Raw genomic sequence first — 144179 nt, 5'->3', positions numbered from 1 at the left:
TGGCTAGATGTTGCTATTTATCATGATTTGCCAAACCACCACCAAAACCATTCCCACCAACCCTAAAGAACACCTAGAGCTCTATCTGAGGGTCTACAAAGGTTCCATGCACTATAATTACTTTTCAGAAACCTACATCCTCCAGACGGCTTATGAGGCCGGATAAGTCCTGAAACCCATAAGGGGCAGCCTCTCCAAGAACATCAACTCGTTCCATCCCCCTATCCCATATTGTCAACAGCCCATTCCAACATGAAAAAGTTAAAATGGGCCATAGTTCATGCCTGAAAATGTAGAGCTATGTTCCAGTAACCATGTTTCTTGTGACTGTGTGATTGTGAAAACCTTGTGTCTGACGCTCCTTTCATCTACCTTGTCAATAGATGAGTAGAACATATGGAATAAAAATAAATAATAGGGGGAACAAATGTTAAAATAAATTTAGTTTGAAATGCTAGTGATCAATGAAAGGGAGGGATAAGGGGTATGGTATGTATAATTTTTTTTTCTGTTTTCATTTTATTTTTCTGTTGTCTTTATTTCTTTTTCTGAATTGATGCAAATGTTTTAAGAAATGATCATGATGATGAATATGCAACTATGTGATGATATTGTGAATTACTGATTATATATGTAGAATGGAATGATCATGAATTAAGAATGTTTATGTTTCTTTTCTGTAAATTTTTTTAATTTAAAAATTAATAAAAAATTTTTTTTTAAAAAATAGGCCATAGTTCAAATACCCCTAAATATTGGGAAAAAGCTCAAAGGAGAAGGTGGAGTCATAATGAAGAAGATAGGATTAAACAAATGAATATGACTGCTGGATCATTACATTGATACTTCTTTTAGTCTCCAGTGTCTTGGAGCAGCTAGAAAGAAACATAAAATTGTGGAACTGTGACCCATCCCAAACTCTGAAATTTGATCTATAACTTCTTGTTATAATGTACTTTGAAATTTATTGCTTTTTTGTGTATTTGTTCTATTTCACAATAAAAAATGTTTTAAAAAACATTGACAACTAATTTGCACTTTTTAGAACACTGTTTTAGCCAAATAAAGATTTTCGTGGTTTGACTTGGGAAAAAAATGTCAATGTCATGAAAGACAAAGGAAGATGGAAAAACCATTCTAGATGAAAGGACAGCAAAATAAAATTCAGTGCTTTTTAGTATATTCACAATTTTGTGCAACTCTCACCATTATCTAATTCCAGGACATTTTCATCATTTCACACTCATACTCAGTAGTAGTCACTCCCCAATCTCCCTTTCTAGAGCCCCTGACAACCACTAATCTGCTTTCTAGTTGTCTCTGTGGCTTTGCCTATTCTTGATATTTCATATAATCATACTATATGCGATCTTTTCTGAATTACTTTTTTTCACTTAGTATATTTTCAAGGTTCACCTGTGTTGTAGCATGTATCAGAACTTCATTCTGTTTTAGACTGAATAATATTCCATTTTATGGATTACAACGTATTGTTTATACATTCATGAGTTGATAGACATGGAGTTGCTTCCATTTTGACTTCTATGAATAATGCTGCTATGAGCATTTGTATATGAGCTTTTGTGTAGACATATGTCTTCAATTCTCTTGGGCATATACCTATGAGTGGAATTGCTGGGTCATATGGTAAGTCTATGTTTGAGGAACTGTTAAACGTTTTTTCACAGTGGCTGCATCTTTCAACATTACCACCAGCAAAACGTGAGGGTTCCAATTCCTCCACATTCTCTCCAACACTTTCTATTGTCCATTTTTAAAAAAAAATATAGTCATTCTAGAGGGTGTGAAGTGGTATCTCACTGTAGCTTTTATTTGGATTTCCCTAATGATTAATGATGCTGAGCATCTTTTCAAATGTGCTCATTGGCCATTTATATATCTTCTTTGGAGAAATGTCTGTTCAAGTCCTTTGCCTATTTTTTTTAACCAGTTTTATTCACACACCATACAATCCATTCAATGTGCACATTCAGTGGCTCTCAGTATAATCACAGAGTTGGACTTTCATCACCACAATCAATTTTAGAACATTTTCATTGCTTCAAAAAGAAAAATCTCATACCCTTTAAATTCCCCTATTATTGACACTTAACATTGGCGTGGTTACCAGCTAAAATTTGCTGAGTGCTTATTGTGTATTCAGTAAGCACTGTGTTGAGTGCATTCCACGCACAGTTTCATGAGAAAAGTCCCATTATTTCATCTCCCTTTTATAAATAAGGATACTGGGTCCCAGAGAAAGGAAGTAACTTGCCCAAAGCCACGCAATTAAGAAGAAGTGGAATCTACTTTATTTCCCATGTGGCCCTCCCTGCTTTAGAAGCTGCAGAGCACCTGAGTGTTGGCAGTAGCTAAATGGAGTATATGTTGGTCAAGTGGGGTATGTAGTATTGTGTATGGTATATACATGATGTGTACATAAAAAGCTTGTGCGGTGGGCCCCAGTTCCAGGCTAGGTTCATTGTGAGGCAAATGCCCAGCATTGGCTGGAAGGGCTAGTTAATGTACAGCCTCCAAACCTCCTGGCCCCACTGGATACCCAACCTTCCCCACATCTGAGGCATGAACTGGTCATTCACAGGTCAGATAGAGATGCTCCATGGAACAGGCCATTTGTGTTGAGGAAAAGGTGAGTGGGTATTAGTCCTTCCCGAGCTTCTGGAATCTGAGGCTCATCATGGTTCATAGCCTGATCCTAGATATTACCTCAAATGTGTGTGTAAATATTTCTATATGTATCACATGAAGATGGCACTTAAACAAAATGCAAGTGTTTGCATATGTGCTTGTGAGCATTTGGGCATGTATGGGTGGAGACTTGTGCATTTGTGTTTGTAGGTTAATTATATGCATGTGTGCGTATGTATGTGTGTATGTGTGCTTGAACATGTACATGCATGTGTGACTACATGTGTAACTTGAATATAATTAGGGTTCTCTGTAGTCCACTATCAGCACAATATCCCAGTCAGAGGGACACATTCTGGCAACCCAAATATAATGAAAAGTATTTAAAACTTTTATTCAGCTTTAGGTTTGCATGGGGCTGCAAGTATTAGAAAACACAACTAGTTATGGTTCATATAAGTGAGAGGTTTCTTTTTCTATGTGTTTGAGAAAAAGTCCAGTGATTAGCTATCCAGGCTGCTGTAGTGCTCAAAGGTAAAATGAAACAGGCTTCTACTTAAAATTAGACCTAAGAGTCACCCCCAGAGAACCTCTTTTGTTGCTCAGATGTGGCCTCTCTCTTTCAGCCAACATGACAAGCAAACTCACAGCCCTCCCCCTCTTCTATGTGAGACAAGACTCCCAGGGGTGTGGACCTTCCTGGCAATATGGGAAAGAAATCCTAGAATGATCTGGGACTCAGCATCAAGGGATTGAGAAAACCTTCCCAACCAAAAGGGGGAAGAGTGAAATGAGACAAAATAAAGCGTCAATGGCTGAAAGATTCCAAACAGAGTTGAGAGGTTATACTGGAGGTTATTCTCATGCATTATACAGTTATCCCCCTTTAAGTTAAGGTATATTGGAGAGGCTGGAGGGAAGTACCTGAAACGGTAGAGCTGTGTTCTAGTAGCCATGTTTCTTGAAGATGATTGTATGATAGAGCTTTTGCAATGTGACTATGTGATTGTGAAAACCTTGAGTGTGATGCTCCTTTTATCTACAGTATGGACAGACGAGTAAAACAAATAAATAATAGGGGGAACAAATGTTTAAAAAAAAGTTGGATACATGAGGGGAAATGTACCTATTGCAAACTATGGACTATGGTTAACAGTAATACTTCAATATTCTCTCATTAACAGTTAACAAATGTACCACACCAATACTATAGATTGATGGAAGGGTGGGGCTATGGGAGAGATAAAGGGTATGGGAGGATTTCAGTTTTATTTTTTACTTTTGTTTCCTTTCTGGAGTAGTGAAAATGTTCCAAAATTGATCATGGGGTTGTATGCACAACTATGTGATGATACTGTGAGCCAGTGATGGTATATTTTAGATGGTCTGTATGGTGTGTGAGTGTATCTCAATAAAACTATATTAAAAAAATAATAAAACAGGCTTCCAATGCCCTCCTCTGTCATCTTTAGTTTGGACTTTCTTTTTCATGGTGTCTTTGTCCATTTTTAAAGTTGTGTTGTCTTTTTATGGTTGAGCCTTATAAGAGTTCTTTGTATATCCTGAATACCAGATCCTTAACATATGTATGATTGCAAATATTTTCTCCTATTTTGTGGATTTTCTTTTCCATTTCTTAATAGTATCTTTTGGTGCACAAAAGATTTTAATTTTGATGAAGCCCAATTTACCTATTTATTCTTCTGTTGCTATAATTTAGGTATCATACCTAAAAAAAATTGTCTAATTCAAGATCATAAAGATTTGCCACTGTGTATTCTTTTAAGCATTTTATTGTTTTAGTTTCTTTGTATTTTTTTTTTTTCTTTTTTTTTTTTTTTTAATTAATTAAAAAAAGAATTAACAAAACAATTAGAAATCATTCCAATCTACATGTACAATCAGTAATTCTTAATGACATCACATAGTTGCATATTCATCATTTCTTAGTACATTTGCATCAATTTAGAAAAAGAAATAAAAAGACAACAGAATAAGAATTAAAACAATAATAGAAAGAAAAAAAAACAAAAAAAAACAAAAACAAAAAACCTATACCTCACATGCAGCTTCATTCAGTGTTTTAACATAATTGCATTACAATTGGGTAGTATTGTGCTGTCCATTTCTGAGTTTTTATATCCAGTCCCGTTGTACAGTCTGTATCCCTTCATCTCCAATTATCCCTTCTCTTTTTTTTTTTTTTTTTAATTAACGGAAAAAAAGAAATTAACCCAACATTTAGAGATCATACCATTCTACACATGCAATCATTAATTCTTAACATCATCACATAGATGCATGATCATCATTTCTTAGTACATTTGCATTGGTTTAGAAGAACTAGCAACATAACCGAAAAAGATATAGAATGTTAATATAGAGAAAAAAATAAAAGTAATAATAGTAAAATCAAAACAAAACAAAACAAAACAAAAACCTATAGCTCAGATGCAGCTTCATTCAGTGTTTTAACATGATTACTTTACAATTAGGTATTATTGTGCTGTCCATTTTTGAGTTTTTGTATCTAGTCCTGTTGCACAGTCTGTATCCATTCAGCTTCAATTACCCGTTGTCTTACCCTGTTTCTAACTCCTGCTGAACTCTGTTACCAATGACATATTTCAAGTTTATTCTCGAATGTCCGTTCACATCAGTGGGACCATACAGTATTTGTCCTTTAGTTTTTGGCTGGATTCACTCAGCATAATATTCTCTAGGTCCATCCATGTTATTACATGGTTCATAAGTTTATCTTGTCTTAAAGCTGCATAATATTCCATCGTATGTATATACCACAGTTTGTTTAGCCACTCTTCTGTTGATGGAGATTTTGGCTGTTTCCATCTCTTTGCAATTGTAAATAATGCTGCTATAAACATTGGTGTGCAAATGTCCGTTTGTGTCTTTGCCCTTAAGTCCTTTGAGTAGATACCTAGCAATGGTATTGCTGGGTCGTATGGCAATTCTATATTCAGCTTTTTGAGGAACCGCCAAACTGCCTTCCACAGTGGTTGCACCCTTTGACATTCCCACCAACAGTGGATAAGTGTGCCTCTTTCTCCGCATCCTCTCCAGCACTTGTCATTTTCTGTTTTGTTGATAATGGCCATTCTGGTGGGTGTGAGATGATATCTCATTGTGGTTTTGATTTGCATTTCTCTAATGGCCAGGGACATTGAGCATCTCTTCATGTGCCTCTTGGCCATCCATATTTCCTCTTCTGAGAGGTGTCTGTTCAAGTCTTTTTCCCATTTTGTAATTGGGTTGGCTGTCTTTTTGTTGTTGAGATGAACAATCTCTTTATAAATTCTGGATACTAGACCTTTATCTGATATGTCGTTTCCAAATATTGTCTCCCATTGTGAAGGCTGTCTTTCTACTTTCTTGATGAAGTTCTTTGATGCACAAAAGTGTTTAATTTTGAGGAGTTCCCATTTATTTATTTCCTTCTTCAGTGCTCTTGCTTTAGGTTTAAGGTCCATAAAACCGCCTCCAGTTGTAAGATCCATAAGATATCTCCCAACATTTTCCTCTAACTGTTTTATGGTCTTAGACCTAATGTTTAGATCTTTGATCCATTTTGAGTTAACTTTTGTATAGGGTGTGAGAGATGGGTCTTCTTTCATTCTTTTGCATATGGATATCCAGTTCTCTAGGCACCATTTATTGAAGAGACTGCTCTGTCCCAGGTGAGTTGGCTTGACTGCCTTATCAAAGATCAAATGTCCATAGATGAGAGGGTCTATATCTGAGCACTCTATTCGATTCCATTGGTCGATATATCTATCTTTATGCCAATACCATGCTGTTTTGACCACTGTGGCTTCATAATATGCCTTAAAGTCAGGCAGCGCGAGACCTCCAGCTTCGTTTTTTTTCCTCAAGATGTTTTTAGCAATTCGGGGCACCCTGCCCTTCCAGATAAATTTGCTTATTGGTTTTTCTATTTCTGAAAAATACGTTGTTGGAATTTTGATTGGTATTGCATTGAATCTGTAAATCAATTTAGGTAGGATTGACATCTTAACTATATTTAGTCTTCCAATCCATGAACACGGTATGCCCTTCCATCTGTTTAGGTCTTCTGTGATTTCTTTTAGCAGTTTTTTGTAGTTTTCTTTATATAGGTTTTTTGTCTCTTTAGTTAAATTTATTCCTAGGTATTTTATTATTTTAGTTGCAATTGTAAATGGGATTCGTTTCTTGATTTCCCCCTCAGCTTGTTCATTACTAGTGTATAGAAATGCTACAGATTTTTGAATGTTGATCTTGTAACCTGCTACTTTGCTGTACTCATTTATTAGCTCTAGTAGTTTTGTTGTGGATTTTTCCGGGTTTTCGACGTATAGTATCATATCGTCTGCAAACAGTGATAGTTTTACTTCTTCCTTTCCAATTTTGATGCCTTGTATTTCTTTTTCTTGTCTAATTGCTCTGGCTAGAACCTCCAACACAATGTTGAATAATAGTGGTGATAGTGGACATCCTTGTCTTGTTCCTGATCTTAGGGGGAAAGTTTTCAATTTTTCCCCATTGAGGATGATATTAGCTGTGGGTTTTTCATATATTCCCTCTATCATTTTAAGGAAGTTCCCTTGTATTCCTATCTTTTGAAGTGTTTTCAACAGGAAAGGATGTTGAATCTTGTCGAATGCCTTTTCTGCATCAATTGAGATGATCATGTGATTTTTCTGCTTTGATTTGTTGATATGGTGTATTACATTAATTGATTTTCTTATGTTGAACCATCCTTGCATACCTGGGATGAATCCTACTTGGTCATGATGTATAATTCTTTTAATGTGTTGTTGGATACGATTTGCTAGAATTTTATTGAGGATTTTTGCATCTGTATTCATTAGAGAGATTGGTCTGTAGTTTTCTTTTTTTGTGATATCTTTGCCTGGTTTTGGTATGAGGGTGATGTTGGCTTCATAGAATGAATTAGGTAGTTTTCCCTCCACTTCAATTTTTTTGAAGAGTTTGAAGAGAATTGGTACTAATTCTTTCTGGAACGTTTGGTAGAATTCACATGTGAAGCCATCTGGTCCTGGACTTTTCTTTTTAGGAAGCTTTTGAATGACTAATTCAATTTCTTTACTTGTGATTGGTTTGTTGAGGTCATCTATGTCTTCTTGAGTCAAAGTTGGTTGTTCATGTCTTTCCAGGAACCCGTCCATTTCCTCTAAATTGTTGTATTTATTAGCGTAAAGTTGTTCATAGTATCCTGTTATTACCTCCTTTATTTCTGTGAGGTCAGTAGTTATGTCTCCTCTTCCATTTCTGATCTTATTTATTTGCATCCTCTCTCTTCTTCTTTTTGTCAATCTTGCTAAGGGCCCATCAATCTTATTGATTTTCTCATAGAACCAACTTCTGGCCTTATTGATTTTCTCTATTGTTTTCATGTTTTCAATTTCATTTATTTGTGCTCTAATCTTTGTTATTTCTTTCCTTTTGCTTGCTTTGGGGTTAGCTTGCTGTTGTTTCTCCAGTTCTTCCAAATGGATAGTTAATTCCTGAATTTTTGCCTTTTCTTCTTTTCTGATATAGGCATTTAGAGCAATAAATTTCCCTCTTAGCACTGCCTTTGCTGCGTCCCATAAGTTTTGATATGTTGTGTTTTCATTTTCATTCGCCTCGAGGTATTTGCTAATTTCTCTTGCAATTTCTTCTTTGACCCAGTCGTTGTTTAGGAGTGTGTTGTTGAGCCTCCACGTATTTGTGAATTTTCTGGCACTCTGCCTATTATTGATTTCCAACATCATTCCTTTATGGTCCGAGAAAGTGTTGTGTAAGATTTCAATCTTTTTAAATTTGTTAAGACTTGCTTTGTGACCCAGCATATGGTCTATCTTTGAGAATGATCCATGAGCACTTGAGAAAAAGGTGTATCCTGCTGTTGTGGGATGTAATGTCCTATAAATGTCTATTAAGTCTAGTTCATTTATAGTAATATTCAGATTCTCTATTTCTTTGTTGATCCTCTGTCTAGATGTTCTGTCCCTTGATGAGAGTGGTGAGTTGAAGTCTCCAACTATTATGGTATATGAGTCTATTTCCCTTTTCAGTGTTTGCAGTATATTCCTCACGTATTTTGGGGCATTCTGATTCGGTGCGTAAATATTTATGATTGTTATGTCTTCTTGTTTAATTGTTCCTTTTATTAGTATATAGTGTCCTTCTTTGTCTCTTTTAACTGTTTTACATTTGAAGTCTAATTTGTTGGATATTAGTATAGCCACTCCTGCTCTTTTCTGGTTGTTATTTGCATGAAATATCTTTTCCCAACCTTTCACTTTCAACCTATGTTTATCTTTGGGTCTAAGATGTGTTTCCTGTAGACAGCATATAGAAGGATCCTGTTTTTTAATCCATTCTGCCAATCTATGTCTTTTGATTGGGGAATTCAGTCCATTGACATTTAGTGTTATTACTGTTTGGATAATATTTTCCTCTAACATTTTGCCTTTTGTATTATATATATCATATCTGATTTTCCTTCTTTCTACACTCTTTTCCATATCTCTCTCTTCTGTCTTTTTGTATCTGACTCTAGTGCTCCCTTTAGTATTTCTTGCAGAGCTGGTCTCTTGGTCACAAATTCTTTCAGTGACTTTTTGTCTGAGAATGTTTTAATTTCTCCCTCATTTTTGAAGGATAATTTTGCTGGATATAGGAGTCTCGGTTGGCAGTTTTTCTCTTTTAGTATTTTAAATATATCATCCCACTGTCTTCTAGCTTCCATGGTTTCTGCTGAGAAATCTACACAAAGTCTTATTGGGTTTCCCTTGTATGTAATGGATTGTTTTTCTCTTGCTGCTTTCAAGATCTTCTCTTTCTCTTTGACCTCTGACATTCTAACTAGTAAGTGTCTTGGAGAACGCCTATTTGGGTCTAATCTCTTTGGGGTGCGCTGCACTTCTTGGATCTGTGATTTTAGGTCTTTCATAAGAGTTGGGAAATTTTCAGTGATAATTTCTTCCATTAGTTTTTCTCCTCCTTTTCCCTTCTCTTCTCCTTCTGGGACACCCACAACACGTATATTTGTGCGGTTCATATTGTCCTTGAGTTCCCTGATACCCTGTTCAAATTTTTCCATTCTTTTCCCTATAGTTTCTGTTTCTTTTTGGAATTCAGATGTTCCATCCTCCAAATCACTAATTCTATCTTCTGTCTCTTTAAATCTATCATTGTAGCTATCCATTATTTTTTCTATGTTTGCTACTTTATCCTTCACTTCCATAAGTTCTGCGATTTGTTTTTTCAGTTTTTCTATTTCTTCTTTATGTTCAGCCCATGTCCTCTTCATGTCCTCCCTCAATTTATCGATTTCATTTTTGAAGAGGTTTTCCATTTCTGTTCGTATATTCAGCATTAGTTGTCTCAGCTCTTGTGTCTCATTTGAGCTATTGGTTTGTTCCTTTGACTGAGCCATATTCTCAATCTTTTGAGCGTGGACAGTTATCTTCTGCTGCTGGCGTCTGGGCATTTATTCAGATTTCTCTTGGTGTTGGACCCAGCAAGGTTGTAATATTTTTCTGTGAAATCTCTGGGTTCTGTTTTTCTTATCCTGCCCAGTAGGTGGCGCTCGTGGCACACGTTTGCCTGCAGGTCCCACCAGTAAAAGGTGCTGTGGGACCTTAAACTTTGGAAAACTCTCGCCGTCCTGGGGGTTCGCTAGCCGAAGCGGCTTGAGCCGGCCCTCGGTCCGAACGCAGGGAGGGTTGCTGGTCGCCGCAGCCAGGGAAAGAGCCCGTCCGAATTTCCTAGTCGGCCCTGGGCAACAAGCGTGGCGGGAGGGCGCCAGCGGCAGCGGCCCGCCCGAGAGAGTGCACGTTCCCCGGGAGTCACGGGTTTGGAAGGGGCCTCCCCCACCCGTCACCGTTCTCCGCGAGCTGGGGATTTCTGATCCAATTCTCTCAGTTGGTCCGGGGGCTGCGCGTGGTGTGGGCGCCAGTTGCCTTGGTTTCAGGGGACCGCCTCTCCAATTCTCCCAGCCGGCCCGGGAAGGGGGAAGGGAGTAACTCCGGCCGCTTGCCACCCCGCCCGGTAAGGCCCGCGCGCCTCGGCGATCTCACCCGAGCTGCTTCTCTCAGCCAGCCAGCCGTTCCAGGATGGGGTACGCTGTCTTTTTTATCTCTGTTGTGGCTTTGGGCGCTTTCTGTATCGTTTCTACTCCCCTCGTAGGTGTCCTGGAGAAGAAACTAAGATCCGCGCGTCTTACTAAGCCGCCATCTTCCAGGAAGTCCTTCTTTGTATTTTGATGGCAAACTTATACCACAATTGGGAATGCTGCTCCAACCCACTTACCATAAGGTAGCCAGTTTTGAGTGAGATCCCAGAGCAATAAAAGACACTGCAGCAAATACAGGCTATGATACAAGCCACCCTGTCACTTGGGCCTTTTGACACAACATATGTAACAGCACTTGAATGCTCTTTGGTAAATAAAGGGACCAGACATTATTTCCAGCAAGCTGTAATAGGAGAATCTTAACACAGAGAAGTATGGGTTGGGAGCAAAGTCCTGCACTCCTCTTCTGTAGTCTTCATTTAAGAAGTAGTTACTGGCCGGCTACTAGGCCTGGTACAGACTGAATGCTTGTTTGAGGGAAATCAAATGACTCAGTGACTTGAGCTGACCGGCATGCCCAGCATTAACTGGGTGTTGTCTGTCTTGCCACAAGATCAGGTATGTGCAGCAACAACCCATCATTAAATGGATTTGTATGAGGTCAGATTGGAGCAGGTCCAGAAGGCATAAGCAAGTCGTAGAAGCTGGTGGGTTCTGACAACCTATTCCTCCTTTAACACCTCCTCTTACTGCATTGCCACTCCTCCATCAACCCACACTCATGGCCTCTTAGAGAGCTTACTTGACCAGATGTGGAGAAAGAAAAAGTTCATACCTGCTTTACAGATAGGTCTATACAATATGTTCACCAACAGTTACTGTACTGGACAGTGCAAATATAAAATATTGCCACCAATGCAGAAAGTTTTATTAGATAGCGCTGGCTGTATATTGTTGATTGCAATCCTCTTAGTGTATTTTAACAAGCTGCTCTGCCCTCTGTATTTCCTATAGTTAGATCTAGAGGTTTAATCTGCTTTGAGTTTGTTTTTCTTGGGAAGACTTACTTCATGGGTCATATATGTCTTTTATTTAAGAGGCACATAATGACTCTTTGTCTCTCCTGTTGTAATGTTGACAGCTGCTGATGATCAACAATAGTTCCATTACATCATTTGGGGTTACAAAATGGTGATATTCTAATTTTATCATTTCTTTTTCATGTATTTACTTGAATAATTCCATAAGAACACTTCCCCTCATCTACTATTTTGTTACATAAAGGTGTAGTGCCAAATGAAGGTACTGGAAAGGCAATATATGTACTTTATTCTTTACCTTCATTTTCAAGCTTTCCGAAGAGTTTGTTCGCTAATATCCTCCAACAAAGACTAAATATTTTTTTTCTGAACATCACTACAAACTAATGAATTCAAACTTATTTTATGTGTTTCAATCCACTGCATTCTTTTTAAAGGCTCTAATTATCTCATATTTGACCAGTGGGACCTCTTTAAGTTGGTTTTTGAATACCTTTGGCATCGACCCCTTTGATAGATTCCTTTCTAGCTGGCATAATAAAAATGAACCAGGCTTAATTTAAACATTCCATTTCCTGTCCCAGACTTGGAGACATCCATTCCTCAGCAATGCTCTCATTTTCACAGTGGGAAATGGTCTTTGAAAACATACTTTCAGGTATTAGGCGTGCTCATTTCTACTGATCAATCATTTATTCCAGAATTTTTTAATGGGAAGATCTAGGAAATAAACAGAGAAGAAAAAGACCAACAAGTCCATAGAAACATGGACTAGAGATTTGAAAAGACAGTTCACAGGAAAAAGAAATATAAGTGAACCTTAACCATATTAAAAGATGCTCAGCCTTGCTTATAAGATAAAATTAAACTGATCCTGACATACAATTTCTCATCCCCCAAACTAACAAAATCCAAAAGTTTGACAACATGTTCTTTTTGCAGTTTTGTATGGAAACAGACACTCAAACATTGCTGGTGGAAAGGCAAACTAGTACCGCCCGTATGGAGGGAAATTGGTCAACGTCCAGCAAACTTGCATATGAATTTACCCTTTGACCCAGTGATCCTCCTTCTAGCAATGAAAAGACATGTCTGTAAAGCTATTATTGAAGCACACACAAAAAATGGAAAGCATATAAATGTCTGTAAAAGAAGATCAATTAATTAAGCCATGATCCACTCACACAATGGAGCGCTATGCTGCTACAGAAAGTAATGAGGAAGATTTCTTTAAGGGCTGTGAAATGTCTAAAACATATTGCTACACAAAACAAAAAGAGGTGGAGAAAAATGTGTAGATTATGCATCATTATTTCTATTTAAGACACCAATATACATATGCAATCAATATACAGTCAAATCTAGAAAACCTCTAGGTCCCTGCTTGCTCAACCCTGAAACTATCCTGTGTCCTAGAACACATCTCTACTATGGATGCCTTGCTGGTAGCATGTAAACTTGAGGCTGTTGGTGTCCATTTTGCCAACATAAGGACAAGACAGCCTGGCAATGAAGCCAGAAGAGAAGAAGGCAGATGCAAAATATGAAGACAAATCTTCTACTGCACTTTTTTTTTTTTTTTTTAACATGGGCAGGCACTGGGAATCAAACCCGGGTCCTCGGGCATGGCAGGCAAGCATTCTTACCAGCTGAGCCACCGTGGCCCACCCTCTATTGCACCTTTTGAGCCACTAAATATAGCCAGTTCCACCTCTGCACCTTTTAATCATGTGACTCAATAAATTCCTTCTTTGCTTATGCCAATATGAATTGCAGCCATAAGGATCGTAAGTAATAGAATATCACAGAATATTAGGCAAATTTGGGGACCATTTCAAATCCTATTCCAGAAGTGTGCTGCAGCTGGCTCCTAGCAGTTGATGAGAACCCATTGTGTCCATTTCTTCCTCACTCTATGTTCAATTACATCATATTAATAGCTTGAAATTTGGTGGGAGTATTTTTTGAACAAAGCAATGATTACAATATTTATTGCTATCCTAGATCTGTATGACACATTTTCTCACAAAATTGCTTTTCTTGAAGAGACATGCTGGAAGGTTTGGCTCTTTGTTTTTCCTTTTGTCAATCTGTTATTTTCAAATATATTTCATCATGAAATATATACAAAAAGGCAAAAAATATCAAAGTACATTTTACCAAGTAGTTATAGAGCAGATTTCAGAGTTTCATATGGGTTACAGTTTCACAATTTTAGATTTTTCCTTCTAGCTGCTCCAAGACACTGGAGACTAAAAGAAATATCAATATAATGATTCAGCAGACATACTCATTTATTTAAGTCTATCTTCTGTTTTATAACTCCTCCTTCTCCTTTGATCCTTCTCCTAATCTTTAAGGTTATTTTGGCTATGCCCATTCTAACTTTTTCATGTTGGAAAGGAATGTAGATAATAAGGGATGGGATAATCTAATTCAACCTATCTGTATAGCTCATTTGAACAGTTGAAATACAAGGAACACAGAATGAGAAAGAGGTCCTTTAATCCTGTATAGATTACCATAATGCCTGGAAACATCCTAGAGTATATTAAGCAGATAATCAAAAAATATTGGCAAAGTCCCCTGAGGGAGGGGAGAAAAACTATGGAACTATTAAACCTTACCATCAGGGAATCCCTTGATACTGTGTCAAACTTTAGGGACACCTAAATCAATAGACCATGCCCTCAATCATGAGGCTTACTCTTGTGAAGCTTATTTAGGTAGCAGAGAAGCTTAGACTACCTATAGGCATACCTAAGAGTTACTTCTGGAGGACCTCTGTTGTTGCTCAGATGTGGCCTCAGTCTCTCTAAGCCCAACTCTGAAAGCTAAATCATTGCCCTTCCCCCCTACATGGGACATGACATCCAGGGGTGAAAGTCTCCCTGGTGACGTGGGAGAGGACTCCCAGGGATGAATCCAGACCTGGCACTGTGGGATCAACAGTTTCATACTGACCAAAAGGGGAAAAGAAGTATAATTAATAAAGTATCAGAGGCAGAGAGAGTTCAAACAGAGTCGAGAGCTCTTACACAAGCTTCAGCTAGACCTTGCTACCTATCATAACCTGCCAATCCCCAACCAGGACCATTCCAGCCAACTCTAAAGAACACCTAGGGCAATATATAAGATTCCACAAGGATTCCATGCACTAGAGTAACTTTCCAGAAACCTACAACCTCCAGATGTGTTCCTGGTCCAGATAAGTCCTGAAACCCAGCCCAGCCTCTCCAGAACATCTGATAGCTGCATCTCCCTACCACACATTAGTGCCAGACCCTTCCAATATCAAAAATTTAGAATTGCCATAGCCCAAACAACCGTATAGAGAAGTATGGAAAGATCAAAGGTGATGGTGGAATTATACATAGAAGATAGGATCTAACAAATGAATATGAACGCTGAATCATTAAACTTATATCTCTTTTAGTCCCCAGTATTTTAGAGAAGCTAGAAGTAAAAATCTAAAATTGTGAAATAATATCCATGTCAAAGTCTGAAATATGTTTTAAACTAATTGTGGTGCTGTGCTTTGAAATTTATAGCTTTTTTGTATATATGTTATTTTTCACAAAAAAAAGAAGGAAAAAAGTTGATTGTGATGATAAAAAAATACTAAGCTCTCTAGCCTCCTATACTCTGGAGCAGCTAGAAAAGAGGATCATCTGGCAGCCCATGAGAAACTCTGGGGTCTGTCCTGTAACCACTTGTTGAAGAGTGCTTTGAAAACTATTGCTTTTTTATTTCTTTCCTTTGTATATACGTTATACTGTACAATAAAAAAGTTAAAAAAAAAAAAGTGATAGGGGGATGGAATGAGTTGATGTTCTTGGAGAAGCTGGCCCCTGTGGGTTTCAGGACTTACCTGGCCTCAGAACTTACCTGGAGGTTGTAGTTTTCTGGGATGTAATCTTAATGGGTGAAGCTTTTGTAGAATCTCATATAAGACCCTAGGTGTTCTTTAGGGTTAACAGAAATGGTTTTGATTGGGGGTTGGCAAACACTGGTAATTAGCAATAGCTAACTGAAGCTTGCTTAAGAGTGGCCTCCAGAGTGATGTAAATGTTCTAAAAAATTATTATGGTGATGAATATACAATTATGTGATGATATTGTGAGCCACTGATTGTACACCATGTATGGAATGTTCATATGTTAAGAATATATGTGCTTGTACATTGTTACATCAATAAAAATTTTTTTCAAAAAAGAGTAGCCTTTAGAAAAAACTCTTGACTCCATTTCTTTTCCCCCTTTTGGTCAGAAAGGCATTGTCAATCCCATGGTGTCAGGGCCAGACTCATCCCAGGGAGTCATGTCCCACATTGTCAGGGAGATTTTCACCCCTGGATGTCATGTCCCATATAGGGGACAGGGTAATGATTTTCCTTGCAAAGCTGAGTTTAGAGACATAGAGGCCACATCTGAGCAACAAAAGAGATTTTCTGGAAGTAAATCTTAGGCATAACCTTAGGTAGGCTTAGCTTCTCTGCTAAAGAAATAAGTTTCACAAGATCAAACCTCAAGATCAAGGGCTTGGGCAGGCCACGGTGGCTCAGTAGGTAAGAATGCTTGCCTGCCATGCCTGAGGACCCGGGTTCGATTCCCGGTGCCTGCCCATGTGAAAAGAAAGAAAAAAAAGAAAAAAATGGCCTTGGCCTATTGACTTGGGAGTCCCTGTTTGAGACAATATCAGAGGTTACCCCAGTGGTAAAGCTTAATATTTGGCATGTTTTTCCTTCTGTCCCTCAAGGGACTTTGCTAATACTTTTGAATTATCTGCCAAACATACTCTGGTATACATTCAGGTATTACATTAAGACATACAGATTCCAAGCCCTCATTCCCATTCTGGGCTTGGTGAAAGTATTTAAATCATGGAAATTGGCAAATGCTAAAATGAGTGCTTCTTCTCCCCCTCTGATAGCTGATTGTTAAGCATTTACTAGCATACTGCTATCTCCTACTAACCTTTTCTTAAAGTCAGTACTGCAATTACACACAGGCTTCAACTAGTACCTCACCACGCCTTTCAATTCTTACCCTGTCTTCTCTAAACCAGTTTGGAGCACTCATGGGGGGTGAGAGGGAGACTAAACTCCATGGAGCAACCTTTGATCAGTGGGGGATGGGAACTGGTAGATAAATGTCTCCTCTTTTCATTCCTTAATTGGAAAGTTTTGATATGAATTTTTTTTTAAGTATGTTCAGAGGACTGAACAACCAGTTTCCCTTAGTGATGGTCAACTTGACCATTTATCCTTATGCTGGCTTTTCTTACATTCCTGTTTCACTTATGCCACCCAGGATCACATTCCCCAATAAATGACTCATACACAAGCTTTACTCATAAGCTCTGATTTCAGGGGACCAAGCTAAGACACCAAGTTTCTATACATGTTCCTTGTCTGCTAGGTTATAGAATTTAAAGGAAAGAAATAAGATTTATTCCTGATGTGAGACATCCCATCCAGAATTCCCTCTCCTGTCTCTCATATGTAAAGTTCCTCTCAAGGCTGACCACTCCAAATCTTACCCCACCCTCATTTCTTACAGTGTGGTATCAGTAGAGACCATCCCATTTCTGTAAGCTGTAGTCACTTCTGTCAACAGAAAGCCCCCAAGCAGGGATGTTGGTTAAAATGGGACACATTGGTCAGGAACAAATTAAAGAAGAGAGCAAAAAGTGTCATATCTAAGCTCAACAAATATCAGAGTCACGCATGGACACCTCTACCTTTCTCAGAAAGAGCAGAAAATGTACAAATCCCAGGAACAAGGGTCAGTCAAGGATATACGTTTGGACTTCAACTAGGAAGAGTGGTATCTACTGGACCCTGCTCAGAAGATACTATACAGAGATGTGATCCTGGAAAATTATAGCCACCTTATCTCAGTAGGTTATTGTACTACTAAGCCAGAGGTGATTTTCAAGAAAGAGCAAGTAGAAAAGCCCTGGATATTAGAGGAGGGATTCTCAAGTCAGTGCTACTCAGAAGAATGAAAAGTTGATGATCTGATACAGAACAACCAGGAAGATCAAAATTAACATTTTCGGCAACTTGTATTCATCAATTTGTATACATTTGGCAATTTGTATTCATCAACAACAAAACATTAAGCCCAGAGAGTGGTAACAGAGTAGGGAAGCTTTTAATCTGAGCACTGACCCTGTTCTTCAAGAAATACTTCCTATAAAACACGTGATTTGTGTGAAATGAGTTTGAAAAATATTTCAGACTTAATTATGAGTAAGAAGAACTATTCAGGACAGTAGCCAATCCAATATATTTTTATATTTCCACTCAATATACGTCAGAAATTGCTCCATGATATTAGGATAGAGAAAAATCCTAATGGAGAGAAATCTTATAATCACAAAAGAAATGTGCTCAATCATAGCAAGGGTTTAGGGTCTATAAACCCAGCCAATTTCTGACCAATTTTTTTAAGTAAAATGAAAATGGGAAAAGCTTCCATGAGGAGGTTGCCTGTTTTACAAATAAGAGACCTCAGATAAGAGAGACATTCTTTAAATATAATGAATGTGGAAGAGACTTCATCCCAAATTTAAAGTTGAGTTTATCTCAGAGAATCCACTTGGAAATGGAGCTATATGAATGCAATATTTGTGGGAAGTCCTATATGGATTTAAGACTTAGACATCAGAGACCTCCTACAGGAGCAAAGTCTTATGAATATGATTAATATGGGGAAATCTTCTGTGAAAATTCAACTTTCTTTATCTATCAGGGAGCTTTCACGGGAAAGTTTCACCATGAACATAAAGTGACAAAACTTGGGAAAAGTCAACCCACTTTAAACATCAGATGGTACACATTGTGGGAAACCCTACACAATGAAAATGAGAATACCTTCAGCAAGAAATCACATCTCACCCAACTTCAGAGAGGTCACTCAGGAGAAAAAACCTTCGAATGTGGTGAATGTGGGAAAACATTTTGGCAGAACTCAAACCTCACTTAACATCAGAGAAAATATACAGGTGAGAAACCCTATGAATGCACTGTATGTGGGAAATCCTTCTGTCAGAAACCACACTTTGCCAACCATCAGCAATCACATAAGGGGAAAAATCCTCATGAATGTAAACAACGTGGAAAAAATTCTGTGTGAAGTCAAACCTCATTGTACATCAAAGAATTCACACAAGGAAGAAATCCAATAAATGTAATATATGTGGAAAACAGTTAGCCAGAGGTTAGTAAACATCAGAAAATTCAAAGAAGGGTAAAGCCATCTCAACATCCTGAATGTTCAGAAGGCTTTATTCACCTTTCAAATTTGTTGGACAATTTAACAGAGATTAGAGAAATCCAAAGAATGCCACAAATTACTAAGGAATGACATCTCACTGTATTTCAAATAATTGGTACTAGGAAAAAAAACCTTTAAAATGTCTTGGCTACATGAAAGCTTACAAGAAAAATTAAAACTTTTCATCAGAAAATTTGTCCTGAGGTGAAATGATCCATTTAAGAGATGCTGTATGAATCTTTATCTAGAATTTATATTGTATAGTGTCATGTTCTAGACGTGATTCCAAAATCTTATTGTAAATATAATAGGTGATATTCATCTACACCCATGTTCACAGTGGATTCTAAAGCTTAAAAAATGTTGAATGACAGCAGCATTAAACAAATGAAAAGTCAAAAAAAAATAGGACATATTGAGTGGTGGATATGTTACTATAAGAATAATTTGAGAGAAAGGAAGGAAGGTAGGAAGGGAGAAAGGAAGGAAGAAAGGAAGGAAGGAAGAAAGGAAGGAAGGAAGGAAGGAAGGAAGGAAGGAAGGAAGGAAGGAAGGAAGGAAGGAAGGAAGGAAGGAAGGTAGAGAGAGAGAGAGAAAGAAAGCCTTCACGTGGACATAGATGGTGCAGGCACAGACAAATGTATATTACTTATGTATTGCTGAGGCAAATTTTCCTGTGGTGAAAGAATCTCTGCACTGTGAATCATCTCAGTTACAAGCCGGGCCAATACAATTTCTGCTCAGAAAGCATGTACATTAAACCATTAGCTTCTTTGTGACTCAAAGCATAAATCTGGGATATTGGGCAAATCCACTGATCTCTAGCACCCTATCATTTTAATATTATTATTATTTAATTATACTAATTATAATGATAAATATTAGAGTAATTGTAGGTTCTGTCATTTTTAAGCATTTTTTTCCTGGTATATAATGATAACCATGGGCTAAGTCAAGCCATTTTGGAAGCTATTCATCATTTTTATCATAGGATTCTACTAAAAAAATATGGTTTTGTGATTATTGGATCTTTAGAGATCAATTGGATTTTAGAGCTAAAAAATATCTTTGTGATTGTCGTAAAAGGTTAATTTTTAAAAGAAGGTATAATTATGACTCTTTTACAAATATAAAATAAGAGCAGTGTTTTATTTTGTAAGCTGTCAGAATGCAATATACCAGAAATGGAACGGCTTTTAAAAAGGGAATTTATTAAGTTGCAAGTTACAGTTACAGTTACAGTTCTAAGGCCAGTGTAAAATGTCCAAATGAAGGCATGCAAGGAAAGATACCTTTATTCAAGAAAGGCCGATGGGTCCAGAACACCACTGTCAGCTGGGAAGGCACATAGCTGGCATCTGCTGGGGTCTTTGACTTCTGGACACCTCTCTCAAATGGAAAGGCACATGGTGACGTCTGCTAACTTTCTCTTCTCATTTCATAAGGCTTCCCCAGGGATGTTTTCCTTCTACATCTCCAACGTTCTCTGGCTATGTGGGTTCTGAAGCTTTTTTTCCAAAATGGTTCCTTCTTAAAGGACTCCACTAAGCAATCTCACCTTGAATGGATGGAGACACATCTCCATGGAAGCCACCTAATCAAAATGTACCACCCACAGTTGGGCGGGTTACATCTCCATGGGAAAAAACTAACCAAAAGATCATATCCAGTGATACTGAATCAGAGGTAAAGAACATGGCTTTTCTGGGGTACACCATAATTTCAAACAGGTACAAACAGGTCAAAAATTTTATTTACAGCACAGTAATACCTAATTGTAATGTAATTATGTTAAAACACTGAATGAAGCTTCATCTGAGCTATAGTTTTTGTTTGTTTGTTTGTTTGTTTGTGTCTTATGTTTTTTCTTTTTCCTTTTCTTTTTTTAATTATTATTATTTTTTTATTTTTTTCTCTATATTAACATTCTATATCTTTTCTGTTGTTTTGCTAGTTCTTTTCCTAAATCGATGCAAATGTACTAATGATGATCATACATCTATGTGATGATGTTAAGAATTACTGATTGCATATGTAGAATGGAATGATTTCTAAATGTTGTGTTAATTTCTTTTTTTCTTTAATTAATAAAAAAAAGTGCAGCCACTAAAAAAAAAAAATTTATTTAACTCATCGACAAATTGGAAGACTAATTTTATGTTACAGTTGGTTCAAAGGCTAACCACACATATACAAGCAGTTAGTAATGCTGAAATGAATTTAAAAAATGATGCAAAATTGGCTTGTTCTACTGGGAGAAAAAGAATTCAATTGTATTTCCACATATCAAAATGTACTTGCATGTCTATGGGCAAGAATCATTTGCGTTGCTATCAGTTACCTATAATTTATAGAGCAATAACAGAGCTCAAAGACAATGAAAGACAGAGACCCCAAAGGATCAGATAACTAAGAACAGTATGCTTTGACAATATCTGTCTATTTTTACATTGAAGGTACCTGTTCTAGTTTGCTAGCTGCCGGAATGCAACACACCTGAGTCAGATTGGCTTTTAATAAAAGGGGATTTATTTTGTTGGCTCTTCAGAGGAAAGGCAGCTAACTTTCCACTGAGGTTCTTTCTTACGTGGAAGGCACAAGATGGTCTCTGCTGGTCTTCTCTCCAGGCCCCTGGGTTCCAACAACTTTCCCCGGGGTGACTTCTTTCTGCATCTCCAAAGGCCTGGGCTGAGCTGCTAGTGCTGAGATGAGGAATGCCAGGTTGCTTAGGCTTGCTACTTGGTTTTCTCTCATTTAAACACCAGCCAATTAAGTCAAACGTCACTCATTGCAGCAGAAACGCCTTCTAACTGACTGCAGATGTAATTAGCAACAGATGAGGTTCACATACCGTTGGCTTATGTCTGCAGCAATAAGACTAGGTATGCTCACCTGGCCAATTGACAATTGAATCTAACTAACACAGTACCCAATAGTCATTTTACTCCATTTCTGTCTTTCATATTTTTTTTCCTAAATTGCCTAGTTTAGCCTCTTATATCACAGATAAAGAAATTGTGACCTAAATGAAAACAGCAGTAATTATACATACTTTCCTCAAAGATGGGCAAACATGTTTGAAGCTCAAAGCACTTCCTTCTCGAGGCAGTGCTGGACCTATACTTCTGGACTTTACTTCATATATCCTCCTGTCACCATTTTCCTTTATTTCCATATGGACTACAACCCTTCCATTGACCAGCTGCTTTTCATTTCCTAATGTCTTCCATTTGCTGATGTCCTTCATACCTTGGGTTAAGGTGACAGTTTAGTTTGTCTGGCTTGTCTAGTTTGTCTCCATATATCCACCCTTAGTCACTGAAATTTTATTTCTCAGACTCCGAATAAAGGTAAGAGACTTATTATTCCCTGTTCTAATCTGAAATAATTTTGTACCCCCAGAAAAACCATGTTTAATCCTGATCCAATATTGTGGAGGCAGCCATTTCTTTTAATCCTGATTCAATACCATAGGGTAGAAACTTTTGATTTGATTATATCTATGGAAATGTAACATGTAGCACACCCAATTGTGGGTGTGACCTTTGAATAGATGGAGATGTGATTCCACCCATTCACAGTAGGTCTTCTGTTAGTTTACTAGAGTCCTTTAAAAGGGAAAACATTTTGAAGAAAGCTTAGATGCAGACGCTTGGAAAACAGTTGCTTCAATGCTGACAGAGACACAGATGTTTGGAGATGTTCAGAGTGCCGACAGAGAGGGCAGATGCCTAGACACAGGCAGAGCCCAAAAGATGTACCTCCTCAAGAGATGCTAAGCCAGCCAAAACCCAAAATTGTCTCCTGGAGGAATTAAGTGAAGGCCTAAAGATGCTTAGAGAGGAAACCACTGGCATCAGAAGCTGGAAGAAATAGAACCAGGGGAAAGCAGGTTCTAGTCACCTGTCTTCCCAGCTGACAGAGGTGTTCCGGACAGCATCAGCTTTTCTTGAGCGAAGATATCCTCTCATTGGTGCCTTAATTTTCATGGCCTTAGAACTGTAAACTTACAACTTAATAAATTCCCTTTTTAAAAGCTGTTCCATTTCTGGTATATTGCATTCCAGCAGCTTAACAAACTAATGCATTCCCTTACATAGTTTCTGCATTGTGTAGATAAAATATATAATAAATCTGAGATTCATGATTAGAGAACAAGATTTGTTTTTAATCTCACAAACCCAAAGTAGGTTCACAAAAAATATCTTTTCACAATTCACTGGTTTCTCACCGTCTGTTCTCCCTCAAAACAGCTAAACAGAATACAAACCAGCAGGGGCACATGTGAGTGAGCAGGGACTTGCCATCTCTCACGAATGTTCACCTGTCACTCCTTCTCCCCCACTTATATTTTTGTCTACTTTGTCTAATGCTCTGCCAAGGGCAAAGTCCTTCACAGGGTGGATGTTGTAAGGTACAAACAGAAGATTTGACATATGTTACAGGCTGATAAATCCTTCTCATCAAGAATGGTAGAGACTTGAAATAAGCAAAACACCATTACAGGAAATCAAGTAGCAAGACTTGTTAGTCTACAAGTGCACTGGGACACAATGTAGACAGAGTTGGGTCAGATTTCCCAGCATTTGCTACAACTGAGCAAGGTCTATGTGCATATGCGGTTTATGTGATAAGGCTCCAATCACCAGAGGAAGTTAAACAGTAGCAAGAAGCCAGAATAATCAAAGTATTGGGGGGGGGGGAGGGAACACAAGAAATCTTAATTTATTCCGTTAAAAAAAAAAAAACTGGTTTTTTGCATTGTTTGCTAAAAATTGTTTTGCCCTGGCCTCCTTGCCCCTCCTCTGCTGCTGGAAGGAAAGGATTTGTGGTCTGCTATTCTTTCTTCTGTTTTTTTTTTATCAACACATGAATTGGCAAGGTGGAAGGCACACTCTCAGCTGGCAGAATTCTGAGTCGGGATCAGCTGAACTGAGAAGGAGAAACATGAGCTGGGCATTCACGGGAGATCTGGTAGTCTTCTCAGAAAAAGCAGAAATCAGCCATAGAAGAGTGCTTTCTGCAGAAGCACCGCAGCTATATTCAACAGAAACCGGAGGAAGACAGTAGGAGAAGCCACATGCAGTCTCACAGCACGGTTATTTGTGTGTATCTTTCAGCCAAGTTCTTTAAACCCGTAATTGGGACTGGACCCACAACACTTGAACTTGACACCTTTGAGGCAGGTATTATCTTGGTTGGATCAGATGCTATCAAGTCTGTAAGAAATCTGTCTTGAAATCCTTACCCTAAAGGTAGTATAACTTGTGATATGGTGCCACCTAAAGGTCAACGGTAAATTTATTTTTTGAAGTTAGGGGTACGCAAGCTGCCACAAAGATCAAAACCGGTGCTCTTCAATGCGCATGTAAATTAAAATTTTTCAGTAAACACATTTTAGAAAGTAAAAAGAAAGAGATGAAGTTACTTTTGATAATATGTTCTATTTAATCCAATACGTACAAAACACTATCATTTCAGCAAGCAATTAATATTTTAAAATTATTGGCATTTTACAGTCTTTCAAAAAACAACTATGGGGTGGGCCACGGTGGCTCAGCAGGCAGAGTTCTCGCCAGAGACTCGGGTTCGATTCCCAGTGCCTGCCCTTGCCAAAAAAAAAAAACAACCACACAGCTATGTCTTCAAAATTCAGTGTGTAACATACTTAAAGCACATCTCAGTTCAGACCGAGTTGCATTTCAAGCGCTGATTATTCACACATGGCTTGTGGCTACCATATTGAACAGTGTGGTTCTGAGCAGTGCTTCCTAGGCTTCACTCATTTAAGAGTTGAGTTTGGTTTTGGGAGCAAAATCATCTGGGGCCAGATGGCCTGAGTTGGAATTCTGGCTTCACCATTTTTAAACTGTGTGACTTTGGACAAGTTACTTTAATTTCTCCTGCCTCAGTTTCCTTATCTGTAAGATAAGGACAACAATAGTACCTACTTCATAGGGCTATTGAATGATTACCTTTACAACATGCCTGCACTGAGTGCTATATAAAACGTTTGCTGTCAGTATTATAGATTACAGGGCCTATCATCAATTTGCCAGTTTTTGTTTTTGACACTCCAAGGCTACTTATCCCCTCTGCTGTTTCCAGGCCTTGGCCAGGGCAGAAGGTTAAGATAACCGAAATCAGGAGAATTTATCTAATGGAGATGGGAGATTAGAAGATTGGCAGGGAAATTTGCTCATTCTCATTTGAGACTTCCCAAATCCCTGCACATAAATTCTTTCTTCTCGGCATCCACAAGGGCTTGGCTTGTGAAATTGAAATGCTAAGGATTGAACTTTCTGCCTCTCTCCTCTTCCCAGAGGCACTATCTGCATGGTTGATTGAAAGGGGGCAGGGCCAAAGAGTAACAGGGAAATACAGGGGAGAAAATGGGTTAATAGGGTCCCTCCCAAAGTGCTACCGAAGCTTCACGGAGGAAGAAAGATATGAAGCAACTTTTTCCTGAAGGGTCTGCTTGAGGTGGCCTCTGAGAGAGAGGAGCAGACTGGGCATAAGGGAGAAGAACAGAAAGTCTCTCTTTTTTTTTTTTTTTTAACTTTTAAATGCTTTCAAAATTACAGGACAGTTACAGAAATAATGCAATTCCCATACAGAAAACTCCAAAATAGCCCTCCCCACCCAAACCCACCCTAAATATCCAGATTTTAATATTTTGCCACATTTGACATATCTTTCTTTCTATCTATCTGCCTGTTTATCCATCCATTTATCAGTTCATTTTCTGAACACTTGAGTATAGGTTTTATACATCATATCCCCTGAACACTTCATACTGCTATTTACATTTCCTAAGAACAAGGATATTTACTTACGTATCTACCTTAAGGGCAATTATTGAGTTCAAGAAATTTAGCATTGTTATAAATTTACAGCCTATATTCCATTTTTTAAATATGTCCCTTTGAGCCTTTTCTCTTTCTTGCTAGTTCCCATCAAAGATCATATATTGCACTTAATTGTCATTTTTTTTTCAAATTGTGGAAACATATATACAACATAAACTTTCCCATCTCAACCATTCCCAAGTACACCATCCAGTGGGATTAATCACATTGACAATGTCGTGGTACCCTCATCACTTTTCATTATTAAAACTTTCCCATCTCCTCAAACAGAAACTTTATATCCATTGTGCATTAACTTCCCTCTCCCCCTGCCCTCCACCCTTGGCAACCTGTACTCCAATTTCTGTCTCCATGAGCTTGCATATGTTCCAATATTTTCTTTGTAGTTACCATGGGGCTTAAATTTAATGTCCTAAATCTGTAACAATCCCTTGTGCTTTGATACCAACTTAACTTCAGTAGTATACACATACTATGCTCCTATACCCCTCTGTTCCCCATCTTTATATAATTCTTGCCACATATCACATATTTATACATTATAAGTCCAAAATCATTGATTTCTCCTTACATTTTTCCACTTGCCCTTTGGATCCTGGAGGAAATAAAAAGTAGTGTTACAAACTCAAAATACAAAAGTACTGGCATTTATAATTACCCATGTAGTTACCCTTACTGGGGATCTTTATTTCTTCATGCAACTTCTATCTATTGTCTATTATCCTTTCCTTTTGTTCTAGTTTGCTAGCTACCAGAATGCAACACACCAGAGGTGGATTGGCTTTTAATAAAAGGGGATTTATTTCACTAGTTCTTCAGAGCAAAAGCAGCTAACTTTCACCTGAGGTTCTTTATTACATGGGAAGGCTCAGGGTAATCTCTGCTGGCCTTCTCTCCAGGCCTCTGGGTTCCAACAACTTTCCCCAGGGTGTTTTCTTTCTGCATCTCCAAAGGTCTGGGCTGAGCTGTGAGTGCTGAGTTGAGGTATGCTGAGCTGCTTGGGCTGTGCGACGTTGAGCTCTCTCATTTAAGCACCAGTCAATTAAATCAAACATCATTCATTGCAGCAGGCACGCCTCCTAGTTGACCGCAGATGTAATGAGCAACAGATGAGGTTCACGTATCATTGGCTCATGTCCACAGCAACATAACCTGGCCAAGTTGACAACTGAATCTAACTACCACACCTTTCAACCTGCAGAACTCTTTTTAGCATCTCTCATAGATGGTCTAGAGGTGACAAACTCCCTCAGCTTTTGTTTATCTGGGAATGTCTTAACCTCTTCCTCATTTTTGAAAGACAATTTTGTTGGATAAAGAATTCTTGGTTGGCAAATTGGCTTTCAGCACTTTATATATGTTATCCCACTGCCTTCTTGCCTCCATGGTTTTCTTATCCAACCAAGGTGGTAGATTCTTTTGCCCAATTCACTCAAATGGCCAATTTCTGAGACACCAGGATTTCAAAGAGAGAAAGAGTCTATCGCTAGGCACGAAGCAGGAGATTAGATGGCCTATTGGCCCAAAATCTGTCTTTCCAAACTGCAATAATTCTGACACTTTTATAAAATCAAAAGATGGGCAAGTTTTAGGATGATGAGTACGATGGTTCCAGATGATATAATTAGAAGTGATCTCATCATTGAGCATATGCAGATTGATTACATGCTTAGTCACAGAATGGCCGTAAGAAAATGGTGGCTTTCACAGAATGATGTGCATGATTTTTAGTATTATAATTAGTATAGGTGACTTACAGGTTAAAGTCTAAGCTACTGCGCATGTCAGGGAGGCCCACTTTGGTTAGATCCAATTTTGGTTATCAAAATAATTTTAGAATTGAGATGGGTTAGTTCTGAGCTGACCCAAGGTCCTTCATTAATAAACATTATGGGCTGTCTTTAGTGATCACAAGACTCTAAAGTTGAAAAACTGGATAAACAGGTACAAGTGAAGGTTAGTCACAAGTTTTCTACAAATCACAAGGGCACAAGATAGAGGTTATACAGTCATTATCAGAGATCAGGCAGCTGGATTATAGTTCAGAGATTACAGGTATTTCATTTTGTCTTCTCTAATATACCAGAAAGTAAAAAGGAATATCTATATAATGATCCAGTAATTATAATCATCCCTTAAATCCTAACTTCTTGATTACACTTTGATTTGAGATGATATTAAAAATATTTAACAATAAAGCATGGGCCCCTCTCATTCAGTACTGGAGCCAGCTGTAAATAACCAGCATGACAAAAACCCTGAACACCAACTATGTATCAGCCCTGACTATGTCACAATATTAATGGTTCTAACCTAAACTTATTGCTTTCATACTGACCTAATATAGGATTTACATGGTACTGCAAATAATAAAATAATAAATTTAAGTGACACTCACAAAAATTAGATCCTCTCTAATGTTAGCACTGTATTAGTTAAAATTAGTTTCAGTTGCATGTGCCAGAAAACCCAAATTAGCAGTAGAAAGATTTTTTGGCACACCCACAAAATCCAAATGTAGCTGTTGCTAATGTGGAATTTCTATGGTATCATTTGTGTTGCAGGCAGCAAGATGTTCAATTTGGGGGAAAAAGAGATGAGGGTATGCCAGCAATCCTTTAGTTTGCTAAAAGCTGCTACATAAGCTTTCCACTTGGATCTCATTTGGCCAGAAATCAGTTATATGGTCATAACGAGCTACAAAGGAAACTGGAAAATATAGTTTTTAATTCAGATGGTTATGTGCCCAACTAAAATCAAAGATCATATGTGATTTAGTACGATGAAGATATTTTGGGATATGTAACTACTTCAGACATGTTCACGTAGTACATGATTTTTAAAAAGGTGAAAAAAGTGCTATTTGGCTTTGGACTTACAGAGTAAGTGCTGCCAAAGTTTGATGAGGGTTTTGTCTTTTGAAGTCTTCACAGCCTCTCATTCTACCCCTCAGAAACATACATTGCATTCTCCATGCCCCTCTTCTGTGAATATCTCTGAGTAGCTACTGAGGGGCCCACCTGCAAGCAGAATCTACAACAACAATATAATATACAGATACATATTCTAATACTAGCTATGATGAATAGAAATATTAAAAGTACCCCATACTCCAGGTAGGTTGCACAGTCAGGATATAAAAGCATCCAGTGCTCGCATATGCTCTATAGCCGAAATGTCCTTTTCCATACAGGAAAGGAGATCACTAATGTTAGACTAGTTATCTGGGATGTAGGTGCAACAGCTGGTGCCCAGGAGGGCACGGGTAAGAAGTATTTAGTGCCATACGATTTGAAGAACTACTTTACACCTGGTCTCTTCTGTTAGAAGTGGAATGCTTTGTTTACTTTCATTTAGTGCTTGTGCTGTAGAGTATGCTAAGGCATCTACTCATAGCTTGGCATCCAAGACTCCCCTGGAGAGCAGAAAAATAGATAGGGGATATTCCTACCAGGCTAGACTTCAGGTCCACTGCACTTTTATTGCTTGTAAATTTTGAGAGACCTCTGGTAATAGTTTAATACTTTGTTCCAGAAGAAGAGACTAACCTAACATACAACATCCTGTCTAGCCGTAAGGCAGATAGGACCATAAATGGGTGCCACAAGCCCACATGCCTTTGTTGAGTGCAGGGTAGGCACTAAAACAATAATTTGGGTTCCGGGTCCTATGAATTGAGTAATTTATACCAATTCTTGATATCCAAAAAAAAAAAAAGAAAGGCAAAAACTTCACCAAAGCATGCACACACCAAAACACACACACACACACACACACACTACCATCCAAATATCTTCTTTTTCCAAGTATCTTTTGAATATGAATGCAAAAATACTCAATAAAATACTAGGAAACTGATTCCAGCAACATAGAAAAAAACTGTTTTAGTTTCCCAGGCTCTTCAAAGCAAATATTATGAAATGGATTTGGTTAAACTGTGGGAATTTATTCACTCATGGTTTTGAGGCCAGGAAAATGTCCAAATCAAGGATCATCATGGTGACACTTTCCTCCTGAAAACTGGCTACCAGAAATCCTTGCCTCCTCTGTCAAATGGAAAGGTGCATGGTGGCATTTGCTGGTTTCTCCCTTCTCTTCCTAGGTTTAGTTTCTTGCTTCCATGACTTTCTCTTTCTTTTTCTGAATTTCATTCTCTAAAAAGAACTTCAGTAATGGGACTAAGAGCATCCTGATGGAGGTGGGTCACACTGTAACTGAAGTAGCCTCATCAAAAGGTTCTACTTACAGTGGGTTTACAACCCCAGGAACTGATTAAATTTAAGAACATGTTTATCTGGGCTACATACAACTTCAAACAACCATGTACCCCATGTCCAAGTGGATTTTTCACAGCTGTTTAAAGTTGGTTTAACACCCAAAAAGCAATTATTATTTTTTTATTAATTTTTAAAATTAAAAAAAATATAATAACAAACACAAACATTCTTAACATATGATCATTCTGTTTTACATATATAATCAGTAATTCACAATATCATTGCATAGTTGCATATTCATCATCATGATTATTTCTTAGAACACTTGCATCAGTTCAGCAAAAGAAATAAAAAGACAACAGAAAAAAATTCATACATACCATATCCCTTACTCCTCACTTTCATTGATCACTAACATTTCAATCTACTAAATTTATTTTAACATTTGTTCCCCCTATTATTTATTTTTATTCCATATGTTTTACTCATCTGTTGATAAGATAGATAAAAGGAGCATCAAACACAAGGTTTTCACAATCAGACAATCACATTGTGAAAGCTATATCAATATACAATCATCTTCAAGAAACATGGCTACTGGAACACAGCTCTACATTTTCAGGCAGTTCCCTCCAGCCTCTCCATTACATCTTGACTAACAAGGTGATATCTATTTAATGCATAAGAATAACCTCCAGGATAACCTCTCGACTCTGTTTGGAATCTCTCAGCCATTGACACTTTATTTTGTTTCATTTTGCTCTTCCCCCTTTTGGTGGAGAAGGTTTTTCTCAATCCCTTGATGCTGAGTCCCAGCTCACTCTAGGATTTCTGTCCCACCTTGCCTGGAAGGTCCACACCCCTGAGAGTCATGTCCCATGTAGAAAGGGGGAGGGCTGTGAGTTGGCTTGCCATGTTGGTTGAAAGAGAGAGGCCACAACTGAGCAACAAAGGAGGTTCTCTTGGGGGGTGACTCTTAGGCCTAATTTTAAGTAGGCTTGACCTATCCTTTGTAGGGTTAAGTTTCATATGAACAAACCCCAAGATTGGGAGCTCAGCCTATCGCTCAAAAAGCAATTATTATAATATACTGTATCAATAAAATAAAAACAAAAACCACATTTGACAAAATCCAAACAATTATTTTTTCAGAAAAAAGAACACTCAACAAACTTGTGTGTTGGTTTGCTAAAGCTGCTGGAATGCAATATATTAGAAATGGAATGGCTTTTAAAAAGGGAATTTATTAAGTTGCAAGTTTACAGTTCTTTGGCTGTAAAAATGTCCAAATTAAGGCACCAAGAAGAAGTTACCTTCACTCGAAGAAGGCTGATGCCATCAGGAGCACCTCTGTCAGCTGGGAAGGCATATGACTGGCATCTGCTGGGGTCTTTGGCTTCTGGACACCTCTCTCATCTTGGAAGGCACATGACAACAACTGCTAGCTTTCTCTTCTCATTTCATAAGCTTCCCTGATGGCATTTTCCTTTTGCATCTCCAAAATTTTCTGGCTGTGTGGGCTTTGTTGGCACTGAAACTTTTTCCAAAATGGTTCTCTCTTAAAGGACTCCAGTAAGCAACCCCACCTTGAATGGATGGAGACACATCTCCATGGAAACTACCTAATCAAAAGGTACCACCCACAAATGGGTGGGTTACATCTCCTTGGAAAAATTTAATAAAAAATCCCACCTAGTAATGCTGAACCAGAGTTAAAGAACATGGCTTTTGTAGGGTACACAACAGTTTCAAACCAGCACACTTTGCAACCTGGATGGTAACTTGGAAGCGGGAACAATAGACAGTCATAAGTTGCCCTTTTGGGGACAAGAACTATAGAAAGACATCTGGGACATCTGTCAATGATGAAAGTCCTATCTGCTAATCATGCACCACCAGCCAGTGGACATCACTAGGCAGTGCCCATCATGCTTCCTGCATCAACCACATGGGCTACCACACCAGATAAAACACATTGGCTGGTCACAAATCCCAGTGACCTGGTGGCAAGTGGATTACATTGGTCCCCTTCTGCTCTCAGAGGGGGTGAAGTATGCTTTTACTGGTGTGGATATGGCTACAGGACTGTTGTTAGCTTTCCTAGTGTGGAAGGCAAATGAGAGGGCCACCATCCAATGTTTGGAGAAAATAAGCATTCTGTATGGAGTGCCTAAAAAATAGACAGTGACTGGGGGACCCCTTTTACCAGGCAGATAGCCCAATCCTGGGCCATAGATCAAGACGTCATGTGGATGTTCCATCTGCCGTACAATCCCACAGACACAGGCCTTATTGAAAAAATGAATGGTTTGTTAAAGAAACAGCTAACATAAGAGGTCCTTGGAGCAGTGAACTAAGAGACCTACAGACCTTAGCTGGCTTGAATGCAAGGCCTTGAGCTACAACCCCAGCTCCTACTGAAATGCTAATGATATGACCAATGTAGGTTCTGAGAAATTAAAGGGTCAGCTGCTTTATAGCCTAAAAGGAGAAATGATAATAATTTGTTGTTGCCTATTCTTCAGACCATACAAATGGGGGGAAAAATGAAGTCCTTTGGCTTAGGGCTGCCTTTGCAGCCCCACTAGTTGGAGCTGCACAGACAGCCCATGGGGAATAGGAGCCACCCCAAAATAGTGTATTTGCAGTTTGGCCCTCCTATTCTCACAAGAACCTTGTGCATGACTATGTGGATCCTTTTTATGCCCAGATTAACAATTGATGTAATGGTGGAAGACTCTCAAGGTTTGCAGGGGGAGAATATCTGGTATTTGGAACCTCCCCATAATGTTCCTCTGCCTGGTACCTTGTTGTCAACCAGTAGAACCTTAGCATGTACACTGTTAGATCAGCAGGAATAACCCCTTTTTGTTCCCCATAAACATCTTTCTTTTCGCCCATAGTGTCCTAGCAAACACCTTTCTACGGTGGGCTTCAGCGGTAACTCAGGCCCACAATCAAATGCAATGTTGGTTTTGCATAAACTTGTCATCTTCAGATGCTAACAGCCTTCCTTAACCTGTACCCCCTGCAAATTGGACTGTGTGAAATACCCTGTTGCCTGGAAGAATTCAAGGCACCAGGAAAAGAATCTTAAACCCCTCGTCTAAATGGTTTAATTCCCTTTCTTGACTATTGTGTCATCTCTTTGTGGGTTGTTACCTCTGGGGATGGGATTCCTAGTGTTCTGTTGTCTCATACTGTCGTTGTAGAAGATGAATACAATGTCTGTCCTATGGCCAATGTAGTCTGCTGCATGGGGGTGGATTATGGAGACCCAGGGTCCAGGTTACCTTTCCATATACAGAATAAGTTACTACGTGTAGCTGCCTACAATAACCAGGACAGAAATTAAAGTCCATCAGATCTCCTCAGGAAGGCGCGTGGAGGAGAATGTACAGATGGTATCATAAACACAGCATTAAAACTTCCGTCACTTGGTCACTGTTGATAAACCTCCAAACCCCTGTGTCACCAGACTCTGCTGAAACTCTGTTCTCACATCCTTGTCCTAAACCCTTGTAAGCCCTTGCACTCCGCCAAGCTTTGCTGAGCATTAACTTCTATTTCCTGACCAGCTGCCATCAGGAAGAATTCTCTCATGTCCATAAATCTCAGTAAAATTCATGTCTAAACAAATAAACAAACACACAAAACAATGAGAGGTGTTTCATTCAATCAGATGAAGGCCTTAAAGGGAGAACTGATGATTTCAGCAGTCAAAAGGAAGAATTTCTAAAAATAAATAATAGGAGGAACAAACGTTAAAATAAATTTAGTTTGAAGTGCTAGCGATCAATGAAAGGAAGGGGTAAGGGGTAAGGTATGTAAATTTTTTTTTTCTGTTTTCCGTCTTTTTATTTCTTTTTCTGAATTGATGCAAATGTTCTAAGAAATGATTATGATGATGAATATGCAACTATGTGATGATATTGTGAATTACTGATTATATATGTAGACCTGGAATGAGCATATATTAGGAATGTTTGTGTTTCTTTCTTGTAATTTTTTTTAAATTAATAAAAAAAATTTTTTTTAAAGGGAGAATTTCCACCTCTACTTCAGCCAGTCAGCTTCTCCTGGAGAATTCATCAAAAACCTTCATTGGAGTTTCCTGTTTATGGGCTGCCCTATGAAATTCTTTTCACTTACCCATCCCCACAGTCGTATGAGTCAATTCCTTTTATAAATCTTATAAAATTTACATTATATATGGACATATACAATCTCCTGTGGGTTCTGTTTACCTGGAGAACCTTGACTTATGATCACAGCCAAAAATAAGAAGACAGGAAGAATAAACGTGTGATGAGTGGGATCCTAGAACAGCAAAACGATACTGTGGGGGGTGGAGCGGAGGGGGGGGGGGCGCCCGCAGGATAAAGTTCCAGTTTTGATTTCTTAAATGTGATAGATATAGTAATTTAATAGTAAACTAAGACGTTAACTGTAAGGGAAACAAGATGAGCAATGTACACGAATTCTATGTAAGGGAAACAAGATGAGCAATGTACACGAATTCTATGTATAGCATATTTGCAAATTTTCTGTAAATCTAAAACTGTTCTAAAGTAAGTGTTTTTTTTCATTAATTAAATTTTACAATTTTATTTTAAAATTTCCAAAAATTTTTAACAGGTGTACCTCCCCCACAAGGTTGTGAGAAATAAATGAGACAACGCAGGTCAAGCTCAAGGCTCAGTGCTTAGCACATAAATGTCAGATATGGCTGTGATTTCACGTAAAACGAAAGACGAAAGCTCCAGCACTTGGCATTTTAACCCAAACCACTGTCCACCCAACGCGCGCACAGAAGACCAGACCCCAGCCGGTGGGATCGTCCGCAGGTCAGGCCGGGCGTGCGTGCACGCAGCGTCGGGGGCGGGGCTCTCAGGGGACGCCGGCGTGGGGCGGGTCTAGGCTGCAGTTCCCACGCCCGCGCCTCCAGCGCGGCTGGCCGTAGCCTCCGGAAGTTGTGTGTCCCCGGGCGTGGTGGGACGGAAGCCGCGTATGGCGGGAGGCATTAGCTCCGCCCTGGCGGAGGCGCTGCTACTGTTGCTAGACGACGCTAGCCAAGCGTCGTCACTTCCTTAACCTGCAGACTTCCCATTTTCTGGGCCGGAACCTAGGGGACCGGAGGTCGGTGGCACAGAATCCTCGTCCCAGGTCCAGAACAGTGGTCAGCCGTGCGGCGGGAGTCCGGTCCACGCCACCTGCGGGTGAGAACCTAAGCTGACGCGGGAAAATGGCTGCGGACAAAGCTGCAGGTGAGGCGCCCGTCCAAACCGGGTCCGGCAGACCCTCAGCGATGAGGCGGCGGGGCTCTGGGGTAGGAACTCAAGGGCGGTTATAACTTGGACATGCATTCCTTTCGCAGCTGCCCTCCTTTAACAATCGCTAACGTGAGTATTTGGGCCCTAGGTATGGTAGTTTTTTTTTTTTAACTAAGTACTGCTGAAGCCGCTGCTTATCACCTTTGCCGCTCTGTAAGGATGTCTTTGGCCTAAAAGACTTAAACGTAGTTTACAACTTCGTAGACTTTTTGACCTCCCGGTGGGAAAGGCTGATCAAGGGAGGTTCACACCGGAGCACACAGCTGCTTTAATGTCCCATGGCTCAGGATGGAACTTACCTGGACTATTTCGGCCGCATCAGACGACCTCTGATCACCGAGTTAACTTTGTGAAAACGACCTATTTTAATAGGCATAAATGTACCGTGCCTCACTGCAGACAATGCTTTTTCGCATTTTGCGTATAGCATGTTTTCCTCTAGTTCCTCAGTAGTAATTAATTAATGTCGATGATTTTCTTTATGAAGTATTGCCTCCATTCCTGAAATCTTTCCCATTAAGGACAACCAAATCCTTTGCTGCTTACTTCTGCGAAGGTTTGGCCTTTATGTTTCCTGCACGAACGGTACTGTTCCATGTGGCATCCAGATTTTATTGGAAGGAACTTAAGTGACAGGACTTAAAAGTGGTGACACTGGACTTTTTACAGTGACCTTAATAAAAACATTTTAAAAAACAAAATTTCAGTATGCTGTGTGATTTTAGTAGCTCCTTATCTTAGTTACTGACACATAAGTTTGATTCAAAATTAAAGGGAACCTGTTCTAATACAGGTACAGATAAATAAGATGGTCAGTCAGTGACTGTCTCCTGCTAAGAAGAAAAACAACAGGAAGGGGTTAGAAAGTGAGAATAATAGTGTGCTATAGGATCTTAGGTTGGTCAGGTCTCTGATGAGGTGACCTTTGAACAGAGACCTGAAAGAGACGAAGGAGTGAGCCATATGGAATGGTCAGGGGGGTGGGCAGGAAGAGTGTTCCAAGCAGGAAGCAGCATGATCTGTCCAAGGCTGGGCTAGAAGATTAACATCTTCCATATTCATTTAAGACAGTGTCTCTGTTCCCCCGGCTTACCACTCCTATTTTCCCATACCCTTGCCCTTGCCTGGAATGATTTCTTTAAGTCAGAAGCCCGTCCAGTTTTCAAATCCTCCCTGGTAAAGCCTTACTCCACTTGTTCATTTGTTCATTCACAAATATTGAGTGCCAGGCGCTGCCTTAGATGTTGAAGAAACAGATAAGACATTCTTCCTGCCTTTGAGGTCCTACTGTTCAGTCTGTTAGAGGAGCTAGACCTAATATAACTGTACTCTCCTTTGGTAAGAGGTGTGTGGTATATATAGTACAAGTATATGGCTCACACTGATTTGGGAGCACTTCCTTTGGTTGGCCTATGTTTATAGGCCATGAATTTGTGTAAAGTTGATGAGTCTTTACTGTCATTCCCTTGAATCTCTCTACTCCTCCTCTCTGTTGCTATCTTAACTTCTTTGGTTCTGGCCTTTATCTCTTAACATGGTCTGTTTTCACTCAGGAGCCTTCTGACTGGTTTACCCATCTGTTCCTATCCAGCGCATCCTCTTCACTGCTGCTGCCCTTTTCATTTTATTTCTAAAACGCTTATTGGATCATACAGTTCCCCTGCTAAGACTGTACCATCAATTGGACATTAAGTCCAAATTTCTTGTGCCGATTTGAAAGGATGTATGTACCCTAGAAAAGTCATGTTTTAATCCTAATCCCATTTTGTAAAGGCAGCCATTTCTTCTAATCCCTGTTCAGTACTATATGTTTGAAACTTTAATTTAGATCATCTCCCTGGAGAAGTGACTCAATCAAGAGTAGTTGTTAAGATGGATTAGGTGGAGATGTTTCTCCACCCATTCCAGGTGGGTTTTAATGAGTTTACTGGAATCCTATAAAAGCGAAAACGTTTTGGAGAAAGGGAGAGGTTCAAAGCAGAAAATACTGCAGCACCATGAAGCAGAGAGTCCACCAACCAGCAACCTTTGGAGATGAAGAAGGAGAACACCTCCCGGGAAGTCTCATGAAGCAGGAAGCCATGAGAGAACGCTAGCAGATGATGCCATGTTCTCCATGTGCCTCTCCAGCTGAGAACGCCCTGACTGTGTTCGTCATGTGCCTTTTCACTTGAGAGAGAAACCCTGAACTTCATCAGCCTTCTTGAACCAAGGTAGCTTTCCCTTGATGCCTTTGATTGGACATTTCTATAGACTGGTTTTAATTGGGACATTTTCTCAGCCTTAGAACTGTAAACTAGCAATTTATTAAATTCCCCTTTTTAAAACCATTCCATTTCTGTTATATTGCATCCTGGCAGCTAGCAAACTAGAACAGATTTTGGTACCAGAGGAGTGGGGTGCTGTGTGGTTTGCAAGTAGCAAGCATGTTGGAACAGTTTTTTGGATGGATAAGAGAAAGATTTTGGAGGAACTGTGAAGAGAATGATAGAGAAGCCCTGGAGTGCTTGAAGAGAATGTTGGTGTAGATGGAACCACTGCTAATCTGGACAAAAGGGGACACAAAAGGGACAAATTGTAGTTTGCAGAGTGAGAACCATGGAAGCTTGGGTCTGAAGCCAAGAAACCTCGGTGGGGAGAGTGAACCCACCCATATATGTGGACTGGGTGAGTTTGTCACGAAGGCAGAAGATGGGCCTTCCACCTCGTTGTAGTGGAAGAGTCATGTCTCCTCAGGCCTTGGAGAAGGTATAGCATGCTCCTTGGGGATTGGGGAAAACCTGGCTGTCACCACATGGTGGGGTTGAGCATGTGCCTGGAAATGGCAGAGAGCCCAGGTATGGTTCCAATGCTACCCGAGAAAAAGGTGGTCTCCTCAGTGTCCCCTGATGTTGATTTGGAAAATGTCGGGCCACTGCATAGGCCCTTGGAAAGGGTGGGACTGCCACTTTCTAAAGGCGAAGAATAAATGACTGTTATACTTTGAAATCCAATGGAGTTTGCCGTACAGGTTTTCAGAACTGTTTGGGTCTTGTGACATCTGTGTTCCTTCCAGTTTCTCCCTATGGAAATGAAAACATGTATCCTGTAACTGTCCCTCCTTTGCATATTGGCACCAGATAACTTGTTTTGAGATTGAAAAGAGAATTTTTGCCACTTTAGTATCATTTAAGGTGATGCGTATAGTTGCCAAGTTGACAAGGAGTGGACATGTGGTAGTTAGGTTCAGGTGTCAACTTGGTCAATTGAAGGTGCCTAGTTTTGTTGCTGTGGCCATGAGCCAATGGCATGTGAAGCCCGTCTGTTGCTGATTACATCGGCTAGGAGGTGTGCTTGCTTCAGTGAATGATGTTTGATTTAATTGGCTGGAAGCTTAAATGAGTGAGCTCAACATAGCACATCCCAGGCAGCTTGGCATACCTCATCTAAGCACTCGTAGCTCAGCCCAGGGCCTTTGGAAATGCATCAAGGAATCACCCTGGGGAAAGTTGTTGGAACCCAGAGACCTGGAGAGAAGGCCAGCAGAGATCGTCCCGTGCCTGCCCATGTAAGAAAGAACCTCAGTTGAAAGTTAGCTGCCTTTCCTCTGAAGAACTATATGTTTTTAACTAAATAAATCTCCTTTTATTAAATCCATCTATGGTGTGTTGCATTCTGGCAGCTTTAGCAGCCTAAAATATATATTTTTTTCCTTCTTTTTTTGTGAACAATAACGTATATACAAAAAAACTATAAATTTCCAAGCACAGCACCACAATTAGTTGTAGAACATATTTCAGACTTTGATATGGGTTACAATTTCACAATTTTAGGTTTTTACTTCTAGCTGCTCTAAAATACTGGAGACTAAAAGAGAAATAAATTTAATGATTCAGCATTCATATTCATTTGTTAAGTCCTATCTTCTGTGTATAATTCCACCATCACCTTTGATCTTTCCATACCTCTCATTGGGGTTGTTTGGGCTATGGCAATTCTAAATTTTTTATGTTGGAAGCATCTGTTACTAATATGGAGTAGGGAGATGAAACTGTCTGACTTTCTGGAGAGGCTGGGCTATCTGGAACAGGGATCCATCTGGAAGTTGTAGGTTTCTGGAAAGTTGCTCTAGTGCCTGGAACCCTTGTGGAATCTTATAAATTGCCCTGGGTGTTCTTTAGAATTGGCTGGAATAGTCCTGGTTGGAGGTTGGCAGGTTATGATAGGTAGCAAGGTCTAACCGAAGCTTGCATAAGAACAATCTCCAGAGTAACTTCTCGACTCTATTTGAACTCTCTCTACCACTGATACTTTATTAATTATACTTTTCCCCCATTTGGTCAGATTGGAATTGTTGATTCCACAGTGCCAGGTCTGGATTCATCCCTGGGAGTCTTTTCCCATGTCACCAGAGAGGCTTTCATGCCTGAATGTCATGTCCCACTTTGCGGGGAGGGAAATGATTTCACTTGCAGAGTTGGACTTAGAGAGACTGAGGCCACATCTGAGCAACAACAGAGGTCTTCCAGAAGTAACTGTTAGGCGTGCCTACAGGTAGTCTAAGCTTCTGTGCTACGTATATAAACTTCAGAAGAGTAAGCCTCATGATTGAGGGCATGGCCTATTGAATTGTGTGTCCCTAAAGTTTGACACAATATCAGGGGATTCCCTGATGGTGATGTTTAATAGTTCCATGTTCTTTCTCCCCTCCCTCAAAGGGGGCTTTGCCAATACTTTTTGATTATCTTCTTAATATACTCTAGAATGTTTCTAGTCATTACAATAATCTATAAAGGATTAAAGGACCTCTTTTTCCTTCTGTGTTCCCTGTGTTTCAACTCTTCAAATGAGCTATACCGATAGGTTGAATTAGATTATGCACTACAGAAAATTTCAATTCCAGATCCAATAAATCTTTCTTCCCTTGGTCTCAAAGAGTATGTGTGGTTCTAAAATGTAGACACTGTCTTCCTTACCCTTATGTTCTGAATTACTTTAACCCCGATCTGTTCAGCTTCATTCTTATTTCTAAATATCAGGTTATTTATATATATATAAAACAGTCTCTCAAAATCCAGAAATAATAATCAGCACTCTGGACTTAATGTGTCTGCTCTAAAAGCTTGTAATATAGGTCCCTGTTTTCTTATAAGCATTTTCTAAAGATGACCTTACCATTGTTGTTTTTTGTAAGACATTTCTTAATATGATTTATGAGGCTCTCCACAATCTGTTTCCAGCTGATGCTTCTATATCAACACATTCTGCTCTTCACACCAGAAATGACTTTCTTGAAATGCAAGAGTGTTCTTTTAGCTTCTGAGCTATAATGCCCTCTTGTCTCTTCTCCATCTGGTGAATGCTCTCATCTTTCAAAATCTAGTTTACTTGCTGTTTCCTCTTTGAGCTCCTGAGGTTGGAGTCCTTGCCTTGGAGGGTCTTGAGTCTTTGTGTGTCATTAGGTAAGAAGAGGAGGAGGCCAGTGATAGGATTTAAGAAAATAAGTGAACTAATCACAGTGGTTGTGATAGAGGGTGGCATTAAGTGAAACAAAATTGGAAGCCCAGAGACCAGTTCTCAGTAAATATTTATCAGTGGCCTGCTCTGCCAAGCACTATGTTAGGCACTGGGCAGGGAACAAGACAGATAAAGTCTCTGTCCTCATGGAGATTATAATAGCATATGAAAGACAGATAAACTTGTAAATAAATAAAAATAAATATGATTTCAAGTTGTGATAAATACTATGAAGAAAAGAAAACAGTAAGAGGATAGAGGATAAATCAGGGCAATAGCCCTGTTTTAGATGAATTGGTCACAGAAGGTCAGTTTTAGAGTTGACATGTGAATTTATTCTAATTAATGGAAAGATACTGGGGGTTTTCAACAGGGGGAATGGTGTGAATTGATTTATGTTATAACTGGGCCAGGTGAGAAATGATGAAGAGTTAGGAGACTGGGCTTTGATGTCAAATAGCCTAGGTTTATTCTAGCTCTAACAGTTAGTATTTGTGTAATCTTGGACAAATTTTAAGAAACCTTTTTTTTAAAAATCTTGACTTTCCTATGTGTAGTATGAGAATGATAATAGTATCTACCTCTATGAAAAAATCTGAAGCTCTGAATTTAAAAAAAAGCTGGCTGTCATTACTTTAAGGTAGTGATAGGATGGAGAGGAGAGAGGCAGATTGGAGAAATGTTTAGGAAATAAAATTGGCAGAATTTGGTGACTGATTGATACAGTAGGTGAGTAGAAAGTCTTGCTCCTTAGGAGAGACTTAGGCTCAACTAAGACTTCGTTTCTTCTGTTTGTAAAATGGAGGAAAGAGCTAACAGCTTTTTAATTTCTTCCTAGTAGTTTTTAATTTATTTACCTCATAGGATGTAGTTTGTGAGGATCAGTGCAGGTAGGGTAGCCCAGGTCCTCTGGGAAATAGAGCTTGAGTAAGGCACTAACTTTTTATTTGAAAGGTGTAAGCCCAGGGCAGTGAGAGTGAGGTAGAGGAGGAAGTAAAGGCAAAGGAAGATGCCAATGCATAACTGGCTGCTGCTTCACTTTAACCTGCAAAGAAGAGACATTGCAGGCCACTTGCATGTGGGATTTTTCCAAAAGGGTTGGGAGAAGAAATTGCACTTTGGAATAGTCCACAGGAGAGAGAAAGGAGGCATGACTCATCTCCCCAGCTTCCCTTTTCTTCCACTGGATCAGGACTTGTTCCATGGAGAGCTGGTTTACCAGTATCTCTGAGTTGCATGGCTTCTCTGTGATGGATTAGCATGTGGTATTTCAACCAAATCCTAGAAGGGGTGGGGATATCCCATTGTGGCTGGGCCACCAACAAAAGACAAAAATTTTAAGGGGCAGGAGAAGGCTCATAAAGTTTGTGTCCCACATATAAAAGTAGTGTGAAATCAGTATCATATCTGACTAAAGAAATACCAACAATGTTTTGGGACAGTCTATTTTGACTTCACGTTTTAGGGTTATTTGAAAGGAAGAGGTTGGCTAGAGTTAGGACAGAAGAACCTAGGTTTGAAGGTGTCCAAGAATTTGGATTGTGAGGATGGCCGTGGTAGGTTTAATAAGAAAAGATTGATAACATTAAGAAGGAAAAGGTAAGACCAGATGACTAATATGAAAGCAAGAGAAGAGTAACTTAAAGATGGCTTCAAAATTTTGTGCCTGGATGACCAGAAAAATTCTCAGAAGAACAAACAAATGGAAACATTTTAAGTCTAGGCTATTTTTATTTTTTAAAACATCAAAACTTTTTATTACTATTAAATGTATAAGATGAAAGTAGAAGTCCTCTATTGCCCTTATCCAGTCTCAGTTCTCCAGGTAACCAGCTCTGAGTTTTGCATAACTTTTTCTATTTTTACCCAAACTCAACATTAACTTAAAAATATCTATATGCTGATGGGGAAATAGACTATGCAACACTATCCTCCCATTTGTACCCCCCCCCCTTTTTTTCAGCTAGCATATATTATTACGGATATATTCCAAGGTCATTAATCTAGATACTGCTTCATTATTTAATAGATACCTAGTTGGTGGCTTTAAAGGGAATATGGTAACATTGAATTTGAGGCTATGAGTGTCCAAATAGAAATCTTCATTGTGCAAGTGGAGATGTAGGACTAGAGCCTAAGAGAGAAGGCTTACAACCAGAAGTACAGATTTCACAGTCAACTGTGCAGTGGAAATTGATTAGGCTGGGGAATGGATGAATTATTCAGGAGTGCAGTTGTAATGAGGAAGGGTATTTGTGTGGTCACATTTTGCTCAAAGGTTAAATTCTAAAGTATTATGGAAATGAAAAAGTCAAAATTCCCTTGGAAAAAATGCTTCAATCACCTTTGTGTAACTGTATACATGTTTTTTGTATACAACTCTATATATTAGTCTGAAATTTATACAGTAATGTAGTTCTCCAGAGGAATTTTATTTCTCTTAATGAGCTTTGCCTTTCACTTATTTCCCTTCTAACTCTTGTCTAGTCAGTATTTTTCTCTGACCCTCAACTAATTCCTTAATTTCTTCTTAAAGTATATGGAGGAAGTTGCCTTTTTATGTGGTCATTGATTAACTTGTAAGAATGCAATTATACTTTATAATCCCTTGACACCTAAGTACACCACCCCTTACAAATATAAGAATGATGAAGACTTTTCTGTAGCCCTAAGTTGGGCGTGGGGCTTAGGGCCACTTAGTAGCTGCTCATATAATGACCTTGGAGGTTGTAATAGAACAGTCAGTCATGAAGGATAGACAGAATTGAGTTGGGTATAATTAAAATTTAAAAAATATATTTAGCAATGACTTCAGTATTAGAAAAAAATTGCAAGAATAGTATATTCTTCACCCAGATTCGTCTATTTTAACATGTATCCAGTTTGCTTTATCATATGCATACCTCTCTGTATGTGTGTGTACAAAGTTTTTTTTTCTGAGCCATTTGAGAGAATTCATGTACATTGTTGCCTTTTACCCTTAAATGCCTCAGAGCTTATTTCCTAAGAATAGGGATATTCTCTTATATAAACGTGGTATAATTATCAACTTCAATAAATTTAGCAGTTACAATATTTTCTACTGATCTGCCACTCATATTCCAGTGTTGCCATTTGATCCAAAAATGCCCTTTATAGCACTTTTTCTTCCAGTACAAGACCCTATCTCAGAACAGGTATTGTGTTTAGTTGTCGTATCATGTTTATTTAGTTTCCTTGAACTCTGGAGCATTTCCATAGCCTTTCTTCATCTTTTATGATGTTGACATTTTTGAAGCATACAGACGCCTTTTATTTTTTTGTGATAGAATAGTCTTCATTTTGGGTTTTTCATATGTTTATTCATTACTAGTTTAGGTTATGCATTCCTAGGTGGACTACCACGTAAGTGATGTTGTGTCACTCAGAGTATAACATTCAGAGGTATGTCAGCTGCCCTCATTAGTGATGTTAATTTTGACCATCTGGTCAAGCTACTGACTGAGTTTTCCATTTTAACAAGATGTTCCCTGGTTCATTGTTTTTTGTTTGTTTTAAAAAAACAACAACAAAACAGTTTTATTTACATACCATGCAGTTCATCCAAAGTGTACAGTCAGTGGCTCTCAGTATAATCATAGAGTTGTGCATTCATCACCACACAATCAATTTGAGAACAATTTCATTGCTCCAAAAAGAAGAATCCCATACCCTTTATACCCCCTATTATTGACACTTAGCATTGGTATGGTGTCTTTGTTACAATTGATGAAAGAATATTACAATATTACTGTTAACTGTAGTCTATAGTTTGTATTAGTTGTATTTTCCCCACGTACCACTGTACTATTAACATCTTGTAATAGTGACTGTACATTTGTTCTAGTTCATGGAAGAACATTCTTATATTTGTCCTGTTAACCACAGTCATCATCCACAACAGGGTTCCCTAGTCATGCAATCCTATATTTTATCATCTAGCTTTCCTTCTAGTGACATAAATGACCCTCAACTTCTGTTTTCAGCCACAGTCATAGTCATAATTCAATGCTGTAAATTGCACAAAAAATAATGTGCTTCCATCACCTCTATCCATTTCCAACCTTTACAATCAACCTTATTAAAATTCTGTAAAAGAATTGAGAGGTTATTGTGGAGTTCATTCTTATGCATTACATAGGTATCTCTTTTTAGTTTATGGTGTATTGGGGTGCTAGAGGGAAGTAGAGAGAAGTACCTGAAACTGTTGAACTGTGTTCCAGTAGCTTTGATTCTTGAAGATGATTGTATAACTGTATAGCCTTTACAACATGACTGTGTGATTGTGAGAAAACTTTGTGTCTGATGCTTCTTTTATTGGGGTATGGACAGATGAGTAAAAAAAAATAAGGATAAAAAGTAAATATATAATAGGGGGAGATAAAGGATAAAAAATTGGGTGGTTTGAAATACTAGTCATCAGTGAGAGGAAGTGGTAAAGGGTATGGATGTATGAGTTTTTTCTTTTTATTTCTTTTTCCGGAGTGATGTAAATGTTTTAAAAATGATCATGGTGATTAATATATAACTATATGATGATATCATGAGCCATTGATTATATATCATGGATGGGCTGTATGTGTGTGAAGATTTCTAAGTAAAAATATTTTTTAAAAATTCTGTAAAAAACTAAGCATCAGCTCCCCATTCTCTACTCTCACTCTATCTCTTGGTGACCTATGTTCTACATTCTGTGTCCATGAGTTTACATAGTATAATTAGTTCATATTAGCGAGCTCATACAATATTTTTGTGTCTGACTTATTTCACTCAACATAGTGTCCCCAAGGTGCATCCATGTGGTCGCATGCTTCAGGACTTCATCCTTTCTTACTGCTGAGTAATATCCCATCATATGTATATACCACATTTTGTTTATCCATTCATTGGTTGATGGATACTTGGATTGTTTCTATCCTTTGGCATTTGTGAATAATGTTGCTATGAACATCTGTGTGCAAATGTCTGTTCATGTCCTTGCTTTCAGTTCTTCTCAGTATATATCTAGTAGCAGGATTTCTGGATCGTATGGCAACCCGGCTCATCTTTTATGGCTACTGTACCTGTGCTGGTTTGAAGCTATGATGTACCCTAGAAAAGCCATGTTTGAATCCTAATCTTATCTTATGGAAGCAACTGCTTCTTCTAATCCTGATTCAGTGTTGCAGGGCAGAAGCTTTTGATTAAATTATCTCCACAGAGATGTGTCATGCCCAATTAGATGAGATGTAACTCCACCTATGTAAGGTGGGTTTTGATTAGTTAACTGGAGTCCTTTAAAAGAGGAAGTATGTTGGAGAGAGAGCCAGAGCTGACAGAAACTTCACAGTTGATGCAGATGCTTGAAGAGCAGTTGCTTCAGAGCTGACAGAGCTGGACATTTAGAGATACGGGACCTGCAGATGTCGCTGTGTGCCTTCCCATGAGATGTTGAGCAGGCCAGAACCCAGAGTTGTGTCCCAGTGGAACTTAAGTGAAGGCCCACAAATGCCAAGTGAGGAACCCCCTCACTTGGCAGAGGCTGCAGGTAATGAAGCCCAGGAGCAAGGGACCAGTATATGCCAACCACATGCCTTCTCAGCTGACAGGTACTCCAGACCCATCGGCCTTCCTTGAATTAAGGTATCTTTCTCTGAATGTCTTAGTTTGGACATTTTTGTAGGCTTAGAACTGTAAACTTGCAACTTACTAAAATTCCCTTTTTAAAAGCCTTTCCGTTTCTGGTATTTTGTATTCTGGAAGCTTGACAAACTAATACAGTACCTACCACTAGAATTTGCCATTTCAACAAAAGATTCTGGTAGTTGGATATCATTTTAATAGCTGGAAGAGTTGAATGATTATACTAAATTTTTTAATTCTGAATTTTCTCCACTATATTTCCCTCAAATTCAAAAATTTTTAAATCTAGGAAAGTACACTTAAACTAAATAAATGCAAAATCCAAGCAAGTGAAGGCTTTGTAGGTAGAGTTTATAGATAAGAACTTGAATACCCACTCAGTCTTTTGAACTGTGAACCTACACAATGAAGCACATTAATCTGATAACTATAAAGAGGGCCTAATAAGGCATCTGCATAGTTAGTAGTTTTTACCTTTTTATTATGAAAGATTTCAAACATCAAAATAATTGAAAAAATAAAGTAGCATTCATATACCTACCACCTAGTTTAATAATTATGTTCTGTTATATTTGCTTTCTGTAACTTTTAATGTTGAACCATTTTGAAGTTACAGATATCGTGACACTTCATCTCCATATAATTCAACAAGCATTTCCTAAAATATTTCTCTCTGTTCATATTTAAATAGTTTTAGTCACACATCATATAATCCAGCCTAAGTGAATAGGTATAAATAAGGATATTTATTACATAACCAAAATACCATTATCATACTTTATAAAATCAATACTTCAATGCATTAAAATTTCCCCACTTGTTCGAAAATGTTCTTTAAAACTGCTTTTTAAACTGAACCTCATCAAGATTCATATATTGTATTTGTTATGTCTCTTGAGTCTCTTTTAATTCCCAATAACCACTTTTTTTTGCATTTTTTCATATATAAGTTTATCCTAGTATTAATGATGCTAAATTTGATCAATTTGCTAAGATGGTGACAAGAACATCTTTTTTCCATTTGCAATTAAAAGTAATGTATAAGGTAATAATTTGGCATTATGTAAATAGCCAGTATTGATGATAATTGGTTATATCACTGGAGATTACACAATGATAATTTTTCTAACTCTGTTGCTATTTCTACATATATTCTGTGGTTTCCTTCTATAAAGAATAGCTTTCCTGCATCGTCTTGGTATGATCTATAATTCTTCCCAGAAAGATACTTTGAAAGCTTAATTCATTCTTTTTGGTTACCAGTTTTCAGAATAAGTTGAAAGTATAGTGAACTTTGATACATTGTGTTTTTAATATTTCAGAATTTATAGTAACATATTGGTCTTGTGATTCCAATTTAAGATGTAAAATTGAGCAATTGATTTATACTTGTGAATATAAGTTGAAATCTTACTATATCTATATTATTATGTGGACCACTAAAGAGTACTTAAGAGTCTATTTATTTAAAAAAATTTAATTTTTTACATTTACATTATTTAATGTAAAGCAAATTTTGTTTTTTATAAGTCAAACAACTTAAATGTATTCAAGTTTTAAAAGTACTCAAAATTTATTTCTTGAAGATGTTTTACTTTATAAATGAGATCAAACATTCATCACAGCACTTTGAAATTAATGAATACTTCATAGATCTTCAAATAGAATAATAAGATGGCTGAGTTGAATGTGAAAGCTTGAGGAAAATATAGGCTTTTTTGTTCTTTTTTTTTTGCATGGGCAGGCACTGGTAATCAAACCTGGGTCTCCGGCATGGCAGGCGAAAATTCTGCCTGCTGAGCCACCGTGGCCCGCCCGCTTTTTTGTAATTCTAATCTAATAAATCAGATATTAATGTTTTTAAACTAGAGTAAATCTCAGTTTTTTTCTATGTATAAAAACTGCTATCAGACAAGAAAATAAAACTGTTGATTGTCCGTGACATTGGCTTTTCCTGTTTCCCCCAAGGCTTGCCGATTTTTTTTTCTTTTTGCATGGGCAGGCACTGGGAATTGAACCTGGGTCTCTGGCATGATAGGCGAGAACTCTGTGGCTGATATATATATATTTTTTTAATTTTTAAAAAAATGTAACAACAAACAAACACAAACATTCTTAACATATGATCATTCCGTTCTACATATATAACCAGACAATATCATCACATAGTTGCATATTCATCATCATGATCATTTCTTAGAACATTTGCGTCAATTCAGAAAAAGAAATAAAAAGACAACAGAAAAAAGTTCATACATACCATACCCCTTACCCCTCCCTTTCATTGATCACTAGCATTTCAATCTACTAAATTTATTTTAACATTTGTTCTCCTATTATTTATTTTTATTTTGTATGCTTTACTCGTCTGTTCATAAGGTAGATAAAAGGAGCAACAGATACAAGGTTTTCACAATCTCACAGTCACATTGTAAAAGCTGTATCATTATACAATCATTTTCAAGAAACATGACTACTGAACACACTACATTTTCAGGCAGTTCCTTCCAGCCTCCCCATTACATCTTGACTAACAAGGTGATATCTATTTAATGCATAAGAATAACCTCCAGGATAACGTCTTGACTCTGTTTTGAATCTCTCAGCCATTGACACTTTATTTTGTCTCATTTCGTTCTTCCCCCTTTTGGTCGAGAAGGTTTTTTCTCAATCCCTTGATGCTGAGTCCCAGCTCGTTCTAGGATTTCTGTCCCACGTTGCCAGGTCCACACCACTGGGAGTCATGTCCCACATAGACAGGGGAGGGCAGTGAGTTTGCTTGTTGTGTTGGCTGGAAAGAGAGGTGTGACTGATATTCTTGATTTGTTTTTCTGTTCCTTTATTTTGCAGTACTAGACAGGACACTTAAATCTGTAGCATTTCTGGTTATGGGTGGATTGTTCTTTGGGTTCTGGTATCTGTGATCTCCTATTTCTCCAACTCCTATTCTCTAACCAGAAAGGAGAGAACATGGTTTAGGGAAGATTTCTTGTGCTGAAGACATCTCCATTATTTCTTTCAGCCATATAGAAATCAGCCATTCATGTGTAGAATTTTGATGAGTCACGTGTATTTGTTCAGGTGATATAGAAATGTGAGGTATGTTAAGCTCTGCTGTATGGTAACTTTAAAGAACCTGAATTATTTTTCCTTGAAATGGCATCTTTGTTATTTTTAAAAATATTTTTGATAAAAATTACAATTTTTTATAATTAACATACAAACATTTCATACATGGTGTACAGTCAGTGCTCACAATATCACCACATAGTTGTATATTCACCACCATGATCATTTTTTGAATGTTTGAATCATTCCAGAAAAAGAAAGAAAAAAGAAAAATACTCGTACATACCATACCGTTACCCCTCCCTCTCTTTGACCACTAGTTTTTCCATAGAACCAATTTATTTTAATCTTTGTCCCCGTATAACTTGTTCATTCTTTATTCATATGTTTTACTCATCTGTTCATAACTTAGATGAAAGGAGCATCTGACACATGATTTTCACAATCACACAGTCACATTGTAAAAGCCATATCATTATACATTTATCTTCAAGAAACAAGGTTACTGAAACACAGCTCTGCAGTTTCAGGTACTTCCCTTTAGCCACTCAAATACATCATAAACTGAAAACGCTATCTATGTAATGTGTAAAAATAACCTTTAGGATGACTGCTTGACTATGTTTGAAATCTCTTAGCCACTGACACTTTATTTTTTCTCATTTCTCTTCTCCCCCTTTTGGCCAGGAAGGTTTTCTTAGTCCCTTGATGCCAGGTCCTGGCTCATCCCGGGATTTCTGTCCCATGTTGCCAGGGATATTTAAACCCCTGGCAGTCATGTCCCATGTAGTCAGGGAGGGCAGTGAGTTCACTTGCCATATCAGCTTAGAGAGAAAGGCCACTTCTGAGCAACAAAAAAAGTACGCTAGAGGTGAACTCTTAGGCTTAATTTTAAGTAGGCTTAGCCTATCCATTGCAGGAATAAGTTTCATGGGGATGAACCCCAAGATCGAGAGCTCGGCCTATTGATTTGGTTGTCCCCACTGTTTGCTAGAGTATCAGAAATTCTCCAAATTGGAAAGTTGAATATTTCCTCCTTTCTCCCCATTCCTCCAAGGGGATTTTGCAAATACTTCTTTGCTTACTGTCCAAATCACTCTGGAATTTGAGGTATCACTGTAACCTGGACAAAAAAAAATCTCATGCCCAATTTGAGATTCCATGTTCTTATGGTGTTCAGCTAAACTGACCATACAAGTTAAATTAGGAAATGATGGGTGGCCAAGATGGCGGCTTAGCAATGTGCGCATTTTAGTTCGTCCTCCAGAACAACTACTAAATAACCAGAAACAGTACAGAACAGCTCCCGGAGCCACATCACTGACTGGACACACACCGTACCCCAGTCTGGACCAGCTGGACCGGCTGCGAGCCCCCCCCAGAACCATGAGTTCCTCAAGCAACGGCGGCCAGTGCCCCTCCCCCACAGGCTGCTTCCCAGAGGGGAAAGGAAAGAGACTTTAACAGCAGCGGGGGCTGAGTTCAACGAAACACCAATTGTGGCATTAATTAACAAATTTTGACTACTAAAAATAGGTCCCCAGCTCAAGTGAACCTGGTCAAGGCAGAGGTCGCTCATTGGGCTAACGGAAAAAGAGGAGGGGGAAGGAAACTGAGGTTTTTGTGGTTCTGTTTCTATGGAGGCTTGGCTGCCTCTGTATTCAGCGGTGGGACTTCTCGGGCTTCAACTGCCCCAGGCATAGGCAGAAAAGGGCTGCTTTCAGGGCTTGTCTCCCGCCTGTGCCTTCCCCGGAGGAGGGGTAAAGCCAAACTCAGGTGGAATCCCTCCCTCTAGGAATTCAGACCCCAGGGCTTAGCAATTTGAAGCCATTAAAACCAGCCTACAACCTCTCCTCTGTCTCTACCATGCCCCCAGCAGGGAGAGTCTTCCAAAGTTAAAGGTGCCGCATCATCTTATGCTTGTGGGACCTGCAGGCAGTCAAGCTCCACATACTGCGCAAGATAAGAAAAACAGAGCCCAGAGACTTCACCGGAAAGTCTTTTAACCTGCTGGGTCTCACCCTCAGGGAAAACTGATGCAGGTGACTCCTTCCCCCTGATAGGAGGCCAGTTGAGTCCGGGAAAACCCGGCTGGAGTCTATAATACCTACGTAGACCCTCCTAAGGGTGGGGAGGGAAAAGACACCATACAAGCAGGGCAAGAAACAAGAAAACAAGAACTGAAAAATTATCCTCTATTAAACAAAACCTAAGCTAGTGGTCCAGAAAAACATGAACTGAATGTCAAAGAACATATAGACAACAAATTCATCTAGCAAGAAAACCGTAGGTAAGAGAAGTGAAAGCAATCTCTAGAATAAACTAATTAGGGTAATGAAATGTCTAGACACCAGCAAAAAATAACAAATCACACCAGGAAAATTGAAGGTATGGCCCAGTCAAAGGAACAAACCAATAGTTCAAATGAGATACAAGAGCTGAAACAATTAATTCAAAATATACAAACAGACATGGAAAACCTCATCAAAAACCAAATCAATGAGTTGAGGGAGGATATGGAGAAGACAAGGAATGAACAAAAAGAAGAAATGGAAAGTCTGAAAAAACAAATCACAGAACTTATGGGAATGAAAGGCACAGTAGTAGAGATGAAAAAAACAATGGAAACTTACAATGGTAGGTTTCGAGAGACAGAGGATAGAATTAGTGAACAGGAGGACAGAACATCTGAAATCCGACAAGAAACAGAAACTAGGGAAAAAATGGAAAAATATGAGCAGGGACTCAGGGAATTGAATGATAATATGAAGCGCACAAATATACATGTTGTGGGTGTCCCAGAAGGAGAAGGGAAGGGAAAAGGAGGAGAAAAACTAATGGAGGAAATTATCACTGAAAATTTCCCAACTCTTATGAAAGACTTAAAATTACAGATCCAAGAAGTTCAGCATACTTCAAATAGAATAGATCCAAATAGATATACTCTAAGACACTTACTAATCAGAATGTCAGATGTCAAAGAGAAAGAGAGAATCTTGAAAGCAGCAAGAGAAAAGCAATCCATCACATACAAGGGAAGCCCAATAAGACTATGTGTAGATTTCTCAGTAGAAACCATGGAGGCAAGAAGACAGTGGAATGATGTATTTAAATTACTAACAGAGAAAAACTGCTAACCAAGAATTCAAATCCAGCAAAATTGTCCTTCAAAAATGAGGGAGAAATTAAAACATTTTCAGACAAAAAAATCATTGAGAGAATTTGTGACCAAGAGGCTGGCTCTGCAGGAAATACTAAAGGGAGCACTAGAGACAGTTAGGAAAGACAGGAGAGAGAGGTGTGGAGAATAGTGTAGAAATGAATTCTATCAGTAAAGGTAAAAGGAAGAAAATTTAGATATGACATATAAAATCCAAAAGGTAAAATGATAGAAGAAAGTACTGCCCTTACAGTAATAACACTAAATGTTAATGGATTGAACTCCCCAATCAAACAACACAGACTGGCAGAATGGATTAAAAAACAAGATCCTTCTATATGCTGTCTACAGGAAACACATCTTAGACCCAAGGATAAACATAGATTGAAAGTGAAAGATTGGGAAAAGATATTTCATGCAAAGAACAACCAGGAAAGAGCAGGAGTAGCCATACTAATATCCAACAAATTAGGCTTCAAATGTGAAACAGTTAAAAGAAACAAAGAAGGATACTATGTACTAATAAAAGGAACAATTCAGCATGAAGACATAACAATCATAAATATTTATGCACCGAACCAGAATGCTCCAAAATACATGTGGCAAACACTGCAAAGAGTGTAAAGGGAAATAGACACATCTACGATAATAGTTGGACACTTCAATTCCCCACTCTCATCAATGGACAGAACATTTAGACAGAGGATCAATAAAGAAACAGGATTTGAATATTACAATAAATGAGCTAGACTTAACAGACATTTATAGGACATTACACCCAACAACAGCAGGATACACCTTTTTCTCAAGTGCTTATGGATCATTCTCAAAGATAGACCATATGCTGGTCACAAAGCAAGTCTCAACAAATTTAAAAAGATTGAAATCATACAAAACACTTTCTCAGATCATAAAGGAATGAAGTTGGAAATCAATAATAGGCAGAGAACCAGAAAACTCACAAATATGTGGAGGCTCAACGACACACTATTAAACAACCAGTGGGTCAAGGAAGAAATTACAAGAGAAATCAGTAAATATCTCAAGGCAAATGAAAATGAAAACACAACATATCAAAACTTATGGGATGCAGCAAAGGCAGTGCTAAGAGAGAAATTTATTGCCTTAAATGCCTATATCAAAAAAGAAGAAAGGGCAAAAATTCAGGAATTAACTGTCCACTTGGAAGAACTAGAGAAAGAACAGCAAACTAACCCCAAAGCAAGCAAAAGGAAAGAAATAACAAAGATTAGAACAGAAATAAATGAAATTGAGAACATGAAAACAATTGAGAAAATCAATAAAACCAGAAGTTGGTTCTATGAGAAAATCAATAAGATTGATGGGCCCTTAGCAAGATTGACAGAAAGAAGAAGAGAGAGGATGCAAATAAATAAGATCAGAAATGGAAGAGGAGACATAACCGCCGACCCCACAGAAATAAAGGAAGTATTAACAGGATACTATGAACAGCTTGATGCTAATAAATACAAAAATGTAGATGAAATGGGCAACTTCCTAGAAAGGCATGAACAGCCAACTTTGACTTGAGAAGAAATAGATGACCTCAACAAACCAATCATGAGTAAAGAAATTGAATCAGTCATTAAGAAGTTTCCCAAAAAGAAAAGTCCAGGACTAGATGGCTTCACATGTGAATGCTACCAAACATTCCAGAAAGAATTAGTACCAATCCTGCTTAAACTCTTCAAAAAAATTGAAGTGGAGGGAAAGCTACCTAATTCATTCTATGAAGCCAACATCACCCTCATACCAAAACCAGGCAAAGATATTATAAAAAAAGAAAACTACAAACCAACCTCTCTAATGAATATAGATGTAAAAATCCTCAACAAAATTCTAGCAAATCGAATCCAGCAACATATTAAAAGAATTAGAGCGGGCTACGGTGGCTTAGCAGGCAAGAATGCTTGCCTGCCATGCCAGAGGACCCGGGCTCGATTCGCGGTGCCTGTCCATGGGAAAAAAAAAAAAGAATTATGCATCATGACCAAGTAGGATTCATCCCAGGTATGCAAGGATGGTTCAACATAAGAAAATCAATTAATGTAATACACCATATCAACAAATCAAAGCAGAAAAATCACATGATCATCTCAATTGATGCAGAGAAGGCATTTGACAAAATTCAACATCCTTTCCTGTTGAAAACACCTCAAAGGATAGGAATACAAGGGTACTTCCTTAAAATGATAGAGGGAATATATGAAAAACCCACAGCTAATATCATCCTCAATGGGGAAAAATTGAAAACTTTCCCCCTAAGATCAGGAACAAGACAAGGATGTCCACTATCACCACTGTTTTTCATCATTATGTTGGAAGTTCTAGCCAGAGCAATTAGACAAGAAAAAGAAATACAAGGCATCAAAATTGGAAAGGAAGAAGTAAAACTATTACTGTTTGCAGATGATAGGATACTGTATGTTGAAAACCCTGAAAAATCCACAGCAAAACTACTACAGCTAATAAACGAGTACAGCAAAGTTGCAGGTTACAAGATCAACATTCAAAAATCTGTAGTGTTTCTATACACTAGTAATGAACAAGCTGAGGGAGAAATCAAGAAACGAATTCCATTTACAATTACAACTAAAATAATAAAATACCTAGGAATAAATTTAGCTAAAGAGACAAAAGACCTATTCAAAGAAAACTACAAGAAACTGTTAAAAGAAATCACAGAAGACCTAAATAGATGGAAGGGCATACCGTATTCATGGATTGGAAGACTAAATATAGTTAAGATGTCAATCCTACCTAAATTGATTTACAGATTCAATGCAATACCAATCAAAATCCCAACAACTTACTTTTCAGAAATAGAAAAACCAATGAGCAAATTTATCTGGAAGGGCAGGGTGCCCCAAATTGCTAAAAGTATCTTGAGGAAAAAAAACAAAGCTGGAGGTCTCACGCTGCCTGACTTTAAGGCATATGATGAAGCCACAGTGGTCAAAACAGCATGGTACTGGCATAAAGATAGATACACTGACCAATGGAATCGAATAGAGTGTTCAGATAGAGACCCTCTCATCTATGGACATTTGGTCTCTGATAAGGCAGTCAAGCCAACTCACCTGGGACAGAACAGTCTCTTCAATAAATGGTGCCTAGAGAACTGGTTATCCATATGCAAAAGAATGAAAGAGGACCCGTATCTCACACCCTACACAAAAGTTAACTCAAAATGGATCAAAGATCTAAACATTAGGTCTAAGACCATAAAACAGTTAGAGGAAAATGTAGGGAAATATCTTATAAATCTTATTATTGGAAGTGGTTTTATAGACTTTATACCTAAAGCAAGAGCACTGAAGGAAGAAAGAAATAAATGGGAACTCCTCAAAATCAAACACTTTCGTGCATCAAAGAACTTCATCAAGAAAGTAAAAAGACAGCCTTACACAATGGGAGACAATATTTGGAAATGACATATCAGATAAAGTTCTAGGATCCAGAATTTATAAAGAGATTGTTCAACTCAACAACAAAAAGGCAGCCAATCTAATTACAAATGGGAAAAAGACTTGAACAGACACTTGGAAATACAAATGGCCAAAAGGCACATAAAGAGATGCTCATTGTCCCTGGCCATTAGAGAAATGCAAATCAAAACCACAATGAGATACCTCACACCCACCAGAATGGCCATTATCAACAAAACAGAAAATGACAAGTGCTGGAGAGGATGTGGAGAAAGATTCACACTTATTCACTGTTGGTGGGAATGTCAAATGGTGCAGCCGCTGTGGAAGGCAGTTTGGCAGTTCCTCAAAAAGCTGAATATAGAATTGCCATATGACCCAGCAATACCACTGTGAGGTATCTACTCAGAGGACATAAGGGCAAAGACACAAACGGACGTTTGCACACCAATGTTTATCGCAGCATTATTTACAGTTGCAAAGAGATGGAAACAGCCAAAATGTCCATCAACAGATGAGATAGAGGGAATATATGAAAAACCCACAGCTAATATCATCCTCAATGGGGAAAAATTGAAAACTTTCCCCCTAAGATCAGGAACAAGACAAGGATGTCCACTATCACCACTATTATTCAACATTGTGTTGGAGGTTCTAGCCAAAGCAATTAGACAAGAAAAAGAAATACAAGGCATCAAAATTGGAAAGGAAGAAGTAAAACTATCACTGTTTGCAGACGATATGATACTATACGTCGAAAACCCGGAAAAATCCACAACAAAACCACTAGAGCTAATAAATGAGTACAGCAAAGTAGCAGGTTACAAGATCAACATTCAAAAACCTGTAGCATTTGTATACACTAGTAATGAACAAGCTGAGGGGGAAATCAAGAAACGAATCCCATTTACAATTGCAACTAAAGAATAAAATACCTAGGAATAAATTTAACTAAAGAGACAAAAAACCTATATAAAGAAAACTACAAAAAACTGTTAAAAGAAATCACAGAAGACCTAAATAGATGGAAGGGCATACCATGTTCATGGATTGGAAGACTAAATATAGTTAAGATGTCAATCCTACCTAAATTGATTTACAGATTCAATGCAATACCAATCAAAATCCCAACAACTTATTTTTCAGAAATAGAGAAACCAATAAGCAAATTTATCTGGAAGGGCAGGGTGCCCAGAATTGCTAAAAACATCTTGAGGAAAAAAAACGAAGCTGGAGGTCTCGCGCTGCCTGACTTTAAGGCATATGATGAAGCCACAGTGGTCAAAACAGCATGGTATTGGCATAAAGATAGATATATCGACCAATGGAATCGAATAGAGTGCTCAGATATAGACCCTCTCATCTATGGACATTTGATCTTTGATAAGGCAGTCAAGCCAACTCACCTGGGACAGAACAGTCTCTTCAATAAATGGTTCCTAGAGAACTGGATATCCATATGCAAAAGAATGAAAGAAGACCCATATCTCACACCCTATACAAAAGTTAACTCAAAATGGATCAAAGATCTAAATGTTAGGTCCATACCATAAAACAGTTAGAGGAAAATGTAGGGAGATATCTTATGAAACTTACAATTGGAGGTGGTTTTATGGACCTTAAACCTAAAGCAAGAGCACTGAAGAAGGAAATAAATAAATGGGAGCTCCTCAAAATTAAACACTTTTGTGCATCAAAGAACTTCATCAAGAAAGTAGAAAGACAGCCTACACAATGGGAGACAATATTTGGAAATGACATATCAGATAAAGGTCTAGTATCCAGAATTTATAAAGAGATTGTTCATCTCAACAACAAAAAGACAGCCAACCCAATTACAAAATGGGAAAAAGACTTGAACAGACACCTCTCAGAAGAGGAAATACAAATGGCCAAAAGGCACATGAAGAGATGCTCAATGTCCCTGACCATTAGAGAAATGCAAATCAAAACCACAATGAGATATCATCTCACACCCACCAGAATGGCCATTATCAACAAAACAGAAAATGACAAGTGCTGGAGAGGATGCGGAGAAAGAGGCACACTTATCCACTGTTGGTGGGAATGTCAAATGGTGCAACCACTGTGGAAGGCAGTTTGGCGGTTCCTCAAAAAGCTGAATATAGAATTGCCATACGACCCAGCAATACCATTGCTAGGTATCTACTCAAAGGACTTAAGGGCAAAGACACAAACGGACATTTGCACACCAATGTTTATAGCAGCGTTATTTACAATTGCAAAGAGATGGAAACAGCCAAAATGTCCATCAACAGAAGAGTGGCTAAACAAACTGTGGTATATACATACGATGGAATATTATGCAGCTTTTAGACAGGATAAACTTATGAAGCATGTAATAACATGGATGGACCTAGAGAACATTATGCTGAGTGAGTCTAGCCAAAAACTAAAGGACAAATACTGTATGGTCCCACTTATGTGAACCGACATACGAGAATAAACTTGGAATATGTCACTGGTAACAGCGACCAGCAGGAGTTAGAAACAGGGTAAGATAATGGGTAATTGGAGCTGAAGGGATACAGAGTGTGCAACAGTACTAGATACAAAAACTCAAAAATGGACAGCACAATAATACCTAATTGTAAAGTAATCATGTTAAAACACTGAATGAAGCTGCATCTGAGCTATAGGTTTTTGTTTTTTTGTTTTTTTTACTATTATTATTTTATTTTTTTCTCTATATTAACATTCTATATCTTTTTCTGTTGTGTTGCTAGTTCTTCTAAACCGATGCAAATGTATTAAGAAACGATGATCATGCATCTATGTGATGATGTTAAGAATTACTGATTGCATATGTAGAATGGTATGATTTCTAAATGTTGGGTTAATTTCTTTTTTTCCGTTAATTAATAAAAAAAAAAAGACGAGTAGCTAAACAAAGTGTGGTATATACATACGATGGAATATTATACAGCTTTAAGACAGAATAAAGTTGTGAAGTATGTAACGACATGGATGGACCTTGAGAACATTATGTTGGTGAGACTAGCCAAAAACAAAAGGACAAATACTTATGGTCTCACTGATATGAACTGACATTAGTGAATAAACTTGGAATATTTCGTTGGTAACAGAGACCATCAGGAGATAGAAATAGGGTAAGATATTGGGTAATTGGAGCTGAAGGGATACAGACTGTGCACAGGACTGAATACAAAACTCAGAAATTGAGGGCACTATACTACCTAACTGTAATACAATTATGTTAAAACACTGAATGAAGCTGCATGTGAGAATGATAGAGGGAGGAGGGCTGGGGACATAAATGAAATCAGAAAGAACGATAGATGTTAAAGATTGAGATGGCATAATCTAGAAATGCCTAGAGTGTATAATAATATTGATGAAATGTACAAATTTTAAAATGTTTTTGCTTGAGGAAGAACAAAGGAATGTCATTATTGCACAGTGCTGCAAATACATGGTAATTAATATTTTAAAATGTCACCTTATATGTGAGACTAAAGCAAAAAAATGTTTTTTACAAAATTAAAAAAAAAATTAGGGAATGAACAACCCCAAATATATCTCTCCCTTTAGTCTCACACAGAAGTTGAAGTTTTAAAATATGGACAATATCATCGTTTACCCAGTCTTCTGATATACCTTAGTCCTATCCCGATCAGCTTCATTAGTATCTCTACTTGATGTCTGATCAATTTTTCAAATTTTTAAACAGTTCTTGTTGGTGGTACTGCTGACTTTAATAGCTTCAGAGCTCTAACTTTCAGGGAAAGACCGTGTTATATACAAACAGCTCAGTATCTCAGAATTTAGAATTAACAGTTACACTTCCTGAATATATGTGACAGCTGTAACAGCTTACAGTCTAGGACCTTGTACAGTAAGTTCCAACCTGATAACCCAGGCTTTCTACTTTAGTTCACAGAATTTTTATATTATAGTTAGTTGATAAGATTGAGGCATGATAATATTTGTCTTTTTGTCCCTGAATTTCATTCAGCGTACAGCTCTTCAGGTTCATTCACCTAGTTGCATGCCTCACAACTTCATTCCTTCTTGCTGCTACTCAGTAGTCTATTGTATGTGTACACCATAATTTCCCCTTCCATTCCTCATTCATTGTTCCCTTAGGCCACCTCTGTTCATTATGGATCACAAACAGTGCTGCCAGAAACACCAGTGTGCACATGTCCATTTGTGTCCCACACTCAGTTCCTCCAGGTATATATTAAGCAATGGAGTTTGAGGATCATATGGCAAACCTACCCCTAGCCTCCTGTAGAACCACCACACTGCCCTCCAAGCGGCTGCACCTCTCATTCCCTACCGATAGTGAATAAGTATATCTCTTTCTCTGCGTTTTCTCTGGCACTTGTTTCTCTCTGTTCATTTTTAAATAGTTTTATTCACACATCATACAATCCAACCTAAGTGAATAGATATGCCTTCACCACCATACTCTATCAGAAGACATTTCCTTTTCTTCCACAAAGAATCCATACCCCTTTCCCAATCCTCCCACCTGTTGACATTTAGTTTTGGCATCCTTGTTATTTAAAACTTTTGTCCACGAAGGCCTGGTAAGTGTTTTCTGCATTAGATTTCCTTAGGCGTTAACATTTCTTTTTTCTTTGGGAACTTTTTTTCACTCAAACATCATTGGAGCTGTATTTTGACAAGCACAGCTTGGAGGGAAGCTCATGTTCCAATCAGATATGTATTGTTAACATTCTGTTTTGGAATGTGTTAAGCTTTCAGTTAACTGGCTTCTTTCAGTTTTCAAAAAGCAGTGAGTGCATTTCTCTTCTACTTAGTTAAAACATAAAGGGAATTATTTGGTTAGAAATGAAGTCTGTTGGCTTAAAGAGTGTCAGAGTTTGTGGATCAAAGAGCTCTGTACGCCGAGAAAGTCAGCCATGTTCTTTAGGTCATAGAGGAAGAAAAGTCAAGCTTATGGATGAACAGTCCTTTACTCTTTCGGTTGGCAGTGGGACAAACAAAGACATATTGTGGAATTATGTGCAGATTCTATCTGGTAAGAACAGTTTAAAAACTGATTACAGAAATAATGTCTAATCCTTGCAGAAAACTTGAAAAGTGCAGAAAGATAAAAGGAAAGTAAAGATAGAAATCCCATTAAAGTCTATTTTAAAAAAACAAAATTTTCATCCTGCAGTAAAAGAATTTAGGTAAAACCATAGTTGGAGAATATGTAAAAAGATTTTTTATTGAGCTCAGATCTCTGAAATGTATGTTCTTTTCTTTTCTAGAGAGTATTAGACTTTTACAATTCCTAGGGGAATAATGAAAGCAGTGCCTACGTGAGCCACTATACTTCAACTTCTTGGTGAATTACTGGGTATTTCCTTCTGTCCTTTATTTATGTCATTATCTGACAATGGGCATATTTTGGAAGAAGCTGTAGAGATAACTTGAAGGCATACTAAGAATTTTGGGCATTTGATTTAAACTGATTATGCAAGTTCTTATGAGGGAAGATAAATTTTTTTAATTAGTTTCCTGTTTAGATCTTAAGAAACAAAAAAGTATTAATTTTCATTGTTAACACTTTATTATAATTTTATGTTTAGCTGAGGATTTTGCTTTCAACCTAAGATCATTATCTTGCTTTCTGAGATCCTGAAACTCTGTGTCATATTTTTACTGATTTTAAAGTAATTGTTTCTTACAGTTTATTGTCCACATGAAAGTTTTGCCAAAGGACTAGTGTGTAGATAGTTGGTAGTTGTGCAATTAAACTCGTTACTGGCTTTCAATAGAAAAAAAGTGTTCAACATTGTCTTTTTAAATTGTTCGTTAAACTATCAGTTTTTCCTCCTTCCCTTTAGTAGTGAATTCTTAGTGTTTATTTGACTATGCTGAGATGGAAATGGAATACTGATTTATCTGCTAACTTTAATTAGCAGAAATAAACATTTCTAATTTAAAAAAAAGCCTTTTGTAGGGCAGATCTTAAGGCTTAGATAAGTTCTCTTAAGTAGAAGTTATATATTTAGTATAGTGATGATTCTCAAAAGGGTTTCTGATCTTCAAGGAGTTTCATAGGGCCTAAAAAACTGTTCCATAATCAAGCCACTTTAAATTAATTTGTTAATTTGTATGTTTAAAGTGCAGAAGTCAGTACATTAAAAAACATAACTGCAAGAATCCTTATTTCTGGCAAAAGAAAAGGGGGGAGAGAATTAATGTTTATTTAGCATTTCCAATAAAGGGCAGGTAGATAGCCAATGAAAGACTAGACTAAAGATGTGATTTCAAAGCTTGTGCTCTTAATTATATCATGTTGCCTTCTTTAGAAAAGGAAGTTGGAAATCTTTAGTGACTTCTCACAAGTGCCAGGCAAGTGTTTCCCAAACTTAACTTGCTGAGAGTGTTGGTTCTTTGAGATGCTTCTGGAATACAGGTTTATAAATAGTTATGAAAAAATGCCATTAGCATACATACAGTGTGATGAATTCTCATACACCAACCACACCCATGTAATCAGCACTCAAATTAAGAACCAAACCATTACTAGTACCCCAGAAGCCCTCTGCACGCATCTTTTGGTCACTAGCCACCCGAAGATAAATACTCGCCTAATTTCTAAACTCATTTATATTAATTTTGAGCAGATATTCTTTAAAGAGTAATCCATGTTTGTTATGATAATTTAAACAAACATTCAATACATTGTTTTAGTCAGTGGTTTGGATTCTTAGACTTTTATACCAACAGCACAAGCAACAAAAGAAAAAAAAATTGGATTACATCAAAATTAAAAACTTTGCATCAAAGGATATCATCAAGAAAGTGAAAAGGCAACCTACAGAATGGGAGAAAATATTTAGAAACCATATATCTAATAAGGGTTTAATATCCAGAATATATATAAAGAACTCTTAAAACTCAACAGCAACAGCAAAGACAATACAACTTAAAAATGAGCAAAGGACATGAATAGACAGTTCTCCAAAGAAGATGTGCAAATGGCCAATAAACACATGAAAAGATGCTCAACATCATTAATCATTAGGGAAATGCAAATCAAAACTGCAGTGATATGCTGCTTCACACCCACTGGGATGGATTTTTTTTTTTTTTTTTAGTAGAAAACAGCAATTGTCAGTGAAGATATAGAGAAATTGGAACCCTTGTACCTTGTTGGTGGAAATGTAAAATGGTACAACTATTGTGGAAAACAGTTAGGCAATTCAAAATGTTAAACAGAGAACTACAAAATGACCTGACAATCTCACTTCTAGATATATACCCCCAAAAATAGAAAGCAGGGACTCACAACAGATATTTGTACACTGATATTCATAGAGACATTATTCACAAATGTAGAAAGATGGAAGCAACCCAAGTTCCCGTCAACCAATGAAAGGATAAACAAAATACATACAGTAGGACATTATATAACCATAAAAAGAGATGAAGTTCTGATCTTTACTACAGTGTTAACCTTGAAGACCTATTGAGTGACAGAAGCCCGGCACAAAAGAACAAATGTTGTATGATTTTACTTATGTCAAATAATTTGAATATGCAAACTTTTAGAGACAGAAATTAGAGGTTACCAGTAGATTAGATTAGAGGTCAACCAATGTATGTTGATTGGGGAATGGGGGGTTAATGCTTAAAGGGTATAGAATGTCTGTCTGGGTGACAGGAAAGTTTAGGTGGTGGATGGAGATGATGATAGTGCAACATTGAATGTAATTAACACCATTGAGTTGTATATTTACAGGTGGGTCTAATGGGAAATTTTATTTTGGATATCTTATCGGAATAAAAATTTATTTCAAAATTCAAATAATTAAAATGGGTAAAAAAGAAAGTAAAATCCCTCCCTCTTTCCCAGATTGCACTCTATACGTATTCAAATATACATATCTGTGTGTATATTTTTACGAAACATGGGATTCAACAGTTTGCAAGCTGTTTAGTCAAAGACTATGTGCGTCTATAGGTATTGCCAGGTTACTTTCCAGAAAGGTTGCACCAATTTACACTCACTCCCAATGGATTTCTCCACATCCCACCCAAGCAGGTTATTATCAGAAATCTTTACAACATGGTTGCTGATAATTATACTTTATTTTAATTTGCATTTATTAATTAGTATTATAATTAAACTGTGTGTATTTACTCTTCTTTCAAAGTTTCTGGTGTTTGAGAAAAAACATGAAGGGCTGTGGCAGTGAAGCTGTCTGTGGTGAAGAGGCCAGAAGGCTGTTGAGAGTGAGGGAACTTAAGGCAACTCTTGAGGAGTCATTTGGAGAACAGGGTCACACTTCCTGGAAGTAGGTGTATCTTGGAAGAGGGGGTTGTAAAGGATAAAGTGTGAAAGAGGGTACTATCAGGAAAGAATGCTGGGGGAATATTCTGCTAACTTCAGCCCCAACCCGGGGTCATATTGTCAGTTCTCCTGGAAGAAGAGAAAAGTGAGGAGACAGCAGAAGAGCCGTATGACTGCTGTGCTTCTCGTTAACTTTCTAAAATGTAGGAAGGCTAAGAAAGGAGACAGTTTGACTTAGTGGAAAGAAACCAGCTTTGGGTTCAAAGTTCACCTTTACTCCTGGCAAATCTTTGGATCTTTTCTGCTCTGCCAAGCCTGAAATAGCAGCCCCCCAAGAAGCAACAGAATCACGCCAGCAGTGGCCATCCGGATGAGATTCTCCACCGTGTAATCTGTGGACAGGACAGAGAGTGGCTGGGGGAAGAACTGACCATGCTCACATTGAGAACCCGGATGGGTGTTTATGTACCCACCCTCTGAACAGGAAATGCCTAGTCTGCTGTGCTGGGCCTCCGAGCTGGAATTTCCAGTCAGTCATAACTCCAGGAATTGGGGTTGGTGGGCAACGGCTTCACAGGGTCAGGAGCTACTAAGATAAGGGCAGGGAAGGGCATGCATGGTTGGAGCCGTCTTAGCCACCAGGCTCACCAGCTACTTTATTAGCGCTCCTGTCTTCTCATGAAAACATTGCTATGAGTCTCCTTGCTGACCCCAACTCCCTGGGCCCCACGTTCCACTCTAGTTTGTTCAAATGCTTGCACTTCCATGTGGCCATAACCCTCCTGTCAGTTTTGGTGAGTCTAGGATTTTGGTTTTAGACCCATAGCTCAGGTGAGGGTGTATAAGTTTCCCCATGTGTGTGAATGCTCAACTAAGCTCTTTGCCACCAGATGAGTCTTTAAGCCAGAGAAACTCAAACTCTGTTCCTTGAGATGAGCATCTATATTATTTACTCAACTTGCAATACATGATCCAAGATGAACATGTGGGACTTCAGATTGTCTGAGAATACAGAACACAGAGGAGTTAAAGGTGGGCTCTGCTTTTCCTTTCCTCCACCTCAGCCAGTTCCCTCTCTTCTCTGAATCGGCACCATAAATCACTACCTCACTTCTGTTTTATCCATCTACCTGCTTTGTCTTCACAGTAAATGATGGCATGTCCACACCTTTGCCAGGCTCTTTTTCTTGGATCAAGAACTATTACAATTAACAAACCACACCTGCTCATTCAAATTGGGTGGCAGACGACGGGGAGGTGGGATATAAAAAAAAATCACCTAAAAGATAAACAATAAAGGAAACCCATATTTGGAGGGATACATTTTATAAACTGTGTTCTGTTAATAAAAGAAATTCCATGTTATAAAAAAAAAAGTTCACCTTTACTACTTCCTGGGTGACCTACAGCAAGATATTTGATCTCTCTGAGCTATAGTTTCCCTATTTATAGAGTGGCATTAATATCTGTCTTGCAGATTATAATGACTAGTGGTAATTTACATATAAAGGTTCTAGTATAGGAGGTAGCATATAATTAAATATCATGTTTATTATTGTTAACAATTGTAAACTGAATGTCTTTTCCTCTGGAGATAAAGGGCTCCAAATCTCTCTTGCTTTCTGGTGAAGGGATTGTGTTGATATAAGCAAAGGTCGAAAGACTGGGGAACATGAAGCTGATGAATGCCCAGAGCCCTGGAGATGGGAGCAGTAAACCCCAAGAAGTAATCACTCACAATGAATGGTTTGTGCATGGCCTCTGAAGAGGGGAATTGAAAACACTAATTCTTTTGTTAGTGAAAAGTCCCTGAAGTTGGTGGTCATTTTGTTTAGGCCAAGCAGAATAACCTGAAAATGGAGAAGGAAAGGAACTCTGGAGTTCTGTAGACCCCTTCTCATCCCATTCCTGATGCTGTGCTGAATAGAAGCTTCCATCTGGCAGTGGCGCAGTGTGGCGTTCAAGTATTTGTGATCAAATCTGGAGTTTGAGGCTGGCTTCATAACTTAATAGCTTTGTGACCTTGGCTCAAAGTTGTTACCTCTTTGTGGTTCGATTTCTTCCAGCTACAAAATGGAGATAGCCATCTCAAAATTGATTTGAAAATTATATGAGTCAGTCCATACGAAGTGCTTAAAACACGTCTGACACATAGTAAGTGCTCAGTAAATGTTAGATGCCAATATTGTTTTTGTTACAATTAGGCAGAAATATCTGGTAGTTTAGGTTCTTCTTAAGTTAGAACCTTGCCTTCTTATTTCAATTCCTTAAGCTAGAGAACCTGATAGACATGCTAGGGATTGGGGGAAATGATGGTTGTTTCAAAGCTGTAAGCAGTTTTTATAGAAGCCCTATTCCTTCAGGACTCCCATGCCTGGCTCCCTCTTGTCATTTGGGCCCTCAAGGTTCTTACCTATCAACCAACCTCACCTCTTGTGCATATTCTGCTCTCTCTACCACAGACTGTTTTGCTTTCATAGTATTGTTTCAGATCTGGAATCATGTTATTTGCATTTTATCTTCCTAAAGACTCTTGATTCTGTTCCAATTCATCTATATAGCTACCCTTACAATAATATTATACGCTCTTGTTTACTGTAGACTTAATGTAATAAGTTTTTTTCTTTTTTTATATTGAGATAAAATTCACCCTTTTAGGGAAAGTTTAGAGTCATGTATGTCACTGGAAGGAAAATTGGAGGTTAAAAAAAGGGAGTGTATAACACAGTGAAACTTGGCATGGACAATGGCCATGATTAATTTTACAAATATTGCGAAGTTCTTTCATGAACTAGACCAAATGTACGACACTATTACAAGAAGTTAATAATAGAAGGATATATGGAAAAATGCACCTGTTACAAGGTGTGGACTATAAATAACAGTAATATTTTAATACTCATGCATTAACAGTAACAAATGTACCATACCAGTACTATGGGGGAATAAAGGAATATGGGAGGATTTCAATTTTCTTTTTTATATTTATTTTCTGGAGTAATGAAAATGTTCTAAAATTGATCATGGGGATGTATGCACAACTATGATGATACTGTGAGCCAGTGATTATCTAGTGAATGGTTTATATGGTATGTGAATATATCTCAATAAAAGGACATTAAAAATATGAGGGAGAAAAATTCTGTTTTTTAAAAAAAGGGTACCCTTTTTTTTTTTGTGCATGGCAGGCACTGGGAATTGAACCCGGGTCTCCGGCATGGCAGGCGAGAACTCTACCTGCTGAGCCACCACGGCCCACCCTAGGGTACACTTTTAAAGTGTGTAATTCAGTGGTTTTTAGTATATTCACAAGATCGTGCAATCACCATTATCTCTAATTAGATAGTGGGGGGTTTTATCGGCTCCTCCCCACCCCAGTACCCTGTACCCACTAGCAATCACTCCTAATTCTCCCCTCCACCCATTCCCTGGCAACCATTAATCTACTTCCTGTCTCTCTGGATTTGCCTATCCAGACATTTCATGTGAATGGAATTATACCTTATGTTGCTTTTTGTGCCTGGCTTCTTTCACTTAACATTATGTTTTAAGGTTCATCTATGTTGTAGCATGAAGCAGTACTTCAGTCTTTTTTTTTAAAGAAAAGTTGTGGATTTACAGAACCATCAAGCATGAAATGCAGGGTTGCCATGTGCCATCCTGTTATTAACACTTTGTATTGGTTTGGTACATTTGTACAGTTGATGGTGGCACAGTCTCATAATTGTACCTTTTTTTAATCTTTTAAAAAAATTTTATTGATAAAACCAAACAACATACAAATACGAACTTTTTTTTAAATTCAACATAACAACATATAAATACGAACATTTTTAACATACAGACATTCCAGACTCGTGCAACCAGTGGCTTGCAATATCATCACATAGTTATATATTCATCACCATGATCATTTCTTAGAACATTTGTATCACTCCAGAAAAAGAAATAAGAAAAAAGAAGAAACACACACATACCATACCCCTTACCCCTCCCTCTCGTTGACCACTAGTATTTCCCGTTACCCAATTTATTTTAACATTGTTCCCCCCATTATTTATTTTTAATCTATACATTTTTCTCATCTGTCCATACCATAGATAAAAGGAGCATCAGAACAAGGTTTTCACATCACACAGTCACATTGCGAAAGCTATATCATTATACAATCATCTTAAAGAAACATGGCTACTGGAACACAGCTCTACCGTTACAGGCACTTCACTCCAGCCTCTCCAATATACCTTAACTAAAAGTGGGATATCTATATAATGCATGAAAATAACCTCCAGGATAACCTCTTCACTCTGTTTGGAATCTTTCAGCCATTGATGCTTTATTTTGTCTCATTTCACTCTTCCCCCTTTTGGTCGGGAAGATTTTCTCAATCCCTTGATGCTGAATCCCAGTTCATTCTAGGATTTCTGTCCCACATTGCTAGGGAGGTTTACACCCCTGGGAGTCATGTCCCATGTAGAGAGGCGGAGGGCAGTGAGTTTGCTTGCCATAATCATAATTGTACCGTTAACCATAGTCCCTGGTTAGTAAAAGGTACATTTTTAAATTGCCCTGATTATGTTATTTACAGAGAGGGAGTTTGAAGTTTGTGAGTGCTAAGTAAGCATCATGTTGTCTGTAGAGTGTGATTTAATGGTTTAGATTCCTATCTCGTCTGACGTAAGGGCTCCAGATCCCAAGGAGAAGAAAATGGAGAAAAGGTTCTGCAAGCCTGTTCTTCTACCTCCACCCCATCTACCACAGTATCTAAAATGGTATTAGTCTAGAAAGATCCACTATGAACAGGAGGAGGTGAGATAACTTGTGAGGGATTTTGGGGGAGTGATGATGACTCTTTAGGATATTATAAAATTTATTGAAGCATTTGTCAGAGTATTTAAAAATTTGTACTTAAATGCTTTTGTTTTCAGTAGTTTTAAAACTTGATCAGCTGAGATTTTACCTCTATTTTGGTATTCTGTTATCAGTATACTTTTTAAAATAGTAAGTTGTGGGGTTGGGAGATAGTTTGCCCAGCCAAACAAAAGTATAATGTTTTACTTAGAATATATATGAACACCTATTCCTGTTAAGTAAACTTTTTGAACATGTTAATCTTTGGCCTTTTCTTTTCTAATTCCTAAATCTTGCTGTGTTCTACCTAGGTTATAAACTTCTTGAAGACATAGTACCTGTGTTCATAATTTCCTTGTATCTCTAGGTCCTGGCATAGTTTCTTGAATTTGTGGGACTTCCAATATATGGAGCAGAGCAATCTCAAGCCTCAATGTCCTGATTATCAAAGCTGTTGTCCTTATATAAGTGATAGTAGATTTTCATTGTGCTTGACTTGTAGCCTAGGGAAACCCTTCTTTAAGTTTTCAGAGTGGCTTCTTACTTGTAACACTAGCTATTTTAGTTGAGAGAAGACTTAACTTTGGCAACTTCATTAGGAAGCAGACAATTATGAAGGTGACGAGGAACAAATTTACTGCACAACTTTTATTTCTGAAGAACTATAAAACTTGTGTTTTGACAGATCAGGGAGCAGAGAAACATGAAGGGACAAGTCAGTCCTCTGGGATCACTGATCAAGAGAAGGAGTTGTCAAGCAATGCTTTTCAAGCTTTCACAGTAAGAAAATGGTTTCTTTTAATCTGCTCAATTTTTAGGATTCTGTCAACTGTGGAGCTTTTCATAGTTAATTTTAAAATGTATATATTTTTTGCTGTAATAATTCAAGAGTTAGCTTTAGAGAGAAGTATATTGAATTTTAAAATAAAACAATTTTAGAGTTTGTTTTGACTAAATATGGTAGGAGTAATTTGAGCCACTCCTAATTTTTTGTGTTTTAATAAAAATCTTTAATTGTTCCACTGTTGTTTTTAAATCCTTTAAAGTTTGATTTTTCAATGTGTAGATTTATAAATATGTCTTTTCATTCCATTATGCTGTCCAGTTCTTTGTCATGAATATACTTTAAAATGGTCTCTAAAAGTTTATTCTAAGTTTCTAGTTTTCTGACATTAAATGATGTATATGAAAACCTTATTTGATTTTCAAGTTGTATACATGGAAACAAACTCTTACCTGGATAGTCAAAGTGTGTTTATTAGATATTAAAATTTGGAGTAATTAATCATATTATTGCTTTTATTGGCCAGCCTCAGGTATTATATCCCTCTACCAATATATATACTAATGTCAGTGTCAGAGTTTATTAGGGATAAAGTATCCACAGTTTCTTAATTGTCTTGAATATTGCTTTCATATAGTGACTTTAGTTATTGTATGTAGAGGGACTATATCTTTCTTTTGAAGTAGATGAGTAAAATATTTTTGGTAATAAATGAATTTTTCTTAAAACTTGTATGAATTTTGTGTGTATGTGTTTTTTAGGCTGGAAATTATGATGCCTGTCTTCAACACCTTACCTGCCTACAAGATATAAACAAAGATGATTATAAAATAATTTTGAATACAGCAGTAGCTGAGTTTTTTAAAAATAACCAAACAACTACAGATAATTTGAGACAAACACTTAAGCAACTAAAGAATCAGGTGAAACATAGTGAATTTTGCTGTAAAAATATTGTGATATTCTTTGATTTGTGAAATACAAATAGTTAAGGAAAATACATGTGATCTTATCTAATATTGATAACATAATTTACAATCTGAAATATTGGAAATTTGAAATTATTCCAGGACATGAAATGTTGTGTTTTATAATTTTATTTTGTGTTGGGGTTTTTATTAACTTGAACACAATAGATTGATAATATACCATATGTATTAGTTAGGGTTCTCTAGAGAAACAGAATCAACAGGAAATACTTGTAAATATAAAATTTATAAAAGTGTCTCACGTAACCGTGGGAACATGGAGTCCAAAATCTGGAGGGAAGGCTGTGAAGCTGACGACTCTGATGGAGGGTCTGGACGAACTCCACAAAGAGAGGCTCGCCGGCGGAAGCAGAAAGACAGCCTGTCTCTTCTGAATCCTCCTTAAAAGGCTTCCAGTGATTAGATTAAGCATCATGCATTTAAGAAGACACTTCCCTTGGCTGATTATGAATGGAATCAGCTGTAGATGTAGCCAACGTGATCATGATTTAATTCTATGAAATGTCCTCATAGCAAAAGACAGGCCAGCACTTGCCCAACCAGACAAACAGATAACACTGCCTGGCCAAGTTGACACATGAACCTGACCATGATACCATATTTGGATGGGCTCTGGAATTTTGAGAAATAATCAAAGTAGAAACATGTGAAGAAAGTTAGCTGCTGAAATGTAACTGCAAAGATCTAATTGTTAATAATAAAGCCAAGTTATTTTAGAATTTGGATTAGGAGAAAATTAATTGAATAGAAGATATTTGGATTTATATGTAGTTTAGGTCTTACACTGGTCATTGGTCTGGTCATAACAACAACCTTTTTCCTGTCACAGGGCAAGACCTCTGAATGTTCAAGAGGGCCAGTAACAATGATGATTTGATAATAGGATTGACTAGCAGTCACTTAGTGCTAAATAAGCACATTATATTAAATATTTCTCTTATTCTTTCCAGCAGCCCAGTGAAGTAGCTAATATAGTTTTCATTTTATAGATAGGAAAGCTAGACACAGAGAACTTGTATAAATTTTCCAAATACATATAGGCTTTAAGTAGCAAGAGCTACATGAACCCAAATCTGTTTGACTCTAGAGTTGTGCTTTTTAAGTACTGCTTCTTGCCATGGAGGGTCTTGAGACATTTTTGAACCCATTTCGTGTATTCATGAGTATCACAATACCACATAGTATCACTTTAAAATGTGGTATAGTTGAGAAATAAATGACCCATTTGGGCTCTTCATAATTATATAGAAATAAAGTAATTGTTAAACCCTATAATTCTTCAGTGAAAAATGAAAATAATATCCAGTATTTGATTGCTTTTCTCCAGGTACCATATTAAGTGTTTTTTATGCCTTATTTCATATGCTCCTCAAATTAAACCCTTGAGGAATAGGTACTGTTAGGTACTGTTTTAAAACTGGGCCTTAGACTAATAATTTTAATTTATACGAGTAGTAAGGGGAAGAGCTGCATTTGAGCCAGGCCTTCTAACTCTTGAGCCTCTGCTTTGTGACTACCTGAGTCTTCATAAACTTATATGTGATCACATTTCATCATTGCTTTAGTATTATTAACCTTGAGTTTATATGGAGCTTGCAGAATCAAAAGAAAGATAACATTTGCTGATATCAAATATATTGACCTCTGACTTGATGGATAGTTTCTTTCAGGGCAAATTGGTTTGGTCTTTGAGCATAAGTTCAATCTTCTAATGTTTTTTAAAATGAGACTCCTGCAAACTTCCTGTAAAGCCAAGAAAACGGCTTTTTGAAGTCCTTTCACCAGCCTTTAATAAAGATAGATTTAATAGCCACCCTATATGCCTTCAACTCTTGAGTTTTCTTGAAATATTTGTACTTAAGTTTCCTGACTTTGGCTAAATCATACCTCTGTCCAGGGCCACATATCCTGGGCCCATTGACACATGTTTTCAACATATTCCACATTCATTATCACTTTATCTTTGTTAAACTTCTGGCAGAAGCAATAACTATATTATCTTGGTGAATTATATTATTTTTTGCCGTAAGTTCAAACATCACTGAATCCAAAACTCTTTAATTTATTCAAAACCCCTTTATCTTCTGGCTAAGGATGAACCCTTATTTAGTTCATTCTCTCCTTTACGAAACTACACGGTAGTTTTCTCTCTTTATTTAAAATAACTTTTTAATCACTTGAAGACAGTGACTTTATAAGCAAAGATTATAGAAAACCCCCAAACTCATTGAAATGCTCATGCTATTGGTCAACTAGGATTTCTTGCCAATGTTGCAGCCCCTTACCCAGGTATATCATGTGGATGATTGAAGTCTGTAGAAGTCAATTACAAAATCACCAAGTGTCTTGAGCCATCAGGTTCCTTGCAAGAAGGCAAACCAAAAAGGTTGTTAAATCCATGTATATCACAGTTTCATTGCCTGATGTAGGGAAATACCAATCTTAAAAGAAATTGCTTAACATTGTACCTAATTTATTGCAATCTTCAAAATGGCAAGAAAGGCCAGTTTTAATACAGGTAGAATCCCAATTTCATGTGTTATGTGGAATTACTACATGGTTGCAAAACTTGATTGCAATTTAAAAGTCATAATGGTAGCATACAGATAGAATGTACAGATAGTCCCTTAGCTTATTTCTTTGTGGTTTTTTTTCTGATTAGCTTTAAAGTGTTTTGATTTTTTTCTTTTGATATAATTTGTGGATATTAGATGTCTACTAAAGCCCATTCTAACCAACATTTGTGGCATAGTATAGTTTTATCATTTGTTACTTTTTAAAAATTTTTATTCTTTTCTTAGCATGGGAACAAAACATGAACATTATTGGAAAATATGTTTTCTAGCCATATGGCCTTGGGCAAGATAATTAAGATCTCTGTGTTTTCTTGTTTATAAAATGAGAATGATAATATTATCTATGTCCTGGTAAGGATTAAATGAAATGTTTCTGTAAAAGATGTAATACAGGAGACCTGTGCACATTGTACATAGTTAGCTATTTGTTTTTATACAATGGAATCAAGGTATATATATTGCATAACATTTTTATGGGGAAGCTCATTTTGAAATTTACCAACTCACATGTAGCCTCATGTAGCTCATGAAGCTGGAAAGTGGGAATCCTACTCAGGAGCTATATTGGTAATTAAAACAGGGTAGATTACTTCACAGGCAGGGAAGAGAAGTACCTTGTGCGCTGGGCACTTAATGAAGCCCCACCAGAATGTTTTCTTTTTTGGAGGGTGGGGGTGCTGGGGGGAGAGGTGCATGGTCCGGTAATTAAACCCAGATCTCCTGTGTGACAGGCAAGAATTCTACTGCTGAACTACCTGTGCAACCCTTAGAATGTTTTTTTATAACAGAATCTTGCCATGAATGAAATAATTTTTAGTATGCAAAATTGATTAAATATAGAGCTGCTATTGAAAGTGTGGAATAATTAAGACAAGAAATGAAGACCTGTGTTTATGTTTATTCATATTCACTTTTGCTTTTTATTTCCTCACTGTTGTTAAGCAAGTTCCTGTTGATTGTTTTATAGGTCCACTCAGCCGTTGAAGAAATGGATGGATTAGATGATGTTGAAAACAGCATGTTGTATTACAATCAAGCAGTCATTCTTTATCATTTGCGGCAGTATACAGAAGCGATATCAGTTGGCGAAAAACTTTATCAGTTCATAGAACCTTTTGGTGTGTTATCTGTCAAGTCAGAAATTTCCCTATTTTCTTGTACTTGCAGAGTTCTTTGCTACTTTTATTTAGTTAACCTAAATCAAGAATTAGATGTCTTGCCCAAGTATGAGTGGGAAAAGCAATTCTTTCTACTGTTTCTAAAATAAATGCAGAGTGGAATCCCAGCCATCTTTTTTACTTGCAAATGACTTTACCACTTATTTCTGCTCTTTCCTTCCTTTTGTTGTGATGAGAAATAAAACTGATGGAGAGCTTTGTAGTACTAATTCCAGTGGCATAGCAGTCATCAGACTTGTGATTATTTTGCTATTGTGTGTGGTTTAAAAAAAATTGAAACAATATTCATAAATAGCGTAATCACATTCAAATCAGGGGACTTGGGTTCTTTTTCTGGGAAATACACTCTGAAGACCCAGTTCTGTGGCAGTGGTATTGATTGTGAGCTCAGCATGAGATGTTTTTTTTAATTTCAACTAAAGTTAGAATGTGCAGACATGGTTGGTCCTTGCCTGCCTGACCAATTCAGAAATTCTGACTTGCAGAGGATATGACTTAAATAGGTAGTTTCCTGTCATCATTTTTGGGTAAAGAGGAATTGGTTGGGAATTATGATAGAAAAATTGAAAAGCAAGCAGTGTAAGAAGGTTCAGGCCTAGAGCAAAATTATGCTATCATTGTAATTAAAGTGAAACTTTGATAATGTTATTAAATACTTCTAATTTCTTTAAAAATTTAAATCCCTTTTATAAAGAATAGAATGTAGTTAGCTTCACCAAAAGTAATATTGAACACCTACTCTTTATGAAATACAGAATTGTAAGGTACACCCCTTCAGCACACTGGCAGTTTAGTAGGGAAAGATTGGCATGTGACATAGTAGATAAGAAGAAAGTGGTACTATTACATTTCTTCAGAGAAGTGGGCAATCAGTCAATCAGAAGTGGGCCCAAACTAGTGAAAGGCATATTCTGAAGAGGTGGTAGGATTGAAACTGGACGTGGTGAGGTAGATAGGATTAGGAGAGGAAGGAAGCAGGTGGTCCTTGGAGCCAAGGACGACTTGAACAAAGGCCCACAGCGTCATATGGACTGAAGGGTTGGGAAACTGAACTGACTAGTAGAAAGCATTGAATGAATAAAATAGAAACTAAGATGGTATGCACAGGGTAAGTCATTATATGGAGACTTGAAAGTGAGGCAGAAAAGATTAGAAAATAGTCTGGTTTTCTCCACTGCATGTAATACTTTGAATCTAAAATGTCCTTTAAATAAAGTATACACTTAATCATCATTAAAAAAAAAAAAGAATTACATGTCAGTATTTTAAAAAAAAAAGGCTGTTTTAGGTTTTCTTAATGGTTAGACAGCTAAAAACTATATAACTTGTAGAAGAACCTAGGTATCCTTAGGGTAATGCACTGAACGAAAAAAATCTTCATTCTCGTGAAGCTTATTATACTCTAATGGGAGAAAAAGAACACAGTAAATATATAATATGAGGAAATTAAATACTATGAAGTAAAGCTAAAATGAGGGAATAGAGATGGACTGGGGATGTTATTTTTAGGTACGATAATTAAGGAATGTCTTCAATAGGACAGTACTTGAGAAGAGACATGAATAAAGGGAGGCAGTGAGCCATGTGACTCTTGCAGGGGAAAACCTTCCAGCCAGAGGGAGTAGAATATATGCAGAGGTCCAGAGGTGAGAGCCTGTTTGATGTGTGAGAGGAACGAGCTAGGTGGGGAGGATGGTAGGAGATGAAGTCACAAGTCAGGGGCAGAACAGGTAGAGCCCCCTAGCCTAGGGAAGGAGTTGTTGTTTTCATTGTGGTGTGATCTTTGCACATCAACTGTGTTTATTTCTGTTTTAAATGGATCACTCTGGCTGTTGGTTTATTAAGTCTTAGGAATTTTTAAGACTTTTCTAAATTTTGAAGGCTGATTTCTGGCCTTCTTTTACACCTTTTTTCTTTAGGTTTTTCCTTTTATCTCCTTTTGTGAAAGGAAAGGAAAACAGTTTTATGTCATACCAGGTCACCTTTCCTCTCTTTGTTAGATCTGTCTTCCTTTGAACGCCTCCTCTATATATTTACCTCTTGGCTGTCTCAATTTTCTCATATACTCTAATTCACACCTTGCTTTTTTAAGTATAGGTATGTAGTTTCTGTAATCAAATTATTTCTTTTCCCCTTCTCTATGACCTAGAGAGGGTATCTATTTCATAGAGTTGTAGACCTTCCTATTTCAGAAGGGACCTCAGAGATCACCTGGTCCAGCTCCTGCCTTTAGGAGTATTCTCCCCATTTTATAGGTCAGGTAGCTGAGGTCTAAAATGTCAGATGATATGTAAAGACCACACATCTAGTATATGGCAGAGCAGGACCTGAAATTCAGTTTTCTTTTCACTTAAAGTAGCACCCCTCTTTACGTGTCCTAGCGTTTGGTAGATATTTTGCCAAAGGAAGTTCAGTCACAGGAATCCTTGAAATGAGAGGCCTAGAATTGCCTAATAGGACAGCATGATTGGCATTGTGTGTTCTTTCCATGCAATGGAATATCTAGTTAATGTGCATTTGCTTGAGTGAAAACTTAGGCTTTGCTGTCTTGAGCTTTGCGTTCTTTACTGGTGGGGATGGTCTGAGATGTTTCCTTTGCTTTAGATTATGATTTTGCTTTCTCTGTGTTTTTTACCCCCAGAAGAAAAATTTGCCCAGGCCGTGTGTTTTTTGCTTGTAGACCTGTATATATTAACCTACCAAGCTGAGAAATCTTTGCATCTTCTTGCTGTCCTAGAAAAAATGATTTCACAGGGCAACAATAACAAAAATGGAAAGAATGAGGTGAGTTTTCAAGGTGATCAGACTACTTCAAGGTATGATTAATATTTGTGGTTATGAAATGTTTTTAACAGCTTTATTAATTAGATATAATGCATATACTGTAAAATTTACTGTTTTGAAATGTACAATTCAGTGTGTTTTAGCATATTTATAGAGTTGGGCTGTCATCACCACTAATTCCAGAGCATTTTCATCACACCGAAAAGAAATCTCATATACATTAGCAGTCACTCCTCAGTCCTCCTCCCCACAGCCCCTGGCAATCACTAATCTGTTCTCTGTTTCAATGCATGGATTTGCCTATTTTAGACATATCATATAAATGGAATCATAATAATCCTTGGTGTTTTGTAACTGGCTTTTTCACTTAGCATAATGTTTTCAAGGTTCATCTATGTCATAGCAAGAATTAGTACTTCATTCCTTTTTGTGGCTAAACAATTTTCCATTATTTGGATATATCACATTTTGTTTAGCCATTCATCAGTTAATGGGCATTTGGATTGTTTCCATCTATTAGGAATAATGCTGCTATGAACATTTGTCTACAAATTTTTTGTGTGACATGTTTTTATTGCTCTTACATATATATCCAGGAGTAGAATTGCTGGGTCATATGTTTAATGTTTTGAGGAACTGAAGACTGTTTTCCAAAGTGGCTGCACCATTTTACATTCTTAACAGTGTCTGAGGGTTGGTTCCAATTTCTCCACATTCTTGCCAACACTTCTTGTCTGTTTTGTTTTTTTTAACCATGATAGAGGGTATGCAGTGATATCTCATTGTGGTTTTAATTTGAATTTCCCTAATGATTAAGGATGTGTGTTGAACATCTTTTCATATATGAAATAATTTTACAGAATGTAAAGATTAGAATTAAGACAATAAAATTCCAAAATCTAAATAAACTGTCATGTTTCCACTGGGGAAAGCTTTATCCATAAAGTTCCTCAAAAAGAGTCAGCGAATATTTACGTTGATTAAGCTTCCAACAAATTCTATAAAGATACTTGATGCCTACTAAGAATACATGTTAGATATTATGTTTTTTCTTTTGCTTGTGTCCCTAATTGACAATAGATGGTCCTTCTTTCTTCTCACTCCTGCCCCTTGTTAAAAAAAAGAAAGATATATTTGCGAAAATAGATTGTCAATATTGTTCTTCCTGCCTGTATCCTTTTTCCAGGTTTAAAAAGAAACACCTGTCATTGTTTTTCAGCTTAATAAGTGTATGTACATAGAGGGATTTCAGTTAAATAACATCATTATTATTCCTCAACACTGTGTAGTAAAGCATTTCTTTTTTATATTCAGTACTTATATATTTGATTAAATATAATTCAGTTCAACAGATGTTTGTGGGCTTACTATATATATCAGAAACTCTGCTAGATACTGAGGTGACAAAATTTAAAGTATTGTTCTTGCTTTCGGAGGAATTCAAAGATCTATGGGAGGAGATATTGAGCAATACCTGTTTATAGGCAGGGAGAAGGGAGGTTAGTGAATACTTCACAGGAGTTTCAATGTTTGAATTGGCCTTAGAAGATGATAATTTTTGTAGCATGTTCTAATTGTGAAATATATACAAAAAAGTGATGATTTTCAAAGTACATTTTAACAAGTTTTAGAACAAATTTCTGAGTATGGTATGGGTTATAGTTCCACAATTTCAGGTATTTCCTTCTTGCTGGTCTAAAACACTAGAGACTAAAAAGGAATATCAATATAATGATTCAGCTTGGGGTTTATCCCTATGAAACTTATTCCTGCAATGGAATAAAATAACCTACTTATAATTATGCCCCTGAGAACTTCTTTTGTTGCTCAGATATGGCCTCTCTCTCTAAGCCAGCTCAACAGGTGAACTCACCGCCCTACCCCCTACATGGGACATGACTCCCAGGGGTGTAAATCTCCCTGGCAGCATGGGACAGAACTCCCAGGATTCTCTGGGGCCCAGCATCATGGGATTGAGGAAGCCTTCTTGGCCAAAAGGGGAAGAGAGAAATGAGACAAAATAAAGTTTCAGTGGCTGAAAGATTTCAAACAGAGTCATTAAGTTATTCTGGAGGTTATTCTTATGCATTATATAGATATCCCTTTTTAGTTAATGGTGTAGTTGGAGTGGCTGGAGGGAAGTACTCAAAACTGTTAAGCTGTGTTCCAGTAGCCTTGATTCTTGAAGACGATTGTATAATGATAGAGCTTTTACAGTGTGACTGTATGATTGTAAAAACCTGTGTCTGATGCTCCTTTTATCCAGGGTATGGACAGATGAGTAAAAAATATGGATAAAAAATATATTAATAAGGGGAGGGATATGGGGTACAATAAATTGGGTAGAATGAAATACTAGTGGTCAATGAGAGGGAGAATAAGGGGTATGGGATGTATGAGGTTTTTCTTTTTATTTCTTTTTCTGGAGTGGTGCAAATGTTCTAAAAATGACCATAGTGATGAGTACACAATTATGTAAGGATGTGAACCATTGATTATACACCATAAATGGACTGTATGTGTGTGATTTGTCAATGAAAATATTTTTTAAATATATATATATGATTCAATAGTTATACTCATTGTTAAATCTTGTCTTCTCTGTTACAACTCCTTCTCCTTTTATCCTTCTTCCAATCTTTGGGGATATTTAGGCAATGACCATTCTAACTTCATGTTGAAAAAGGGTGTTGAAATTGTGGGGCAAGGGGATACAACTGATTGATGCTCTTGGAGATACTGGTAACTCTGTGTTTCAGGGCTGATCTGGCTTAGAAACCATCTGGAGGTAGTAGGTTTCTGAAAAACTGGCTACTGGAACACAGCTTAACAGTTTTGAGTACTTCCCTTCCTTAGTGAGTGAAACTTCTATAGAGTGTCAGAGCCCTGGGTATTCTTTAGAGTTTGCAGGAATACTGTTAGTTGGGATTTGTCATGCCATGGCAATTAGCAATATGTAGCTAAAGCAAAGGTGATAGTACTTTGACAAGCCAAAAAAAGAAGGAGAAGAATAACTATTCTGGCTGAGAAAATTGCACAAGCAAAACCTAGAGATGTGAGAGTCTGGTGTGCTGGGAAAATTTCTGGTAACCTGCAATGAGTAGTATGTGAGGAATGTCCAGAGCAGTGGAAGAGATGGGGAAATGAATATGGGTCATATTGTGGAGAAATTAATTTGAATAATAAAAGTTAAGAACTTGATCTTGGTGGTGGTGTCTATACCAGAGAAAGTTTTAAAGAAAGGTATAACATCTGAGTTTTAGAAAGATAATATGAATTTTGCCTGAGTAATATCTTTGCTTTTTAAGCCTGGCCCAATGTTATGCTCAACAATAGCTAAACAGAGTTTCCTGACACTCATTCCAGACCACTGAACCTGAATTTCTGGGAATAGGACCTAGGATTCTGAATTTTGAAAATTGCTTTCTAATTGATTCAGATGAGCTCAGTTGTAAATCACTAATTTTAAAAATATTTACTCTTGGTTAACTTTATTTTACCACCTTACAGGCTGGTAATAACACCATCAAAGATGGCTCTAATCATAGAGCTGAAAATGGAGCTCTAATAGAAGCTGCAAAATCAAAGATACATCAGGTAGGGTAAATAATAAAAGGTTATGCATCATGTGTATTTACTTGTAGTTATGAATGAGGAAGCTATGTCATAAATCATTGAAAGCAGTAAATCAAGGTATGTACATGTATTTGGCTTTGATGTGTAGTTGTATGTTCATCTTCATAAATATATTTTGCTTAAAATGATAATGCACTAAAATTTCTTTTAATAACTCTATAAAAGGGTAGGAGAAATAGCCAGGGAGTGTATTGGATAATAAAATCAGTTTGTAGAATTTAAAAGTTCATTGTTAATTAGCCATGTGTATATAAGAATTGGTAGGACTTCTGCTTGGAGCACAAGAATAAATTTTATTCTACCAAATTAAATTTTTTAGTGTGTATTTCAGTAATACAGTTAAAGTAGAATATTTAAGATACCTGTAAACTTGCTTTTGCAAGAAACTGGCATAACCATGTTGTAAATAAATTTTGTTTAATTTCCTTAACTAGAAAATAAAACTGCTTCACTGTGTGTAAATTCATTATAGTTCTTGCATACTGGCATTTTCCCTTTAACAGTATAAAGTGAGAGCTTATATCCAAATGAAGTCCCTGAAAGCATGCAAAAGGGAAATCAAGTCAGTTATGAATACCGCTGGAAATGTAAGTTTCTTCTAGACTTTTCTCTTGTTTTTCAATTTGTGGCTTTTATTCCCTAAAAACTTCTTAATTGAACTCTGAGTACTTCTTCATTTTAAATAATTCAGCCTATTATCATTATATTTTTTGATATTACAGAGTTGTAAAGTAATGATGATGCTATACCTATGATTTAATATACATTTCTCACTTAAAATTATAACAGACATATCCCTTGGTATGTAGCCTTCAAAACCATAATTTGTTATTACAAATGATGTAAGAGCTACCTAATATTCTTTGAGTGGTTTATCACAATTCACTTCAACATTTTGTTGTTATTAAATATTGTGGTTATTTAGGGATTTTAATATTATACTCAAAACATTTACTAAAAATTAGCATTTGGGGGGTACAAGGGTAGTTCAGTGGTAGAATTCTCGCCTGCCATTCGGGAGACCCGGGTTTGATTCCCGGTCCATGAACTTCCCGAAAAACAAACAAACAAAACAAACGAACAAACAAAAATTCAACAAATGTTGCTGCAATAACGGGGTACTCAACATGGAAAAATAATGAAACGTGACCCTGCCATACAGCATACAAAAAAAAATAGCATTTAGGTTGTAGCCAAACACTGCCACTTCTGAATCGTTTTTGGATACTAAGTATTTGAGATAAAACTCCTTTCTTCTACTCCCTACATCTCAACCTCCATTGTTAAATAATTTTTAAGGTGGTATAGGGAAGAAATAGAAATGTGATCTATCTTGATGCTTTTATGTAAATTAGATGTAAGAAATCATGAGGAGATAATAGTTTGTAATAGGAATATTTCAGGTAAACTGAACCTAGAAATCTCAAACAGAATCCACATTAGCCATTGGGACAGTACTTAAGTGACTTTTGAAGAAAACAATTGTAGCCTAGGTCTGAGAGGATAAACCTGAGGCTAAGAGGGAAAGGGTAGCCAGCTAGCAAGCCAGTTATTAACACATTTTTTGAGGTAAAAGGCATGATCTCTGCCTCAATGGAAGTCATGTCAGGGGAGAGAGACAAACAGGAAAATAAATTGTTCTGATACAGTGTAATAGTGATACCTAAATCAGGGAAAACTTCCTAAGGGGATATTGCTGTTCTAGTTTGCTAGCTGCCAGAATGCAATATACCAGAAACTCAATGGTTATTAAAAAGGGGAATTTAATGAGCTGCAAGTTAACAGTTTTTAGGCTGTGGAAATGTCCCAATTAAAACAAATGTATAGAAATGTCCAATCTAAGTCGTCCAGGGAAAGATGCCTTAATTCAAGAAGGCTGATGAAGTTCAAGGTTTCTCCCTTCAAGTGGAAAGGTCCATGGCGAACACTGTCAGTGTTTCTCTCTTTGGAAAGACATGTGGCGAACACAGCGTTAAATGCTTTCTCTCCTGGCTTCCTGTTTCATGAAGCTCCCCAGGAGGCATTTTCCTTCTTCATCCCCAAAGGTTGCTGGCTGGTGGACTCTCTGCTTCTGGTGTTAAGTCGTTCTGCTCTCTCAGTATCTCTCTGAATCTCTTTCTTTCTCCAAAATGTTTCCTCTTTTATAGTATTCCAGGAAAACCAATCCAAACCCACCTGGAATCTTTTACCACCCACACATGATTGGTTTAATCAGGTTTAATACCCACACTGATTGAGTCACATCTCCATGCAGATAAGCTAATTAAAGTTTCCAACATACAGTACCGAATAGGGTTAGAAGAAACAGCTGCCTTTACAAAATGGAATTAGGATTAAAATATGGCCTTTTTAGGTTATGTACGTCCTTTCAAACTGGCACAACTGCCATCTGGGGTAAGCCTTGAAAGACCTTGTTTCCTCAATGACTATAACAGTTCTCAGGTGAATGGGAGGCAGAGCAAAGGATGAAGTAAGATTGAGAAGGAAAGCCTGTTCCTAAACTAAGTGAATAAATGAGACAGAGATCCCAGATAGTCTCCTGGGTAGGCTTTTAGTCCCTAGATCTCTGCATGCTTTGCACACTATAAATAGGTACTATTTAGAGGACCCTGTACCATGAGGATTCTTAGAAGTGAAATACAAAACACAATCTTTGAAATAGCAAGACTAGCTCTTGAAAATAAGGCATTCTATTAGAAAATTCTTCTGTTCCTAGAGTGACACTTTTTTTCCTTACTGGAAAAGGTGTTTGATTTATTTGTATCTCTTTGGATTCTAATTTGGGTGCACTTGTATCATTAAAAATAAGGAAGATAACCTATCTTTCTAATAATATCTTAACATGAAGAACCTAGTTTGTGCTTATTAACTTGGCTTCAATTTAGTAGCATAGTAGAAGACAATCCGTTAATATTGTGAAAACTGTATTCCTACACATAAATGTCGTATGTATTTTTTTTTAGGTAGCCCTTTATGCAGGGTACTCTCTGAGATTTCATTTTTTTAGTTTGAGAGAGCAGTGAAAATTTAGAGACTAGATTGAGTGTTAAAATGTGTACATTTCAGTTTTTTGTGACCTTGACTTAACCAACTGATTAAGTTGAACACATTACAATTATGGTCTCACATTAGGCATCTGAAAACAAATTAAAAGTAACTTGTATTTTCTTTACAGTCTGCACCCTCTCTATTTCTTAAAAGCAATTTTGAGTACCTAAGAGGCAATTATCGAAAAGCTGTGAAGCTATTAAATAGTTCAAACATTGCTGAACATCCAGGATTTATGAAAACAGGTAAAAGCAAATTGTGAGATTTACTAGCTCTTCTGTTCCTTGATGCTTGGTTTTCCTCCTAGATAACTTCAGAATTATTGATTTTAGTAATATATGCTAATTTTTAATGGAAATATTTTAATATTTCTGCTGTAGAAAATTTTTAAAATTTTAGTTTATAGTTCATTTCCACCATAGAAATCTCACTTTCCTTTAATAAATACCAGCTTAGAAAGTATGTCCAGGGCGTAGGTCCATGAACTTTTGACTTATGAAGCAAGACCTTTTAAGGAAATTTGGTGATAATGTTTTTACTTTTCCCTTTTCTCCCATAAAAATAGTGAATAATATCATTTCCTTAAGACCATTAACTATATAAAAATATTTCTATAAAGTTAGAAACGTAACTGTTACTTTTTCTTGCTGCTGTTTAGGAAGTTTTAATGAATTGCTTGATATTAACTATAAAGTTTATGGCTATCATTTAGGTTCATATCATTGCCTTTTTTTTGCATGGGCAGGCCCTGGGAATCGAATCCGGGTCTTTGGCATGACAGGCGAGAACTCTGCCTGCTGAGCCACCGTGGCCTGCCCTATATCATTGCTATTTTATGAGAACGGTGGAGGAAAATAAATGTATTCAAGAAGTGAAGATAAATGTTGTTTGTTTTGCACCTGGTTTAAAATGCAAATGATAAGTTTTTTGTTTTTGTTTTAGATTCTGTTGTGGTACATACATAAGCACACATGCATACAAAACTTAAATCTTCCTCCATTTACCCCTTCAGTTCAGTGGAGTCACGGAGAATGGAGAAAGGCAGATTGTTCTATTATAATTCTCATTGAGACATCCTTTTGGTTCATAGTATCATTTTTAACTATAATAAATTTTAATTTTTGTTCCTTTTTTACTGTCAGATTTTCCTCAGAGGTGAAACACCTAAACATGGAAATCTCTCAAACTGAAAAAGATAATATACTTTGAGAAAATTTTGCTTAGGATTGTCTTATAGATGTGAGAATTGTTATTGTCAGTCTCTAAAGTGTAGTCAAGAACAAGGCATGTAGTTGACTAGCCAATACTTATGATACTGTAATAGAAATAAATTTATGATGTGGTATATTTTATATATTGATATTTTCAGTTATTAATTTTAAAATCTTTATTTCCCATGTATAAACTTTATTTTTTTGTTGTTGATAAAATATGCTTATTAGAGAAAATTTGGAAAATTGGATTTTTCTTAAATTGCATACAGTGGCACTACCAAAAGCACTTCTTTTAAACATTTTGGTCTATTTCCTACTATCTTTTATTTTAAGTGTAGTTTTTCTGTTTTAAAAATAATATAGTTGCTTAATTAGCTAAAGGCTGGCTTCTGATTTTTTTTTTTCCCCCAGTATTAATGAAATATCCTGGTTACTAATTTTGCCAGCCTGGTCAGACATTTTATACCATTGATGAAAATAGGGACTATTGAGTAGATTGTTTTGGAATATTTCAGAAACTTTTAGAAAACTAAAAATAAAACTTGGATTGTTTTTACCAAAAAAAATAAATCTGGAGAAACGAAGGATTCAAATGTAAAGATAAAATCACAAAATTAGCAAATGAAAACTTAAATGAGCATTTTAATTTTGTGGTAGAAAAGGTTTGAGTAAACATGGTCTAAAGTGCAAGAACATGGAGTTCCATCATTTAAAAATGTAAAACTTTTTAAGATTAAATATATATACATACCAAGTCACAAGACAGATGATGACAACTGGGAATGAGGGGAAAATGTTTGATATATTAGTAACAGAGGGTTAATGTCTGTAACATACAAACCAAGAGATAACCAGTGAGAAAAACACCTTTAACCAAAGAAAAACATGGGTAAAGGATAAAAAGAGGCAGTTTAGAAGATAAATACAAATGCCCAACAAACAAGAAGATGATGAGCTGCAATGATATTTAAATAAGTGTGAATTTAGAACAGGCCACAGTGACTCATGCCGGGTTCGATTTCTGGTCCCTGCCCATGCAAAAAAAAAAAAGTGTGAATTTAAAGAAACAATGGATGCTTACTGTTTATCTAACAAAAACAAGATTTTATATATTCTGTTCTTCATATGATGTATTTTGGCTGTTTCCATATATATACTTGCTTTATTCTTTCCAGTTTCTGCATAGAATTACATTATGTGGATACGCAGTACATATATATTGTTATAAATAAATAATTTTGTATTTTGCAGTTTTGTGTTATCTGCCTATTATTAAAAACTAAAAGAAATAAACAAGCCAAAACAATATGCGGGGTTGGTTTCTTAAAATAATATTATTACCGTTAATAACATATATTTTAAATGAAAAGAACTACAAAATTTCAGATGTTTCCTAAATTTCAAATGTCTTATGAACTGTTTTATAGGGACAAAGTGGAATTATACATAGAATTAACTCATGCTAGGTAGGAATAATTCTTGTATAAGGTACATCAATAGTAACATTTTTCTGTGCACGTATTTGTCTTTTCCTCAGGTGAATGCTTGAGATGCATGTTCTGGAATAATCTTGGTTGCATCCATTTCGCCATGAGCAAGCACAATTTGGGAATTTTCTACTTTAAAAAGGCTCTACAGGAAAACGACAATGTCTGTGCACAGCTCAGTTCAGGCAGCACTGATCCAAGTAAGCCCAGCAACGGAGGATGGTTTATATTTTACTGTCTAAGGAAAACATACTTTAAAGAATAAACATCTGGCCAAAATGCATACCATGTGTACTACATAAAATTCTTACTGATGCTGGCCAACTAATTTAGCTCTGGGAAGTTTTAGTGGCTATTGCTACTTCAAGTAACAAAGAAAATTAAAATAGCATTCAATTTTCCAGGATTTTATCAAAATCCCATGTGCTAATGTTATAAACCAGAATTTTTGATTAGTCAAAATTAATCAAACTGTGCCATGCTAGTTTTATTATAGCTCCTTTTCATTCCCTTGTGATAGTTGACAGCATTTGACAATTTTTAAGCAAATTCCTGACTTTTTTATTATTCATTATCTATGGATCCTTGGTGTTGAATGTGTATAAACAAACAATTATTTAGTTTTTTAAAATATAACGAAAATAGAATATCTAGACAAAATAGAATATCTAGACAATAGATAAGAAAATAGAAGACTTGAACAGTAGAATGAACCAACTAGACCTAATACATATACGTACTACGTATTGTCACACTTCAATAACAACAGCAGAATACATGTTTTCCTCTAGTGCATATGGATCATTCTCCAGGATAGACTATATATTAGGTCACAAAACAAGTCTCAGTAAATTTTAAACGTTGAAACCATTCACATTATCTTCTCTGACCACCGTGGAATGAAGCTAGAAATCATCAACAAAGGCAGAACTAGAAAATTCACAAATACGTGGAAATTAAACAATACACTCTCTTTTTGGGGGGAGGTAAGGGGGTAGGGGTGGCGCATGGATCAAGAATCAAGCTCAGGTCTCCCAGATGACAGGCTAACATTTTACCACTGAACCACCCATGCACCCTAAACAATACACTTTTTTTTTAAAACAGTACAGTCTTCACCAATAGGTAAACAAGAAATCACAAGGGAAATTAGGAAATATTTTGAGAAAAAGGAGAACAAAAACACAACATACCAAAACTTATAGGATGTAGCAGAAACAGTGCTGAGAGGAAGCATAGTCCTAAATGCTTATGTTAAGATAAGAAAGATCTCAAATCAGACACCTAACCTCATAACTGGAGGACTAGAAAAAGAAGAGGAAATGAGACCCAAAGTGAGTAGCAGTATGAAAATATAAAGATTAGAACTGAAATAAAAGAAATAGAGAACAGAAAAGCAGTAGAGACAATCAACAAAACAAAAGTTAGTTCTTTGAAAAACTTGGTTAAATCAATAAATCTTTTGCTAACCTGACAAAGAAAAAGAAAAAGGACACAAATAACTAAAATGAGAAATGAAAGGGGTGGTCATTACTACTGACCTAACAGAAAGAAAAAGGATTATAAGAGGATATATGAACAGTTGTACATTGACAAATTAGATAACCCAGAAGAAATGGACAAATTCCTAGAAAACAAATTGCCTGTAAAACAATAGAAGACCTCAACAGACCAATAACAAATATAATGAATCAGTAATCAAAACTCCCAACAAGGAGAAGTCCAGGACCAGACAACTTCACTGGTGAATTCTCCCAAACATTCCAAGAATTAACACCAATCCTCACATTTTCAAAAAAATTGAAGAGGAAGGCACATCTTAACTCATTCTGTGAGGACAGCATCACCCTAATACTAAAGCCAGAAAAAGATAAAAGAAACTCAGAGACCAATATCCCTAATGAACATAGATGTGAAGTCCTCAACAAAAAATACTAGCAAAGTGAATCCAACAGCAACTTAAAAGGATTGTATACTATATCAAGTATATAGATTTATCCCAGGAATGCAGGGGTGGTTCAACAGAAGAAAATCAATTAAAATAATATGCCACATTAATAAACTGAAGGAAAAAACCCCACACATATAGCTTTCTTAATTGCTCCACAAAGGAATATGACAAAATCCAGTACCCCTTGATAAAAGCACTCAGAAAACTAGGATTAGAAAAAGACCTCAAATTGATGAAAGGCATTTATGAAAACCACAGCTAATACATAGTTAGTGGTAAAAGACTGAAAGCTTTCCCCTTAAAAACAGGAGCAAGACAAGGATGTCCATCATAACCACTGCCACTCAACATTCTGCTGAAAGTTCTAGTCAAAGCAGAACTTATTCTCTTTGTAGAAAATCCCCAAAAGTCTACAAAGCTAGTAAAGGTAATAAACAAATTCATTAAAGCGGCAGGATAGATCAACATCCAAAAATCTGTTGTTTCTAAACACTAGTCATGAGTATTTTGAAAAGGAAATCAATTTTTTTTTAAAAAAGCAGTTTACTGTTGTAACTAAAAAAACTAATGTCTAGGAGTAAATTTCACAAAGGACTGAACAAAAAAATTTATCCAAGGGTATAAAAGACTTGTACATGGAAAACTATAAAACTGCTGAAAGAAATTAAAGAACTAAATAAATGGATTGTCATTCTGTGTTCATAGATTGTGGGCCAGTTTGAATCTGTTATGTGCCCCAGAAAAGCCAAGTTCTTTAATCCCCATTCATTATTGCCGGATGGGAGCTTTTTTGTTATTTCTATAGAGATAATGACCCACCCAATTGTGGTTTGTAACTATTGATTAAATAGTTTCCATGGAGATATGTCTTCACCCATTCAAGGTAGAGTTGCTTATTGGAGCCTTTTAAGAGGAAACCATTTTGGAAAAAGCTTTAGAGCCAACAGAACCAACAAAGCCCATGCAGCCAGAAACCTTTAGAAATTAAGGAAAATGCCTCCAGGGAAGCGTCATGAAACAAGAAGCCAGGAGAGAAAGCTAGCAAAGGTCGCCATGTGCCCTCCCAGCTGAGAAACCCCAAACTTCATCAGTCTTTCTTGAATGAAGGTAACCTCTTGTTGATGCCTTAATTTGGACATTTTCATGTTCTTAGAACTATATACTTGCAACTTAATAAACTCCTCTTTTTAAAAACTTCCGTTTCTGGTATATCGCATTCTGGCAGCTTTCAAACTAGAACAGATTGGAAGACTAACTATTGTTAAGGTGTCAAGTCCACCTGTAGCCTTCTTTGCAGATGGAAAAACCAATTATCAAAATGTTTTGAAAGGGTTAAGAGGCCCTGAATAGCCAAAGGCATCTTGAAGAATAAAGTTGGAGGACTCACTTCCCAATTTTAAAACTTATTGCAAAGCTGCAGTAAGCAAAACAGTGTGTTAACTGGCATGAGGACAAACAAATAGACAATGGATTAGAAATGAGAGTTCAGAAATGAACCCTCACATCAAAGGTTTATTTGAGAGTGCAAAATCTACTTAGTAGGAAAGAATAGTCCAACACATGATGCTGTGAAAATTGGATCTCTACATGTTAAAGAATAAAAGTGGTTTCCTACCTCAAACCATTTATAAAAATTAACTCAAAATGGACCAAAAATCAAATTATAAGAGCTAAAACCATGAGACTTTTAGAAGAAAAATAGGGAAATCTCTTCAGGATCTTGTATTAGGCAATGGATTCTTAGACTTTACATTGAAAGTGCATGTAACAAAAGAAGAAAATAGATGAATGGGACACTGTCAAAATTTAAAACTTCATACATCAAAGGACATTATCAAGAAAGTGAAAAGATGGTGGTGTGATGGTGGCTCAGTGGCAGAATTCTTGTCTGCCATGCTGGAGATCTGGGTTCAATTTCTGGGGCCTGCCCATGCAAAAAAAAGAAAAGAAAAGAAAGTGAAAAGAGAACCTACAGAACGGGAGAAAATATTTGGAAACAATATATCTGATAAAGGTCAATATCTAGAATATATTAAGAACTTCTATACTTTAACAACAGAAAGACAGACAACTCAAAACAAGGAGGGGAATGGTGGTGGTGGTGGTGGTGGCGGCAAAGGACTTGAATAGACATTTCTCCAGAGAAGAAATACAAATAACCAGTAAGCACATGAAAAGATGCACAACATCAATGGCCATTAGGGAAATGCATGTCAAAATCACAGTGAGATACCTCCTCATACCCACTACAATGTCTACTATTAAAAACACAGAACATAGCAAGTTTGAAGAGGATGTGAAAAGAAATAGGGACCCTTGCACAGTGTTGATGGTAATATAACTTGGTGCCAACCACCGTGTAAAACTAGTAAGTGGTTCAGGGTGGGCCACGGTGGCTCAGTAGGCAGCGTTCTCTCCTGTCATACTGGAGACCCAGGTTTGATTCCCGGTGCCTGCCCATGCAAAAAAAAAAAAAAAAAAACCTATTTGGTGGTTCCTTAGAAAGTTAAGTATAGATTATGATAATGACATTGCAATCCCACTTCTAGGTATATTTGCAAAATAATTTAAAGCAGGGACTCAAATGGTATTTTCATGCCGATGATCATAGCAGCATTATTAACAGTAGTCAAAAGATGGGAAGAATACAAGTGCCCATCAAAAGAATAGACAAACAAAATGTGGTAGTTACGTACAGTTGAATATTATTCACCTGTAAAAAAAATGAAGTTTTAAATTTTGATGAAGTCCCATTTGTCCATTTTTTCTTTTGTTGCAGGCACTTTCAATGTAAAGTCTAAGAATCCATTGCCCAATGGATTATGTGTGAAAACAGCCAGACAAAAAATGGACAAATATTGTATGCCTCATTTATATGAAATAATTAGGATATGCAAATTCATACGGTCAGATACTAGAATACATGTTACCAGGGGCAGGAGTGAGGGAATGGGGAGTTAATGCTTTATCACTATAGAGTTTCTGTTTGGGATGTTGGAAAAGTTTTGGTAAAGGATGGTGTTGATAATGGTACAACATTGTGAATGTCATACCATTGAATTGCGTACTTGAAAGTGGTTAAAATAAGTTTTATATCATATATATATGTTACCACAAAAATGTAAACAAGAAAAGATAATAAGTGACACACATACACAAAAATATGTAAAGAAACTTTAATTGATGAAGAATGTATCTAAAATCATAAGTGCATAGATTAAAAGGAAATAAATAATAGGGGGAACAAATGTTAAAATAAATTTAGAAGATTGAAATGCTAGTGATTGATGAAAGGGAGGGGTATAGGGTTTGGTATGTGTGAATTTTTTTTCTGTTTTCTTTTTATTTATTTTTCTGAATTGATGCAAATGTTCTAAGAAATGATCATGATGATGAATATACAACTATGTGATGATATTGTGAATTACTGCTTATATATGTAGAATGGAATGATCAAATGGTAAGAATGTTTGTATTTGTACATTAGTATGTTTAATAAATAAAATCATAAGGGGTCTCAATTTATTAAGGAATGTGAGACATTGAGTAACTGAGTGAGCCATAACCATTTTAGGTATGGCACGTTAATTTTTATTTCCACAGTAAAGTCCCCTGCCATTATTTAATACTTCTAATTAAGACAGCACATATTTATAAGGCCTATAAAATGTGGAAAAGGCAGTGGAACATTCAAAAGAGTGACAAAGGGTCTTATTGCTCATTTTTGCCTTCCTGGAATATTGTTGCCTGAAGATCTGGCTGAGAAGGACTTCTTTAGCTCTGCCAGCACAGACAACTGGGGTGACTGCTCAGTAAAGTATTTGTGGGGTTAGGGATAGGAATATCATTGCTGAGAGCTATTACAGCTCCTAGTTGGGGTTATTGGCAATTAGACAAGGTAAATTTGTAGCTTTTAAGTTCTTAGTGGAATAAGTGTTTTCACTATAACTGTTATTTTAAATCTAAGGATTTATTCTCATCTAATTTTCATCACTAGGCAAAAAGTTTTCAGGAAGACCTATGTGTACATTACTAACCAACAAGAGGTATGAGTTGCTGTATAACTGTGGAATTCAGCTTCTTCACATTGGAAGGCCTCTTGCTGCCTTTGAGTGTCTGATTGAAGCAGTTCAGGTTTACCATGCAAATCCCCGCCTCTGGCTACGGCTGGCAGAGTGCTGCATTGCTGCCAATAAGGGGGTAAGTACGGCTTAGATATGCTTTTGAAATCCCTCCCCCAAATCTGTTTTGTGGAAAACAAAAAATACTTGGTAACGTAGTAGACCTCACCCCCTTTTTAACCTTCAGATGACTTATAAAATTAAATAGTCTTCTTTTCTATAACAGTTGGACAAAACTTTAGTTTCATAAAGTCATTTATTAGTATTCCAGCTGTTGGTTAGTATGGCCACTTATATCAACAGTCACATTAAAAGAGCTGAAGCCAGCAAGGTCAGATCGGTTGGAGCAGTGGTTTGCTACTGCTGGGGCCGGGTCCCTGCCATCTGCTGGTGTGAGAATGATGTGTGAACCAAGCAATTAGAGAAGGACTAATGATAACATAGTGAGTGTGGAAAGAACAGTATTAAACTGCATTTCCTCACCAGGGGTAGGGATGGGGTATTTTTGTTTCAGTAAGTAATTTAGAGTTTATAGATTACCAGGCTGTTTCTCTCTGATACATGCTTGTCCACAGTGACTCTGAGAAACAGGCTAGCTTGCATCTGTGTCCATACCTAGATCATTTTCAAATGGCAGATTATCCATTAAGCTTTTTGAAGCTTAAAGGAATAATCAGTGGGAGGGAGGGAAAAAACAGGTTGTATCAGAATTATCAGATCGTCTATATCTCCCCATTTCCTACCCATCCATCCCTTTGTTGTACTTGTTTAGTTGTATAGGATTTGGGAACGTATAGTATCCTGAAGTTTATCTGGCATGTCTGCAGTTGATAAAAGATGCTTATGCCCTTTTCCTACTACTAAACAACAGCACTTCCTGAAAAGAAACTACAAAAACTGAAGGGTTTTAAGAACTGTGTTTGCTGGGCAGTTTTCATACATGGTACTTATGTAGTTTATGACTTGAGTACTTCATTAAGGGGAAGAGATGAGTGATATCTTTGAAAAGTTTGTGATAGACTAATTATTCCTTGCTTTCTAAAAGAAAGCTTATTGTATAATTCTTAGATTAACTAATAATCAAGAATTCTAGGCAGAATTTATATATTTTAAATGAAAGGGACTCTAGAAATTGCTTATTTAAGTGTGGGTGTCACTTCTTTTACACAGCTAATAGAAACCACAGATACTCTTTCCTTAGAGAAATATGAGATTTAATTTCTTTTCAAATTGCTTATTTTTAGAAATATTACTTTTAGTTTTTTGTATGTATGTGGATTTTATTGGACTTATAAGCATGTCCCCACTTTTTTCTTCTAGAAAGTTACAAAGTTTATAATTTTAAAAAAATGGTAAAGATAACTTTGGTTGCCATAACTTGGTGGATACCAGAAAACACATGATATGAAACTTGCCATAAACAATTATCTATCTCTGTCTAAGCTGCTTGTCCTTCTAAAAAGGAACCGAAATGGCCTAAATGAGTAAAAACAAACCTCAAAATACTCTAAAATAAAATCAGAGAGTAAAATCCCATAGGAGAAGCTATAAACCCCAAATAAAATTTCTAGAAGTTTCTTTTGTATTGGGAGGAAAAAAGGATACTAAACAAAGCAGTTTTTACCTTTGTTAAATTGGTGATGCCAATGAAGTAATTTTTCCTGTTGTCCTGTTTCTATGGCATATGTTGTTTTAGACTGCTTGACAGAGGCCAGGCCTGTGCTTACCTGGACAGTGTATAATATATGAGAAAAGATTTGCTGAACAAAAAAATATAGACCCAATTTTAGGGAGGGTATTTAACCAATTTAAGAGACGCTTATTAATTTAAACAGTCCAAACACATGGAGCCCAGTTTGGGAATGAGGGCTTGTAATTCTGTATAGCTTAATGAAATACTTGGATACATCCCAGAATATGATGGGCTGATAATTTAAAAGTATTGGTAGAGTCCCTTGAGAGACTGGAGAAAAAATATGGAACTATTAAACTTTCCCATCTGGGGAACCCTGGTACTCTCCCAAACATTAGGGACTCACAAGAAAATAGACCAAGCACTTGATTTTGAGGCTTGCCCTTATGAAACTTATTTTTGTCATAAAGAAGCCAAGACTATAATTAGGCCTGAGAGTTGCTGCCAGGAAACTTTTTTTGTTGCTCAGATGTGGCCTCTCTCGCTCTCTCTAAACCCACCTCTACAAGGAAAATCATTACCCTCCCTCTCTATGGAGGACATGACATTCAGGGGTGAAATCTCCCTGACAGCATGGAACATGACTCCCAGGGATGAGCCTGGCCCTGGTGCCATGGAACTGACAACACATTCTGGACCAAAAGGGGGAAAAGAAATATAAGAAAACAATACATCACGTGGCTGAGAGAGTTCAGATAGAGTCATGAGATTATTCTGGAGGCTACTCTTATGCAAGCTTCAGCCAGATATTGCTAATTGCTGTGGTTTGCCAACCACAACCAACATCATTCTTGTTAACTCTAAAGGAGTTTAGGGCTCTAACTGAGACACTACAAAAGTTTCATGCACTTGGAAAAATAACAAAATGTGATCCCACCATACAGCATACCAAAAAAAAAAGTTTCATGCACTAAGTTTACTTTTCTGAAACCTATAACCTCCAAAAGGTTCCTAGGCTATATAAATCCTGAAACCTAGAGGGGCCAGGCTCTCCAAGAATAGCAACTAATTTCATCCCCCTATACTATGCTGTTGACACCTTTTCCAATATGAAAATGTTAGAATGTGCATAGCCCAAAGATCCCTAGAGAATGGGAGAAGGATCCAAGAACAAGAAGGAGTATAACAGAGAAGATTGGATTTAACAAATGAGTATGACTGCTGAATCACTCTATTGATATTTCTTCTAGCCTCCAGTGTTTTGGAGCAGCTAGAAGGAGAAATCTGAAATAGTGGAATGGTAACCTGTAACAAACTCTGAAATCTGTTCTGTAAATACTTGTTAAATGTACTTTGAAATTCATTGCTTTTTCTTTTTGTGATATATATTTTATATTTCATATTAAAAACATTAAAATATGAAAAAAGTGAAGGTTATTAAAAACAAAATATAGCATTTTTCTGAAAGCGCTTTAGATTTGTGAGTGGTACTACTGCCAAGGCACTACAAAATAATGAATATTTTAATAATTTATGATCAATTTACATGAAAACTAATCTGGCATACTTTCTGGCTATTTGTATATTATTAAAGGTATGGTTTATTATTGTGGGTGTTTTAGTTCTATTCCATCATGGGCCAGTTTGTTTTCATCTATTTTATCTCTAGATCTAGTCATTTCAGTTTGCATGGCCTTGGTGATCAGGGAAGTGAGTGTGAGATGAATCGTTGTGAATTTAGCACCACCACTAGGAAAAAAACTCGGAATGAAACACCTTCCAACACTGGGTCCCAGTGTTCCTTTTTTTTAATTTTTCATTAATATTGCTTAGCTTCCTCCTCAACACAAAATTAGTTCCAATTAGAGCAGTTTTATTGTATTTTTAAAGCATTGTCTAATGTTTTATTTTTTAAATGTATATATAGTCCTAGCCCATGTACCCTCCAAAAAGGAAAATGTATATGTAAGAGGATCCTTGTTTTATTAGAAGTCATATATAGAAGCATAACCATAATTTAGGTACATTGGGGATAAAAAGTAATAGCACAGAACATTTATGGAACAAGTCTTATTGCAGGGAAGAGTTCAGTTTTTACAGGTCCAATTTGATTGGCTCTGGCTCAGCCCTGTATATGAGAATCTGGATGTTTTATAAGATTACTAGTTGGGATTCCACCAACAGATAAATCAGAGAATTTGAATAGAAGAGGAAGATGATTTCAATTAGTGTACTATAGTGACATAATAAATCTTAGTGAAATATCCAAAAATACTATATGTATGTAAGTAGCTTTTATGATTTTCAATTTAATGATTATAAGGTTTTCAAATTTTAATTTCCAAGAAGACAAGAATTGTATCCATGTAATTCTTAACATATGTAGCTTGTTATAGTTCATGTGTTCTTAACAATTTAATACTTTCAATAAGGAAAGAAAAGATCTATGTTTTAAGTGAACCTGCTTCCTTTTTTACATGGACAGGCTCCAGGAATTGAACCCAGGTCTCCGTCATGGCAGGCGAGAATTCTGCCACTGAGCCACCATTGCCTTCCCTTCCTTTTTCTTTTACATCATATTTTTGTGGCTCTCTTACTTTCTTCACTCTGATACCACAGTGCCCATAATAATCCATGATGCATGGATTATAGAACATTCTAAATGAACCATTCTTAATAAATCCTTGAGTGTTTCTTAATTGCTTTTTTCCTTAGAGTTACCTCAGACCTCATTATTATAAAATACAGCATATATCGTACTTTCAGCCTCATGTAATCTTCCCTCTAATATCAAACATACTTCCTTTGTCACCAAAAGATCCACATTGATGGATCTAAAGAAATTTCTTAAACTTAGAGCAAGTATGAAAGGTATCTGATAATTTTTCATGCCCATTTTTTTGTTAATTTTTTTTTTTAGTTAAGAAAACACACAAGACAGAACCACTAACAATGGATATCTTAGTTAGCTTAATCATGGGCATATTTAAATAAAATGCCCATTTAATCATTGTAAAGCCTGTAAGCAGTACGTTTCATAAACGAATTTAAAATTAAGGCAACAAGGAAAAAATCTATATATTCAGAGAGCAAAGTTCTTGAATTCTAAGTCTTAAACACTTAGATACCATTTGATCATTGTCAAACTTGTGAATGTCCTCAAAATATCAAGTAGAAGGTTCTTACAAATATCTGCATTGCTGATTTCAGGAAAATATTTAGTAACATAGGTCATAACTATAGCAATGCAGATATTTCCTGATTTCAGGAAAATATGAAGATACAAATATTTTTATAATTAGTATATATAGAAATCTTAAGCACCTAAAATGGATATCTAAGTTAGCTTATCCATAGGCATATTAAAAAAAAATCTAAGTTATCATCGTAAAGCCTGTTTGTACAATATGTTTCATAAATCAATTTAAAGCAAGGAAGGAAAAAAATCTATAAATACAGATATCAGAGTTACTTGAATTCTAAATATTAAAGTATCTTAAATACCATTTGATTAACTGTCAAAATGTGTGCTTCTAAAAATATCAAGTAAAAAGTTATTGCAAATATAAACTTTGCTATAGTAATGAGGTATGTTACTAAATATTTTCAAATTTTTTATTTCAGGAATTTATCTGATATTACTATAACTGCCTATGGTGATTGTTGTGTTTTTAAACCATTTTTTAGTTGTAAAATATAACACATATCTTTATACAAAGAAAAGAAAATAAAAGCAATGATTTTCATAACACACTTCAACAGGCAGCTACAGAGCAGTTCCCAGAATTTGTTATGGGCTACCATGCCCTCGACTCAGAATTTTCCTTCTAGCTGCTCCAAAACACTGATAGCTTTATCAGAGTTACAATAATGGAATCATAGAGTATCTGTCCTTTTGTGTCTGACTTATTTCACTCAGCATTATGTCCTCAAGGTTCATCTACATTGTCATATGTTTAGGGACATCATTTTGTCAAAATGCTGTATAATATTCCATCATATGTATATGCCACATTTTATGTATCCATTTGTCTGTTGATGGGCACCTGGATTGTTTCCATCTCTTGGCAATTGTGAACAGTGCTGCTGTGAACATCGGTGTGTAAATGTCTGTTTGTGTCACTGCCCTCAACTCTCCTGGGTATATACTCTTTTGGTATTGGTATCGCCAGGTCATAGGACAGCTCAATACTTAGTTTTCTGAGGAATCACCAAACTGATTTCCACAATGGCTGAAACATTTTACATTCCCACCAACAGTTAATAAGTGTTCCAGTTTCTCTGCATCCTCTCCAACGTTTATAGTTTCCTGTTTGTTTAATAGCAGCCATTCTTATAGATGTGAGCTGATATCTCATTGTCATCTTAATTTGCATTTCCCTTATAGCCAGTGAAGATGAGTTCTTCATGTGCTTTTTAGCCATCTGTATTTGTCTTCAGAAAAGTGCCTATTCATTTCCTCTACCCATTTTGTAATTGGGATGTTCGTTCTTTTGTTGGTAAGCTGTATAATTTCTTTATGTAAATAGGATATAAGCCTTTATCTGATCTATCATTTCCCAATATTTTCTCCCATTGAGTTGGCTACTTCTTCACCTTTTTCACAAAGTTCTTTGAGGCACAGAAGCTCTTGATCTTAAGGAGTTCCTATTTGTCTATTTTTTCTTTCACAGCTGTTGCTTTAGGTGTAAAGTTTAAGAAGCTACGTCCATCTTCTTGAAGATATCTGCCTACATTTGTTTCAAGAAGTTTTATGGTACTGGCTCATACATTTAGGTCTTTGATCCATTTTGATTTAATTTTTGTATAGGGTATAAGGTAGGGGTCCTCTTTCATTCTTTTGCATGCCCCATCTTTTAATTCCCTTAAATTTAAAGGGAATTATTTATATTTTATAGAGTTCTGAACAAGAAACTAAGGGACTTCCAAGCAAAAAAGGAATCGTGCAGTCCATTGTTGGTCAAGGCTATCATCGTAAAATAGTTCTGGCATCACAGTCCATACAGAATACTGTATATAAGTAAGTATTTTGCACACATAAAGTGTGTATGTATTTAATACTATTTCACATATTACTTATGTATAAAAGTATGCTCGGGGTTTATCACTTAATAGGTGGAACCACTTTATAATTAGATTTTATTGCTACTTCAACTAATAGACCCCTGTATTTATATCCATGGTTTATTATGTACATGGGTGCTGAAATTGTTAATTGCCTAAGAAACATTATTCAGAATGTCCAGAAGAGGGCATCTTGATGTTTTCTTTTTATATAGTTTTTCTTATCATTGATACTTTTCTTTTGGGTATTTTCTCAGTCCCTAGGAATGAAAATGTTTTAAACCAAATTCCTAGTATTAGGAGGGAAAAGTACTAATACATAAAGTAAACTAAGCAATTTGAAAGCTGTCATATGTAGAACCTTCAGTTGAACAACTTAAATATGAACATCTTCATCTTGCATAAAGATTCTAATTTGTAGTTGCTGTTTTTTTTGCATATAGTAGAATTAGCAAAGAATTAGCTGCCTTTTTTTTTTTTCACAAAAAAGAAAATTTGTCATCACCATTTAAAACTTTTTCCAAAGTTTAAATAGTATCTGATATACAACATTTTGGTCTTAATTTGGTTCAACTGCGGCAAGAATTTTTATAACTATAATTTTCCTACAGTTTCAAAGTTGTTAATCATTTTCAAAAATTTATCTTTTGCGTAATGAAGCAGGCTCAGTTTGGTATATTAGACCAATAGAAAATAATATAAAATGTCAACAAATTATGATTTTCCCTGTCTACAGTTTTTCTATTGCATTACCATTGACATTATACTTACTCTCTAAGTAGTATCCTAACTTTTCTCGTTCCTAGAGACACTGTATAAAATGCTTATCTATTATTTCCTGTATGTAGTATTCAAAATTAGGGATGTTTAGCATTCTCTTATAACTACTTATATTGAATTTTCTACCTATCAAATGACAAAATTTTCATCTACAATTATATTGGTTTAAATATTGACAAAAGAAAAGTCTTATTTATTTTTATGTTATCTACTTAGCTAATTCATTTTGTTTTCTTTTAAGTGATGGACAGTCTTCAGCCATTCCTGTAGCCAGTATGGAGTTTGCAGCCATTTGTCTCAGAAATGCCTTGTTGCTGTTACCAGAAGAACAGCAAGATCCAAAACAAGAAAATGGCTCTAAAAACAATAATCAGTTAGGTGGGAACACAGAAAGCAGTGAAAGCAATGAAACTTGCAGGTATTCTGATCCCTTGGCCTCCCTTAGCAAAATCCTTTCAAGAATTGACCAACCAGCCTCTTTGTCTTTTACATAAATTTATAAAAGCTTAAGCCAGAATCTCCAGAATTCCAAAATTCACTACTTTGAATAATAAGAAAATATGAATACTTAAGTATTTCAGTAAGAGAAAAATAAGGTAAAGTCTAAATGAGGAGAGAATCTTGAGTGAGAAGAGTGGAAACTAACATCTCTTCATTGTCAGGAGGAGTATTTCCAAGAGCTCCTGTTGTTATAAGAGACATCCTTTTTTTACCTTTATTAAATACTTGAGTCCTGAAACTTCACATTTTTTAATATCTTCTGCTTTTTAACATACTGTAAACTACTAATGAATATTTCTGTATGTTTTTATTTTTCTCATATAAATTTAAAATGATGCCACTCTGTAGAAGTTGCGAGAGTTTAGCAAAACACTATTATATATAGAAAATTCTGTTAACACACAGCACTGTTAACAAGCAAGGGCTTGCTGTTCAGTGTGCACGAAAGCCAATACTATGTCTTCAGGATATTGAAAAAAAGAAAGAGTTTTATTGTGAGTTCGACTGGCAAGTAGACAGGAGGCAAGGCTCAAATCTGTCTCCCCATCTGAGAGTTAAGGGGGATTTTATAGGAATGTGAGGTGAGAAGGGGATGGAAGTGGGGAGGTTTCAAGTGGCATAGTCCATTAGAGAGTTGTCCATATGTGGTAGAAGGAATTTTATGCTGGATCTTCCTTATTGAAGGACCTCTCACATTTGATTTGCTTCCTTAGTCTCCTTGTCCTCATAATTTTGGTTCCAAGGAGGATGACCTGTGTTCTGGTGTCTAAAAGGTCATCTAAGACAAGGATCTGTTTTCTTGCATGCTCAGGTTATATAACCTTGGTTAAATAAGCTCAGAAGAAAAGGATACAGGAACAGAGACCTACCTGCCCCATGAACCAGTTTTGGTCTGCCCATAGTTTAGTACCTTTAACTCAAATCTCTAATCTTAGCGTTTCTTCTTGATTATAATAGAAATACATGTGTATTGTAGAAAATTTGGAACAAAATTGTGGGGTTTTTTTTCCCCATTAAAGGGTTTTACTCTAGTTGATAAAAGGCAATCAGAAAAATTACAAATGTGTGTGAAAATATTTGGGTGGTTTGTATCATGTAATAGAGATACTGTTTTCAGGTTGAGATTTTTATTGTAGAAAAGAAACCAATATATAGTATAAAGGTACCAGGGGTAAAAATAAATCTATTGTACAGCATAGCTTTAATATATTAGTGCTATCAAATTTCTAAGCATTTTCTTTGTTTTGTCTCTTTAACTGTTGTCATAAAAATTTACATGGGAGTGGGGATAGGGAAACTAAATGCTACATTTAATTGTTAATTTATTCTTCATAATTAATAATCTTGTCTTTCTTTCAGTAGTAAAAGCCATGATGGAGATAAATTCATTCCAGCTCCACCTTCTTCTCCATTGAGAAAGCAGGAGTTAGAAAACTTAAAGTGAGTATCTAAAAAAATTACCATTGCATGTATTGAAAAGAACATGTTTTTTTCTCCTTTATTCCATTAATACTGTGAATTAAGTTTATTGAATGTCAAATGTTAAACTGGCCTTGCAATTCTCTGATAAGCCGTACCAATATGGTCAAAATGTATTATCTTTTTTATAAATTGCTGGGTTCAATTTGTTAATATTTTGTTAGGGATATTTGCTTCATTGTTCACAAAGAAGGTGTGTCCATATTTTTCTTATAATGACTTTGTCACATTTTGGTTTCAGGATTGTATTGACCATATATATGAGTTGGGAAGTGTTTCTATTTTCTGAGCTTGTATCGAAGATAGGTGTTATTTCTTCTTCAAATGTTTGATAGAATTCATTAATGAAACCATATGGCCCTAGGGTTTTCTTTTTGAGAATATTTTTTATAATGAATTCAAAGTTTTAAATAGAGTGCTTTTTGGAGTTTTTAAAATATATTTAAATTGTTAACTATAAAATATATACAAAAAAGAAAAGTACATTTTAACAAGTAGTTATAGAACAGATTTTAAAGTTTGGTATGGGTTTACAGTTCCACAATTTTTTGTTTTTTCTTCTAGCTACGCTAAGACACTGGAGACCAAAAGAAATATCAATATAATGATTCAGCAGTCATATTCATTTGTTAATCCTATCTTACTGTTACATTCCTCCTTTTTTCTTTTTTGTAATAAATAACGTATATACAAAAAGCAATAAATTTCAAAGTACTTAGCAACAATTAGTTGTAGAACCGATTTCAGAGTTTGATATGGGTGACAGTTCCCCAGTTTTAGGTTCTTACTTCTAGCTGCTCTAAGGTACTGGAGACTAAAAGAAATATCAATAAATTGATTCAGTAGTCATACTCATTTGTTAAACCCTACCTTCTCTGTATAACTCCACCATCACCTTTGATCTTTTTCCCATTCTTTATGGGTATTTGGGCTATACCCATTCATCTTTTGTTGCCTTGGAGGCCTGTAAATATTTTGATAGGATTCATTTGGAAATTGATTTTAGTCTAAAACTTTGTAATTGCAGGATGGATGTGGAGGAGGATGCAGGGCATGGGACGGGACATAACAGTGTGGTAATGGGTGACAGGTATGGATAGGCCTGGGTCGGGACGCTACGCTGATGCTTGCTTGTGCCGGTGAGTGGTTTCAGGGTTGTGCCCCTATGGGACGTGGAGTTGTGGAGGTGTGGTAGGGGGTGTGGGGTGCAGGGTACAGCTCAGGCAGGCCTTAGAGCACAGGAGCAAGGGTGTGGGGGAACACAGAGGTAGGGTGCGGTGGGAGATGGATGGGAGGGGCTGTGCGGACGCTTGGAAGCTCATGCGCAGGCAGGATGTGGATGGGCGCGTGGAACATGGGTATCAGGGTTTGGGGTACGGGGCCCAGAGGTTGGGGCAGGACGTCGGTCAGGGGCAGGTGATGTAGAGCGGGCAGGGCCCTGGCTCTGGTGTGCTTTGTAGCACAGACGGACACATGAGCATTTGCCAGGTATGGGACTAGGGTGCTTGTACCGGGTGTTGGAGCAAGGGTGTGCACGTGTGCAGGGCAGGGAGTTGGGTGCAAGGGTCAAGAAGTTGGTGCACTGTTGTGTGGGCAACCACCGGGAAGGATGTGGCTGTGCGTGTGCGCGGCACTAGGGGGCGAAGGCCGGGTGTGCAGGGCTCTGGGGGGTGGGATCCTGGCGTGCACGGTTTTAGGGGGCGTGGCGCTGGCGTGCGCCTGCGCAGAGGTCGGGGTTGCGCCTGCGTAGGCTGGGGTGGGTGTGGCCCGGATCGCCGGTCTGCGCTTGCGTAGGGCTGGGGGGCGTGGTGGACATGCACGCATGCGCGGATTTGGGGGCCCCCGAGGCTGATTGATGTGTGGCCAGAGTTCAAGGGGGGCAGGGCAGGGTGGGGTGACTGTATGAGTTGGCAGCGGATGTGGCCCGCCATGAAAGTGAGCTCCAGCAGACTGGATACACAGGCGACCGCCTACATGGGATAGGGAGGGGTGAGTGGGGGCCGAGGGGGTTGGGCGCCACTGCTCATGTCTTGGGCGGGGCGGGTGAGACTGCGCCTGCGTGGGAGAGGTGGTTGGGCTGGGGCAGGCCAGAGTGTCTGCTGGGTGGAGGTGTGGGACCCGGACTACCTCGGAACGCTTGGAACGCGGTCGGGTGGCGGGTGATGGGGTTCAGATATGTGGGCTGTGGGGCAGTCATGGTTTCCAGAGTGGGGCAGCACGTGTGAGGGTAACACGTTCAACACAGCTTGCTTATACTTCCTTGTCCCTGTCTCCCTGTATGTGCTCAGCTGAAGGTTCCAGGCTTTCATTTGGAAAGTGGCACGTTAGGCTGTGCACTAGCTGGATGGTTTCCGGTTCTCTATATCTCAGTTCTTCAGCTTTTATAGCCAGGGCCTTCCTGCAGTCTCGTTGCCTCGTCGTGCCTGTTCTTAATATTCTCTTATTGTATTTTAAGGTCCATCCGATATATAGTTATATATCTATCTTCATTTCTGATTTCGGCAATTTATATTTTCCCTCTCTTTTTCCTGAGCAGCCTGTTTTCAGAGAACATACTTTTAATTAATTGGTTTTTTTATTATCTGTTTCCTCTTTCATTGTGTGGCTGCTCTTTATTTTGTCCTGCCTTCCACTAACTTTGAGTTTCTTTTACTCTTAATTTCTTAATATGGAAGGTTAGATCATTGACTTGAGACCTTTTTTTAAATAGTATTTAAAGCTACACATTTCACCTTTGTCCGCTTATAGCTACATCCCATAGATTTTGTTTTGTTTGTCATAGTGTAGTTTTGTGTGTGTGTTTTATTTTGAGATAATTATAGGTTTACTTGAAGTTGTAAGAAATACTGCAGAGACATACGGTGTACTCAAAAGCAAACTAGGAAATACCATACATACCTGATAATCTCCCTTTAATGTTTCTTATACTGCAAGTCTTAGTTTTCTTTTTTTTTAAATAAAAATTTGTCTTTATTTCATCTTCGTACTTCAGAGATATTTTCACTGGATATAGAATTTCAGATTGGTAGAGATTTTTTTTCTTAACATTTGTCTCGTTCAAGACTATGCTGCACTTTGGCCTCTATTTTTTTTTCCCCCTCTCGAAAGACAGATTGCCTCGCTCTCTTTTGGGGCAGTTAGACTCTGATGAGTCAAAATGTGGTTTTCTTTGTATTTATCTTACTTGAGATTAAGTGACTTTATTGAACCTGTAATTTATCTTTTAATAATTTGGCATGTTTTTGACCATTGCATCTTCGTATTATTTCTGCCTCTTTTGGAGGCACCCATCTTTTTTTTAGCCCATTAATATAAAATTGGGACTTTTCAAGAATTCTTGAGTGGGTCTCAATGTAATAGTATGTTCATAAGCTAAATGTTTCTTTTGCTGCTTTTTTTTTCTTGAGAATGTTAGAAATACAAACTTTTTTCCTAAATACAAGAAAAGCTATATGTTTTATTTTAGCAGTTTCTGTTACATTATCAAAATAAGTGATTTTAATTTGTTTCAGCTAGAATTTATTTATATAAACAATAAGATATAGGGATCTGTCCTTACTTTGTAAAATTTTTCATCGTATAGTTGATTTGGTTAAATTCAGTCAACTCCTTCAAAGTAAAACATGTAATAGACAGCTATAAAACGCTAAGATTTTATGTCTAAACAGTTCAGGTCTCCATTTAAATAAAATAATACATGTTTTATTTCTATACGCATAAAATAGTCTGGAAGGATCTATATCAAAACCTTTGTAGTGCTTGTCCCTGAATGGTGGAATAATCAGAAAAATAATTTCTTTTTTTTCTTGGATATGTTTTTTTCCATGGCTTTTAAAAAATAAAGCTATTTCATTAATATTATTAGTGCCCCTCCTTCATACTTTCGGACTTTGGAGGAAAGAATGTCTGCAGATAAACCCTTTTCTGATCATGCTTTGTCAGAACTTCATGTTCAGGACATTGCAGCCAGCACCTCCTCAACAAAACAGCAAAAAAGCATATTGGCCCTGACTTTTTTTTTTTTTCACTCTGTATTTTATTTCTGTCAAAGTATACCATAAATTCCCACTTAAGCAGTAGTACCCTCTGTATCCTATTGTTGGGAAGAAAGAATTAACGCTGTGGCTATATACAGGAAAATCTTTCCCTTAAATATGACTCATCTCAAGTCTAATTAGAAATGAGGAATTGGTATTAAAGGTTTTAAAAGTTATGTTTTGGTTTTTTAAAGCTTTGTTTTTTATGTTGTCTTCAGTTTTGTTAAAATTCCCTGAATTCTTATTTGTTATATATCGGTTATAAGATAGCAAAAAATAAAAGTACTGTGACAAATTACCAGTGAAAGAATGGCATAAGCAAAATATACACAGGAAGAATGTTGCTGTTGAGTGAAATAAAATTGAATGCTTTTAAAAAGCATTCAAATTCTGACGTATAAAATTACCTCACTGTGCTGGCTTTTTCTCCTGAGTAGAAATGTATAAAAACAAAGCAGATTAAGTAACACTAAACTGGGTTTGGTATGAAATAAGCTTGGGAGGATTGGGGATGGAAAAGTTTGGTGAGGAAATTTTTGGGAAAATGGGTTCAACTTGCCAAAAAGTGTTTCCCTCAACATGCCTAATGTTTTCTAGAGATGTTTATATTATGAAATCCACCTGCATTTTATTTTTATCTGAGTTCGTCTAATTTTAATAGGATATTATGTATGATAAAAATGGCAGAGTGCAAGAGGTTATACAGTGTTAAGTAAATCCTATCCTGTCCCGGTCCTCCATTTCCTTCTCTTTTCCTGAGGGGCAGTCACTAACCAAGTTGTATGTCCTTGCAGTGGGAGTTCTAATTCCTATACCAACATTTATTTGTATGGTGGTTTTTTTTACGCAAACCATTACATGGTCTCCACTCCTCTGTCTCTGTATTTTAGTTTTCCGTTGAAGAGTATGTCTCTACGTGATTTCTGGGTATGAGCCTCATGGCATCTTGGGTTTGAAAAAGCCTTGTTGACCAAAAAGGGGAAGAGAGAAATGAGACAAAATAAAGTTTCAGTGGCTGAGAGATTTCAAACAGTGTTGAGAATTATCCTGGAGATTATTCATTCCGTATTATATAGATATTCCTTTTTAGTTTGTGGGTTATTGAAATGGCTAGAGGGAAGTACCTGAAAATATTGAACTGCGGTCCAGTAGCCTTGATTCTTGAAAGTTTTTGAATAACTATATGGATTTTATAATATGACCGTGTGATTGTGAAAATCTTGTAGCTGATATTCCCTTTATCTAGGGTATGGACAGATGAGTAAAAAAAATAAGGAAAAATAAATAAATAATGGAGGGGTAGATATTTTTAAAAATTGCGTAGATGATAATATTAGTGGTCCGAGAGAGGGAGGGTTAGGGGTTATGTGATGTATGTTTTTTCTTTTTATTTCTTTTTCTGCATGATGCAAATACTTTAAAAATGATCATGGTAATGAGTACACAACTATGTGACAATATTGTGAGCCCTTGATTATATACTTTGTATGGACTGTATGACGCGTGAAGATATCTCTAAAAAATTTTAAAAACAAAAATTTTAAAGTTGGTGCATGTCAAACCTTCTCGACCAAATGGAGGAAGAGTGAAATGAGACAAAGTGTCAATGGCTGAGAGATTCCAAACAGAGTCCAGAGGTTATCCTGGAAGTTATTCTTACACATGAAGTAGATATCACCTTGTTATTCAAGATGTAGTGGAGAGGCTGGAGGGAACTGCCTGAAAATGTAGAGCTGTGTTCCAGTAGCTGTGTTTCTAGATGATGATTAAATAATGATATAGCTTTCACAGTGTGACTGTGTGATTGTGAAAACCTTGTGTCTGATGCTCCTTTTATTTGCCTTGTCAACAGACGAGTAGAACATATGGAATAAAAACAAATAGGGGGAACAAATGTTAAAATAAATTTAGTTTGAAATGCTAGTGATCAGTGAAAGCGAGGGATAAGGGGTATGGTATGTATAATCTTTTTTTCTGTTTTCGTTTTATTTCTTTTTCTGAACTGATGCAGATATTCTAAGAAATGATGAATATGCAACTATGTGATGATATTGTGAATTACTAATTGTATATGTAGAACAGAATGATCATATATTAATGTTTTTGTTCATTTGTTAATTTTTTTTAATTAATAAATTTTTTTTAAAGTTGTTGCATATCATTACACTGCTCTGTTTGTTCTCTGTAATGTGAGTGTAGGATTGCATTATGTGGATATGACATAGTTAACAGTGCTTTATATCGATGAAAAGAGTCCAGATATCTATCCATCTAAACAGCTGTTTAGTATATTTTCAGTCTTTGCTGTTACAGATAATGCTGCAGTGAATGTCATTAGGTACGGTTTTAAGGGGCATCTTTAATGATGAAAGTATTTGAAACAGTTTTCAAACTTGATTTAATTTTTATACCTTTCTTTGATCGAATACTAACCTTAAGATTGTTTTATTTATGCATGCAATTTAAAAACGGTATTATTCCACAGTGGTTGAACAGCTGCAGAGTTGTGAATTTAACCTTATCATCTGAGAATGGCATTAAAGAGAAAGGAGTCTGCAAATAAAATTACTTCCCTATTTTTATGGAAAGGGGTAAAGGGGGTTCATCATCATAAAGTGAGGCAAAGATTGTTCAGTGGTATATATTAACCTTTTTTTCTTATGGACCAGTTGGAAGAAAAAAAGTAAAACAAGATGGAAGGAGCCTTAGGATAGATTTATAATAAAAAAGAATTGCTGTGGAAGATAGTAGTAATGATAATGCAGAGACAAATGGAGCAGGGAAGGAATCGTGAAAGATTTGTATCACAAATTTCAAAGCTATTAAAAACTCACAATGTGATTGGGTATGTTAAAAGACAGTTCTGTGACAAGAGCAAGAGCATCCTGTCTTCCATGAAAGGAGACTAAGCACATTGGTCCTGTGTTCAAATTATAGAATTGTTAGAGATTTCATATATTTCTAACTCGAATTGAAAATGTGTAACTAGTGTATAGTTTAGTTTCTATGGACTTTTATATTTGACCCCTTGTACTCGATAATACCCAAGACATCAATGCAAAGCCCTATTTCCTACTTCTAACATAACTAACTATGCAGTAAATTATCATGACTGATTTAACAGCCACCTCATATGATAAGGGGTCACAGGCTCTTGAGTATTTCATTTTTTTCATTTGTACATAAATGAAGATGATTCTAAAAAATTTATTATTTTAACCAAATTAGAAGTTTTCAGAATGCAGATGACATAGGAAGCAATTGTTGGATTCTATTTAAGAATCAAAGAAGCTTTCAAAAAAATACTCTCATAAATTTAAACAAAATCAGGAAAGTGTTTCAGAAATCAATTAAACCACTTAATTGTGGGGCTTGGATTACGTTAGATGTAATAATATGATGGGCCAGGAAAAGCTAAATATATAATGACACCATTATATTATTGCTTCAGTTCCTAAACCACTCAGAGCTGTGCAGTACTATGAGTTTCAGTTAGGGAAAGAAATATTCTTTCTTTGGTCTTGAAATAAGTAAATACTATGAGTTTTACAATTTAGCCCTTATAGGATATGGCTGTTTGTCATTTTGATGTATATCAGATTAATGTATGTATTTTTTAAAGGAGAAAAATGGAAGTTTGTCCACAGTAGTATTTCATAATAGCTCCACTCATGAAGACCAAAAACTGGAAAGACTCTAAAACCATCATTTGGTAAATAGATACTTTGTACTTTGCTGTCATATTTTTAATCCTTTGCCAAATCCAAGATAATAAAGATTTAGAAATCACTGTTTTCTTCCATTAGTTTTATAGCTTTAGCTCTTATATTTAGGTCTTTGATCCATTATGAGTTCATTTTTATGTGTGATATGAGGTAAAGATCCAAATTCATTTTGTATTTGATAATCTTATTAATAGTCAAGAAATTAGTTTGAAGAATTAGTCACATTAACATTTTCAGTGTCACATGGCAATTAATAATTGTTGTGGTATGTGCTAAGTCTTTATATATTACTCATTAAAGGGCATTTTTGCTATTCATTCTGAGATTGTGATATTAGCTGAACTTTTATTTTCTAAAACTGAGATGGAGATCCTGAAAAGAGTATAACAGAAATGGAAGAGAGTAGAAAATAATGTTGGATACACCATGGGAATTGTCTGAGATAGAAATTAAAATATACAGAAAGCATATGAATAAAAATTAAATTTTAATGGAATTTGTCATTTTTAAAAATAATAGTCCCTGAATGGGTAAAAGGAAATTTATATAACATTTTTAGTGTATTCAAGGAATCATATTCCTTTTAGTTTTAGTCCAGTAATGCTATTATAGCTCATAAGACTTACCTACAATAGGATTATTGTAGATAATCTTTTGAATTTCATATTACTCTTGGAGTAATGGAGACCCAGCCCCCCATTTCAGTCTTATGACTAAATGTCGTTATCACTGAAACTGGGGGAGCTGTACACTCTACCAAGGGAAAAACCTACCTCTGTGACATTTCTTTGACATTATTAGCGGTTTGTGTTCACCTGGGCATGATTCACATTTGCTTCTGAGGAGTCCATAGATGAACTTGTGATCAGATTGACCACAGGTCAGGGTTAATTCTTCAGGAGTTACCAGTCCATGGAACCCCATGGGGCCACTGTTGACCTTGGACAAATCATTTAACTTCTCTGGGCCTTCCTTTCCTCTTCTGTCAAAATAATTGAGTTGGGTGATCTTTAAGGTCCTGTGCACATTTAAAATGCTCTGTCCCTGTGACCAGTTATGCATTTTATTTGCTGCGTGGGGTAGGACTGAGTTCTTCGGGATGCTAGATTTGGTTAAGAGAGGAAAAGGTTTTCAGCTTCTGTTTATGTTGGATTTGAGGTGATTATCAGTAAGATTCTGTTTGCACAGAACTGATATGAGAAAACAAAATGTTTGTAGAGGCATGCAGTGAAAAATGATTTAAAGTTTAATTTAAATTTTTACTAAGAGTTGAAAGTTGGCAAGTTTAATGTTTTCTGAATTGTGATAGATGGAAATAGCTTGAAAAAAATTTTAATTTAAAATCTACCATATACAGTTTGTTGGATAAGAATAACATTATTGCATTTTTGAGGCAGGTTTTATAAATTATGTTTGCTATGAGATTGCTTTGTATATCTATTTTCCTTCAACAACAAGTTTTAAACTATTTCACATATTTCAGATTTATTAACTCATAAGCTATGTGGCTTGATAAATTTTAACGTTCATTCTTGCATAGCTTTGATGATATAATTTGATGTTTTAAGAAAAAAAAATTTTTTTTCCTTTCTTTTTCTTTTTTTTCTCTCTTCTCTTCCAAGGGTTCACATTCTGTGGATGTGAAACTACTTGAGCACACCAAGGGCATAATGTGGGGTTTTGTCAGATCCTCTATGGGGGGTAGGGGTGGGGGTGGGGAGAAGCTAGTGTGTCTCTTCCCTTGAGGTGTATTTCTTCCAGTCTGATGAACTGTCATATCCACTGAGTGGTTGGTAAAGCAGATTGGACAGTGACTCAAGGAAGAAGTTGGGGGGTCAGGGGAGGGGGTCAATATTTTAAGCAGCAGCTATCAAGAATAAAGTGATTTCAACAGGGGCTTAATAGATAAACTTGTGTATATATTTAGTGTTGATTTCTGCAGAAATTATGCAGAGTGGAGTGTTGTTTTCTAAGAGGGAAAGGAGGATGAGTTAGAAGGTGATTTGAGGTGAGTTAAGGTGGATTGTAAGGAAGGCATCAAGAGAAGGGGGAGCATAAATATTGATTTGCTTTTCAGGCAATAAAACCTGCTTAATCCCTATGGCTCTTGACTAGAAAGCCCCAAGTTCTACATTCACATATGTCAGTATTTCTATATAGATATTATTTTATTATTAGAATCTTTTATCCTATTGTGATTTGATGTGGTATCTTATGGCAAAAGAGATAAAAATGGAAGAAAATGGATTTTTTCGTTCTACATAATTATAGTTTGGGCCTCTTGAGGAATGGAATCCTGCTGCAAATCACATGACTGATTTCTGGACCCAAAGTGGGCTTGACAGTAGGCTGGAGCAGTAATAGCCCACCTACTGTCGGGAGAGGCCAGGGTTGGCTTTTCCCAGCAAGCCTGCTTGAGGTGGGTCTTATCCTAGACTCTAAGACATAGAGCCTGCAGGAAGATTCCCCTGACCGGGGGAAGTGAAAAAGAGTCTGCTTCTTCAAAAAGATGGTGAGCTGGGTACGTGAGGAAGTAAATTTAAAATGTTGAAAGCTATGGTCTTCAGCAAGTATCTAATAAATATCTGCCATAGATGATGAGAAATTGCTCTAGTCTTTGTATAGGAAACACGAGATGCAGGCTTTGGCATTTGAGTTTGTTGTATACTGACATTTGGGAAGGTCACAGATGCAAATGGATATTAAAGTTTTTACTGTCTTCCATAGAGACCTTAGGCTGATGGTTTTCTTGGACTTCTGAAGACTCAGCCTTTTTAAAAGTCTTTATTTTTTCTTCATAAGCAATACAAACCTGGCACAAGGTAGGTACTAAGTATACCTCTTAAATGAACATTTATGTTCATTGCTGCTTTAAAATTAAAGCTCCAAATAAAGCACAAGAAGAAATTGTCACCTTAATTTCTCGATGCAGCACTAACCACTGAAGTGCTTTTTGAAAACCAGACATAACTAGCCAGTGTCTGTCTCTCTGCTCTCGTCCCCTGAGTTTTCCACCAAAGGGAAGGCTCCCCCCAGGGTCTGTGGTCAAGGGGCAGTCTTGCATGTGAGGCCAGCTCACGGACACTTAGTGATATTGCAGTCTTGTCAAGAAAATCCCCTTGGAAGTGGCACTACTTACATGCACTCAGATTACTTTTTCATGAATAGGGATCAGATTTAAAATTATATACTTGGTAACTAAGTATAAACTTGTAATGTTTGGTTTGAGGTTTGCTTTCTTCTTTTTAAAAGTACAGGTGAGAGTGCCTATGACATGTATGCACAAAAGAAAAAATAATGTGACTTTTTCTTTATATTTGATTTTTAGAGAGGTTTTGGAAATTCACAGAGGAGCAATGGATAGGATGGTGAAACCAGTAGATTGGGAGTCCACAGTGTCAATGTTAGTTCTGACTCTAAACACAGACTAAAGAATGTATTTAATCACTTTGGTTCTTACATTCTACATTGATCAAACAAGGAATTGCATTAGAAAGTCTTTAAGTGTTCCCATTATAGCCTAAGGCCATATACTCTATTTCCTTTGCGCCTTCTCCAGAACCAGGCTACTTTCCTTGTGTTGAGGGGCTTCTTTTCCTTTAGTGGATAATTTTGTGAGATTCCAGCAACCAGTGAAGAGAAACAGCAGACTACTTTTGAATTTGGCCAGCTGTGCTTTTGGTAGAAGGACCATTTCTACTAAGAGGATTTTAGAGTATTAGAAAACTGTAGTGATATGGTGGTTACATTCTTCCTTAAATTGAAGTTATGACCTAGATCAGTGAATGGTATACATATGTATTGTAATTTGTAAACATAACTCAAATGCTGTATTTGAGTCAGGTCTTTTGTGGCCAGCCATTCAGACCTCATTTTTATTTGACAGGGGTTTATTTTAAGATTGCTTTCTGGAGCAGTTGTTTAACATTCAAATGATCTATTCACATCAAGTCTTTAGCCAGACCTTTTAAATGAGCTGCTCTTTAAGTAGAAAACCAAACAAATTTGAGTTTCCAACCCAAATTAGCAAAATCATTGTTACAAATTTTATCTCCATATGTGTTTATTCAACTTGGCTTTTGTCCTTGAATATTTATTTAGAAGAATAATACTTATGTGAATGGAATTTTTTGTTACGCTTGATATTCTTGCTTATATAGTCAGAGGAAGAACACTATACAGTAAGCTAAATTAAATGGGTTTTTATTAATTTTATTTCCTAGCAAAACTGTATATGTATGTAGAAAGAAAAAAATCTGCCTCTCTAGTGTAATTTGCAGGATATTAAATGTTCTATGGAAGTATGTTCTCACTATGCCATTGACTTCAACAGTGTTTTTTACAGGAGAAATTATATACTGTAACTCCACATGATTATTTTGGGGATAAATTGGGTGGAAATTAAAAAGTTATATAAATAGCTAAACCGTTCTTTCAGGTACTAGTTTTGTATATCATTCTAATTTGTACCAATAGTATTGTGGCTTCTTCTCTTCTTTCCTGGTGTTTAGGTTGTCACAACTATAATTGGAGAGTTTTTCCAATTTAGCAAATAGAACCAATGTCAATTCTGTAACCTGGGTTTTCATTCCCTTCCCTTTGTGTTCTAGGTGCTCCATACTTGCCTGCAGTGCTTATGTGGCTCTTGCTTTGGGTGATAACCTTATGGCATTGAATCATGCAGATAAACTACTTCAGCAGCCCAAGCTGTCAGGTTCTCTTAAGTAAGTGTGACTTGCCCGACATGTCCCTTGTTGGTTGTTTTAGTGGATATTTTCAGTTAGTTTGTGGTGTGAGTTGCTTCTTTGATACTCTTTCCGCAGTGGAATTTATGTATTGTAGGAAAAGAAAGTGATTAATGAATGTCTTAACTCATGTTTTGGTAGTGAAATTTTTTTCACTTGTTGCACCTCAATGATTACTGGAAATGGATTCACTATATTGAGCATTAGGAGGCAGAAACCTTGAACTCTAATGTCCACTGCTCGATCTGACTGGAGCATATTATCATTTATGCCCTCAGATAAGGTGAGTCCTCGAGAAGACCCTTATTTTTTAATCCTTTGGTTATTATGAGCACCATTCTCAAATAGTCTCAAGTGGATTATTTATTTGGCATTTGCTCGAGGGGGTTTAACTTCATTTGTCAACCATTTATAATTTCTTCCTTCTGAAAGTCAAACAAACAAAATTCCTAGGTTACATAGTTTCTTAGCTAACTTCTGAGGGATTGGCCATATCTGGAATTTTAAAAAAATTCTTACAACCATCCTATCCTGAGCATTGGTTCCTTAATTAACATCAAGTCACTTGTCTTTCTTCCCAGCGAGGGAAAGCAGGTCTTTCTAAATTTGGCTACTTATATACCACAGCGGCTTTTGTCCTGAAACTTGCTGCTTTCCATGCACCAGGGTAAACATTTCTTTGCTTTATGTATTACAAAGACATTTCATTTGCTTAAAAAAAATTTTTTAATTAAATTCACAGAAAGCAATTTGAAATAACTCTGAATTTGTGCTTATATTTGTTTTTTGTAATGATTATTGGCTTATGGTTAATAGTTTTAATGAAATTTTTAAAATATCTTATTTCAAAATGTACTTGAAGTTTCTGATTTTTTTTAAAATATCATCTCATCACGGCTTTGATGGGAAGACAAAATAAAAGGTCATTGCAGCCCCTGCTAGTTAGAAGAAAAAAATTTCTTAATAAAGATGTCTTATATGATTGTTATACTCAATGTCAGGAAGTGGTAAAATTGTAGAGAGTTTAAGATTAGAGGACTCAGGATCCATGTGGATAAACTCAGCTAGGGGAGGCTAGTAAGAGGTGAGACCTGACTGGGTCCTTTAAAAGGAGGGATAGGTAGTATGTTAGAACAGCTAGAAGGAAATAACTGAAATTGTAGAAGTGTAACCTATACCATACTTTGAAATTTGCTCTATAACTACTTGTGGTACTTTGAAATTTATCACTCTTTTACATATATGTTATGTTTCACAATAAAAAAAATGTTTTGGGCAGGCACCTCTTGCTCAGTGGCAGAATTCTCACCTACCATGCTGGAGACCAGGGTTTGATTACCAGAGCTTGCCCATATAAAAAAAATGTTTTAAAATGTTCAAAACAACTATATGACATAATAAAAAATAAAATTAAATAAATAAGTAAATAAAAGGAGGGGTAGTATATTGACATAGGGAGTTGAGACCAGGCTTTGAACCCAAGAAGGCAAGGCCACTGGGGAGCATTGGGTATTCCCTGCCAGTAGACTGTCTGATGAGAACAGAGGAATCCCTGGAGAAGTGGAAATATTGCTTGGGTATAGGAAAGTGGATCCAAATTGTGGAGAGCTTGAAAACTATAAAAGTTTAGTTTAGTTTGTTTTATTCCTAGGCAGAAAATGTCATTCAGATTTTGACAATGGGGGTATTGTATTCTGTTTAAGCCTGTTTTAATTTTGAAAAGTTGATCAGTCAAAATTAATAAAAAACTAATCGGATGATCAGAGAAAGAGATTGGAAGAAGCAGGCTATGGTAAGCATGGAGGATGTGAGTCTAGTCTTAGGGTCAGTGGTGTAAAAACGGGAAACCTTTGGAATGGAAGTAAGGTTGACCCAACCTAAATTTGGTCTCTGGTGCCTTATGACTATTAAGCATTGGAGATAGGAGGAATCTGATTTTGATGTCCTCACAATGGGTTGTCCCAAAACTTAATTCTCACCTTAGAACATTAATCCCTTCATTATGTTAATATTATTCTTTATATAAGTAGAATAGGATAGCCTTGTCAATTTTGAACTTTCTTAACATGTAATTTGTTCCACCTAGGCAATATAAAATTATTTTTGCATGTTTTAAGGTATTTTTAAAGAGAGAAAATTGAAGTGATTCTTAATTGATCCGTGTCACCTAAATAAATTTAGATGTCAATTCAAAGACTTGAAATATGTGATATTATTATTATACTTAGTATTTTTGTGATGCTGCACTTTTCAGTTTGGAATCTCTTTTTTTCATTTTAGGTTTTTAGGCCATTTATATGCTGCAGAAGCCCTCATCTCTCTGGACAGAATATCTGATGCCATTACTCACTTAAACCCGGAGAATGTCACTGATGTCTCTTTAGGGATCTCTTCAAATGAGCAGGACCAAGGTTAATGAGGGCACATTTGATTAAAACTGGACACCATTTCCACTGTCTTCCTGTAATAATTCAGGATGTGTGGAAATTTAAGAGCATAATCGTAAAGGGAAGGAAGTTTTCAGCTCTCCATGTTTTGGGCTGTACTTACTTTGTATTAATTGTTTGCTAAGTACATCTGGGAATTGACTATCACATGGTCTAAGTTCTCACTTTTGAAAAGCTGGTAGTGTTAAGACAATTCATTTTGGTTCTAATACTGTTGTCTTTGGAATGATTCCACAATCCAGAGGAGAGTAAAAATATTGCATTAAAAAGTCAGTTTTAAGAAAGTGTTCCTGTCCAAAAGGGAGAAGAAAGAAATGAGACCAAGTTTCAGTGGCTGAGAGATTTCAGAGTCGAGAGGTTATCCTGGAGACTATTCTTGCATTATATAGATATCCCTTTTTAGTTTATAGTGTATTGGAGTGGCTAAAGGGAAGTAACTGAAACTGTTGAACTGTATTCCAGTAGCCTTGATTTTTGAAGAGAATTGTATAACTATGTGGCTTTTGCATTTTGACTGTGATTGTGAAAACATTGTTTTCACAAAAGTGAAAATGTGGCTGGTGCTTCCTTTATCCAGGCTATGGACAGATAAATTAAAAATAAGGACCAAATAAATAATGAGGTGTGTGTAAGAGATAAAAAAATTAGGCAGATTGCAGTACTACTAGCGGTCAATGAGAGGGACAGGGGTAAAGGGTATGGGATGTATGGTTTTTTTTTTTCCTTTTCTCTCTTAATTTCCTTTTCTGAGTGATGCAGATGTTCTAAAAATGATCATGTTAATAAATATACAACTATATGAGAAAAAGTCCGTTTTACATCATGTCTAAGGTTTTAGAGAAGTAATACTTTATTAAAAAGGTTATTTCTCAAGCCTATAGCAGTTTGGAGTGGCATTTTGCCATCTTTTAATAGAACCCCACTATAAACAAAGTAAACATTGTGACAGCTTGCTTTGTTATTTGATATCCACTTCATAAAGAAAATTGTTTTTAGAAATATGCTTTGCCTCACCCCCTCAGATTTATTTTTCATGTCTTTGTAGGATCAGACAAAGGTGAAAATGAACCAATGGAATCCTGTAAGTAAGAAGTTTGTAAGTTCATAGTAAATACTTAAGTAGCTTAACCTGCCTCCCCAAAATTTAGATTGGAGCCTTTTGTGTCCTGTATCTGTCTGCCTGAGTAGTAGTGCTGTGCTTTATTTTGAGCAGCCTCTAGAGGTGGGTGGGTTAGGTTGTTCCCTTGCCCTTGGCTTTGCCCCTTCAACCTATCAATGCTCTTTTTCCCAAGCTGGGAAGCGAGCCCCTCAGTGCTATCCAAGTTCCGTCAACTCTGCCAGGACTGTGATGCTGTTCAACCTCGGCAGTGCCTACTGCCTGAGGAGTGAATATGACAAAGCCCGCAAGTGTCTCCACCAGGTGAGGCCAGAGGGGGTGATGCTGAACCTTTGAAAGCAACCAGCAAAGGGTTTGAATTTGTGGTTTTTGTTATTTTGCTTAAAGCTTTTGATTAGTTTGTTTAGTATTGGAATATTACCATTCCAAGTTTAAAAATATTCTTGCAAAGTAAAAAGAACTAAACAGTGTTGGAAATGAAGCTAGACACTTAGTGGAGAGATTTTCCTGATGATTTTAATAAATTAAGCTATTTAGACAAAATAATGGAAATCATCTAAATAAGTGACTCTTAAATAAATTATGGTATATCCATACAGTTGAACACAGTGCAGCTCTAAACTCTATGAAAGATACCCAAGACAAATGAAAAGAGCAAGGTGTGGAGCAGTTTCTATATAATCACATGTGCATAAAAGATCTTTGAAAGGATACACCATTAACTGCTAACATTGGTTGCAAGGGTGGCAGGGTGAATACTGTGTAACTAGAGGACTAGGATGAGAGACGTCTCATTGGATACTCTTGGGCTTTTAAATTTTGAATCATTTGAATCTATTCAAAAAGTTAAATTAAAAAACGTCCTTCAAAAAAAACCATTCTTCAGAAAGACAGGCTTTAAAAATCTGGTACCAGAAAAGCTCTAAAGGAAGTACTGGTAATACGTCACGAAAATAAATCTCTGAATTCTAATGAAATGATGCATCTCCCAATAATTCAGTTAACAGAGAAGTATAACTCTTGACTTCAGATTGGCCCAGGCTTGGAAAAACAGAAGGCACAGGCATTAACATGGCATTAGGTATGGTCAATACTTAAGACCACCAGATGATCAGTCCTAATTATCAATAAGGTTAAATATGATGGGATAACATGTCTGTGTAGCTTTGTCAACGCTGCCAGTGAGTATCCTTACAAAGTTGGACACATTTCAATGCAGTATGTACCAAAAGACTTTTATTGATTGAGTTTTTTTCCCCCTAATTCTAATTCATGCTGAGTGCCAAAAACTTAAGATCAAATACACATGCTATCAACACCAAAATCCTGAAACTAACACAAACCTCCTTCACCAGCACTTTCAGAGATAATCATTGTTTACAGTTTGTTGTGTATCCTTCCAAGTTTTTTCCCAAATACATTTGTAGTAATGTTGATTTATTTTTTCCCAAGAAGAAAATACTTTTGATAGCTTGCTTGTTTTTCTTAGTGTGTAGTGAACATTTATCCACATCACAGGTGATAGCTGATATATTTTCTTCACTGTTGAGCATGAATTATAACTTAACCAAAGTTGGATATTTTGGTCCTTTCTCCTTCCCTTCTCACCCCTCCCCCTTCTTTTCCTTCCCTCATTCTTTTTTTTTAAATGTTTGGGGTTTTTTAATGCAACCATGACCACCCTTACAGAAATCTTTCTGTACCTTGCTGATTGTTTCTTTAAGGGTCAGGTGGAACTTTTCTGGCAAATAGCAGAAACTTATCTTAGACTAGCTTAAACACAAAGGGAATTTAATAGTTAATATTACTGAGATGTATCAGGGCAGATTCCAGCAAGATCTCCACTAGCAGGAAATTTGGCTGTTGGAGCTTCATGGTTATATTATTTCACTTCCAAAATTCCAAAGAGGAAGGGGTACACAGGTGGTTCAGTGGTAGAATGCTCTCTTGGGTTCAATTTCTGGCCCATGCACCCAAAAATAAATAAGACAATTTAAAATTCCAAAGAAGGACCTTCTTTCTCCCACCATCAAGTCTTAAGAAAGATTCTATTGGGCCTCTCTGGGTAACCTGCCCATCCCGGGACCATTCGTGGGTAGAGATACATACCTGTAATAGGGGAGTGGTACTATAGTTCGCAGCCCCAGCAGGATTTCACGAAATTGGAAAGGGGCATTTCCTCAAAATGTTATTCATTCAGTAGCTAATTTGTTGAGCACCTAAGCTATAGGAAAAAGACTGTACAGAAACAGACAAGGTACAATCCTATCCCAGTGGCCTTCCTAAGAGGGAAATTGCAAGTTCATAGTGTATTGCAGAATTCTAAAGTTTCCAGTACATAAAGTTTGTGCCAGATGGTATATTCACTGGCAGCATGTGAGTGAGCCCACATCCCACATGCTTGCCAGAGTAATTGAAATGGAAATTAAACCTAATCTGAGGAGACATAGTGGCTTCCAGAAATTTCCACCTATGAAGATCTCCTTGTTATGCCTAGAAGTGATGAAGCTTGCTATGTGGAAAGTAACTGTCATTCAATTTAGCAGTATCTGGGTCAGCATTTCTGACCCAAAATAAGAAAAATTAAGTAATGAACTCATCCAGGAACCAACAGGAAAACCTACCTGTTCACTGCTCTCATACAAGTTAAATGGATGAGAGTTAAAATGTTTCAGTGTTCTCAGTGGCAAGGCCAGAGTGTTTAACAGCCCTAATAAAAGTGTCCACAGACCTCAATTATTGCAAAAAAAAAAGGCTTTTGATCCAGAGTTACAGTGTGTACAGTCCATCTCAGGTTCTCATACAGCAGGTGGCCATGATGGCTGCCACACTGAAGAGACAGATGGGGTCAGGCCTGGTTCGGGGTCTGAAGGGGGTTTTGTTTTGGTCCTTGGTTTTTAGGTTAATCCAATGGCTGGACCTTTGTTAATTGGGAGGCCCTCTCTGCCTGGGAGGGCAGAACAATGATGTGTGAAGAGTTGGAAAGGGCTCCGAATAGATGTTTCCGAGGTTGCCTGACCACCACTAACCATTCTGAACAGCCAGTAAGCAAAATGCCATTAAATCTCATAAAGTTGTTGCCGTGAATTCTTATATTTTATTAAAAGCTGCAGACTTTGTGGTCAATGCAAAGAACAGTAAATGACCTATGTTTACTATTCAGTTGGAAGGGAAAATGGGGATTTTAATGTTCACAAGATGGTGTAAAGACAATTTTACCTATGTAAAGCAAGGTCTAGATTTTTCTGATCTAAATTGTTATACCCCAGTGATGTAGTGAAAAGGATAAAAGCCTCCCACATCATTCATGACAAACTTCTTAGGAGCATGTGTTCTTTATGAGAAATCCCCACTAGTATAGATTTTCTCCCATTGCTGCCAGGAACTGATGCTGGGCAAGTTTCTGGTCCTTTAGACATCTCCCGCATTCACACCTTTGCCTGCAAATACCATTTCCTACCTTTTTCTGCCTATCAAATATCTGCCCTGCTAAGACTAAGGCAGGCCTTGTTATCTGAAAACTCTCTGAAAAAAAATCATCTCTCTGTCCGTATGTATTCACAGCACATTCACTTGTCTCGCTCCCTATTGTTTGGGTAAATTTGTTGGGTTGTTATTATTTGTGTGATTGTTTATTGTCACGGTAAATACCTGTCCTATATCCATACCTGCTCCTGGTCATTAAATATTTGTGGAAGTACGTATTTTAGGTGCTTTGTGATTAGATTAAAGAAAGAGTCAGAGCAGTGTGGAAGCAACAGGTGCATGAAACTGTATGGGAAAATAGTTGATAGTAAAGTGGAGAAAAGATTGCAACCCAAAGACAGAGGAAATAAACCTACAATCTCAGTACCTTTGACCAGAGCCAGCCAGGCTTCCTTTCCTCGTGACGGGATCAGAAAGAAACTACTTACTGATGCTGTTGTTCTTAGTCTGATCTATGAAAGGGCAGCATGAAGTCTAAACAAATTATTTTATTTGACCAAATTGTATTATGGTTCATTCCTTAAGAATGGGGAAATCAAATGTGCTACATGGTACATTTTTTCTGTATTATCAGTCTTATAAGTTTGAATTCTTACTTCCGACATTGGCAAGTTGCAACTTACAATACTAAGATATTACCTAGGAAAATAAAATGGGGTACGCAGATTTGGATGTAAATACAGCAGTATCTGTGGTGAAGAGCCACCAGCAGACCTGGATAGATGACTGGAGTGTAGAATCAGGGATATCCATTCCCCCATCTCAAAACCAAAACTAAATATAGTCATCAGATATAAAAGAACTCAAAAACTAAGAGGAAAGAAAAAGTTTACTGTGTTAAGAACTCATTATGGATTAGGCAAGGGAAAATAAATGTTGAATTATTTAACTAAGAATTTCATGTCTAGCTTAATTGGTAGGGTTCAAAACAAAGGGAGCTGAGTGCCATCAAAGTAGAACTATAGGTAGGCCCTAGGAAGGAATTCATGTGGGAATGAATTTAAGTAAGTTTGCTCCCTTGTTGTTGGAAGGCTGATGATTTTTTGTTGTTATTGTTGTTGTTGTTGTTACTTGGAATTTGTACCTTAAAAGCTGATGGTTTTTCATGGGTATCTTTCTGTTTTGAACAAAGGCAGCTTCCATGATCCATCCCAAAGAGGTACCACCTGAAGCCATCTTGCTGGCAGTCTACCTTGAACTGCAGAATGGTAAGTAATTCTCTCTGCTTAGGACTGTATCCTTTCAAAAACCCCAAGACTTTTAGTGTCTGTTTTCCTTTGAAATTTAAATTTTGCCTCCTTTGAAGAGTCTTCTAACCAAAAATGTAGATAAAAAGTTCTTGGTATCTTGTAAATTCCTACTTCTTGCAAGTTAAGCATATTTCCTTTTATCCTGGAAACACAGAACGGCTAATTTCTGACACTTAATTATAATTAATAACTACTAATTAACTTTTCTCTCAGGCTACCAAATAACTCTAATGTGAACCTGAGTCAGAATGTTGTTTTTAAGTTGTACATTGTAGTGTTTTGAGCCCAGTTGTTGTTTATGAGTTCTACAGTAAACCACTTCTTGCTGAAATACCTTTATCCATACCTAAATCCAGTTCACAGCTCTGGGGCATGGATGACATCCAGCATGTGGCTTAATAGAAAAAAGACTATAGGCCCAAATAAGAAATGGTATGAAGTAGGAAAGAGATGTGAATGGGAGAAATTAGAAGGGACACAAATATTAAGAGTTCTAAGGTATGCCTCCTTGTTGACCTTGGGAGCCCTTATCAAGGCTACTCGCTATTTAAAGATGAAGAAGGGACATTAAGTACCCAGCGGGCCTTTTCCTCCTGAAGACAAGCTCAGGGTTACTGTATTGTCCTGAATCCCACAGTATTCTGCTTACATGCAGCCTACTTCTATACAATTTCTCAAACTGGGCTGTACATTAGAAGCACTGGAGAGCTTTTAAAAATCCCATTGCCCAGGTCACATCCCAGATAACTTAAATAAAAATTTCTGGGGATGGGATATAGGCAGTATGTGATTCCAGTGTACAGCCAACATTACAGACCATGAATCTTCTAGATCATCTTTTCCTTCCCTTGCTAAGATTCTGATGACTTGCTCTGTGTGTGGTGGTATTTCGTGCTTTTGTTTTAATGGGAAATGTTTTTATAGGTAATACCCAGCTGGCCTTACAGATCATCAAAAGGAATCAGCTGCTCCCTGCAGTGAAAACACTCTCTGAAATGAGAAAGAAGCCAGTGTTTCAACCTGTCCATCCAATCCAGCCCATCCAAATGCCAGCTTTCACCACTGTGCAGAGAAAGTGATATTTTGATTTTGGAAAACTGTCAACTGAGACCCAGGGAAATTTTTATTGGCCTTTTTAAGTTGCATCACAGCAAAATGAATAAAACACAGCTGGTAAAGGGTGCTAGTTCTGAAGATATAATTTTGAGATGGTCCTAACTCACACTTTTTTGCCAGAAGCCTATTCAAAGTTAAGTGTCCACAGACTTTCAGCCATTTTTCTTTAAGCTTTGCCAGGCTGTTAATTTTGAGACATAATGTGATGTATCTTTGTCATAGGCGATTAAAACATGATCTAATAAGAATAGTCTTGTATAATAAATTTTGTCTTTCTTGCAACTGTTATAGTATTTTGGTATCTAAAATTTAGTGTTAAAGTTGTAAAACTTGTTTATAAGAGAGAATAAAACATCAGCATACATGAGTAACCAATCCAGAAGCTAATGTGGGGGGGGGGCAGGTAGGAGTTTATGTGTCTTATGCCTAGTTATGACTAGAAGGACCATAAAATGAACAATGACTCATATAGGAGTCATTAACCTGCTAAAACCAGTCTTAACCTGCTAAAACCAGGTTAAGAAGAGTTGACGGATCTGATGGGAGCCGTTTGCTTGAAAATTACAAATAAAGACAAACATGGTTCAGTACATTTATCTTGTCCCGGGTCCAATACCCTTAGGCAGAAGCACTGGTCCTGGAGTCTGTTAGTAGGGAGTTAGTCTTGTTAGTTTGCAAATGCAAACAAGAATTTAAGAACTTCTTCCCAAGAGAGAGGTATGTGTTGTGGGACTGACATTTCCAGAATTTGCCTACAGGTTAGAAAAATCAACTTAAAAAAAAAACCTACTGCACAGACTTTCTTCCAAAAACTTAGGTAATCCTGTAGTTAAGATAGTATTTGGTAAATTCATCAAAGCTTGCCATAAAGGAGTATCCTTCATTAACTAAATCTCTTCATTACCACAATTTGGAAGCCAAGTTCTGTTAAGTGTAACATGCTAGCTGAATCTACGAGTTTCCTCAGTTTCAGAGTGACAAGGGCAAGTGTTCAGAGAACTTCCAATGTATCTGAATTTATTCTGTTGCTGAAATCAAACAGTGAGAGTTTAGATAGTGATATATACCTGAACTGAGTATTTGTGATTTAACTAGACATTGCCCACAGATGACTCATAAGAGGAGAATTTCTTCCTCCACTTAAACACGGGATGGATATGCATAGGGGCTCTCTTGTTCATTGCCACACTGCAGTTGTTTTTTACACAGAGTAGTTACTTCCCAAGATACAGAAAGCAAAGGTGAAAGAGCTTCTCTGGGACACTTGATGCATATTCCCTTTCCAGCTGAGATAAGTAGGACTCATAAGTTGCACTGGTGTTGGTCTAAGTCTACAACCTCTGCTTTCTCAAACCCCAGACCAGCCACAGCAGTGTGAGACCTACTCAGAGACACAGGATGACAGCAGAGTTGCTTCTCTGGAGAGTGAGTGCACAGTGCGTTTTCTGGAGAGTGAATCTGCAGACTTCATGAATTGTTTGAGGCCAATTAATCTTTGGAGAAATTTCAAGAAATTAGAACTTTCCCTGCTTACTAGTTTGTTTATGAGAAAGCAAGAATAGCTGTGAATGGCAGGCAGGCAGGCCAGATTCCATAAATAAGACATTTACTGCAAGTAGCAAACATTGGGTCAATAATATATTCAAAGTGGGTTTTTTATTTGTTGTTTTCTATCACTTGAGAAGTCAGAAAGTAGGCAGCTGCTGGCCTTGATTCTGGTGCTCAAGATGCCATCAGGGATTCTCTTTTATACACTATTCTTAGTATTTGGTCTGTTGTCTCCTTGGTCACAAGATGTTCCAGCATCATGTCTATATTGAAGTTAGTAAGAAGAAGGCAAGGGCAGCCAACCATGGTGTGAAGCTATCAGGAGAAAGGCTTTACAGAAACCCCCTGCCGATCTCACCTGTCAGATCATCATGTAGCCAGCCTTAGCTGCAGGAAAGACTAGGAAATAAGCCATTAACAGTGTCTGCTGCAATTACTGGGATAGCGCTATACATCTTAAGGGGAAGCCAGGTAAGTGTTTTACCAACCAGATGAACTATGCCCAATACCTTGTCAAGTTAATGTGCCAGCCTTGACTTCCACAGCCTGTCTTTGACATATTAGATGTAATTCCTTACCTCTGTGATGGTTCATACTGATTCCTTATGCCAGAAAAGGACTTCTTCCCACCTGTTTTTATGCCCCAACTTGTTAAAGCCACCTCTAATAATTGAGGTAATATAACTTTTGGAACCATTTTGATCTGTTACAAGTTACTTTGCTTCTTTGTGCCTAAGTTTATCTGTAAAATGGGGATACTAATAATACCTACCTCATAAGGTGGCAGTGAAGTTTAAGAGTCTGCTCATTTATTACTATTGGTTAGGCTTAAAATGTCAGAAAGGGAACTCCATAATTTTTACTGTGTAATATAAAAGGAATATCAAAGGAAAAGCAAGCTTTTCCTTGCTGCTTCCAACCTGTTTCTCCTTGGTGTCTCTTCTGTAAATACCCATTCTTCTATGGTATATGGTCTTACAAAATTCAGCAGATATGGAGGGTATAGGCATGAACCTCAAAGGATGGTGTTTTATTTGCTGTGGTATTAAAGTCTGAGAAGAGATCCACTCCTCTGTTGACCCACCCACATGCATTCAGTTGCACCATCCATTCAGCTACACTATTTGCAAAATGGGGCAAGGCTAGCCTCGTGACCTCCTAAAGGCCTCTAGGATAGGCCATTGCAGAGCTCTACTCAAGCCATGCTGTTGACTGGCATGTAGGCCCAGCAACCTTCATGGGCATTGCCCACTCTCCACCACCTTTCACAACAAAACAAGCCCTGATACTTCCACCACTCATAGTCCCTTTTCTGGCTAGTTAGTTGGGAGTTCTGACACTTATTCAACTCAAGTGACTTTGAGCACCTCTCTCCAGGTGTTTTGACCAGTTTGTAAGGGTGGGATTTAACATGAGCTGAGGAATGCAAAGTACACTTGGTGAATATCTAATACAGGTGAGTTCACTTGTCCTTGCCTAAAGAACCTGCTCAGCTCAGTAACCTCACTGAATCTCTCCTCTGCAACCCCATCTTGGAAGCCCTGGAGAATAGTGATTGACAGCATCATGGACCTTGGAGCCAGGTAGTCTAGATTCACAGCTTGGTTCTCTTCACTTATTGGGACAAATTTGATCTGTTACAAGTTACTTTGCTTCTTTGTGCCTAAGTTTCGTTAACTGTAAAATGGGGACACTAATAGTACCTACTTCCTAAGGTGGCAATGAAGTTTAAGGGTCTGGTCATTATTACTATTGCTTAGGCTTAAAATGTCCAAAAGGGAACCGCTATAATTTTTACTGTCCTAATATAAGAAGAGTACCAAAGGAGAGACTTTTTCCTGGACCACTGACACTTTGAAGGTAGCACAGAAGGAGGGGGAAGGGCCTCCTCAAGGTAAATTACTGCATCCTTTGTGTATCTCTGGCACCTGGTGCGTTGTAGTAGCTAATTACATACTGGCATCCTATATGTCTCTTTCCATTCTCACCTGGCTTGCCTTGCCCAGGCTCTCATTCCGTAATAAGAGGTACCAGGTCTCCCTAGCTCAGATCCCTTCTCCCAACCTTTCCTCCTCACCACAGCCTGGAACTTCAAAAGGCCCAGCTTTGACTCCTACGCAGGGATTCCCTGGCTCAAGACTAACTCCTCAGGGGGACCTCCCTACTTAACTTCTCTTGATCCCCTCTTTACCCCTCAAACATTCCCCAAACTGGATTCTCTGCTATTTCAGTCCAAAAGAAATCACCATTTCCCACCCTGAGGGTTTTGCCTCAGTCCCCTTCTCCACCTGGAATTTTCTTCCTTCCACGTGTCAACATCCTAGTTATCTCACACTGCCTCTCTGTGGCCCTGTCTACCTCCAAGGAGATTCCTCTTATGGCCCCAACTTCTCATTCACTTCACATATGCTTACTGAGGGCATACTCCCAACTGGTGAGCTCTTTTTTTGAGGCCAGTCCATGTTCTGTCTTGCATGACATGTTTTATTAACTTCTTTCTCTCCCGTTCTGAATTGTAAGCACCTTGGTAGACAGGGGTGAGCACTATATGATATATGGATTATTTTATATGTACAATAAATGTTTGCCAAGCGGAATATTTGGTGGTATTTCCTTTCTAAGCCTAACAATATCATATCCCCCCACTTCTTTCAAGGTGGGGACGGCCTGTTAACCTAAAGGTTCACAGGACCTCAGCACCCTTGACCTTCTGAGCCTTATTGATGAGGATTAAATACTGGCCCAAGATGGGTGAGTTAGTTACTGACCTCCAAATCAGCTGGCCCACCCTAAAGTAACCAAATTCTTGCAAGAGCAATTTACACATTCAGCTTCCCTTTTTCTCCCGGGAAAGGATAGGGCAGAAAAGTAGGACAGGGAGACAGGGTGGGAAAGGGGGTACCATGGGAGGAGGCAGTGAAGTTTATTAGCCCCCTCACTTGGGGCAAAGGGAATCCGTGTGGTGACAAACAATTGTCTTGGAGGATTTAGGGGGATTTAGCCAAGTGTCCCTGAGGGCCCCCAGCCTCCTCCTAATCTCGTCCACATTTCAAACTACTTAGGGTCGCATTAAATGTCAAAGCCGACATTTAGGGAAATATCTACATTTCGTATGCATCGTCCAGGTCAAAAGAAAAACTGAAACGAACCTACAAGCATTAGGCGCAAGAGGCGCTCTGTGTGGTCCGTAGTGAATGGGGACAGGGGGTTGGCTCCTACCCGGCCTCCCCGCCCAGGAATGCAGGCTTTTCACATGCAGAAAATGCTAATGCTTTGTTCCAGCCTTGGCCTCCCGGAGGCACGGAGGCGCCCGGCCGGATTGTCACAGCTGCATTTGCATGTGAGCGGCCCCTAGTCGGGATCCCCAATTCCCCTCCCCCCCCAGGATGGTTTCGCTGGGGGCTTCTGGGACCCAAGCAAAGGCCGCCTACGGAAGTCCTCTACCATCATTTAAACCCTGCTAAAGCCACAGGTAGCCATTCTGGAACTTTAGGGATGAATCTCCTTTTCCCTGAATCACCAGCTAGGTGATTTTTTTTTTTTTAACTATAATATCTGTATTTATTTGAACACTTTCAATTTATATGAAACAATTTATGACTAACCCATGGGAAAAGATCAAGACGTTGGCTGAGCTATCCTCCGGTCCAGTTTCACATTTACGTTCTGTGGCAAGTACCCTACGTTTAATATGAGACTTTCCAGGGGCTCCAACCTCACTATTACGTGGTTTATCCACAGGGTGGGCATTCGAAGGGACCCGCAGACGGCGGGGTAGTGGGGTGTTTCATGCACTTTTTTACGGAGGGAAACGCAGTCCAAAAGGTTAAGAGGGCGCCCCGGTTACACAGCAATTCGCAGCAGAGCGCTGATGCGCGGCCGAAGGAGGCGGCTCTGGCGGCCCCGGCTGCGCCTTGCGGATTTATCCCCGGGTGCGGCGCGTGGACCTCGGAGTACCGAGTGCCACCTGTCGGCGGCCGCCTGCTCGGTGAGCCCGGGAAGGGCGGGCGGCTGGGCGAGTAAAGGGTGTGCTGGCAAGTCGAGTATTATTGCGCCTTATACTCGTAGGTTCTGGGGCACCCGAGGGGCCCAGAGCGTTGGGGCCCCTCATTTCCTGGAGCTGAGCTTTAGCCGTCTGTGGCTATGAGGGGTCCGAAGATGCAAGAGCCGGGGAGGGAGAAGAGGGGAAGATAGGAAAGCTGATGGAACCCTGAACGAACCTGCACCCCGGCAGGACGCTCTCTTACGGTGTTAGTTTATTCATTTCATTTCCTTTGTTTAGTTTTCATTGTTTTATTTTCTATTTTAGCTGTTTAATAAAAAGCTAAAATAATTTTTTATTTCTCTAAACTATTTTATTTGCTTTCATATACAGTTCATTTTACTAATTTTATTTCATGTTTATTTTTGTTTCATCTTAAGTTCTATTTATATTTCATTATTTGATTTGATTTCCTTTGATCTCATTTTATTTTATGTATTTATTTCATTCATTTCATTATTTTTATGTATGGGCAGAAGGAAAAGATGGATACTTTTTACACCCTATTCAGGGGCTTGTGTATTTTCCTGCGTCTGAGTTTTAAGAAATAGTGAAAACAAATACTTTCTTAGCTGAAGTTGTCATCTCCACAACTAAATTCAAAGCATCTTACAGTCACGATTTTATGTCATAATTGACACAGGGAAATATTTGTTAATTGCTCAGAATCCGATAAAGATTTCTCCAGTCAGCACAATGTGTATATATAAATGAACTTTTGAGAGTAACCTGCATGCTTCAGCCTGCATGCTTCAGCCTGTATTTCCAAGAACAAAGCTATTCTCCACCTAACTATAACACAAATACATTAAATTATGTTGTCTAAAGCACATCCTACTCCATATTCACATTCCCCCATTGCCCGGAAAATGCTCTTTATTGTTTTTCCCCCGATCCAGAGTCCAATTCATAATCATACATTGCATTTGGTTGTCACACCTCTTGAGTCTTTTTAATTTAGAACATTCCCCTACCTTTTTGGTCTTTCATGGCATTTACAGTTTTGAGGGTGCCTGACCAGAGGTCTAGGAGAATTTTCCTCCAACTGGAGCTATTTCTTGATGACTGTACATGCATTTTTATGGGGAGAAGGCCCATCATTTTCATTGCTCACCCCACCCCCACCCCCCACCCACCCAAACAAGGACTACTTCTTAGATGCCAGGATACAGTTTCTTAAAAGTTTTCTGCTCGGTGTTGCTTTCCTGTCTGTTTAGAACCCAACATCCCTATCCCCACCCCACCCCCGAACCAACCCAATAAGGAAAATACCAAAACATCCAAATTTCCCTTTCTAAAAATAGCATGTTTTTTCCTAGGTTGAGAAACCCAACTTTTCATTCCCATTTAATTACTGTGGCTTTTATAAACACCGAACCCTGGAAAAGGAGTAATCTGGGGGATTTGGAAGGTAGTTGCAGACCCATAGTCAACACTGCTTTGAAGTAACACTGACTGGGATCAGGAAAAGTGAAACTGGTTGAGAAGTGGGTTAGCTGTCGCTGTTGAAATGCAAGATGGACAGTAGTCCTGAGTTGGGGATTAATTCAATTCCACATGGGGACAGAACTCTAGCTCAGATACGATTTTATGAGCCTGGAGAGGGGCATGGGTGGATGGGGGTGTTAAAAAAAGCCACCATCCATTCTTTGGACCGTGACTCATGTTCCCACAATCAGTGGTCATGCCAAGGAGCCGGCTTAGGCAAGATTCCTGCCACCAGAGGAAAAGGACTCAGGTTTCCTTACCACAGATTTTGGGAGTTGCCCTGCTTTGCTTTCTTCCTAATTTGTTGATGATGCATCCACTTGTACACCTTCTCCTCCTGGAACTGGATTCAGGGAAGATGGGAAATGTAGACTCTGTAACTGAATTGCCTGCTTTCGAATTCCAACTCTACTAGTCCTGTGTGACCTTGGGCAAGTTACTTCACCTCTCTGTGCTGCAGTTCACATATCTTATAGGCCTGTTATGCAACTTAAATGAGGTAATATTTGAGGGTGCAAGGGTAGCTCAGTGGTAGAATTCTCGACTGCCTTGCGGGATACCTGGGTTCGATTCCCAGCCCAGGTGCTTTCTGAAAACAAACAAGCAAACAAAGAAAAATTCAACAAATAGTACTGCAATAATGGGACACTCACATGGAAAAAGAATGAAATCAGATTCCCACCATACAGCATATAAAAAAAAAAAAAGAGGTAATATTTTCAATCACCAGGCATAGAGCCTGGAACCACATAAGTGCCAGATGGGTAAAAGTTAAATAAATCAAGTAAATGTAGAGACTCTTGTCTAAGCCAGGAGATCTGAAATCCAGTCTTCTCCTCCAGTCTTGGAAGAGAAGCAGGACATGATCATGGGAAAGCCTTCAGTGCTGGAATTAGTCACTCCTGGATTTATATCCCAGCCCTGCCACTCCCTGGCTGTGTGATGTCAACATCTGTCACTTTGCGGGGTAGGGGGAAGGGAGAGTGTACATTTAATGCTTCCTTAGTGAACTCTGTACAGCAAATGGCCTCTGGCTGTGGAGGACTGGTTCACTGAGTTCCCGATTTCTGCCTGTTCCCATCTAGTTATCCAAGGGTTGCAGCGGCTACAGGTGTGAGGCGAAGGTGGGGAGGGGCCTCTGCATGCCTATCCCTTTCTGGAGCCCTGATTTTTCCAGGCTTTCTCTCTCAGAGAAGGGAATAGACTTTTTCTTCCTTTTTGACATTTCATAAGTAGCCTGAGCATCCCAAATGTTGTTTCAAGGACCAGAAATCGAAGGTCATCAGTGGTCCCTCATTTGGCCTCTGGGAGCCCTCTGCAGACCACAGAAGTGGGGCAGCTGTTGTCTAACCCAATATTTCTGTGACAACAGTCCTGTCCACTTACAGGTGGAATGTATTATAGAGTTGTAAGTGTGGGTTGATTGATTAATTGATTTCTGAAACCCAGACTAGGCTAAAAGAGTGGGTTTCCTTTCTTAGGCCATCCATCCCTTTGCTGGAAGGGAAAAGGGGCTTTTTTTTTTCCATTATAACCCAAAATAGAGGTGAGGGAAAGGAGTTTAGGGTGTTGCTGTCTGGGTTCCCTCCCCTCAGGATTCTACTGAGCTTGAGAAAAGGCTTTAATTAGGTCTAGGGGATCTAGCTCAATCTAACCCTTCATTTTTTAAGAAGGGTGATCCTGCTGAATTAAAATTCAATTAAACCCAACTTTAAGAGCAAGAAAAGCTATTTGTGAAAAAAATCATTAAACAGCACATAAAATCCTTTGAGGAGCAGCAAAAACTAGGAGAAGCACAGCCTGGCTTTTGTTAAGGTACTTTGGGTCCAATGAGTTAACTTTTTTAAGGAATTTTAACAAGATAGTGGTCAAAGTGGAATTTGTTCATGTAGTTTATTTAAGGTTTTTACAAGGCCCTGTGAAGAGTTTCTCTCCTTAGTCTAGAATGGAAGAGAGTTTGGTAACAACGTGGTGAGAGGCTAAGTCTTGGGAGGGCATTTTTCAACCTGTGAGGAAACAGGACAATTGGTCTGGACTCTTCAAAAATGTCAGTGTCCTGAAAGACAAAGGAAGGCTACTGAGTTGTCCCAGATTAAAAGCGACAGCACTGCAGAACACTGACATGTGTCCCTAGACTGTATCTTGGGAAGTGCTAAAGAAATTTGCCCGTAAATGGCATTATCGGGACAAGTGGTGAAATGTGAATAAGGTCTGAGGATTAGATAATCATAGTGTATCAATGCTAAATTTTCTGGCCTTGATGAACTGTACTTTGATTATATAACATAATGTTCTGGTTCTTAGGAAGTGTACAAGGAAGTAATTAGGAATAGAGGGGCTTCATGCCTCTTACTTTACTCCCAGATGGTTCGGGAAAAACAATAGATGTGTGTGTGTAGATACGTGCCATATATATACAAAATAATATATATCATGTATATGTAAAATATACATGCAATATATGTCTATATAATAATTTCTATTTAATGTACTCATATGTGGGGGAGGGAGAGAGGGAATGATAATGTAAATTAGGCAAAATGTTAACATTGGGAATTCTGAGTGAAGAGCATATGAGAATTCTTTGTACTCCTAATGTAGTTTTTCTCTACATTTGAAAGTATTTCAAAGCATAAAGTAAAAAAATAAAAATAAGTAAAACTAAATGTAAGAAGAGATAAAAAAACTAAACTAAAATCGAAAGAGAAAGGGGATAGATAGCAAGATAAATATAATGTTCATATAGTTGACAACAGTTATTAGTTTCCTCCTGCCCAATAATGCCCTAAGATAGGTGCTAATGGGCTATATAAGACTTTGGAATCACCCCCGAGAGAGGCTTATAACCAAACTGGGAAGACTTAAGGCACTTGCTTCAACAAATGCATTCAACAGTCAGGCACTTAAAAAACTCCAGACCAGAGTTTGTGACTTGGCCCCTGCCTCCAAGGAACTGGTGGTTTTATATGGGAGAAAGACATCATCTTAGTTTCCTGGCTGCTATGGCAAATACCACACTATGGATGGGTTTAACAATGGGGATTTGTTGTCTCAGGTTTTCAGAAACCGGAAGGTATGCTTCCCCCAGGGGGATCTGTAGCTTCCAGCTGGGTATTAATCCTTGGAGTTTCTTGGCTTACCTGTCACATGGCAATGGCCTGTGGCCTGTCCTTTCTCTTCTGGGTTCCTACTAACTTCTGGCCTCCAGCTCTTCTCCTGAAAGCTTCCAGGCTTTCTCTTTTATAAGGCCTCTAGTAATAGGATTAACACCCACCCTGAGTCAGTTAGCCACACCTTCACTAAAAATAGCATCTTCAGAAGGTCCTATTTACAATGGGTTCACATCCACAGGGATAGGAGTAAGATTAAGAACGTGTTTTGTGTTTTGTTTTCCGGAGGGAGCAAAATTACTGCAGTATGGTGTGATAGGAAGTGTGTGGAGGCATGAAGATGGGAATGTGCATCTGGGTCTGGGAAGGGAACCTACCCAAATTATTTATTTCTCAAGATTGAGAAGTTATCTGGCATGATGTAAATGTTCTGAGAAATGATCATGGTGATGAATATACAACTATGTGATGATACGGTGAGCCACTGATTGCACACCAAGTATGGAAGTTCATACGTGAAGAATGTTCATGTTTGTACGTTGATTGGTTTTATTAATAAAAATTAAAGAAAAAAAAGATTGAGAAGTAAATATTTGTGTAGATGTTTTCCAATAGGAAAAGGGAGTTGTGAGTAATGGAAGGGGAGGACCCTATAGATAGGGGTGACAGTCTAAAAAGCGTGGAGGTAGGAGACAGTACACAACTTTTACCAAGCAATATTCAGCCAGTAAACACTGAGCAAAATGGGTGCCAGAAAGCAATGGTCAGGAGGTTGGGCAGCTGAGTCATGGCTGAAAGGCTTAGAGGAGACTAGGATTATCGAGCTGGAATTTGAGAAAGAGATTTTCAAGGGTACATGAAAACTACATTTTATAGACAGACGAAGAATGTCTGGTACAAAAGCACAAAGGTCAGGAACGAGCAAATCCCAAAGTGAGGGGCTGGTAAACACCCTGGAGCCTGGAAGTCTGCACAAGGTGGGATTGTGCAAGGTGTTTGCCTCTTACCTGAGCTACATGCATTCATGTAAGTCCCCAGCCTGTAGTCTCATGGTCAGGGTCAACCCAGGAAAACAAATGACTTTACATATTTACAACAAAGGGAGAGATTTGGCTGGACAGGTAATGGAACCCAGAGATCAGCTACAACAGGAAGCCACGGCCACCCTGAGGGTCAAAGGAAGAGGTGACGTTCTTGGAACCCAGGGTCTGAGGTCACCTGCTGGAAGCTAACACTATTGTGGGCCTGTTGGGAAGGAGCTGGAGCTATGGGAGAAGTGCAGATAGGGCTAGAGATCCAAGGCTGAGAAGGGGAGAAATATCTTGGCTTTTTCCATCCTCCCACCCTCTAATCAACTGCCAGAATCCTATTGGCCAAACCTGCCATAAGTCAACTGACTGGGAACCTGAGGAGAGCAGCCTACAAAGATCAGCCATCATATGATACAGAACAGAGCATGGGAATGGCAAGGAAAGGATCTAAGGGCACATAGGCTCAGAAGCAGCCCAGACAGCTCTCTTCCAGAAATTGTTTTCTGGCCCACACCTAAACTGGGCAGTCCTATGAGTCCCACTACCCCCAATCAGCATTCGCTCATTCACTCACCCAGTGCTGTACAGCTCAGCAGATGGTACTGCCATTCACCCAGCTCCTTAGACCAAAAACTCTGGAGTCCCACCTCTTGACTCTTGTCTTTCTCTCATCTAAATCATCAGCACATCCTGCTGGTTCTACTTTCAAAATATAGTGAATTTCATCACTTTGAAGAGGCATAGTTTTTCACTTGGCACTGTTTCTGAAACTGGCTGGTTCTTTTTTTGCTTTCTATTATTTTTACTGAGAAATCTTCATACACGGTGTACAATCCATACAATCAGTGGCTCACAATGTTATTACATAGTTGTGTATTCATCACCATGATCATTTTTAGAACATGTGCATCACTCCAGAAAAAGAAATAAAAAGAAAAAACTCATACATACCATACCCCTTACCCCTCCCTCTCATTGACCACTAGTATTTCCATCTACCCAATTTATTTTACCCTTTGTTTCCTCCTATTATTTATTTATTTTTTATCCATATATATTTGTTACTCATCTGTCCATACCCTGGATAAAAGGAGCATCAGACACAAGGTTTTCATGATCACAGAGTCACACTGTAAAATCTTCATCTTTGTACACTCATCCTCAAGAATCAAGGCTCCTGGAACACAGCTGAACAGTTTTAGGTAGTTCCTTCTAGCCACTTAAATATACCATCCACTAAAAAGGGTTATCTATATAATGCCTAAGAATTACCTCCAGAATAACCTCTTGACTCTGTTTGAAATCTCTCAGCCACTGAAACGTTATTTTGTGTCATTTCTCTCTTCCCCCTTTTGGTCAAGAAGGCTCTCTCAATCTCCTGATGCCAGGTCCTGGCTCATCCCGAGATTTCTGTCCCGTGTTTGATATTGGCATCATTCTTAAAATTGATGAATCAGAATATTAAACTGGTATTTTATATTAATAATAATTAATATTAAAACTGGTGTTTTTTAAAAATTATTAGTGGTTGGTAATAATGGGGTATGCTCCAGTTTCTATTGCTGCATACAAACCACTCCAAAACGTAATCACATAAAGCAACCATTTTACTAAGCTGATAGATTTTTGAATCTGGAATGCAGACAAAGCACAGCAGATAAGGATTGTCTCAGCTTCACAATGTCAAAAATTTAAGGTGGGAAGACTTGAATGGCTGGAAGTGACTCTAAGGGTTGGAGGATGAAATCGTCTTGAGGCATCTTCATTCACATGAATGACTGGGGACTCACTAGACATCTATCTCTGTCTGTCTGTCTATCTATCTATCATCTAATTTATCTGTCTTTTCTATCTGCTTATCCCATCTATCTTATCTGTCCATTCTTTGTGTTTTTCTCTCTATCTTATCTGTCAATCCTTTCTTTCTATCCATCCTTATATGTTCTATGAGTTTCTCTATGTGGATTCTCCACATGGCCTCTCTATAAAGGCAGCTCATGGTTCCAAGGGTGAGAGTTCCAGAGAGCAAGGAGGAAGCTGCATGGTCTTTTATGACCTAGCCTCAGAGCTCACATAGCATGACTTCCACTGTACTTTATTGGTTGAAGCAGTCATAAGCCTGTCAAGATTCAAGGGGAGGACACGTAGATTCCCCAACTATCCATAAGAAGAGGGTCAAAGAGCTTGAAGCCATGTTTTAAACCACCACAGAGTATTTTATAATCATTAGAGCTTTGAGTCCATAAAATATGGTATCTTTAATCCACCCACCATTTACTGCCTCCACTGTTATAATCCCGGGCCAAGGCCATCAACAGTTCTGTTCTGGTCTCTGTGATTCTACTTTTGCGCTCCTACTATCTATTCTTTACACAGTAGCCAGAGTGATCCTTCTAAAATACAAATCTGATCATGTGATTTCCTTGATCTTAACCCTCTATTGGCTTCTCATCCAGAATAAAACCAAAGTTCTAACTTTGATTTATATGACCTTACATAAGAATTTCACTTCTTACTTTATTTCCTGTAGATTTCCCCCCTGTTCATTGCACTCTACTTTCACCTGCCATATTATTAGTTCTTAATCAAGTCTATCATATTCCCATCACAGGGTCTTTTCATCTGCAGTTTATTGGGTAGATGGCAATAGTAGTGGTCAATGAGAGGAAGGGGTAAAGGTATGTGATGTAGGTTTTGTTTTTGTTTTTTTCTTTTTTCTTGTTCTTTCTTTTTCTGGAGTCATGCAAATGTTTTAAAAAATAATCATGATGATGAATACACAACTATGTGATGATATTGTGAGTCACTGATTATGCACTTTGGATGGATTTACAGTGTGTACAGGCATTGCAATAAAAAATATTTTAAAAAAAAAAGAAGAAGAAGAAGAAGAAGAAAGAAGAAGGTATGTCCCAGCTCAATCAGGATGGATCCTAATCCTCTTACTGGAGTCCTTCATAAGCTGAGTGAAATTCAGACAGACAGATAGAGAAAACCACAGGAAGCAAAAGGCTGGATATTGACAGAACCTGGAAGAGAAAGGAGAGACAAGGAGATGCTGCCATGTGCCTTGCTATGTGGCAGAGGAGTCAAGGATCGCCAGCAGCCAGCTCCAGAACACCAGTATTTAGGAAGAAAGCTTAACCTTCTTGAGGTCTTGATTTGGACTTTCTTTTAGCCTTAAATCTGTGAACTAATAAATTCCTGTTGTATAATCCAACCCATTTCATGGTATTTGCTTGAGCAGCCTAGGAGATTAAACTATCTCTTCAGAGAGGCCTTCCTTAACCTATCTAAAACAGCAGGCCCACTCCCATTATTCTTTGTCCCTTTACCTGCTTTACTTTGGTGTAAAGCACTGATCACTAGACGCAAATACTCCATATGCATTTATCTATACATTGTCTGTCTCCTCCTTCAAAGTAGGAACTGTTTTGTTCACTGCTGCATTCCCATAGCCAGGCACATACTAAGTGCTCAATAAATATTCATTGAGTGAATCCACCTATTGCCTCATTACCTCAATGTGACATTGGACAAATAAATCACTTCTCTTTTCTGGTCAGTTGGCAGGTGGCTGGCAGATGGCTGATCCTGCATAACCTCACTTACATGATCAGAGGTCAGCCAGATGTTAGTGGGGAGATAGGAGAAGCTGAGCCCCTTGTCTCTCATCCACCAGCAGTTAGCCCAGGTGGTCACGGTTGCCCCACAGCACCAAGAGGGCAAATGCCAAAATCACCTTCAGGTTTCTAATTGTGTCACATTGGGTTCTGTCCATTGGCCAAAGCAAGTCACATGGCCCAGTTCACAGTCGGTGTGAGAGGGCACTCACAAAAGGCATGGATATGGGGAGATATGAACACATTGGGGCCATTACTGCAACAGCATTCTACCCCAACAGGTGAAAGTGTTAAATTTCAGAAGGGAGTAACAGCTAAAGTTCAATGGGGGGGCGTGAGTGATGGCAAAGAGGAGAAATTAACTTCTGACTCAGGATTCTAGAAAAAGCTGGGGACTTTGACTCAATTAGATGGATGAAGATGGAGGGCAGAGGACACGAGTATTGCAGATGGTATGTGATTAAAGTGCATGGAGGGGAAAAAGCATTATTAACAATAATAATAACCCAGACCACTAATATTTTCTAGACTCTTATTATGTACCAGGCTCTGAACTAAATGCTTTAAAAGCATTATCTCATTTAATTCTCATAATCACCCAAAGACACTCTATTTTTAAACTGCATCTTATAGAAAAGAAAAAGAAGGCTTAGAAAAAGATGTTTTAGATTCAACAACAAAAGCACACACCAAAAAACCAAATTGGTAAATTAGACATTATCAAACCTTAAAACTTCTCATTCAAAAAAGAATGAAAAGACAAGCTACAGACTGGGAGAAAAATCTTTGCAAAGCATGTATCTGAGGTAAATGACTTGTATTTAAAATCAAGAGTTCTCAAAATTAAATAATACCTTTTTTGTTGCACAGATGTAGCTTCTCTCGCTCTCTAAGCCCAACTCTGCAGGTGAGGTCGTTACCCTCCCCTGTAAGTGAGACGTGACATCCAGGGTGAAGGTCTCCCTGGATGTCATGGGCCTGGTCCTGGCACCATCGAATCCACAATGCCATCCTGACCAGAGGGGGAAAAGAAGTGTGTAACAAATAAAGTATCAGTGTCTGACAGAGTTCAAATAGAGTCAAGAGGCTACTCTGGAGGCTGCTCTTAGGTAAGCTTCAGCTGGACATTGCTACCTATCATAACTTGCCAAACCCCAACCAAAATCATTCTTGCCAACCCTAAAGAACATCTAAGGATTACTTTCCAGAAATCCACATCTCCAGATGGGTTCCTGGGCCAGATTATGTCCTGAAACGCAGAGGGACCAGCCTCTCCAAAACAGCAGCTAGTTCCAGTCTCCTATCTCATATTATTGACAGCCCCTTCCAACATGAAAAAGTTAGAATGCACATAGCCCAAAAACCCCAGAGTGGGAGAAAGATCAAGAAGATAGTGGAGCTATACAGAAACAGTAGGGTTCAACAAATGAGCATGATTGCTGAATTTTTATATTGATAATTCTTTTAGTCTCCAGCGTCTTGGAGCAGCCAGAAAGAAAAACCTAAAATTGTGGAATTGTAACCCATACCAAACTCTGAAATCTTTCTACAACTAATTGTTGCAGTGTGATTTGAAATGTATTGCTTTTTTGTATATATGTTATTTCTCACAAAAAAAGGAAAAATAGTTGATTGTGATGATGAATGCACAGTCATATGATGATACTATGAAGCATTAATTATATGATTACATGGTAGGTAAATATATAAATATATCAATAAAATTGCATTAAAATAAAACTGAGTAATAAGAAACACAATATAGAAAAACTTCTAGGGTGCAGCAAAGACAGTGCGAAGAGGGAAATTTATAGTTCTAAATGCTTACATGAAAAAAGAAGAAAGACTTTAAGCTGGCGACCTAACCTCAAAACTGGAGTTTCTACAAAAGGAAGAGTGAACTAAACCCAAAGTGAGCAGAAGGAAGGAAATAACAAAGATTAGAGCAAAGATAAATGGACATAGAAAAATTTTTAAAACCAATAGAGAAAATCAACAAAACCAAAACTGATTCTTTGAAAAGATCTAAAATTGACAAAACTTTAGCTAGACTGAGAAAGAAAAAAGAGAAAGGACACAAATAACTAAAATCATATATAAAGTGGGGGACAGTACTACCAACCCCACAGGAATAAAAAATACTACAAGTAGATGCTATGAACAACTGTACACCAACAAATCAGATAACCTAGGTGAAATGGGCAAATTTCTAGAAACATAAAAACGACATCCACTGACTCAAGAAGAGATAGTAGATCTCAACAAACCAATAACTAGTAAAGAGATTGGGTTAGTAATCAAAAGCTTCCCAACAACAATTTAAAAACCCAGGAAAGAATATTATTTCTATGCCCCACTGTCCCCTCACCTTTTTTTGTACTTGTTACAAGTTGCTTTTTTGTACATTGTATATCCAATACTATAGCTTTATTATTACTTTTTATGCTTTATTTTTTTAACATGGGCAGGCACCTAAAATCAAACCCGGGTCTCTGGCATGGCAGGCAAGAATTCTACCTGCTGAGCCACCATCGCACCACCCTTTATGCATTTTTATTTTAGAACCTGTAGGAAGGAAGAAGTGGAGTTACATACCAAAAAATGCAATACAAGAAAACTAGCATTTGTAATTACCCATTGGCTACCTTTACCAGAGAGCTTTATTTATGCCATTTTAAACAACTCTCTAGTGTCCTTACCTTTTGGTCTGAAGAATTCCTTTAGCATTGCTTGTAGGGCAGGTTTAGCAGTGATGAACTCACTCAGCTTTGGTTTATCTGGGAATGTCTTAATCCCTTCGTCATTAAAAAAAATTTTTATTATGAAAAATAACATATATACAAAAAATCGATTAAAAAATCAGCAAAAATGGTCTTCTCTGGAAGCAATTCTTAGGCATAGCTATAGGTAGGTTTACCTTCTCTGCTAAATAAATAAGTTTCACCAGAGCAAGCCTCAAGATCAAGGGCTTGGCCTTTTGACTTGGCAGTCCCTAGTATTTGAGGCAATATCAGAAGTTTCCCCAGTAGCAAAGTTTAATAGTTCCATATTTTTTTCTCCCATCCCTCAAGGGACTTTCCCAATACTTTTTAATTAGCGCTCAACAACACTCTGGGATGTATCTGTCTCCCTCATTTTTGAAAAAAAGTCTACCAGATGTAAAATTCTTTATTGGCAATTGTTTTCTTTCAGCATGTTAAGTATTTCAACCCACTGCTTTCATGCTTCCATGGCTTCTGATGAGAAATCAGTCCTTGATTTAACTGGGTTTCCCTTGTACATAGTACATTGCTTTTCTCTTGTAGTTTTCATAACTCTATCCTTGTCCTCTGAAATTCAACAGTTTGATCAGTATGTGACAGGATGTATTTTTTTTCATGTTTACCCTGTTTGGTGTTCTCTGGGTTTCTTGGATGTGCATATTCATGCATTTTGCTATGTTTGGGAAGTTTTCTATCCTTATTTCTTTAAATATTACCTCTACCACTTTCTCTATTTCTCCTCCTTTTGGGACCTCCATAAAATGTATATGAGTACACTTGATGGTATTCCAGAGATCTCTTAGGCAGTTTTCCCATTTTGTAATTCTTTCTTTCTGTTTCTCAGCTTGACTCTTTTCAGTTGTCTTGTCTTCAAGTTTGCTGATTCTTTCTTCTGCCAGCACCAATCTGCTATTGAAGCCCTCCTGGGAATTTTTCATTTCAGTTATTATAATCTTGAACTCCAGTGGTTCTGTTTGGTTCCTTTTAAAAATATCTGTCTCTTTAATGAGATCCTCCTATTGTTCACTCATTGTTTCTTTATTTGCGTTTTCCTTCATCTCCTTGTGCATATTGAAGATCATTTTTTAAGTCTTTATCTAGTATGTCTACAGTCTGGTCTTCTTCACTGATGTTTTTTGGATTTTTATCCTCTTCCTCTAGATGGACCATCATTTCCTCTTTCTCTGCCTTGTAATCTTTGCTGCACACTGTATATTAATATTTTATAATGTTAACTCTGGGATTTTTCCCCCTTAGATGTCTGTCTCTTGAGTTTATAACCAGCTAGTTATATGACAGAGATTTTCTTGTGTCAGCCCTCCTATCAGGAAGGTCTGCCCAAGGTGAATGCAAAATGCAGACGCCCTCTGGGTCTGCTTCTTATCCTAGTCTTGTGCTTACTAGTGGCTTTAGGATTTCCCTGGTATACAGGAATTTTAATGCCTCCTCTGCTTCCCAGGAGACATACCTTTTCCCTCTCCCAGGTGTCCACTGCCTGAGTTAAAGCAGACAGGTCTGCCCCAGGCTGTCTGCCTCAAATTTTTTTTTCAATTTTTTATTGTGAAAAATAACATATACAAAAAAAGCAATAAATTTCAAAGCACACTGCAACAATTAGTTGTGGAAAGATTCCCGAGTTTGGTATGGGTTACGATTCCACAATTTTAGGTTTTTCTTTCTGGCTGCTCCAAGACACTGGAGACTAAAAAATATCAGTATAATGATTCAGCAATCACACTTATTTGTTAAATCCTATCTTCTCTGTTATAACTTACTTTCTCGTTTTATCTTTCTTCCAATCTTTAGGAGTATTTAGGCTAAACCATTCTAACTTTTTTTATGTTGGAAAGGGCTGTCAGTATTATGGGATAGGGGGATGGAACTAGTTGAGGTTCTAGAAAGGCTGGGCCCTCTGAGTATCAGGACTTACCCGGCCTAGGAACCCATATGGAGGTTATAGGTTTCTGGAAACTTATCATAATACAT

At 37.4% G+C, this 144179-nt stretch overlaps 1 protein-coding gene and 1 pseudogene across 10 annotated transcripts; both read left to right on the top strand.

Annotated features, from left to right (window-relative positions):
- The first annotated feature begins 17535 nt into the window (after window positions 1-17535).
- On the top strand, window positions 17536-18764 carry LOC143656826 (zinc finger protein 248 pseudogene; annotated as a pseudogene).
- A 16327-nt stretch (window positions 18765-35091) lies between these two features.
- CNOT10 (CCR4-NOT transcription complex subunit 10) lies at window positions 35092-124897 on the top strand. 10 transcript variants are annotated; one of them, XR_013162859.1, is made up of 20 exons: window positions 61028-61320; window positions 70127-70221; window positions 70987-71148; window positions 74758-74908; window positions 77610-77752; window positions 81263-81349; window positions 81892-81975; window positions 84564-84681; window positions 87188-87337; window positions 93086-93288; window positions 99741-99862; window positions 100928-101104; window positions 102547-102627; window positions 115039-115152; window positions 117454-117584; window positions 118666-118701; window positions 118913-119040; window positions 121639-121781; window positions 123356-123431; window positions 124398-124436. XR_013162859.1 is itself a non-coding variant. In XM_077129906.1 (19 exons), the coding sequence occupies exons 1-19, from the start codon at window positions 35387-35389 to the stop codon at window positions 124550-124552; spliced, it is 2235 nt and encodes a 744-aa protein (XP_076986021.1). In that variant the 5' UTR covers window positions 35092-35386; the 3' UTR covers window positions 124553-124892. The 10 variants fall into 10 exon arrangements, 9 of the variants coding, with proteins under 9 accessions (XP_076986021.1, XP_076986022.1, XP_076986024.1 ...); XM_077129906.1 differs by lacking the exons at window positions 61028-61320; window positions 121639-121781 and adding an exon at window positions 35092-35408 and having other exon boundaries at window positions 124398-124892; XM_077129902.1 differs by lacking the exon at window positions 121639-121781 and having other exon boundaries at window positions 61033-61320; window positions 102550-102627; window positions 124398-124894.
- The last annotated feature ends 19282 nt before the right edge of the window (window positions 124898-144179 follow it).

This window comes from Tamandua tetradactyla, chromosome 15, assembly GCF_023851605.1.
Source record: "Tamandua tetradactyla isolate mTamTet1 chromosome 15, mTamTet1.pri, whole genome shotgun sequence".
Classification (NCBI taxonomy): Eukaryota; Metazoa; Chordata; class Mammalia; order Pilosa; family Myrmecophagidae; genus Tamandua; species Tamandua tetradactyla.
Note: the sequence above shows the minus strand (reverse complement) of the source record. Positions and strands in the feature narration are given on the sequence as shown.

Bases quoted from the DNA above. Each gene is read 5' to 3' on its own strand.
- CNOT10 (XM_077129901.1), top strand. From the start codon at position 61,131: ATGAAGTCTGTTGGCTTAAAGAGTGTCAGAGTTTGTGGATCAAAGAGC. The intron at 87,338-93,085 runs GTAAGCCCAGCA...TTTCATCACTAG, and splicing joins TTCAGGCAGCACTGATCCAA to GCAAAAAGTTTTCAGGAAGA. The intron at 119,041-123,355 runs GTGAGGCCAGAG...TTTTGAACAAAG, and splicing joins CCCGCAAGTGTCTCCACCAG to GCAGCTTCCATGATCCATCC.